Source organism: Magallana gigas, chromosome 8, assembly GCF_963853765.1.
Source record: "Magallana gigas chromosome 8, xbMagGiga1.1, whole genome shotgun sequence".
NCBI lineage: Eukaryota > Metazoa > Mollusca > Bivalvia > Ostreida > Ostreidae > Magallana > Magallana gigas.
In genome coordinates this window covers 11,096,636-11,226,275 of record NC_088860.1, presented here as the reverse complement: position 1 = coordinate 11,226,275, position 129,640 = coordinate 11,096,636, and the positions used below count along the sequence as shown (strand labels likewise).

At 33.2% G+C, this 129,640-nt stretch overlaps 9 protein-coding genes across 17 annotated transcripts; 3 read left to right on the top strand and 6 right to left on the bottom strand.

Annotated features, from left to right (window-relative positions):
* Nucleotides 1-655: 655 nt before the first annotated feature.
* LOC117690128 (protein SSUH2 homolog) lies at nucleotides 656-6,767 on the bottom strand. Its single transcript, XM_066068001.1, has 13 exons — nucleotides 6,279-6,767; nucleotides 6,064-6,098; nucleotides 5,609-5,704; nucleotides 5,071-5,137; nucleotides 4,804-4,933; nucleotides 4,517-4,577; nucleotides 3,499-3,623; nucleotides 3,223-3,285; nucleotides 2,503-2,603; nucleotides 1,913-2,005; nucleotides 1,721-1,823; nucleotides 1,521-1,619; nucleotides 656-1,078 (listed from the first exon to the last, which is right to left on the bottom strand). Exons 1-13 carry the CDS (start codon nucleotides 6,290-6,292, stop codon nucleotides 932-934), a joined length of 1,134 nt encoding a protein of 377 aa, XP_065924073.1. The 5' UTR covers nucleotides 6,293-6,767; the 3' UTR covers nucleotides 656-931.
* Nucleotides 6,768-8,121: 1,354 nt separating this feature from the next.
* Nucleotides 8,122-28,985, bottom strand: LOC109620155 (protein SSUH2 homolog). 2 transcript variants are annotated; one of them, XM_034473415.2, is made up of 14 exons: nucleotides 28,897-28,985; nucleotides 18,782-18,858; nucleotides 17,762-17,802; nucleotides 17,070-17,165; nucleotides 16,839-16,911; nucleotides 11,583-11,712; nucleotides 11,404-11,464; nucleotides 10,320-10,444; nucleotides 10,154-10,216; nucleotides 9,796-9,893; nucleotides 9,022-9,114; nucleotides 8,830-8,932; nucleotides 8,688-8,786; nucleotides 8,122-8,414 (listed from the first exon to the last, which is right to left on the bottom strand). In XM_034473415.2, the coding sequence occupies exons 2-14, from the start codon at nucleotides 18,793-18,795 to the stop codon at nucleotides 8,268-8,270; spliced, it is 1,143 nt and encodes a 380-aa protein (XP_034329306.2). In that variant the 5' UTR covers nucleotides 18,796-18,858; nucleotides 28,897-28,985; the 3' UTR covers nucleotides 8,122-8,267. The 2 variants fall into 2 exon arrangements, 1 of the variants encoding a protein (XP_034329306.2); XR_010708240.1 differs by having other exon boundaries at nucleotides 8,277-8,414; nucleotides 8,688-8,773.
* A 1,176-nt stretch (nucleotides 28,986-30,161) lies between these two features.
* Nucleotides 30,162-38,955, bottom strand: LOC105341453 (protein SSUH2 homolog). The gene is made up of 14 exons (XM_066068000.1): nucleotides 38,862-38,955; nucleotides 38,710-38,787; nucleotides 37,638-37,678; nucleotides 35,838-35,933; nucleotides 35,539-35,611; nucleotides 34,070-34,199; nucleotides 33,900-33,960; nucleotides 32,782-32,906; nucleotides 32,616-32,678; nucleotides 32,251-32,351; nucleotides 31,450-31,542; nucleotides 31,249-31,351; nucleotides 31,062-31,160; nucleotides 30,162-30,765 (listed from the first exon to the last, which is right to left on the bottom strand). The coding sequence occupies exons 2-14, from the start codon at nucleotides 38,721-38,723 to the stop codon at nucleotides 30,619-30,621; spliced, it is 1,146 nt and encodes a 381-aa protein (XP_065924072.1). The 5' UTR covers nucleotides 38,724-38,787; nucleotides 38,862-38,955; the 3' UTR covers nucleotides 30,162-30,618.
* Nucleotides 38,956-41,983: 3,028 nt separating this feature from the next.
* Nucleotides 41,984-51,066, bottom strand: LOC109620372 (protein SSUH2 homolog). Of its 2 annotated transcripts, none has more exons than XM_034473434.2 (13): nucleotides 50,950-51,066; nucleotides 47,675-47,715; nucleotides 46,878-46,973; nucleotides 46,700-46,766; nucleotides 45,729-45,858; nucleotides 45,411-45,471; nucleotides 45,155-45,279; nucleotides 44,959-45,021; nucleotides 44,747-44,850; nucleotides 44,397-44,489; nucleotides 44,139-44,241; nucleotides 43,810-43,908; nucleotides 41,984-42,723 (listed from the first exon to the last, which is right to left on the bottom strand). In XM_034473434.2, the coding sequence occupies exons 1-13, from the start codon at nucleotides 50,961-50,963 to the stop codon at nucleotides 42,577-42,579; spliced, it is 1,143 nt and encodes a 380-aa protein (XP_034329325.2). In that variant the 5' UTR covers nucleotides 50,964-51,066; the 3' UTR covers nucleotides 41,984-42,576. The 2 variants fall into 2 exon arrangements, with proteins under 2 accessions (XP_034329325.2, XP_034329324.2); XM_034473433.2 differs by lacking the exon at nucleotides 50,950-51,066 and adding an exon at nucleotides 49,580-49,698.
* Nucleotides 51,067-54,195: 3,129 nt separating this feature from the next.
* Nucleotides 54,196-61,849, top strand: LOC105341452 (SH2/SH3 adapter protein Nck1). The gene is made up of 3 exons (XM_011447999.4): nucleotides 54,196-54,552; nucleotides 57,138-58,185; nucleotides 58,808-61,849. The coding sequence occupies exons 2-3, from the start codon at nucleotides 57,154-57,156 to the stop codon at nucleotides 59,015-59,017; spliced, it is 1,242 nt and encodes a 413-aa protein (XP_011446301.1). The 5' UTR covers nucleotides 54,196-54,552; nucleotides 57,138-57,153; the 3' UTR covers nucleotides 59,018-61,849.
* Nucleotides 61,850-62,841: 992 nt separating this feature from the next.
* Nucleotides 62,842-72,037, bottom strand: LOC105341451 (X-ray radiation resistance-associated protein 1). The gene is made up of 13 exons (XM_011447997.4): nucleotides 71,883-72,037; nucleotides 70,380-70,591; nucleotides 69,900-70,044; nucleotides 69,480-69,577; nucleotides 68,918-69,063; nucleotides 68,671-68,772; nucleotides 68,113-68,411; nucleotides 66,785-67,236; nucleotides 66,085-66,663; nucleotides 65,288-65,447; nucleotides 64,828-64,940; nucleotides 64,322-64,489; nucleotides 62,842-63,490 (listed from the first exon to the last, which is right to left on the bottom strand). The coding sequence occupies exons 1-13, from the start codon at nucleotides 71,986-71,988 to the stop codon at nucleotides 63,374-63,376; spliced, it is 2,697 nt and encodes an 898-aa protein (XP_011446299.3). The 5' UTR covers nucleotides 71,989-72,037; the 3' UTR covers nucleotides 62,842-63,373.
* A 5,372-nt stretch (nucleotides 72,038-77,409) lies between these two features.
* LOC105341961 (monocarboxylate transporter 12) lies at nucleotides 77,410-95,695 on the top strand. 7 transcript variants are annotated; one of them, XM_066068629.1, is made up of 9 exons: nucleotides 77,411-77,576; nucleotides 78,535-78,620; nucleotides 86,159-86,253; nucleotides 86,427-86,468; nucleotides 89,319-89,452; nucleotides 89,825-89,968; nucleotides 91,132-91,275; nucleotides 92,306-93,415; nucleotides 93,804-95,695. In XM_066068629.1, exons 5-9 carry the CDS (start codon nucleotides 89,320-89,322, stop codon nucleotides 93,968-93,970), a joined length of 1,698 nt encoding a protein of 565 aa, XP_065924701.1. In that variant the 5' UTR covers nucleotides 77,411-77,576; nucleotides 78,535-78,620; nucleotides 86,159-86,253; nucleotides 86,427-86,468; nucleotide 89,319; the 3' UTR covers nucleotides 93,971-95,695. The 7 variants fall into 7 exon arrangements, with proteins under 7 accessions (XP_034329342.2, XP_065924701.1, XP_065924700.1 ...); XM_066068628.1 differs by having other exon boundaries at nucleotides 86,424-86,468; XM_034473451.2 differs by lacking the exon at nucleotides 78,535-78,620 and having other exon boundaries at nucleotides 77,410-77,576; nucleotides 89,316-89,452.
* Nucleotides 79,312-83,978, bottom strand: LOC117681705 (pre-mRNA-splicing factor CWC22 homolog). Its single transcript, XM_034447333.2, has 2 exons — nucleotides 82,798-83,978; nucleotides 79,312-79,618 (listed from the first exon to the last, which is right to left on the bottom strand). The coding sequence occupies exon 1, from the start codon at nucleotides 83,973-83,975 to the stop codon at nucleotides 82,803-82,805; it is 1,173 nt and encodes a 390-aa protein (XP_034303224.2). The 5' UTR covers nucleotides 83,976-83,978; the 3' UTR covers nucleotides 79,312-79,618; nucleotides 82,798-82,802.
* A 10,578-nt stretch (nucleotides 95,696-106,273) lies between the features above and the next one.
* LOC105331303 (myosin heavy chain, clone 203) lies at nucleotides 106,274-114,973 on the top strand. Its single transcript, XM_066070396.1, has 3 exons — nucleotides 106,274-106,471; nucleotides 106,944-107,208; nucleotides 111,542-114,973. Exons 1-3 carry the CDS (start codon nucleotides 106,442-106,444, stop codon nucleotides 112,078-112,080), a joined length of 834 nt encoding a protein of 277 aa, XP_065926468.1. The 5' UTR covers nucleotides 106,274-106,441; the 3' UTR covers nucleotides 112,081-114,973.
* Nucleotides 114,974-129,640: the final 14,667 nt, after the last annotated feature.

Here is a 129,640-nt window from a genome sequence, read left to right as displayed (position 1 = left end):
CCCCCCGTGAAACAACAAACCCCTTGGTAAAAATATGCTAAATAACAATAATTAAAATCCCTCAAAAGGAATTTTTGTTTCACGGGGGGGGGGGGAGATGTTTTAAAAAACATTTCCGTTTTCCGTTATTTTCTATTCTGAAATGAGCTATTTAAACCCAAAATACAAAGTTATCTCTCTTTGTTGGACCAAATCATTTATATTAAATGAAAATATACATAACTGTTTACATTATTATAAAAAATCAACTTTAATTAGACAACTTTCAAAAAATGAGTTTTAGTTAGGCGGCTGGACAATGCCATCGTTCGCAGTCCATAGTAAAACTGGTCAATGCGTTCTTATTTATGAACTGTTTAATTACACAATTTCTCAACATATATAAATTGTGGAAATCGTGAAACTTTTTTTTTAGGAAAAAAATAATTGTACCCGGTATATACATGACATGAACAAAGTTTGAAATATTCTCTTTAATAGATCAAGAACAATCGAGTAAACTTTTAAAATCAAATGCAAATTAATGCACTTCTTAATTCTTTGGCACATAAATGAAGTGTTATATATATATATATATATATATATATATATATATATATATATATATATATATATATATATATATATATATATATATATATATATATATCCTAATTCTTTTTTAATTGTTCATGAAAAGCCATACCTAAAACATTGCTAAAATGGACCTAAATGAAAAAATCCATGCTCATATATTATGTTTCAAAAGAAAATATTCATTCTCTAATCACAAATGATAGTAAAAGTAAAACAAAATAGTTATCTTTAGTTTTTTGTTCAGGTGAGCTAACAACAAAACTTGTGATAATCAAAGGTATACAAAATCCCCTATAAAACAAAAGGTCTGTTTAATTTTGAAAAACTCCCAGCTGCTTGAGGTCATTATATAAATTTATTGAATAGTGCATCCCCAGCAGCATTGGTCGGGATAGTCGGGTCCATACACCTTGTTCTCCAGTCCGTAAACAAAGAAGGTAAACTCCTTCCCCCGGCGCCTGCAGACACACTGTGTCACTGGCACCATACGAATCATGTGGTGCTGAAATTAACAAAATAACGAGATCGTTGTGATAACATAAACCAAAACGGCTGTTTGGTAGTATCATTTCTTTGCTGAGAAACCGCATGATGACGAAGACGACGACGACGATGATGATGATGATGATGATGATAATCATATCAACAAAAAACCACGATGATGAGATTGTGGATCAACACAACGATAATGCTAATTAGCAAAAACGTTCAAAGAAAGAAATATGCATTACTAAATGCATATGGAATAACTTTGGCAAAGTCATCGAACATTTGACGACATATTTAGTTCCGAACATCAAATCAAAATGAATTGCTTGAACAAAAACCCCCCAAATTTTACATAGAAAATAGATGGATCTGCTGTTTTGGGTAAAATGTGGCATTCTTCTCCATTAAAAGAATCAATATAAAGTGTTAAGTATGAATTATGGAATCTTAAATACCTGCATGTGAATCCTCTTCATTGGGAACTGATGACTGCCCACAAAATTGTGGGACACTTCGTTTACTTCCGCTACCGGAAAATTAGCTACCGGCTGTACCTTATGAATTAATAATAAATAAAATTAAATAAATAAATAAATCCTTTACTTTGAAATTAATTTCTTTGTATATTTCGAATATCTTTTTATAACAAAAATACCCGGGGCTGCACTTCGTTAAAACCAAGAGTTCCGGTGGTCTGCGAGATCATATAAGCTGGTATCGTCCCCCTCTCTATAACATGCTCCGATACATTATTCACCCTGAAAACAGGATCTGCCGCCTATCTCAATGTCTTCAAATGAGTCATAATCTCAGTGACTGATCTTCAAGCAATCGATGCATAACTTACCAATTAATGATGAGTTTGATAAACCATTTAAGATTGCATTCACCCTGACAGGCTGGACAGCGTACTTTGCCACTACCGCGACAATTTGAACATCTTAAACAAACAAAAAAACCAACATTTTAATATAGTATTTATAGATATTAATATCCAAATGATCTGCTAATCATAATAATTAAACATATTTTTTAGCGAATATTGGCGCAAAAAATTTCATTTTTAAAGCATTGTCGTTATCCTAGAGACGTTATTCCTCCTCTTAGTTTATGTATCAATTTTTTTGAATTTGTCAAAGTTCCGAATACGGTCGCCTCTCACGAGATATATTTGTAAAAATCTTTTTTTTTATTATTTCATGAGATATTTTGATTCTGTGAATCAAATTACCATCAGACCTGCCTTAAACTTTGACATATGATATTTTTTTGAACAATAAATAACATTAAATAAACAAAAACTTCAAATATTTTAGCTTTAAAATTTGCGCATTTTTTCTTAATCTTTTTACAGAGCTCATCTTCATAAGGAGGTGAATATAGCCCCCAAAACGGTCACGACTATCCAACCCTCTTAATCAAAGCTATGATTCTTACGTGACTCTTCCATTAAAACACCAGGAGCAGCTCACTCTGCAGCTTTTACCATTGCGGGTCACCGTCTTTGAACCCCGGCCACCGCAAGAACTGCATTTCACCTGTACACAGAGCTTATCGTATCAATCACATACAATTAGATTTTTTTTTAAACGATGTCTTTTAACTTACTTTATTAATTTCTTTGGGGTTAAACATGAGCTTAAATTTAGGCTTCGCTGATGATGATTTTTATTCATCTTACATTTCGACATCGATTATAATTAATACCAAAAACTCAACTGCTCCCCAATGATTGATTTTTTATTCTGATTGAACATAATTAGTTTTTCTTCTTGATTTGTTAAATTAAGGTGCCTCACTACACCTTGAAATAATTCCTCAAATCAGCAGAAAATTACTTGATTATAATAGAAAGCATGATGGATAAGAGGTATCATATGTCAAATAGGCGAAAAAATGTGCAATTTTGGATAAAAAATGATAGTTTCAAAAATTTCATTTAGTTAACATAAACAAAAGCCCAGGCGCATTCGAACTCATGATCTGGGGTTCACAAGCCTGATACTTTAACCACTGAGCTATGACGATATACATCTGATTCGATTGATACAAATAGTTTAACAAAACATTTAATTCGCCATATTGTGACGTAGTGTCTTAAAAAGTATAAGTCTAGCTGTAGTGAAGTACCTTAATTTTGATCAAATTTATATTTACCCTTCCGCTACCATTACATCGATCGCATTTTACTTTTCCCTTTGCTTCACATCTAAAACAAGGCTGAAATGAAATGCAGTTCCTGTAAATAATATAGTTATTAGTTTAAACTTCCTAATAGGGCTAGAAAATTATTTTAAAAAATTTGGAATTTTAGTTTATGGCTAACAAATCATAAAAAATGGAGGCAGATCTGCTTGGCAATCTGTTGACCACCAGGCTTCCTTAATTAAATTCTCATTCAAACTTTCAAACAAATGCTTTTTGCAAACTGACCCTAACAAAGGCAGTGTGGGGTACTTCATGATGCTGAGTTTCGTTTTTGAAAAACTCCTTAAACGTTGCAGGAATTTCCCAGGGACCAGGGGCAGGTCCATTCTGTGATCCGTCAACAAACTGACCTGAAATAATTGACGAAAACGTCATTTCCAAATATCTAAGTATTAAATTGCTTCATAAAACGCTTTAGTTATTACTTGTATTGTGAAGAAGGTTATGTTTACGCAAAAAAATGTACAAGACCCTTCTTTTATACTGGCATTTTGAATTTGTTTTTTGACAGATGACTTTTGATTACTATTAATAAGCAATTAAATTTAAATCAGAAAAGTATATGAAGTTAATGAAAACTACCAATCATATTGTCGAAAATTCTCGGTGATTTATGATCCAAAAAAGATACTGCACAACGCCATCGGAAAACAATTGTAGAAACAAATATACTTTCTAATGGTTTTTTACTTCTCCGATCAATAAATGTTTTGACGTACATGTACATATTCCGTTTCAAGAAATGTTTGTATACTTCCACACGCAGAGCTGTGAGTTAATTAATTATATGTAGGTTCATTTGCGTACTAAGACCTGCTTATTTTTATTGAAATATTGAATTTAATTTCTAAACTCATATCACCTGACCGTAAATGTAAGTAATCTTTTGGTTTGAAATACATTGACTTAAGTCAGCTTAATTAAATTCTAGCTTTTTGGACAACGAAAGGAGAGTTATAACTCTTTTTGATGTTTGTTATTCTTACAAAATGTACATAAAACATAGGATAATATATGATGCCATGGATCTATATTATCAGATTGACCTGACGAGACGTTCGTAATATAATGCGCTTTGTTTCATCATAGATAAGAGACTACATATGTCAGGTTCCTATGGAATTAAAAAAGTTTAATAATTTCTTTAGATTACTTTTGAGCTTGACATTTATGAAAATTATATTCTAAAAATAATATATGTACATTATACCCTACCGATTTATTTTTATTAATCAAAAAGTACCTCGAAATGGTTCGTGGTCCCATTTAGAAGTTCTTTCTTCTGTAAAAGTTTCTAAAAAGTACTGAAAAAAATGACGTTTAATGCAAAGTATTCAGAAATTATGTGCTTTATCTTCTCATCATTCACTTTTGTGATTTCTCTGTGTTAATAACTCAGCAAACCGACCTCCATTTAGAGGCAGTTAAATCTTATAATAGGTTGCATCTACTTCTTTAGGTGTTTTTTTTTTTGTTATTCAAATTCTTAACGTCGTTTGATGTTTTTATCTTTGTAGAAAATAAACTTACGTGATAGGACGTGGACGATTGTAATTTCTCAAAAGTGAGGCTTTTGGCTGTTCCTGTTCCCCAGCAAGTTTGTTTAGAGACAAACTCAATCAGGGCTTTTCTGGCGGTATCTTCTGTTATAACAGGCGCACTTTAAATATATACAAACGACATTACATTTCTTTTCTATCATACCCATCATATTTTGTTTCCTTCTTTTCTTTCCACAGTGCCGTTTTCCGAATTAGTTGACTTAACTTCGATATTTCATTTAATAACAACTATTACCTTGTAAATGTTGGTTGTACATAGTCCTGAGGAGGAGCAAATACCGTGGGAGGAGGGGGAAGAAGAGCTAAAAATATATATAGAAACATCTTAATATCAAGTGCTGAGGAGATTTATGAAAAGTTCAAGATAAAATGGGATGACTGCGCTGATGCTGGATGCTTTAATTAGAAGTAAAATATCTTTAAATGTATTTTAATACATAGCCTTTTTAATCGTTTTCACTTCAGTTCTGCGAACTTCAAACAAGAATTTTAATGAAATATTAATATGAATGTATATAATATATATCTAATGTAATAAAAAGAAGTTTTTATAGATTTTTAAAACATTCGGGTTAAAATTGATTGGATTTCTAATTCAGTTAAAAATGGTCACTATGAAGCGGGGTTGTGCGTTTAATTCATATTGATACAATCTATTATAAAAGGTGCACATAAGTTGTACAGCAGAACGACACAAAACATTAAACGATATATTTTTCACCCATATATTCAATAAGAATCGAACATGAGGTTCCTTCTAAAGGTGTACTTACATTGGTCCATGCGAGCATTATCATAGCCAGCAACTGTGTCGAAACTGACATCCGCTTTGTGCTCATTGTCCTCAATGTACAGACTCTCGCTAAAATCTTTAATAAGAATCAGAAATTAAATTCAACCATTATAAACACACCATTGGTATCTCCAATTCCGATACATCGAATGATATGGATGTGTCAATGTGATGTGGACGCCCCAGTCAATTATCTCTCTCTCTCTCTCTCTCTCTCTCTCTCTCTCTCTCTCTCTCTCTCTCATCTTAGTTTTTCTCTCTAGCTGGATATATAGAAGACTGGGATATATCTAAAATTTGTGTCTTCTTAAACACTTGAACATTTGAGCTTCATGTTTGATGAATTAGGCCTATGTATTATTACAACTGTCCTGTCTGATGGACACAATTTATCTACATGAGATTTGCCTATCGACGTATTATATCCCTCATTACCTTGCTCGCTCTCATCTATCGTCTGCTCGTCAATTCTAGAAAAAAAAATACGATGAGGTAAGAATTCCGTCATCTACAATTTCGAAAACTACGGCCTAGTAGTTTAAAGGAAGCATGTTAAAGACAATTTTTTGTCCTAAAACAATTACTTTTTTCATGTGTTAACATGTATAAACACATTATGCCTTGTGAAAAGATAAAGTTAATGAACATACCCAACTTTCGCCATGTCGAACGTCGTCCAATGCCAATAAGTCCCAAAATATTTCTGACTGACACAAGTTTTGAAATCATTTCAAAACCATGAATAAAAAATAACACAAAAAACTAGCATGAGCAAACATTGGAAGTGATCGAACCGCGGTTTCTCTTTGTAGAAGGTTGTTTAAAATCCACACTGTGTTGGAGAGGTAAAATCAATGATTTATTTCTTCATCGACCTTTGCCTTGAAAGCTATATTGTAATAATGCAATAACCGCATTATTGATAATCATTTATTTCTACATGTTAAGGTATCATTAGAAAAGCGTGATATGAATGCTATACGTATCGCTCTGTTTGTTAGTTCCTCATTTTTTCCTAATAAACAGAGCTGTGTTTTTTTCCCTTTTTACACACGGGGAATCCTGAAAGGTATCCTTCGGGGAACTGTGCAAAATTATATTTACATACTATTTTTAAAAGGGTACAATATACAAAATATCGCTAATTTCACTGTACGGATATTATAATTGCACGATGTAATCTACAGTATACTAGAACTTAACCAATAACTGACGATTTCTTAAAAATAATATCAGGTCTATGACACTATTTAAGCTCATTTGTATTATCTAGGACACTTAACTTGTGTATTTGGAAAATTAATGCTCGACCAAAATACATGCATATAAAAGAAAATGTTTATCTAATATATGATTACTTATTTCAAACACTCGCCATAGTATAAACTATTTTCAAAATCTCATAATTTGTAAAACTTAACATCTCATTGGAAATCCATATAAGAAACAAGATTCCTGGAAATGGTCTAAATAATCAATTTGTGCTCAAGCAAGTTTTTAAAAAAATGGTTTTCATTAAAATTGATATAAACACTTTGAAACCGAACAAGTTTGATTTTAAAAACAATAGATGGCTCGTAGACAACAATACTTCTGTGTGTAAACATAAATATTTTCGTATATCATACACTACTGAGTTATTTTTATTGCATTGCTTGTCATGAAATGATCAAATTTAATTTTTATAACTTATGAAAGCTTTTCGACAGTAATTTTTTTTTAATTATAAATATTTATCAAACAAAATACATTTAAATTCGAGATAATACCTCCGCAGAGGCTCTCTAGATATACATCACCTGGGGTGCCTGGGGCCCCCTGGATCAGTAGTGCTATTCAGCAGTATAAATAAATCATATAATTATATATATATATATATATATATATATATATATATATATATATATATATATATATATATATATATATATATATATAATTTAAAAAATATATGTTTTCTTTGGTATTTATAATTGTATTTTTAAAAGCATAAATAGACGTAAATATGAACTATCACATGGTATTTATGCATACATGTATATATCATAATAGTAATGTAAAATAAAAACGGGGGAATAACATTCGGTCATTCATATAATGTCTGTATCAATATTATACAAATATATAAATCAAAATATATTTTAAAATTTATATACATACACAAATATATATAAGGAAAAGGAAACAAATAGTAATACAATTACAATTGGTCTGCCAGTGTTTTCAAAATTTTGTAACTGGATTCGAAAGTAATTATAAAATTTAACCTATATAACTACAGATTAAGATCAGTTAAATGGTTAGTTGATTGCATATAAGATACAGTAGACACAGTAAACAATTAATTTTTTTCAATATGTCGGGATGTTTGTTGTAATATCAGAAAATACAATATTACAGTTTTGAAAAAGAAGTTTTTAAATAATTTTTCTAACATGTAAATAGGAAAAAAAATTATAAAATTTTCAAAGGGTAATACAAATAATTCAAATAACTATCTCTAAGATTTTTTTCGTTAGAGATGGAAATTATATATCATAAAGCAATCATAAACGGCAACAGACAAAATATATTCAACGTAGTTTTACAAAATGCAACAAAAGTCAAACTTATCATAAATTCCAAGTCATTACATATATTTATTGAATAGTGCATCCCAAGCAACACTGGTCGGGATAATCGGGTGCGTACACCTTGTTCTCCAGTCCGTAAACATAGAAGGTAAATTCCTTCCCTCGGCGCCTGCAGACACACTGTGTCATTGGCACCATACGAATCATGTGGTGCTGAAAGTAACAAAGAAACACTTAAAATCCTGGTAATTAACAAAAGCGTTCAAAGAGAGAACTATACACATAAGTATTACGAACGAATATCAGTAAAAGTCATCGGAAACATGACGTCATGAATTATTCCCAATCAAATAAAATCATTAAAGAGAATTGTTTGAAAGAAAAGGAGTTTCAAGGAACAAATAATATACGAATGCCTAAAAGTTAAAAAAAATCACAATAAAATAATAATATAGGGTTTAGTAAGCATCCTGGGATCTTAAATACCTGCATGTGAATCCTCTTCATTGGGAACTGGTGACTGTCCACAAAATTGTGGGACACTTCGTTTACCTCCGCTACCGGAAAATTAGCTACCGGTTTTACCTTATAAGATAAATCAACCAATGAATAGTTTGAACAAACGTACCCGGGGCAACACTTCATTAAATCCAAGTGTTCCGGTGGACTGTGAGATCATATATGCTGGTATAACATCCCTTTCTATAACATGCTCCGATACATTATTTACCCTAGAAACAGAACATACTGGTGTATCGTTTAATACTGAGCATAATAGTTAATGCCTTCGACCTTAATATTTAATTGATACTTCACTTACCAGCTAATGATGAGTTTGATAAACCACTTTAGTTTGCATTCACCCTTACAAGCTGGACAGCGTACTTTGCCATATCCACGACAATATAAACATCTTAAACAAAATGAACACAGTTGCAAATTCTACAATATGTAAAAAATAGTTTTATATTATACTTATGCAAATACAAATTGAAAACAATGCTCACATGTTTTAGGCATTAAGATTAATTTCAAATCGATTGTATGCTAGTTAAATAATTACTCTTTTTGCAATTCATTTAAGATTCTCTCGTCTTCAGTTATTTTTTTTTCATCCAAAAGATGTTAACTGCTCTTGTCGTACTTGTTAATCAATTGAATTTCATTAATTCTTAGCTCTGGTATCAAAATTTTTAACAGATCGAGTCATTAAATTAACAGGTTCCGAAATCTTTCTATCAAATATATCTAAACAAACGCATTTTACATATTATTTCAAATATAGTAATTTATTATTATTTTAACATTTTTATGGTATTTTATTATATCCAACTCATCCCTGCGACTGATTATTGTAAACATGATTATTTTCGGCCCGTGTAATTTTCGTCCTTTTACACTTAAAAAACAGTTTCCCCCATCTGGACGTCGCGTGGACACAGTTGTGTCAAGAGAGATACTTTGAGACATTGGAATACGACAAGTCTAAAAGTTACCCACTGAAAGCAGGGACCAAAGAGGCAAAAATAAGAAAGGGCGAATATTTTCCTGCATACAGTATAATGATTCTTTATATAGTTGCTGTCATTCTTACGAGACTTTTCCCCCAGAACAGTGACAGCTCTCTCTGCAGCTTTTACCATTGCGAGTCACGGTTCTTGAACCACTCCCATTACAACTGCTACAATTTACCTGTAGACAGATAAATTACATATTGCATTTAATCCTATACTTTCAAAATCATTCAATTTAAGGTAAATCTTATTACACATGGTTAACAAATGTAACAAACACATGGAAACAATTTACGATTTTATAATGATGAACTTATTTTTTTAAATTTCGATATTAGTGAAATCCCACATTACAAATCCTATCACAATAAATGATAAATAACTCTTTAATGTGAATTATATTTCCTGGTAAATTGCCAATTTGAATATAATTATTACCCTTCCACTGCCATTACATCGATAACAATCTATTTTCCCTTTTGTTTTACATCTAAAGCAAGGCTGAAATACAAATGTAATAAATTGTTACATATATATGTAATACTTTACATATATTAACTTGAATTTCATTAACATCTAATATAAATGCCTGCTGAAAACAGACCTTAACAAAGGCGGTGTGTGGTACTTCATGATGCTGGATTTCGTTCTTGAAAATCTCCGTAAACGTTGCAGGAATTTCCCAGGGACCAGGAGCAGGTCCATTCTGGGATCCGTCAACAAACTGGCCTAAATATATTGATTAACAAAATCTTCGAAATATTACGTTTGCTTTATAATATCTATCATCGTTTTGCGGTGTAAAGAAAGATTAATCATGCATCTGAAATAGAGAAACACATACATGGTATAAGCCATTACAGCAATAAACAGCTTTTAAAGATTTTTGAAGAATTATTTAAAATCAGGTATCTGAAGTAGAACAAAGACAAAAATATTCAATTAAAATCATGAAACACTTTACTTTAACTCCAAAGTCCCAAAACACTCTTTTTTCACATATCAGTATATCAAAAAGAGTACATATACTAGCATTGATATATTTATATTTGAGGTTTTTGTATCCTTCATTGAATTTTTGGTCGCCATTCAAAGTAAAACACGTCAACAATAAATCACTATATACGAAGAGAACGTAAACAGATATTGCGAGGGAAATCCATAATTCCCCAGGACTTGGCCCTACTCACATTTAATTAGTGATTAACCGAATGCAAACATTAAAAATCAATTTCATTTTGATATTTCCTGTATGTAAATTTTACTTGACATAATATTTTATTCATTGTTCGGGGATGAAAGTTCATCATTATGATATTAATAACTGAATTTTATACATAACCGATCAATCAATGACGATATATTAATTAAAATCATTCATTTCAAAAATCTAAATGTTTAAACTGATTTATAACAATTGACCTGGCCCAAAAGACATGTATAATGAGCCCTATTTGAATGAATGATAGGTAAAAATACCATATGTCAACAGGCAATTAAAATTTGAGAATGGCTTGTTGAATTTTACAATGCAAAGTTTTAGCATCACATTAATATAATAGCATGCTCAGAGACTAAATAATGATTCCTTTATGTTGTTTGAATTAGGTTTTTTGGAAAACATACTCTAAATGGGTCTCTAAATACACTAGACTACACATTTAGGACAAGTGTAGTAATGCATGTACCACGAAATGGTTCATGATCCCATTTAGATGTTCTCTCCTCTGTGAAGGTTTCTAAAAAATACTGAAAATAAAGAGATGTGTTGTTTTAAATGGGAAACATTCATTGATTTTTGCAAAATATTTTAGATGATTAAGTTTTTTTTATCATTCAATTATCAATTAGCAAAGAAAAAACTTACATGATAGGAATGTGATGGTTGCAGTTTCTCAAATGTGAGATTTTTGGCTGTTCCTGTGCCCCAACAACGTTGTTTAGAGACAAACTCTACCAGGGCCTGTCTGGCTGTGTCTTCTGATATCACAGGTGCGCTTTTAATAGATTCAAACAGCATAACAATCGTATTAAATCATAGGATAATCATTAAGTCAAAAAACTAGACAACAACAGCAACATAACTTAATAGATACATGTAGTGATACTAGAGGAAAAGCGGTATCTTCAAGTGCATTAAAATAGTTAAACGTGTCTGCTACCGGGTTTCGACTAATGCATTCGTAGAAAAAATCGCTGTCTAGTTTTGCAATCAAAGTTGCTTTCATTCCTCTCCCCCACGCTGTTCCTTTCGATTACTTTTTTCGCGGTCATTTACAAACGTGAATCGTGTGAATCATTTATAAATATGCACAATAACATTTTATTTCTCTTTACCTTACATAAAATAACCGTAATATTCAAATAATACTAATGCATAACCTTGCGCTTTCCTTTCACAGTTTTGTCTTTTATTAATTAACAATTTTTAATTGTCAATGAGTCCATGACTAATTAGTCATGGACTCGTTGACAATTAGGAATTGTTAATTAGTAAAAGACAGTTTTTTTTTTATAAAGACCATCATGCTGACAGAATTAGAGTCGGGTTTTCAACATAGCAAAAACGGCATTAAAACGGCACATATACTTTAAACACTACAAGCTTTATACTGATATTCAAACTGTTCGATTTTATTTTTCAAAATAAAGAAATGAACAAGTCAATGCAGTGTGATTAAATATTTAGAAATAAAGTAAATACTGAATCTACCGGTACCTTAAAAGCAAACACATATTAATTAGTAAACAAAAAAAAAATATTATGCATAGAATAACTTGAAATAAGAAATGAACCTAATACCTCTTTTTTATTTGGGAAAGAAATTATCAAAACTAAGGTTCATGACTTGAGATAAAATAAAATGATGAATATATCATAAAAAATGAATAAACTTTGGGGCAATGTTACTGTTCTCTATACAGGGTAATGCAAATCAATTAAGCAATGAAAAGCCATTTTCTCTTCTATAACCGAATAGACACTTTTTCGTTTCTTTAATTAAACATCTCATTCATGAAGTAAATAATTTGCACATTATAAAACTTTTTTGGCTCTTATAAAAAATGACTTCCAACAAAAATTTTGATAACTATGGACGACAGATAGGGTATTTAAAGACAGAAACAATAAGAGATTAGTGCTTACTTTGTTGTTGATGCAAAATTTCTAGTGACTGAATAAAATGTAATGGAAAAATCAGACTTTCTTCTTAATTCTAGTATTAACCGTTGATACAAGTATATTCTTTTTAAATCTGTATTCCATTTTATTTATAAAAGGTAAAAAAAAATCATACATAGACCTAATAATTTATTTTCGATACATAATTTTATTCTTCTACCCATCTACATGTAGTTGTCAACGGATTTTTTCCGTTTTCGCGATCATTTCAAAGAGCACAATGTGGGTATGACCGATCAGCACAGGACGCTCACTCCTCCAGGCATTTGATCCTAATTTCTTAATCATCTTATGGAACGCCATTGCTGCCTTATGTGGCTATTTCATGTGGTGATGATGCTTTATATGTTATGCTGTGGTTATTTCATGTGAAGACAGTGCTTTATTATATGAAAGTGGTGCTTTATTATATAAAGATGGTACTTTTTTATGTGAAGATGGTGCTTTGTTATATAAAGATGGTGCTTTATTATACAAAGATGGTGCTTTTTTATGTGATCATCTGATATTCGATTTATCATTGACGCCTTAGCAGCTTAAAAGAACTAAGTATGATATAGGTCATATTTGGTCCCCATAATTCGTAATTTTCAAAGTGTTTCAGGTACATTAAATTGTAATGTAATATTTCAGACACTTTGAACAAGGAGAATATTTTTGTCCCTTAATAGTATTGGATATATACACCTCTGATGAAAATACTTTGTTTGTTCAAGTATGCGCTCAATGTTTTCTGAAGAAAAGAAATGGCGGGAAAATGGTAAGTTTTAGTTCTGGGGCCCGTTTCACTAAAAGGCATAAGATACGACGAAACTTAAGTTAGGCCTTAGGGCGTACGCCAAAATTTAGTCCGGCGTAAATTGCGTTTCACTAAGAGACGTACGCCTGGCCGTAAATACTAGTTTCGGACTAAGTTAAGGCCAGACTTACGTCCTTGACAACGAACTTATGCACATGTGCGTACAGATGATAAACAGTAGGAAGATAGATAGATAGATAGATAGATAGATAGATAGATAGATAGATAGATAGATAGATAGATAGATAGATAGATAGATAGATAGATAGATAGATACCGTTTATATAGATAGAACGATAGAAACTTTTCAATTGTATTTGAGAGAGAGAGAGAGAGAGAGAGAGAGAGAGAGAGAGAGAGAGAGAACCGCAAAGTATTAAGGCATATTGGTTACATTTAATTCAGTACATTGTTGTTAAAGATTAATCCTGTTAAGTGACAAAATCACACAGCAAAACTTGCTGAAATGTTTTATTTGAAGGATATATTTGATGAAGCATATAGGATATGTTCAATTGAAATTATTAACTCAACAGAACTATTTTGTTAACGATATCTACGGTGATTTCACCATGCTTCAAACACCCTTGGAATTTTTCTTTTGATAATGCGTCAATTATGGCCCGAGTATAACTATTTTTTTTTCAAATTTTCTGGTTTTCTCTTGCTTTACCATTGAAAGAAAATCAGCGAATTTGTTTAAACATAGAAAATATAGCAAACTAATGCATGCAGTAATAAGCTATTTTACCATGGATCGGACAATATTAAGCAAGTATCGGACAACCATACAGTAGATATTAAAAATAACGAAATTGTCTTATTTCATGGAGAAAAAAACCCCCAAGAGGTTCGGATAAATATATTTATTACTTTCATATTTAGATTTTTGTCAGTGTAAAATGTGAAGCAAAAATGACATAGGAAATAATTGATGAATTCCAAGGCTAATATTTTTTTACACATTTTGTTTCAGAAGTTAGGGTTTTTTTCGATTTATTTAAGTGAAAGGGTACATTTTCACTTGGTCCTTTCAAATGCCGAACATTCAAATTACCTTTGTGTTAAATGTATGTAACCAACTTTTTAATGATGGCGTATTTTACGATGCCTGTATTGCTATTTCTTTGACAATGTGATAGTCAAATTCGTTCATCAGTTCTAATTCAGGAATGAATTAAACAAACCATAAGTGCATGCACGTTTATTTAATTTGTAAATGTTTATCCAAAGTTATCCGATCCAAGGTAAAGATGTATGTGTCCGATATATGGTGAACTTAACATAAACTACCCAAGTACACTTTCATGTGTATTTAGTATATTGAGTGATGCTTCATATAAATTTAAGTTAATATAGAGTAGGTGTATGTAACCTACGAAATAAAATCTATTTAATCTGGAGTCAGTGATTTGCATCGGTTGTATGATAAATACAATATCTAATATTAAAAAAAAATTAAGGACTTTTGACGACTCTAAAACACAGTTGGAGCTTTCATCATATTAAATTTATGTATTTACATTTTAACAATACTGGAAATACTTTTGTGATTAACCTTAGTTTAACTACCTAAGCATGACACCTTTTACTCACCAAAAATAAAATAAAAAAGAGGAAAAAATAAAAGTCAATAATTCACTTTTTTAATTTCAAAATATCGCGCTCACACATATTTTGCGTGGAAGTTGGGGGGGGATGAAATGCTTGAAATGCTACAAATTTCTTATACAAATACACCTTTGCACTACATGTGCATTGTGTGTGTATATTTTCTGCATTACTAATTGCCAAATCTACTAAAATATATGAAACGTAAACAAATTTTTGAATAAAAATAATCAAATGAAAACTCTCTATGTTCTTAATTTCATATGAAATTGATAAAATTTACACGACAAACTGTACAATTTAACATTACGGTCAGCACCGATATTCTCAGCAACAGAATTGGCAGTCAATTCCTGTTTACGCCATAAGTTACGACTACCCTTGGCTAGGCGTAGATTTTTGTCTTAACTTAAGGCGGGCGCAAAGTTACGCCTTTAATGAAACGGACCTTAGTCCAAATATTTGACTTAAGTCCGGACTTACGACAGGCGTAAGGTTACGCCAGGCGTACGCCTTTTAGTGAAACGGGCCCCTGAATTGTTGGCAATTGGATAAAAAGGAACATTATAAAATAAATTTTCCGTTATATTTGTACAAAGAAAAACAAAAATTTATAGAAAATGATGATTTTTGCGGGCCATTTTAGGCACATATCTTATATACACTCTGCATCTAAAATTAAATCTATTATATTGAACCTTTCGTTTTATCTTCCAAAGCTTTTTCTTAGATCTTTTTCTTTACAATATCAAATAACAGAGCCGGGTCAACAAAGACTAACAACTTTTACAGTGATAAACACATAAATAGAGGAATAGAGACAAATGAGATTTGTAAACCCGAAAAAAAAATCGTACATTGTTTTCATTTTTAAAAATAATAAATCCTAAATAATCCTAAATAAAAATCCTAAAATAAAAAAAAATTGAATATTCCTTATTGTATTTTGAACTTGATTTCAAGATAATTTTGTTTTAGATAGATTAAATTACATGATGAACATATAACATATGTTTTGATATCTGCCCTGTTATCAGCCCAAACGTTTGGTTGGGCAAAACCCCGAAGGCTGCTGGTTAACACAAGAGTGATATTCTTTATAAATAACAAATATCCTTATCATGACAGAGATAAAGGCCTAAAGATTTTAAATATTTTTGTAGCAATTTTACATCAATTTGATTGTCTTTATGTGCATATTAATGAAAAATCGGGTCCCAGGATCATGAAACAGTCTTATTATTTTAAGGTCAAATATTTTTAACTGTCTTATCGCCATGCAATTGAAGACATTATCGTAAAAAGAGGAAAATATGCTATCTTAAAAACAGTTTCTCTATAATGCGTTGAAAATTACAAATTTTAATTAAATTATGTATGTTTATACATGATTGGAATTTGGACATTATAAAGTCTAAAAAATGTTTCGTGTTCCGTAAACATTCTGTTTGGTCAAACTTCAGCTTAAGAGTCACAACATCGCTGAGGTCTTTTCTAGCTTTTATTGCTCGTTCAAGGGAAATTGTTACCTCGTAAATGTAAATGTTGGTTTTACGTCGTCCTTAGGAGCGGTAAATTCCGTTGGGGGAGGGGGAAGTAGGGCTGAAAGAAAAAATCATACTTTATAACCTCTGTAGAGTAGAATCATAGCAGTCATAGTCATAGTAGTCATAGCACTAAATTCTGCTTTTTAATAAACATTATCTTTGTGGGGAAAAAAAAATGAAACGAGGTTCTATTTGATTAAGTAAGGTACTAACATTCGTCCGTGCGAGTATGATCATACCCGGAAACAGTGTCGAAGTTAACTTCCGGTTTGTGGTCATTGTCTTCAATATGAACATCCTTGATGAAAACTTAAATAGAAGACAAAAACATTTAAACCAGACCATGATCAGGGGTGTGTTACTAACATTTCCGTATCTATATACAAATTTGGTATCTCAAGCTACAATATATCTAACCGCACGTGGATATGTTGAAATAAATTTTGAAATCACAATGGAACTTCGAGACATCTTGAAGTCTTTCTCCGTTTTTGGAGTTCAAAATAACGCGATTTATGTGTACTTAAATTATATTACATAGTGTGTTAAATGCAAAAACATGAGAATTTATATGTAATTGTTAAAGCTTTAGTAAAATTTGTGTTTAACATTTGAATTTACCTCTACAGTGTACAACCTCTCCCATATAAGATTTTAGAGAAAACATACTGTTAAAAACTAAACAATATTAATGCCAGTTCAAAGCTGCACAGGCTTTAAAAACTCGATTTAATCTAACGAGGTACCTGTTACTGTAAAAGTCATTCACTGCACTAACTGATTATTCAATGTGTGTCTTCTTTTTGAGAGATTTGGTGAAAATAGATCAACCGTCATTATATTCCTCTTTCACTAAATTGTTTTCTCTAAAACTGACTTCCATGTCTGTCTTTACGCTGTCTTACCTTGTTCGCTTTCGTTTGTCGTCTGCTCGTTAATTGCAGCGCTACAAACAAAAATAATTGAAGTTTATAACTAGTTTATAACTTGATAGCTAGTATTAAGGCTGAAGGATTGTCATGTGCATTAGTGGCACAAGTTGTTTTTTTCGTTATTGTGGAATGGACGTTGATTTATTTTAATACGAGTTTGAAGAGGTAAATTGGTAAATTCCATTTTTATTCATTACAAAAAAACCCACATAATTACAACAGTTTGCATTGAATCAAATTTACTTAAAATGTTTTTTTTTTACAATCATATACAATGTAATTGATTTTGCATTATTTAAAAATATCTACATTTTCAATTGCCTTTGTCTGTGATAACATTACGAACCAATTCTGAACCTTATAGCCCAATAACTTCACAAAAGATGAGTGACACAAAATGGGCGTGTCTTATATAACCGGAAAACGGTATTGGCTGTGCTGCGTTGTAGTACATAGCATGAGTTACGTAAATTTCTGTTGTTTTTAAGTGTACAAGTTGGAAATAATATACATATAAGTAATAAGGCAACATTCTTTGAATATTATGGGGTGATAATTTCGGTAATTATTGGTCGGAGCGTGGTCAAATCTAACGTAAAGTCCTTCAAGCTTTATTTGATTTGACCACGCCCCGACCGAAATTATCACCCAATAATACTCAAAGAATGATTTCTTATTCCTTCAATAAGATATCGATTCTTTCTAAAGGTATGCACTGATTATTTCTGTTAAACGTACCTTTTGGTTTGAGTTAAGCATCAATTATTTTCTTAAATTTCTACATTTCTGTAGTTTATAAAACATAAGGAACAATATGAGGGGTTAATGTTTTCAAAATTGTATGGAAAAGGAACATCTATATAGTTCTGTCTAATTTAAGACAAAGGTAGTTATATGACCTCATTTTTTGCTGTATTGACAGCATGCTATAGGTATTAGAAAAAAATATCTCTACTGTATTGTGAAATTAATCACGAGGACAACATAACATACCCCTCTTTGGCCATCACGAACGACTTTCACAATCGTCTCTGTCTCCAATAATATGCTTCTGACCGACTCACTTCAAACTATAAATTATAATAATTATTATAATAATAATATTAGCTAACAGGATCAAACATCGGAAGTAATCGAACTGCGGTTTCCTTTTTGTGTTATTTTGACAATGTTTAAAATCCATACTGGGAAGGAGAATTGAAATCAATGATATATTTGTTCATCGACCTTTGCGTTGAAAAGTAAGTATGCATCAACTGCGCTTTAAACATTAATGACTACTTATTTCTATTTTTAAAATCATATTTAGGTATCTTAAGAAATGCTTGTTATGAATGCTACACAAATAGCTCTACAAACGGAGAATCCTGAATGGATTCCGTCGAGGCACCGAGTAAATTTCAATTCTATTTCTGTTTAATTTACGAAATGCACACGATATCCATGTTCTAATTCTATGATACGGTATCAAATATACTGTCTGTCTAGATACTTTTCCAAAATTTGTGGATTAACACTCTCTATCTAAGTTTTGAAATTCTCATTGTTGTTTATGTCTGGAACAGCTTAAATTGACTGAAATCTGGTTGCAAGTAAAATATAGACCATTAAAGTGTTTGTTATGTAAACAAAGTTCGTTCTATGATTTTCATATAAAAAAGGTCATATGAATAAAATACTATTTCATATGTAACAAAAACCCCTTAAAAATGTCAAAGTTAAATGTACTATTCTAGGCGTACAAAATTGACAAATTTAAAGTAAAACGTCTTTATTGAGTGAGTGTGTTGTACTTCATGATGCAGTGACGTTCATAAAATCCTCCCTAAACGTTGAAGGAATTTCCCAGGGGATAGGGGCAGATCCATTCTGTAAATTAAGTTCAGTTTTTGGATACCAAAAGTGAAAAGGGGAGAATAGAGGAGACAAAAAGCAGAATATGCGTGTCAAACATAGTCATTTGTATTGAAAAGAAACGCACATAATATCAAAACATATACAGTATGTGGAAGAAACAGTAGAGTGAAAATGGGAAAAAATAATAGAAATGTCTCTTTTTTTACATGTTAAAATTAAAAAAAATACTTTTTGCGTTGCTATTTGATGAACTGAATGTTGAACTAATAAGAATAAAGTCTACAGATGTTTACTATTATTGCAAGGTTTCGATTTTATTTTCATAATTTAGACGCGTATTTGTAAATTAGGTGTAAATATATTTTATATCTTAATATATTTTAAACTGAAGTAACTATTGAATCGACTGATACCCTTAAAACAAATGCACAAGAGTTAAAACGTATATTAATAGAATATGAATTCTTATCCTCTTCTATTATTTGAGAAAGAAATTAACAGAAATGCTGAAAATTAAAATAACAAAAAAACTCTCTGAATAAACATAAATTCTTTGGCAAAGTTATTGCACATGTTCTAACGTTATATTAAAATAACAAACGATTGCATTAGGAGTGCACGTCTTGTCCGACAAAATAACTTTTTGAGTACTTAATTTAAGCAAGAAGTTCATTAAATCAATAAGATAGTACATATATTACCTCTAAATCATTTTGTACCTATCTTATGAAAAAATGCAATAGCACACAAATAAAAGAAACCAGCTTCAATAACTATAAATGACATACAGGGATACTAAAAAAAGACAATTGCCTTCTTCAATATACATGCAAATGTTATCCTGATGAATAAAGTTTTGGATGCAGAGACAATTTTCCATCTTCATCGGAGATTCACGACAGCCATATTCCATTGTGTTAAATGCAAAATAATTCAATTCATTGACATCGCAGCACTGTTATGGTTTACTTTGTGGTCGTGACGACCAGAAAGTACGGGAAATTAACTATGACATCATACAAAACAACAAGTCGTCAAAAATGCGAAAAAAGAAGAAAGTAATTTCCGATTGTTATGGGTACGGAAACATTAAAATACATTTAAAATTACCTATGCGTGCAACTTTGTAGTCAAATTAGTCTAACAACGATATATAAACAACTGACTGATCGCGGTGCACTTGCGATGTGACGTAATACTGTAAATTTTGACGCATTTTTTGTGTAGAGAAAGACGGATCAGATAATATTTTAACATGGAAAAATGCATTTTTTAAATAAACAGAGCAATTATTATACCATTAAATCATATCAATGATGCTTATTTTGATTCGACATGTGATGATTTTTAGAGTGTGTATTATTTCTTTTCTAAAGTGTTTAATACACAAGTTTGATGGGTTTCACATCGGAAGCCTATCCAACTCCGCTTTTTACAAAGGCATACACTAAACAGATCATTACGATCTTTTGGATAAAAATTAAGGTAATGTTTAATTTATTAAAAAGTGCTGATGCTTCAATAACATCTATAGAATAAATAAATAAGTACGTAAAAAAAATCAAGCAAAGGTCATATAGATTCCAATTGTAGCTCATTTTCTTGATATTTATTCTAAAAACTCTATGCAAAGCAGCAGCACTTTTCAGAATCTACCAAAAAAGTAGAATTTAATTTTCATATCAATTCTTAATTGAAATAAGGACATGTCCTTTTAACATTGAAATTTCTTTATGACCTCCATTCGGAAGAATTATCAACACATATCACGTTACTATTAATTCAGGGGACCACACTAAGGATCATACAAAGTAGTGTAACCGTGGGTTTCTCATCGAAAAATAACACACACACACAGCCATTGAGATTTCAAATGAGTGATTTATGATGCTATAATTTAAACACTTAAATTGTGGACTTGTCTCAGGTTACAATTACTTTTTTAGTCTAATACAGACATTGTATAATCAGCATTACATGGCTTTGACTTTCTAAGGTCATTCTTGTGTCCAACGAAAATGACTTAAGAATTATATTTAACTACTTTGAGACCTTCACTCTTTGAATGCTAGAGTTGAAATTAAATTATATAAAAAAAAGAACTGAACTCTCTATTTTGACACTAGAATAACCAATAGAAATCCAGAATTTTTGTTATGACCAATAGACTGTCACTGACCTCTAAACTAGTTCCTATTTTAAACTGACCCTAATGAATAATGAAATACATGTAAGCTAAGAAAGATAACTCTAATGATAAATTAGTAAGTTCATGCTAAGTGAAATTAGTAGTAAGTAAATGTAGGACATGTATAATGTATAGTTTAACTTTTAAATTGTTTTATTTATTTCCAGCTATTTACCTGATATTAAAATATTTTATTTCTTAAATTAATTATTTACAGTTTATAACCATTAAAATAACACATTATCACATACTCTCCCCTGTTGATGAAATGACGTCCTCGTCATTAGGAGTATATGCATAAACAGAATTAAAACACATTTACTTGTTCATAATATTTGCAATCAACTGAATAAAAACATTTTCATACTTTTTGCCATGAGTTGCTGTAACATAGGCACTCTTTCTTTCCAGGCATCTGATACTATATAACATTGGTAATCAGATAGATGACTGAGTGGTTTATTTACCCGTTTACTTCTTCCGACTGATCTAAGTGACTCTTCCTCGTCCTGATCTATATCAGTATCATGTTCTTGAACATGATTTTCTACGTGTTCGTCTGGTGGAGTTGCTTCCGCCTCCTCCTGGGCTCAACTTGCTGAGTTTCCATCACCTGACTTTCCTTTATAACCTCAGTACATCTACGCCTAATGTCAGTGGGGACATTTTTATGTACTATCCTTACCAGCTGGTCATGTGAATCTGAATCATCATCAGAGTCATCTGAGTCAGTTTTTACAATCTTCTCTCGAATAGGCTGTTTTATTTGTCTTGATCTTGTTATTCTTGGTCTTGGTTGTGGCTTTGGTCTACTCATACTTCTTTCAACACTAGTCTCTTTATTACTTGATGCAACATATGTATCTAAGTAGCCAATTGGAAGTAATAAGTTTCTGTGTAATGTTCTTTTCTTTCCTTTGTCATCCTCTTTTTCTACGACGTAGACTGGGATATCTGCATTTGGCTGTTCCTTCACCATGTTCACTATATACGGCTTTTCCTCCCTGGTATCCATTATCTTATGCTTTCCCTCAAATGCTAAAATTTTCACTAAAACTCTATCCCCTAAATCTATCCTTGCCCCTCTGGCTTTAAGATCATATCCTTCTTTCTGCTTTTCCTTACTCTATCTGCAACATATTTTGCTATTCTAAAAGCATCTTTCATTCTGGTCTTTAAGTTCTTGACATAATTGTTTAAAACTTTAAAATCGTTTTCCTTGATATTTAAAGCTAAATCTAAAGGCCTGTACTTTCATGATTTGTACAATTGTAGGTTAAAACTAATGGTGCTACATATTCCTTCCACTTGGTTTTCTTGTCTGGGTCTAAAGTTCCTAACATGTCAAACAATGTTCTATCAAAACGCTCAGTCAATCCGTTTCCCATCGGATGTTAAGGTGATGTCATTGATTTCTGAGTACCTGTAATTTAACAAATTTCATGAATGATCTTATCGGTAAAATTAGCCCCTTGATCTGAATGAAGTCGATTAGGATATCCATAATAAAAGATGAAGTTCTTAAGCAGTGCTTTTGCTGTAGTTCTTGCAGTCGTGTTTATGGTTGGTACAGCTTGGACAAATCTAGTAAAGTGATTTGTAATAATCAACATGTGTTGATATCCTCCTGATGATTTTTCCAAAGTGACATAATCCATACAAACTAATTCTAATAGATAGGTGGCATTGATATTAACAAGTGGTGCTATCTGGTTGATCTGTGATTTCCTGTGACCACACCTGCTGCATGACTTAATACAGTTCTCTACAATCTGTGTCATACCTGGCCAAAAGAATATATCTTTAAGCAATTACAGTTTTCTGTCTCTACCTGGATGTCCAAATTTGTTGTGAGTTTCTGTAAAAATAAAATCTTTTTGGTTTGCAGGTACTACTTACTGCTTTCTTATTTTATCCTTAATTTTGATTTCCTTTAATAAAATATTGTTTTCAATAAATAATCTATCAAAATTTCTGTTGAGGACATGTTGCAAAAATTTTGCACAAATTTCATCTAATCTAGGTTTCCTTCCACATCTTACTACTGTCTTCCAGAACCTTATAGTCTCATCTTTATCCTGTTCTATAGCCCAGTTAATGTGCCTGGTAACAATTTTTAGTAATGAACCACTATCTTCCGGATTCTCAAAATTGTCATCCAATACCAGACTCTCTACATAAGGTTGCTGGTGCAGAGTTTGACAAATGGCCTTAATACAGCTAGTAATGATATTACGTGCACCCGATGGGTCTATCTGTTTTTGGTCTGATATTCGGCTTAGTCCATCTACGTCCGAATTGTTCTTACCAGTCTATAACAACTTTCTAAATCAAAATTGGATAGCGCTGCTAACCACCTATGTTCCGTCGAGTCTAACTTGGCAGTTTGGCAGTTGTCAGAATGCAAGTCAAAGGATTATTGTCAGTAAACACTGTCGTTCTCTGTCCATAAAGATAATCAGAAAATGTTTTCGTCATTACCTTTTTTAAATGCAAAAAATTCGAGTTTGAGTACGGGATAATTTTTCTCCGACCTACTTAGGCTTCTACTTGAAAAGCTTATAACTCTATTGAACTTACCTTGTTTTTGATAAAGAACGACTCCCAAGCCATGATGACTTGCGTCTACATGTAATTCAAAAGGTTCCTGATTGTTTTGGAATCCAAGAATTGGCGGTTAAGCTAAGTGTTAACGTTGTTTCAGATATTCAAAAGCTTCTTCTTCCACTGATCTCCACTTCCACTTCTGCTGTTGAACCTTGTGACCTTTCTTCTTGATAGGATTTGGAAATAAATAATGCAGTGAGTGGTTTGGTAATATTACTGAAATTTGGTATAAATCTTCTATAATGTCCTATAAATCCTATAAATATTCTTACCTCCTCGGGGGAATTAGGTTTTGGCCAGTTTAGCACCTTCTCTGTTTTCTCTGGGTCTGCTTCTCTTTCCTTCTCTGACAATATGTGGCCTACATACTTGACCCTCTCTTTGCAAAATACACATTTCTTTGGTTTTAACTTCAATCCAGTTGTTCTGAGTTTGTCAAAAACCAGTTACAATCTCTCTAAATGTTACTCCAATGATTTTGAAAAAATAATCAGATCATCCAAAAACATTTCAGATGTAACTCCCCTAATCATTCCTCCATTAATCTTTGATAAGTTGCTGGTGAATTAGATAACTCAAACGACATTCTATTAAATTCGTAAGACCCTAATGCTCCGACATTAAATGCGATTCTTTTCTTGTGTTCTTCTTTAATTTTCACCTGATGATATCCTGATTTAGGATCCAAAAAGGTAAAGTACTTGTTTCCGGATAAATTCTATAAACGTTCTTCTATTCCTTTTATTCTGGGTAAAGCGTATGCATCCTTTTTGGTAATACTGTTCAACTTCCTATAATCTATACACATACGGAGTTCATTATTTTTCTTCCTTACCAGAACAATATTGCTTAAAATTGGGGACTTGGATAGTCTTATAATGCCTGTGTCCAGAAGTCCTTGCGAATGATCTCTCATCTCCTGAAACATTGCTTGGGGATTCTGTGGCACTGCTGCTAAAACAGAGTGTCATCTGTCAACTTAATGCAGTGCTGCACTGTTGTCACATGGCCTAGATCATTTGCGTTCCAAGCAAAAACATCTCTGTTCTTGGCAAGCAGCTCTCTTACTGCATCATACTGATCTCTTGTGAGGTTATCTGTGTTGATATTCAATGTGTCAATATCCTGTTGTTGCTCACTTTCATCATCATTTTCTTGTGATGCTTCAATATTAACAGGTTGAATTTCAGCTATAATTGTTCGGGGATGAATCTGTATTGCCTGCGTTGTGACATTGCTTAGTACGATTGGTTTCATGGTAATACATAATAGCAGTTGGTGTAACGTCTGATTTCCCTTTGTTCATATGTATCTGCTGAATAATAGCAAATGTTCTGCTGTACGGAAGTTTCTTCTCTATAAATCCGTCAATACTCTTGAAACTATTTGGTGGTATAATGACAGGTTCCCGATTTGCTGATCTGATGACTGCTAGTCTCAATTCCTGTTTCTTAAGTCGTTTCTCCCTAAGACTGATGCATCTAAACATTATGTACCAATTCGTCCTAAGATAAGCTTTCTGAGGAAATCTTTCACCAAAATCTGCTTTAGTGTCTTCCATCAAAGTTTTAAGTATGTTGGTTTCAAGTAAAATTGGCACTGTTGAATGAAAATCAGTATCAACAATAATCAAACATAATCCTGTATGTTCTTTTTCACTTCCTAATCCATCTGATTGTAATATTTTACCTCTATACATCCTTGGTAGGGCAAAATGCTGCAGTCAGCACATTGTAGATTGAACATCTCTTGCAGTTCTTGAATAGGATGATTGCTCAAATATTTCTCATGAAAAGATGCTGCCATAGTAGATATAGTAGAACCTGTGTCTAGGAGTGCTGTTGTTTGAATATTTCCAATCTTGATTAAAACTTCCACTGACTCTCCTACAAATTGATGTTTATTCATCTGCAGACGTACTTGCCGCGTCTCGCAGTAGGCCTCCTCATGTTTAAACCTTGAGGTCTTCTATGATCTAAATGCACCCTGCATCCATAGTGAAGTTGCCCCTGTTGTCCGCACCTGTAACATGTAACATATCCTGCAGATTGTCTCCCTTGAAACTGTTCTTGTCTATAAAACTGACCTCTTCCTCTAATATTTCCTCTGTTATTCTCAATTCTATGAGAATAATACTGTGGCGGCTTATCTTTGTCCGAATTATCCTTGTTGAGTATGCTCTGTCCTTCATCTCTAATACATCTTCTTTAAGGTTTTGAAGCATAGCCTCAATTTCTTCAATTTCCTCTGTTGTTGATATTGCTTGAGTCCTTTCAGTTTTTCTTGACTTCTTCCTCTGGATCATTTGTTCTTCTTTGATCCTTATTTCATTCTCATTTCATCAAAGTTTTTGTGTTTTGTCAAATATAAATGCTGTGGTGTCTTTCAGGTCTAGGCTCAATCCTTCATAAAACATATTTTTGAGCATATCATTTACAGCTGCAGCTTGAACTAATCCTTCTTTCCGAGCTTGATATAACAGATCTTCCAACCTGCACCCCCATGCTGCAACATTTCCATCTTCCTGCTTTCTTGCAGAATAGAATTTTGAAAAACAGTTGCTTTACTGTCTATGGTGCCATAAACCCTCTCAAATTTGAACAGAATATCAGTGATATTGGCACCAGGACCCAACACCATGACAATTCGAGCTGCATCACCCTTCAGTGACCTCCTTATTGCCTGTGATACAACTGATTCACAGTAATTTTCCTTATGTAAGCATTGCACCTCATATTTCCAAAGATCAAAATTTGTCTCTCCTTTCTTATCCCCACTGAAAATTGGTAGCAAGGGATTTTTCTCCAGAAGTTAAGATGTACCTTCAGCACTTGCACCTTCTTCTGAAGTCAATTCACGCTTTACTTTAGGTTTTGCTCCTTTTTGAAAATCCTCTAGCCACTGTTTAAATTGTTCAGGTGTATCGGCTTTGGGCTTTAAACCCATCTCAGTGAAAACTTTCGTCATGGAATCAATTTCCTTTTGTTGTAACATATTGAAACTTTGATTGAATTTGTAGAATTCAAATAAACAAATAATAAAGCATGTGACCAAACTCACATAAATACATGAAACTGAATGCATTCGCAATCACTGCAAAAGTAATGCCACTCACTCACACGCAACACAAAAACCAAAGAAATTTTGAGTAACTTCAAATGAAATTAATTGTCCGATTCGGAATTTTCAATGATTCGCAGAATTTTTATTTGAACAGTGAAAATAAAACAATTATTACAATCTGTTTCCTAAAATTTCACTTTATTGTTTAAGTTTAAATGTTTATACCAGTTTTATTTTATTTATGGAATGAATTCAATATTTATTGGTTTTATACGATATAAAATGGTTTGGGGACAGTTTACGCTTTATAAACCGCAAAGCGGTTTATAAAAAAGTGTAAACTGTTCCAAACCATTTTATATCGTTTAAAACTAATAAATATTGAATTCATTCCTTATAATTCAATTTTTTTGTTATCAATTGTTGATAAAAACAGTCATTTGATCTATAAAATGACATCAGCTTGTACAAAATTCAAACGTAACGTCAGGCTGATTGATACGTTTTTGACGTTAGTCTTACTATGACGTAGGCAACATTCTTTATACGATATAAAATTAAAAAAAATTACCAATCAAAAGGCGTGTTACAACTTGAATTAAATTATTTAATTTTATTTTAAACCCCAACAGACAGACAGACAATGACGAGACCATACTAATGTTATGATATAATACCTTTATTTAATTTGTTTATACTATAAAATAAACTGGGGTTTTTTTTTGGGGGGGGGGGTAAACTTTTAAAATTCAAATATTTGCTTGCACTTTGTAATTGTATGTGCTTAAAGTTTTAGTGCAGTGTTATTAGTATTTGCCTAAATTCTAATAAAGTCTTATATAGACTCTCAAAAGTCTTATCTAGACTATGCTAAACGAAATGAAAACAAATAACCAACTGAACTGAAATCAAATATCAATCAAGTCAAACCTAGGAAATATCTTACAAAAGGACTGTAACATTGTCTGGTCTACAATGTCATGTTTAAGGTCAATGAAGATAGTTGTTAATACGGGTGTTAGAAAAATTAACTTTCCTCAGTTATACTATCTCTCTATCATACTTTCACTTTGACAAAATTGCCAAAAAAATCATTCAAATTAGATAACTTCAACAAAAAGTAAAAGTGCACTAATGAATGATTAAAGACCTGTTGAATTGAATAATAATTGTTATTGATGAATAACTGAAACACAAGTATCAAAATAGTGTTACAACATGTAGAAATCAATCAGCTGTTAAGCTGTTCGACGCGATGTTCGTCACCACGTGGGTTTTCTCGGAATTGGGTCAATTCAAGTTGAACACAGTATGCATATATTGCAATACAAGGATTGTATATACAAAGTTAAAAACAGTTGGACACGCTAAGTGTTTGCTTTCATAGTCTTACCTGCGCAGTTTCTTTCTTGCTTCCCATGTTTACAGTCTTTCGGAATACCTCCGGTTATTACCAGTTTCACTCTCGACTTCCGGTGTCTTCGGAATACCCTCCTACGTCACAACACCAATTGGCGGGAATTCAAATCACTCATCTTCGTGAAATCACAAATCACGTTGGGCGCCATTCTGTAACCGTGGGGTTCTCGTAGAAAAATTAACACACAGCCATTGAGATTTCAATTGAGTGATTTATGATGCTATAATTTAAACACCCGAACTGTGGACTCAGGTTACTATTATTTAGTCTAATACAGACTTTGTATGATCAGCAATACATGGCTTTGACTTTCTAAGGTCATTCTTGTGTCCATTGAAAATGACTTTAGAATTATAATTAACTAATTTGAGACCTCCCTCTTTGAATGCTAGAGTTGAAATTAAATTATAAAACTGGTCCTAATGAATATTAAAAATCTAATAATAAAGTAATTAAGTTCATGCATAGTGAAATTAGTAGTATGTAAATGTACTACACATAGGCGTCGGAACCGGGGGGGGGGGGGGGCACTTTTTTTGCAAAGTTAGACCTAACCATTAGGCACATAGCATCATAGAGGGTTCAGCCCCCCACTTTTTCTCGCAGGAAAGATAATTGTTCCTAAATTTACCTTGAAATGACGTAAGTCATAGGTATAATACCCCCCCCCCCCCCCCCGGCGGATAAGGAATTTCTTCTTGTTAAGGTATCATTAGAAAAGCGTGATATGAATGCTATACATATTGCTCTGTTTGTTAGTACTTCATTTTCCTTATAAACAGAGTTGCTTTTTAACACACGGGGAATCCTGAGAGATATCCTTCGAGGAATTGTACAAAATAGTATTCAATACTATTTTTATAGGATACGAAGTATAACACAAAACCGCTAATTTCACGGTACGGGTATTATCATTGTACGATGTAATCTACTAATAATTAACGATTTCTAAAAATACATATGAGGTCTTTGACACGATTTAGGCTCATATGTATTTCTAGAACACTTAACGTGAGTATTTGGAAATTTTGTAAAATAAACATCTTATTGGAAATCCATATAAAAACAAGAATGCTGGAAATGATCTAAATGATCAAATTGTGCTCAAGCAAGCTTTTATTTAAAAAAAAAAAAAAAGATGTTCATCAAAATTGACATTAACACTTTGAAACTGAACAAATTTGGTTTTAAAAACAAAAGGCGGCTCTTGTACAACTTAGCTTTCGTGTATTTAACATCAATATTTTAGTATGTTATAAACTAACGAGAGTTTTTATTTGCCTTACCTGTCATGAAATTATTAATTTTAATTTTTATAACTTCTAAAAGCTTTAATTTCGAAGGTAATTTCAAAACCTCACTAAAGATTAAAAACAGTTGAATGGTTACTTGATTGCAAATAAGACACCGTAAACAAATAAATTTTCTTCAATTTACCGCGATGTTTGTTGTAATATCAGAAAATACAATATTACAGTTTTTAATTAATTGCATGTAAATAAGATGAAAATTCAAAAACTTTTCCAAGAATAATATTAGTAATTCAAATACAACTATCTCTAAGATTTTTCCCGTTAGAGAGGTAATTATATATCATAAAGCAATAATCAACGACAACAGACACAACATCTTCAACGAAGTTTTACAAAATGCAACACAAGTCAAACTTATCATAAATTCCAAGTCATAATATATTTATTGAATAGTACATCCCCAGCAGCACTGGTCGGGATAGTCGGGTGCGTACACCTTGTTCTCCAGTCCGTAAACAAAGAAGGTAAATTCCTTCCCTCGGTGCCTGCAGACACACTCTGTCATTGACACCATACGGATCATGTGGTGCTAAAAGTAACAAAGAAACACTTAAAATTCTGGTAATTAACAAAAGCGTTCAAAGAGAGAAGTATATACATAAGTATTACTAAAAAGTATCGGTATTACTAAAGAGTATCAGTAAGAGTCATCGGAAACATGACGTCATGTATCATTCCAAATTAATAAAAACATTAAAGAGGATTGTTTGAAAGAAAAGGTGTTGCAAGAAACAAATAATAAACAAATGCTTAAAACTTACAAAAAAAAATCACAATAAAATAATTCAATATAGGGTTTAGAAAGAATTATGGGATCTTATATACCTGCATGTGAATCCTCTTCATTGGGAACTGATGACTGCCCACAAAATTGTGGGACACTTCGTTTACCTCCGCTACCGGAAAATTAGCTACCGGTTGTACCTTATAAGATAAATCAATCAACCTATTTATGAATCAATCCATGAAGTTAATAATATTTTTTCATTCCAAATAGTTTGAAAAAACGTACCCGGGGCAACACTTCATTAAATCCAAGTGTTCCGGTGGACTGTGAGATCATATATGCTGGTATAACACCCCTTTCTATAACATGCTCTGATACATTATTTACCCTAGAAACAGAACATACTGTTAGGTGTATCTTTTAATACTGAGCATAATAGTTAATGCCTTCAATCTTAATGTTCAATGTTACATGTACTTCACTTACCAGCTAATGATGAGTTTGATAAACCACTTTAGTTTGCATTCACCCTTACAAGCTGGACAGCGTACTTTTCCACTTCCACGACAATTTGAACATCTTAAACAAAAAGAACATAGTTGCGAATTCTGCAATGTGTTTAAAATAGTTTTATATTATACTTATGCAAATACAAAGTGAAAACAATACTCACATGTTTCAGGCATTAAGAGTAATTTGAAATCGATTGTATGCTAATTAAATAATTACTCTTTTTGCAATTTAATTATTATTTTAATTAAGATGCGTTTTAAAGATTCTCTCGTCTTCAGTTATTTTTGTTTTCATCTTAACGATCTTAACTGCACTTTTCGTACTTGTTAATCAATTGAATTTCATAAATTCTTAGCTCTGGTATCAACATTTTTAACAGAGTCATTAAATTAACAGGTTCCTAAATCTTTCTATCAAATATATCTAAACAAATGCATTTTACATATTATTTTAAATATAGTATTTTATTATCATTTTAACATTTTTATGGTATTTAATTATATCAAACTTATTCTTTTCCTCTGCGACTGATTATTGTAAACAGAATCATTTTCGCCCCGTGTAATTTCGTCCGTTTACAGTTGGAAACAGTTTCCCCAATCTGGATGTCGCGCAGACACAGTTGTGTCAAGAGAGATAATTTGAGAAATTGGAATACGCGCAGTCTTAAAGTTACCCACTGAAATCTAGGACCAAAGGGGGAAAAATAAGAAAAGGCGAATATTATCCCGCATACAGTATAATGATTCTTTTTATAATTGCTGTCATTCTTACGAGACTCTTCCCCCAGAACACCAGGGACAGCTCTCTCTGCAGCTTTTACCATTGCGAGTCACGGTCCTTGAACCACTCCCATGACAACTGCTACAACTTACCTGTAGACAGATTAAATCACATATCACATTTAATCATACACTTTCAAAATAATTTAATCTAAGATAAATCTTATTACACATGGTCAACAAATGTAACAAACACATGGAAACAATTTACGATTTTATAATGATGACTTTTAGTTTCTAAATTTCGATATTAGTGAAATCCAAAATTGCAATCCCTATCAAAATAAATGATAAATAACTCTTTAAAGTGAAATATATTTCCCGGTAAATTGCCAATTTGAATGAATATATAGATACCCTTCCACTGCCATTACATCGACCACATTTTATTTTCCCTTTTGCTTTACATTTAAAGCAAGGCTGAAATACAAATGTAATAAATTGTTACATATATATGTGATACTTTACATATTTTAACTTGAATTTCATTAACATCTAATATAAATGCCTGCTGAAAACAGACCTTAACAAAGGCGGTGTGTGGTACTTCATGATGCTGGATTTCGTTCTTGAAAATCTCCTTAAACGTTGCAGGAATTTCCCAGGGACCAGGAGCAGGTCCATTCTGGGATCCGTCAACAAACTGACCTAAATAAATTGATTAACAAAATCATCGAAATATTATGTTTGCTTTATAATATTTATCATCGTTTTGCGGTGTATAGAAAGATGAATCAAGCATCTGAAATAGAGAAACACATACATGGTATTAACCATTATAGTCATTAACAGCTTTTATAGATTTTTGAAAAAAATTTTAAAACCAGGTATCCGAAATAGAACAAAGACCAAAATATTTAATTAAAATCATGAAACACTTTAATTTTTCTCCAATTTCTGTATTAAATATTACTAATACATGTACAGAGGCCCAAAAAACTTTTTTTCACATATTTTTCACAATAGTACATATATTAGCATCGATATATTTAGTTCTGAGGTTTTTGTATCCTTCATTGAATATTGGTCGCCATTTAAAATGAAACACGTCAACAATAAATACGCTATATACGAAGAGAACGTCAACAGAAATTGGAAGGAAATCCATAATTCCCTAGGACTTGGCCCTACTCACATTTAATTAGTGATTAACCGAATGTAAACATTAAAATTCAATTTCATTTTGATATTTCCTGTATGTAAATTTTACTTGACATACTATTTTATTCATTGTTCGGAGAGGAAAGTTCATCATTATTATATTGATAACTGAATTTTATACTCAGCAAACATAACCGATCAATCAATGACGATATGATACTAATAACAATCATTCATTTCAAAAATCCGAATGTTTGAACTGATTCATAACAATTGATCTGGCCCAAGAGGCATTTACATGTATAATGTGTCCTATTTGATTGAATTGTAAAAATATGATATGTCAACAGGCGATTAAAATTTGACAATGGCTTGATGAATTCTACAATGCAAAGTTTCAGCATAACAATACATGTAATATAGCATGCTCAGATACTAAATAATGATTTCTTTTTCTTGTGTGAACAAATATTTTATGAAAATAAATACTCTAAATGTGTCTCTATATATACATTTGGACAAGTGTAGAAATACATGTACCACGAAATGGTTCATGATCCCATTTAGAAGTTCTCTCCTCTGTGAAGGTTTCTAAAAAATACTGAAAATAAAGAGATATGTTGTTTTAAATACGAAATTGATTTTTGCAAAATATTTTAGATGATAAAGCTTTTTTTATTCAATTATCAAGTAGTAGGAAGAAAACTTACATGATAGGAAGTGGATGGTTGCAGTTTCTCAAATGTGAGACTTTTGGCTGTTCCTGTGCCCCAACAACGTTGTTTAGAGACGAATTCTACCAGGGCTTGTCTGGCTGTGTCTTCTGATATCACATGTGCACTTTTAATAGATTCAAAATGTATTACAATCTTGTTAAATCAAAGGAAATTCAATTAGACAACAACAGCAACATTACTTAATAGTTAGTGATAAACAGACGAGAAGTGGTATCTTCAAGTACATTAAATAGTTAAACGTGACTGCTACCAGCTTGCCGACCACGCTTTCGTCTAATGCATTCGTAGAAATCAAAGTACTGAAAGTATTCATGGGAGTTGAACTTGCAAAAAATCTAATTTCAGTAGTATGTTTGTAGTTGTACAATGTACATTAATAACTAGACAACATTGAGATAGTCACCATCTCAAAGGGCACTGCCTATATAATGAACAATAGAATGAAAAGAATTTCAAAGAACTTTGCTTTGACATTGACCCATAAGTTAGACATTTTCCAGCTCGCTAAGAGCTCAATAAAACACATAGATATAGCCGACTGTAGGGACAGAAAAGGACCATTTTCCACAAATGATTCACTTATTTTGCCCTAGAAAGCATCGTAGCAATGTGTTTTTAAAACAAAAATGATTTGGCAGATCACATGGATTTAAATAAACATGTGTAGCAGATTGACAAACGTGCTGATACAGCTCATTTCCATTTTTCAAAATGAAATCTATATCTCCTGAAGTCCAATCCAGAACTTCCTTTAAATTAAGATACTTGTACAAAATACTGATGAGTGATCATTAACATCATATTCGTCTGTTCATGTATTTTATCAACATCGATTAACACGGATTATTTGAACGCGGAATACAAAATTTACATTATATTGAGTAGTTTGTCCTACACAATTTATTCTTGCGCTGAGTTTGCGCGACAGCCTAGGGAGGTTGAACATAGTTCAACTCCCAAAAATCATCACTGTCTAGTTTTGCAAACAAAGTTGCTTTCATTTCTATCCCCCATGCTGTTCTTTTCGATTACTTTTTCCGCGGTCATTCACTAACTTGAATCGTTTATAAATATGCACAATAACATTTTATTTCTCCTTACCTTGCATAAAATAAGCATAATATTAAAATAATACTCATGAATTATAACATTGCGCATACCTCACAGTTTTCTTTAATAAAGATTATCACACTGACGAAAATTGAGTCGGGTTTTCACCATCGCAAAAAAGCGTTATTTCGGCAAATATACCTTAAACACTACAAGCTGTATATTGATATTAAAAAAAGTATGCTTTTATATTTATATAATATATACAATTATATATGTTTATACATGGCTGAAATTTGGACATAAGTCTCAAAAAATGTATCGTGTTCCGTAAACATTCTGTTTTGTCAAACTTCAGCTTTAGAGTCACAACCTTGCTCGTTAATTGTTACCTCGTAAATGTCAATGTTGGTTGCACGTCGTCCTTAGGAGCGGCAAATTCCGTTGGGGGAGGGGGGAGTAGGGCTGAAAGAAAGAATCATACTTTACAACCTCTGTAGAGTAGAATTATGAAAATATCAACGATGAAGTTTGCTGTAAAAAAACAAAACATTGACAAACAAGGACGGCTTATGCATGCTAAAGTAGTCATAGCACCAAATTCTGCTTTTTAATAAACGTTATATTTGTGGAAAACAAATCACTTTAAAAAAATAAAACGATGTTTTATTTAATTCAGTACGGTACTAACATTGGTCCGTGCGAGTATGATCATACCCGGAAACAGTGTCGAAGCTAACTTTCGGTTTGTGGTCATTGTCCTCAATATGCACATCCTTGCTGAAAACTTAAATAGAAGACAGAAACATTTAAACCATACCATGATCAGGGGTTGGTTACGAACATTTCCGAATCAATATACAAATTCGGTATTTCAAACTACAATATATCGAAACCCACGTGGATATGTTGAAATAAATTTTGAATTCACAATGGAACTTTAGGACATCTTGAAGTCTTTCTCCGCTATTGCAGTTCAAAATAACGCCATTTATCTGTACTTAAGGTGGCTCTATACACCACTTTTTGATGACGCAGTACGAAAAAAAGTAAATCTGGAAGCATGCAATTCCGGTACTGGCGCTGATTTAAACTGAGGCGAATTGTATGCGGACCGCTCTTTTGAATTTGTTAATGATTTAATTTGTTATATGGAAAAATCATTACTTACAAGTAATGTGACACATTCACGTTGTGTCGTATTCACGTGTGTCGTATTATTTATCGTAAAAAGAATAAAATCAAGTATAATTTTTTTTAGATAGTTTCTTTCCGATTTTTGATGTCTTAAAGCGAAGCTCAGTGGGTTAGTGGGTTCACTACAAACCTGTAGGTCATGAGTTCCAATCCCATTGAGGACAATAAAAATTTTAACTTTTCAAAATTTTCTAAAACGTTTTTTTTTTTGGTATACTGTGAAAGAAAATTCTTAACCGGTGAAAGTATATTAATTATAATATACTTTAATCCACATTAATATTGACAGATGTTCCTAACCATCATAAGGGGATGGGAGGGTAGCTTTGAATTTCTCTCAGGTTGGGATACATAAATCCTATTAGTTAATTTTCCCCTTTATTTATTTGACTTAGTTTTGCATTAAAGCGAATAAATTCACTTATATAGGCCTATAATGAAATATGTTTGTATTTATCATTCCATCGTGATATTTAGGAAATTTTCTTTAACTCAGAAATGAAAAGTCCCCAAGATGTTTGGGCCTTGGGACTTAACGATAACTCTTACCTGAGGAACTTTCATACCAAATAAAATTAAAAATATTTTTTTGTGTTTATTTGCAATGATTTTTATTCAAATTTTTTTATGTCACATTTATTGAAATACATTTTCTTATAACATCAAGCAGCTTTTTCAGATGATTTGTCAACAGAGTAAGAAAATATGAAAAATTATGCTTTGGGGAAATACTAAAGAAAATTGCAATAAGTTAACTTTTTAAAAACACGAAAAAACATTTGAAAATTCTTTAAAAATACCTATAGTATCCCTATCATCATTTTAATATTTGATAAATATATGTTTTGTGGTCTTCTATTGAAAATTGGAATAAGCTGTGGATGTATACAGCCACCTTAAATTATAATACCGTACTATAGTGTGTTAAATGCAAAAACATGAGAATTTATATGTAATTGTTAAAGTCCTTGTGTAAAATTTGTGTTTAATATTATAATTTACCTCTGCACTGTACAACCTCTCCCATATAAGATTTATGAGAAAACAAACTGTTAAAAACTAAACAATATTAATGCCAATTCAAAGCTGCACAGGCTTTAAAAGCTCGCTTAAATCTATCTGCTATGAGTATGAATTTAGATAACGAGGTACCTGTTACTGTACAAGTCATTCACTGCAATTACTGTTTATTCTTTGGACAGATTTGATGAAAATAGACCAAACGTCATTTCCTCTTTCTCTGAACTAGTTTTCTCTAAAACTGATTTCAATATCGGTCTTTACGCTGTCTTACCTTGTTCGCTTCCGTTTGTCGTCTGCTCGTTAATTGCAGCGCTACAAACAAAAATGATTGAAGTTTATAACTAGTTTATAACTTGATAACTAGTATTCAGGCTGAAGTATTATCATGTGCATTTTTTGGCGTTCAGATCTTTACCGATTAGTGGCACAAGTTTTTTTTTTGTTATTGTGGAATGAACGTTGATTTATTTTAATACGAGTTTGAAGAGGTAAATAAGTAAATTCCATTTTTATTCATTACAAAAAAAAACCCACTAATTACAACAGTTTGAATTGAATCAAATTACTTAAAAGAAGACTACATAAATATTTGGAGATTTTTACAATCATATACAACGTAATTAATTTTGCATTATTTAAAAATATTTACATTTTCAACTGTCTTTGTCTGTGATAACATTACGAACCAATTTTGAACCCTATAGCCCAATAACTTCATAAAAGATGAGTGACACAAAATGGGCGTGTCTTGTTGCATAACCGGAAAACGGTATTGGATGTGCCGCGTTGTAGTACATAGCATGTGTTACGTAAAAAAATGTTTGAAAATAATGTTGTTTTAAAATGTACAAATTGGAAATAATATACATATAAGTAATAAGAAATCATTCTTTGAATATTATGAGGTGATAATTAAGGTAATTATTGGTTGGAGCGTGGTCAAATCTAACATAAAGCCCTTCGAGCTTTATTGGATTTGACCACGCCCCGACCGAAATTACCACCCCATAATACACATAGAATGATTCCTTATTCCTTCAATAAGATATCGATTCTCTCTAAAGGTATGCACTGATTTTTTCCGTAAAACTTGCCTTTTGGTTTGATCTAAGCATTCATTATTTTCTTAAATTTCTACATAGTTTATAAAAAATAAGGAACAATATGACGGATTAATGTTATCAAAATTGTATGAAAAAGGAACAGCTATATCGTTCTTAATGATTTAAGACAAAGGTAGTTATATAACCTCATTTTTTGCAATATTAACAGCATGCTCTAGTTATTAGAAAAAAATGTTTCTACTGTATTGTGAAATTAACCAGGAGGACAACATAACATACCCCTCTTTGGCCATCACGAACGACTTTCACAATCGTCTCTGCCTCCAACGATATGCTTCTGACCGACTCACTTCAAAACTATAAATAATAATATAGTAATAATAATAAAAGCTTACAGGATCAAACATCGGCAGTAATCGAACCGCGGTTACATTTTTGTGTTATTTTGACAATGTTTAAAATCCATACTGGGAAGGAGAAGGGAAATCAATGGTTTATTTGTTCATCGACCTTTGCGTTGAAAAGTAAGTATGCATCAACTGCGCTTTAAACATAACTACTTATTTCTAGTTTTAAAATTGTATTTAGGCACCTTAAGAAATGCTTGTTATGAATTCTACACAAATAGCTCTACAAACGGAGAATCCTGAATGGATTCCGTCGAGGCACCGAGTAAATTTCAATTCTATTTACATGTAATTTTATTTCTTCAGGTTACGAAATGCACACGATATTCATGATACGGTATCAAATATATTGTCTGTCTAGATACTTTTTCCAAAATTTGTGGATCAACACTCTCTATCTAAGCTTGAAGTTTTCAAATTTTGATTGTTGTAATTATAGATCATTTAAGTGTTTGTTATGTAAACAAAGCTCATTCCATGATTTTGTCTTTAAAAAAGTCATAAATAAAACACTATTTCATATACAAAGTAACCGATTGAAAATGTCCAGGTTACCATTCTAGGCGTACAAAATTAAGCGACCACCAATTTTGTCAAAAGGTCTTTATTGAGTGTGGGTGTGTTGTATTTCATGATGCTGAGTGTCGTTCTTAAAAACCTCCCTAAACGTTGAAGGATTTTCCCAGGGGTCAGGGGGTAGGGGCAGATCCATTCTGTAAATTAAGTTCAGTTTTTGGATACCAAAAGTGAAAAGGGGGAGAATAGAAGAGACGAAAAGCAGAGTAGGCTTGTCAAACTTATTCATTTTCATGGAGGAGAAAGGCCCATTATATCAAAACAAATCGTTGGAAAAGACAGCAGAGTGAAAATGGGAAAAAAGAAGAGACATGTCTTTTTATGCAGCTTAATTTTACAAAGTAAAATTAAAAATACTGTTTGCGTTGCGATTTTATGCACTTGGTGTTGAACTATTAGAAATGAAGTCTAGACTTGTTTAACGATTTTATTTTGTGTAATATAGACGCGTATTTGTAAAAGAGGTGTAAATATTTTAGAACGCAAGTAAATACATGTATTGAATCGACTTATACCTTTAAAACAAACGCACAAGAGTTAAAATGTATATTAATAGAATATGAACTCTTATCCTCTTCTATTATTTGAGAAAGAAATTAACAGAAATGCTGAACACTGAATTGAAATTTGTAAAAATAACCCTGAATAGACGTAAATTCTTTGGCAAAGTTATCGCTCTATTTTCAGAATAAATAACGATCGCATCAACAGTGGTTTTTCTTCAAAGAAATAAGTCACTTCTGTATTTCTTCCTCATCTTTTCATGCAGATTGGGCCACGGGCTACTCCCCATGTAGAGGAGGAGACTTTCCACTAACACCTTGGCTACAGCACCCGCCAGGTGTGGGAATGTTGGAAATAAGATCTCGAGAATCGATATAAACTTAATATCATAAAGCTCCAAAAGACAAAGAATGAGCGTTATGATAATATTATACAAGTCATCATCGTCATCAAAATCATCTTTAAAATATGCAAAATATCACAGTTTCAAGTTGTCCTAGCAAATTGGTTATATATCAAACAATCTGGACTATTGCTCAGAATGAACTACGTCAAAAATTCAGGAACGAATTAATTTCATTGTTTTTGTTAAAATCATACATAACCCACCATAGGTAAGTAAATATTATACAATGCTTAAATTTCTATAATCTCTTACATGTATTATTATACATTATCTACAACTACATTTAATTTGAGTGAGATGTGTTTCATCAGACTTCATATGGTGTCCGTTTAAGAAGAAGAAACGTTAAATGCTAAGCAAAATGAAAGGTGCAGATATGTAACCCAAGAAATATCGGATAGCATGGTTTTGATCAATTTCTATCAAGTTGTATGTTTTGAACCCCAGGACTCCGGAACAATAATTTAAAATAGGTACTACATAAGAATGAAATGGTTCAAGGGTATTAAATCCAACATCTTTATAGTTATGAATTTTGGAAATCGTTGCCCCTGATGCTCTCCCTCCGGGTTTACCTGTCGTTCTATTGATGTCTTTCTTCTCATAAATAGCATCACAGGGGCCAAGCCCGTTTTAACATTAATTACAATGTAACCATAAATAAAGAAAGGGGTCGAACTCTGACCCAGATAAAAAAAACTACCAGCTCGCTTCAAAAGCCTAGTAAATCAATTAATTTTTAAAACACTCGCAATATGCATGTATTTTTCATAAAAGTAATGTCTGAGATACACTCATGACGAATTTCAAGTTGATGGGTTTTAAAATAGCGGAGATATATATTAATAACATTTCAGATTGACAGAAAAACGTTTGTACGATATTAAAAACTGTTCGCACGACTTAGAAAACCGTTTGTATTACTAGAATCAAAAAAATTCTTTGTAAGATTTTAATAATCGTTTTTATGATTTAGAATTTCGTTTATACTTCTATGATTTAGAATATCATTTGGACGGATTTTTAGATTTTACTTTTATGATATGATATTCGATTTATTCAAGACATCTTAGCAGCAGAAAATTTTCACTTTATACTCATTAATATATATTCCAACCAATGGTTCATTTTTTTGCGAAGAAGTGTTTGATTTTTTTGTTTAATCTTCCATATAAAGCTAAATAAAAGTTCCAGTCCTTGGGTTCACATCTCCTGTTGTATATATACTCAATACATTCCTGAATTTAAAAAGAAAATAATAAATCTTTTGTAAGAAAAAGAATCTTTAATATCAATCAAAGTCCTGAGAGATAGCAACATAATTATATAAACAAATAAGTATATACACAAAAATAGTATCAACGGATCAAATACTAGTAAGCTACTCAAAGAATAAACACAAAAACAGTTACTGAGTGTACAGCTAGCATGGTTTCATATAAGATAAAGTTAAAATACCAATTGAATGACACTTCTACCAAATCGTAAAAAATAACAGTAACACCAAAAATATTTACATGTATAAACATATAAAATAATAAATCGATCATTTGATCACAAGTCTATGGTTAAGGATTGAAAAGCTACATCCATATAAGGACAGCTTTAAAACATATTCAAGAATTAAAAATGTAAACAGTTTTGATATTTAACTTTCAAAATTGATATATTTCATTAAACTTTTCATCTTTAAATAAATTTTATTTTTTAAGAAAGCGTTGGAAACACAAATATAACTATTTGTATTAACATCAGATGGGTTTCTTTGTAAATATTGACCACGAACTTAATACTTTGATTCACTTTCAGCAGAGCCGCACAACTCATCCGTACAACGTAAACAAAACAAAAAGCAAATGATGAATCTATTACAGTATAGAAATTGAAAAGTTAGGATTGAGATTTAAACTAATTCCTTGAGAATTTCAAAAAGGCAATTGAATATTGTTATAAGTTAATCATTTACTTACCGAATTGCCCATGTTTTACAAAATAATACACTGTTTCAACTTTGAACAAAGAACATGCACTCTACATATACATGAGAACTGTACGCACCTGAGCAACTGCTCAAAGCTAATAACCCAGTAATTGATTTGATAATATCTGTAAGTACATATATTGGTAAGTGTTCCTTTATATCAAAGTTCAGCCTAAGCAGCCCAAGTAGGACAGCCATCACAGAGTTGACGAAGAAAAAGGAACTTAAAGCCAGAATACTGTCGCATAATTTCATAACTGAGTTATTCGCCATTACAAGATGGTGCATCCCCAACAGCACTGATCCGGGTATTCGGGGGAGTAGACCTTACTCTCCAATCCGTAGACAAAGTAGGACAAAGTCTTCCCTTTGTGCTCACAGAAACACTGCGTCACCGGCACCATGCGTATCACGTGACGCTGAAATGTAAACGTCATCATTGCCTGTGATAGTCACGGGGACAACACCGTTTTACCATACATAAATAGCGTATCAATCTTATTTTTTATTATCAGTAATTGCGATTCCATTAATGAATATTGGCATTATAAAGATTTCATTTATAGGATATTTCTTTTTTTATTGATCCAGACTATCTTTCATCTTTTAAACGTATGCATGGTAAAACAAAGTACTGACGGGAGTTGATTTTATCGATTATCATTTATTTTAAAATCACTTTATCTTGCATGGCATTTAGTTTCTAGTCTGTATTTGAATTACGCACTTTTTAATTATATGAATTTTTACACTTTTCCGACAAGAATTTCGAGAAACCCCATATGAATCAAGTTGTGTAATATTTAAAGATAGATTTCAAACTATGTATTAGTAATCGAAACAATTCTAAAAATCGTATGGATCCAAGCACTATTGATATCGAATCTAGTCTCGTTTAACCAGACGCTCGACTGTCTTGGTCAATCTCCGACAAGCAAGAGAGCCTCTCTGCTTGTCGGAGATTTACGGAAACAGCCGAGCGTCTGGTTGAACGAGACTTTTTTAAACTCTGGCGTAGGAACACATCAGACTACAAAAATATCTAAACTGTTCGTATTATATAAAATCTGACTATTTTCAAAGTGTTTATAGATAAGTTTCCTTCAAAAACAATGCTTCAGCATACATTACATCGAATTTTTCTATTATTTTCAAGAACTATGTCTTGTCAGCGGTGATGATTTGTGCATAGGTCCAAACACTGTTTCAATTTCGGTTTGCCAAAGTAACTGCATAGCAGAGTTGATTAAAATCAACTCCCAAAAACATGTATTGATATGTAGCTCTTATTTCTGAGCAATAAATATACACATTTTTCAATGTGTGACAACTGATATTTGCGCCATAGTAACTTTTTTGTCAAAGTTCACAGCATGTACAAACACGCGCCATTACGTGAAAACGAGTGAACGGCATGTCATTGTCCAAGCATTGGTTGTTTAGGCAGCATATCGTGAAATCGTCATTTTTTGTATAAATTGATGACGTTTCATAAAAGGTTTTACCTGCATGTGAATTCTTCGCTGTGGAAACTGATGACCGTTCAGGAGTCTATGGGAGGCCTCGTTAATTTCTGCCTGTGGAAATCTAGCGATCGGCATCACCTAATTAATCAAACAAAACTTTTAAAAAATATACATGTATATAATACCGGGATAACCCAACATGATCTCGCCATCACTAATATTTTTAATTCCTCAATTCGATTAACGTTTTTGACTCAATCCAGTGCATTGATCTGAGGTAAAACCTCAGCTTTGAGGCAGAGAATTAGAAATTGAAAGTTGGAAATCTTCAACCAAGGTCCTGATTTCTAGAAATGAAGTATACATACCCGAGGCTGGGTATCCTGGAATCCAAGGGAACCCGCGGCCTGCGAGATCAGCTCGTCCGGGAGATCCGTCTTTTCCACGATGTGCTCACCAATGTTGTTGACCCTACAGTATGATCCAATATAAATATATGGGGTCAACAAAATCGGGATTTTTTTCGGGGTGGGGTGGGTTCTTTGCTTTTTAGTAGATTTCTTGTTGTTATATTGTATCAAAGATAAGTTTACATCAGAGAAATAATTAATCGTTTATATACATACCACTTGATGATAAGTCTTATAAACCATCTTAGCCGGCAGTGTCCCTTGCATACAGGGCACGTGACACGACCGTCCCCGCCGCATCTTGTACATCTATATCAGAAAGTTACGATCATTCAAATATCTTACATTTTAACAGTTACAACTACGAAACTCGGTGTTCTTTAATTGCTTTTTTTCAATATCAAGACATCAATAACCCTTTCTGAATAAATTCCTCTTCGTATATTATTCAAACCATATACGTACGTATATGGTTCGCATTTTGATAAAAAGAAAAGACTAACACCAAAAGATGTAAATACGTGTACATATTCTAAATCTCATTCGTTCATTGAAATTTCAAGTACCTCTTTTTACCCCTTCCGGAACAACTAAAACACCGCTTGACTTCATGCTTGCCCTTCCGGTAGACTCGCTTCCGGCCGGTACCACGACATGATCCACATTTAACCTTTCCAGAAGATGGTTTAGAATAAATAGAATTAATAACTTATACATATTGCGCATGCATTGTTATGACCTGATTATTTGTTGTACAATTAAAATGTTAAAACTGTACCCTTCCTCTTCCGTGACATCTTCCGCATCTCACGTGACCTTTGGCGCTGCATTTATGACAGTCCTACAATCAAAATGGATTTCAGAAGTTGTTGGTGATCAGAACCACATATCATTTAATAACAGCTTCAATCATGCATGAAAATTATTACAATATTTTAGGGGAACGTGTGTTCGATTCCATTTCTCAAACAAACCTTTACGTAAGCAGTATGGGGTACTTCGTGATGCTGTGTTTCGTTCTTGAAAACCTCTCTAAACGTTGCCGCAATATCCCAGGGACCGGGAGCAGGTCCATTCTGTGGGCCATCTACCGGCTGACCTAACCAAAATAAAATCAACACAGTTGATAATGTTTTTATACCAACAGTTGGTGAAGTCGCTTTCTATATATATCAAACATTTAAATTAAATTGGCACGAATCATGTATTTGAGTAACTACATTAATGTACCATGAAACGGATCAAAATCCCATTTAGTACTCCTTTCTTCTGTATATGTCTCCAGAATATACTGTAAATACGATGCATGTTGTTAATACATGTACGAACACTGGAGAGAGAGAGAGAGAGAGAGAGAGAGAGAGAGAGAGAGAGAGAGAGAGAGAGAGAGAGAGAGAGAGAGAGAGAGAGAGAACAAATAATTATTAAACGTTATGCATGTATTCAAATGGGTTATTTATAAGTTATAACAACAAAATTTATGTTACTTCATTTCATATATTTGCACTTTTGATAAAATCGTCTAATTCATTATTAGCACAAACTGACGTGATAGGACGTGGAGGACTGAAGCTCCTTGATGGTCATTTTTTCGGCAGCACCTTTCCCCCAGCAACATTGTTGAGCCACGTGTTCCAGTAAAGCTTGTCTGGCGGTGTCCTCAGATATCACTGGAGCGCTTATCGATACAGGGAAAACCATTATCAAGAGAAATATGATCAGGAAAATTTCAAGACATGTAATCAAAAATAATCTCGCCTTTGTTGATATCGTTTTGGGGAAGATTGATATAAGGAAATGATAATGAAAATTATGCAGAATTATTTACATGCACATAATTATGTGTAATAGATAGTAAACGCCAGTCCACCAAACACTTGATACCATGTTTATATAATATCTTTAACACAACAAGAATGTGCATATTTTGGTGGATTAAACCGTCTACAGAATTTATTAAGTGGATAAGTGCTTCAATTAATCAAAACCTTAAAGATTAGTTTTTACAAAAATGGTACAGTGATATCAGGAACACAGTGTTTATACACATTAGATTGATGGTACCTTTAGTATCATTCATATGGTTTTGAGAAAATAAATGGACTGAATTGAATCGAATTGAAATACGAGGATAATGAATACTGTATAATGAATAATACATAATGAATAATATAATGATTGATGGTACTTTCGTCGATGACATGCTATCTCTTTACCCATTAATGCATGTTTTATTAACTAGGTTACATTGAGAATCGAAGTGCAGAAAAAAGGCTCAATGCATATTCTGGTTTAAACTCGGATATGGAATGTCCCTGACTTTTGAAATATCAATCATTGTACGCATCGTTCGTTGAGACCCAGGTTGAAAGAGAACATAAAAAATTCATAAAGAAACGGGTTTGAAAATTAGAACTTAGTCTAGCAATTTCATTAACTGTTATTTCTTATTCTCGGTTACTAAGCCATAGTACTTTCAAAAAAATTATAAATTATGGGAGCTTGAATAATTCAAGTACCTCATAAAATCCGGCTGTTTCTGGTCTTTCGGAGGAATGTAGTCCGTAGGGGGAGGCGGCAGCAATGCTGCAAAACATGGCAATTGAAAACTTAATCTCCATGACGTGTTAAATGTTAAACTTTATTTGAAATTTCAAAACTTTGTGAGATTCTTATATAAAATTCATTGTAACTCACACTGGTCCAATCGAACATTGTTATATCCGGGAACTGTGGCGAAATCAAGTTTAGGTTTAACGTCACTTCCTTCGGCATTCAGATCTTCGCAGACAACTTTAATTTATAGAAAAATAGAACAGTGATATGAATCTGAGAACTTGTTAATGACTGTCTAAACATTAAATTGTTTAGGTTGATCATAATTATTCTCTTTTATATCTGACACATTAAGTGCAGCTAAAAATAGAACGCACAGTAAAATGTATAATTATTCCTCAATATGATTATTTTTTATAAAACGACATATGATTGGTTCTAGGTAATCACGTGCCAGAGCAATACAATTTCATACATATGTATATCCCTGTCATCGGGATATTTTTCATCATAACCCTCCCCTTCGAATTTTATATCATGCTTATGAAAAATCCTGAGAATTAGCATATGATGTAATTAAACGATTAATTCTATTTAAAAATCGTTTTAAATCATTTTAAGATAAGAAAACTGTCATAGAAAGAACTGAACCGATAAACAAACTACGTTTTTGCTTTACTAGAATTAAAAAACGGTTAGAAGCCGAGGTATTCTAAATCATCACATGTCGTTAGGTGTAATAAATAATTTATTGCATGAACGTTCGGGAAATATTGAGATTTTTCACCCATGAAAAATCATTTTTTACTCGGGCGTTGCCCTCGGGAAATATGATTTTTCATGGGGGATAAATCTGCATATTTTCCTCACAATCATGCAATAATGTATAAATACGTTAAAAGCAGTTAAAAGCACCACATTTATATATAAATACGCACCTGGTTCGCTCTCGTCTACCTGATCCTCGTCACTTTCATGTCTGAAACAAAATAAAACAATTTAAAGAGTCAGCATCATCAGCTGCAGGTGTGTTGTCTTTGATCCAAGGCAATAAATGTATATTGTGTGAGACTCCATTATCATTTACCTAAATTATATGATAAGATCTTATTATTTTCCTCTTCGTGATTTGCTAGACAGAATATGCTGACCCAAATCTATATATAGAACTTTCGCTGCCTTTAGATTTTACTTTAACTTGCGTGAAGATTAATTATTTGCACTACTCTACTGAGTAATGTAAATACCGGTAAATGATTTCAGATTTCGAAAGATAATCTTCAGCACTCTGCATATTGACAACATATTGCACTTGATTTGTAGTTTTTTAGCAGTGTGCAACTTTTACCCACCATGTTTATTTAACGAATGATTATAAAGCATCATCCAATGTATTTGACGAATATTTCCTGTAGAAAATACTGTACGTTCAACATACGAGGGTCATTGAAAATAATGAATTTCAAAATGGTTGAATAAAGTATTCAATATACGAAAAATAAATGACCACGAATTAATAACCATGAAAACAATTGACTATAAACAAAGAGAACATTAGAGTTGGTGTATTTTTCAATGACTTCATTTAAGGCAATAACAATGCTAGAAGAAATGCTATCATTATGAAGGTATACCATGATAATTTAAATTTAAACATTCCCAAATCATACATTAATTCAATTGATTGGCATTTTAAACATACATGTACATTGAGGTCGTTTTTCTTAATATAAACCAAGTAAGTGACATGGTATGACAAAAGAAATAGAAAGATAATCTTACTACAAAATATTAGTATACATGAAAAATACCTCAATGGCTATGTTGATCCGTCAACTTATCTAGTTAAATATATATAATAAGTCCTAAAGCTAATGTGTTAATCTAAATTCAAAACTATTCCGACACAGTTTTAAATATGGAACTTTGACTTTACATAGTTTCTCTATTTTCCTAAACGTAGAAAAGGTTACTGGTAACCCATGTCTTAATTTTATTGCTTACCGACTCGCTTACAAAGCATTTCCATGGAAATACTAATTAACTAGGTTTCAGTAATAGCCGCGATCGAGTTGTAGATTATAAATCGAGGTCAGGCATTGGCAGTAATGTCCTTTCTGACATATATTATTTTTAAAAATAATATCTGCAATATCATATTGCAGATATTATTTGAAAAATAATATATGCCAGAAAGGACAATAACATGAACTCAATATGATGGATGGAACCAAAAACTGTTTGGTATGATACTGCCCGTTCTTTTTCGGGGCTAGCTGCAGGTCTGTAGCTCCCTGGTATGAAAAAAATTCGGATGGTCGACAACCTGCCAGGACGTCTATTTGGTTTTTTCAGACCATGGACCGACAGACCTGCATGCAGCTACTTCGGAGCAAGAACGTGCACAAGTCGCACAAAATTAAGCAATTAACGCTAATATTCTTTGCGGGCATCTACCGTCCTTTTCCATTGCAATTGGGTAAATTCAAAATTGAATATTAATGCTTCGACAAACATGTCCTTCATTCCGTAGAAGAAAAAATATAAGCATTCTGTCCTTTCTGACATATATTATATTTCAAATAATATCTGCAATATGACTACTGCAGATATTATTTGAAAAATAACATTTGTCAGAAAGGACAAAACGAATATTTTGATACAATATATACATGCAAATCACATTCTCGTTACTTAAATAAATGCTATAATTATGGTTATCTTAATGCGGAAGATCGAGCATACAATTAATCATTAATTATAAGCTTTTAAAAGCTTACTCTGTGCATGACTACCTAGCACCTGCTTTAGACGAATAGCTATACGAAAAATATATACTGTACCCAATAGATGCCATCCCTGTAGATGTCATTTAATCCTTTACAGAATGGTGCATTTACGATCTGATCCGCTGTATACAGGTTCCATGTGTCAGAGTTAAAATCAATGGCCACAATGGTTCTCGTTTTTACTTCGATGATAAGGTATTTATAACGTGTGTGCCCAGTCATAGCAACAGAATATTTACAAAGAGAAAAGTAGAGCAGAGAAAAAGAGATGAAGAGGGCAGAGCAGCTATAGATTAACAACTGGATTGATGGATAGAGAGAAAGGAAACTGGATGGATGGATGGATGGATGGATGGATGGATGGATGGATGGATGGATGGATGGGTGGATGGATGGATGAATGGATGGATGGATGGATGGATGAGGACACATGTACTCATATTCAGATAATTATAAAACGGATGCGATTCGTAATGCATTTGAAGTGCATAATTAATACTTGAATATATTATAAGGGGAAAAGTGTGGGTTTTTTTCTATTGATACATATTACAAATAGTATGTTTATAGAATACTGTTTCATTGAGTTTTTATTAAGCAATTCGTTATAAATCTCCGAATCATTAATCATGCATTTGTATTCTGGAGAAGACTTGGTATGCATGGTTTTTTTCGTTTTAAAAGCTGATCAAACCTGACAAAAAGAACGGTACGTCCTTTTATTCGCAGTAAAATGTCAAAATTGGGGCAAAAAAAATGATAAATTGAAAGTTACAAAATCCCCGTAGATAGGTACATACATGTATATATATGTACCTCGGTGTTCAGCACAGTCAAATACCCCAGCCCGGGGGACCCATGACCATTAGACTTAAGCGTATTAAAATTCTATCAACTTCTTGAATGAGCCAAATCATTCAGCTTATCCACAGATCAAGCATTAATCCGATGTCCTGTCAACGAAATGGAACTTTTACCTATTGCGAAAACCCGTCAGACAATTCTACCGTCAGCTACGGCTCTTACTAGGAAAAGTCTTTTTAAAAGAAATTAAGATTGATTATGTATCGATATTTAGGATATGAAATAAAGACTTAGAAAGATACCGGTATTTTAATAAACATTTTGCAAAGTTTATGAATTGCGTCTATGTGGATTTTTACGCGGAGGTCAAGATCTGTTATTGCATGCACTGCACGTAACCAATGAGATTGCATTCTACATGTATATATTTATTGTTGTTTTGTCTCATTTGAATGATTAGGATGGTTGTAAAATTGTGGGCTCTGGGTATATATCAAATATTGCATATAGTTCTACTCAATAGATCAACTAACCTAAATGTATTGAAATGGTATCAAATTGAAAAAAATTACGTTAATATTATATACGTTAAACGAAAACGGAAATTAAAAAATACATACCCCACACTCGCCATGGTGAAAGAGGTTTAAATCTCACTGTCGCTGTAATTATACAAAAAAGATCTCGTGGCCGGTAGAAAGCCTTATGTGAAAATCAGCTGCCATATATAATTGCATGATTTAAAGGGTAATTTCAAATACCTATATATATAGGTCATGTTTCCTTTAAATATTACTAACTAGGTATTGAAAAATCCTCGAAATGTCCCTCATTCTTACCCATAGAAAAAGATGTTTTAAATGGACATGATTTGGAAATATGTGATCTCTAAGGAAAATATTTGAATTTTGCTTGACAGAAACTTTAAATTAATAGTAAAAAATGAATTATATAACGATGCTTACAATTTAAAACTGGAAGAATTTAAAAAAAAAAATCTAAAGATGTTGTATACGATTTTTTAAAATATTCTATATTATCACTTGATTCGTGTAATAAAGATAAAATATGTCATTGAAAATAAACCGACTCCCACCAAAAAGACGCCCTTCTCTTTAAAAACAAAAGCAAACAAACATGAAGAATAAATCAATAAGCAAGGAACGTTTCAAATATTTTTTTCCCCAACATTCCTTTAGTAAATGAGAATCCTTCATATAGTTACTCTGCTAATGAATTACTATGTCCACATGATTTAGCATAGTAATTTCATTATTAATAATATAAAAAAATTAAATTCAAAATCCCCTAAAACTGTAAAAGAGTAGTAGTTTATTTATAGTGACATATATTCTTATACATTTTACATAAATCACCAACAGTAAGTATGGATTTCACATACGTTCTATCGGGCTAATGGATTCGAATGAACCCCTTTTAACACATTATGAATGAATAAAAAAATTGGAAAAGAACACAGCTAGCGTAAATATACTACGAATGTAATGTATTTAACTTTTTCATTTTTGAAATAAAAATTAAGTACCAGATAGCAAACAAAGACTTTAAGTATGTCCTCTCTAAGCACATTACTACGATCGACATGTAATTTTGATTTAAATATATCAAGATGAATGAATGAAAGAAATACAAATAAAAGAGGAAATAACAAAAGATCAACAAAAAGAAAAGAAAAACACACAGAACGAATTGGATTGCGAAAGGTAAAAAACATGGACTACTAGTATTCTAGATTGGGCTGACCCCCACCCACCCACCCCAAAAAAAATAATAATAAATTTTAAAAAAGAAATAATGCCTTCGGTTCTAAAGGATGAGTTTTTGATTGTCTTTATATATATATATATATATATATATATATATATATATATATATATATATATATATATATATATATATATATATATATATATATATATGTGTCATTTTATTTTATTTTCGCGGAATTTGATCATGATCGATTTTGAGATATTTTCTTTCAGTGGAAAAAAAAACCAATTATAAACATGCATGAGATTTTTCAATTATGTATGCTGATCATGAAAATTGTAATTGTAATTTTTTTGTTTTTAGAAGAAAGCAATGTGTATGTTTCAGACACGTAGCAACAGGGGGCAGGGGGGGGGGGGGCTGCTCAGCAAAGATTTTTTCTTAAATATACAAGCAAAAATTGAATTAACATGGAGCTGCTGCCCCCCCCCCCCCCCCCCCCACTTCTATGGGACCATGAAAAATATTGATTTGAAAATATAAACCCCTCCCCAACGGATTAGGATTTTCAGGATTTTGTAAAGTAAGGATTTTTTTAAATTTTTTTGTTTGCTTGTCAAGATTTTTTGGATGAGTCTCTCCCCCCCCCCCCCCTTTTCAAAAACGACGCTACGTGTCTGTGTTTTGTTTTCTAATTCATATTGGCTGCGAAATAAAAATAATAAAATTCAGTAAAGATAAAACCAATCTTTCCATATTTAACGTATTAATATTTCATTAACATAACGAAAAATTCATGATTTGCACCCCTCTGCATATTTAACACATACATGTATGTAAATTTACTTACAAGTGCCATGTGAACTGATTTGCTTATATGCAAACTCTGCAAGGCTGGGTAAAGACAAGCTGCAAATTAACGTCTGCATATATGTTGTCGCAACACGAAAAAAGATTTCATATCGCCCGATATTCCGCTGAAGAGAAGTAGATGGCAATAGCCACTTTTTCATGTTACGGTTCTTTTACGGTCTTTGGTGCTAGGACCAAATCATTTAACCTTTTATATAATTTACAGAAATTTTCCTTCTTCGTTCAAATTCGTTCTTATACCAATCTTCGTTCTTAAAATACAGTATTGTCGGAATCAGTGAATCAGATTTTTCTTTTAATTTTCTAGATTCGGGAGCACCCAAAAACTAGTCTTATGAGTTCAAATACATGTAGTAAGGAAATACGTACAGTGTATACCTTTTTTCTGTGAAAAATTCTCGAATCTCTTTATTTTGATTCAACAATTTGAGGATTTAAATTTATCAACGGTACGTGTACATAAATCTGGTCTGAACGCAAAGCAAATGAACTTTTACTTAATTATGTGTGTAAATTTACTAAAATACAACGTTTTATATATCTGCAACATGTAACTATTGTTTTGTCCGAAGACTTGCGGGCGACCACGTACTTTAAATCCATCATATATGATACTGACAACTCAGTCGGCAATGTATATATAGTTATCCACAAAGATAATGTAATTTTGTTACCCGGCCTGTATTTATATATCGATGTATGTAATTTGTAATTAAAGAGAAGATATTGATTGTTACATGTATCTCTAAATAGATTAAAAAGTTATGTTCGATGGGGCAACAAAAATCCATGATTTGAAGTACACTTGAATTTTTGAATGAAGTGTAGATGAATATATGTTCAGTTCTAAAAAAAAAAAAAGAAGAAAAAAAAGAACAATTTAAAATTTATCTATTGGCTCTCTGTACCCAGTGTTACTGTTAATATCATAACTTCACTCCCTTTTTTTATTTTGCTGTAAAGGAGTAATAATTTCAATGTTCATTCTTGATAAACGGGTACTGCGATTTTTTTAAAATCAAGTTTCCATTATTGTAATTCTTGAGATTTTTGTTAAGAAACTAAATGCATATTGATGAAAGATTTGTTTCCCTTTGAATATATATCTAGAAAAGTAGTTCTTGTCAAAACAGTTTTAAGTTACTAGGTCCCTGTAAGAAAAACATTGATACAATAAAATATTCATAAAATAGTGTGAAAAGTACAACTTCATATAAATCATTAATAGCTATGATCATAATATTTTTTCTTCTTACCCCACCGAATTACGCGTAGTAATAACGATGTGTCATAGGTACTACTTTATCAAAAATGGAAGACAGTGATAAGTTTTCCCAAAAGAAGTTGAAATTGTTTTCTGTGGTGGATTTTCTAGTTTCATAATGTGCACAAATAGGCATTCTCAATAGGACTCTAGTCATCAACACTTGAATGCTCTAATATTGTTCATCGGTGAAGACGTATTACACGGGCATTGTGTTTTGTTATTGTTTTGCAGAGACGGAAGTGGAACTTAGAATTCCTAAATTCCTTTCAATTTAGAGATTAACGAAATTTGCAAAATGAAAAGTGCGTTTAGATATCACTTCTTTGGTTATTGGAGCTGATAGCTGTGACAGGTAACAAACATTGATACTGTATTTATACCGTTAATATCTACATGCATGTAGCCCGAAATTCCTCCACATCTTAAAAATTTAGTATTGGGGGAGTCAGCGTTATACTATAGGCTTAAATACTACAGTACATATCACACGTGTGACTTGACAGTCATCAGTGGTCATGGCTTATAGAAAAAGTGGATCAATATAACAACGCCAGTTTAGATTTGACTCATCATTTACGAAATTGAGAGGTGGTGTAATGAATACTCCATAAGCAGATAAATTGGCGTATAATCATGTAAAGTACTGATAAAGATATGTTGAGTATCTAGTAAGGAAGAATTATGATGGTAGCATGGTTTTATCAATATCAAAAGCAAAAAAGGAGAAGTGAAAGTATTCAAAGGATCCTGAATGTGATAGTGTGTACATAATAGGTTCAGTACTGACAAACTCCTGATACTGTGATAGCACTAGCAGGTAGATTAAATGTTTTGCTAAGTGGTAGAGCAGTGGTCTTTATATCGTTTGATCTAGAGTTTGAGCCATGTGTGGTCATTCCCCATAAAAAGTAACATATAAAACATGAATATTTTACATCATATCCAGTGATTTTGGGGGGGTCTGATTGGGGCCATATTCGACCTCAGTCCCAATCGGAAATTTCCTGAAATTTTTCTAACTTTGGACTCAAATTCTCAATTGTAATTTTTAAAAAAAATCTTTGTTTAAGTTGTCAAAATACTGAACAGAATAGTAAATATTTCGAGAACTCAAGAAAAAGAAATTTGTTGTTTAATTAGTATTTGAATAAATGATAGATATCATTAAATTTCACTATAATCAATAAAAACGAATTCACCCATATTTTCCGTTTTTTCGTTATTTTTCCCAATTGAAGCCCCCTGTCCCAAATTGGAAGAAAACCCCACTAATATCACTATGATCACCTGAGTTCCATATACAATCATATACACACACATATTTATTAGTGCTGTTCTCTGTGTATTCTTGATTGTATGCTAAATTAAAAATACACTGAATTGGTGATTTTGTTTTTCAAACATTAAATTTTATATTTTCAAAAGTCTGACTACAGCATCTCACAGTAGTAAAGAGGCATACTAAGTCATTCTGATAAATGTTCATGTCTAATTTTGTCATTACTGTTTACAAGCCTGATAACTAATGTCTGAATCAGAAAGGGCTTGAAGACAAGCATGTGTATCATTATGTATTAACAGTTTTTATTTCAGTTATGAGGAACTTCAGTACTTAGAAACTCACATTTAAATAATGATATTTTGATAGGATTTTCTTTTAAAGATTGCAGTGTGTATCTATGAGTTACATACAGTATATATAAACTGGTTTTATTGATACACAGAGTAGTGATAACAAAAAGATAAATTAGTTTTATAAAATTATAGGTCACTGTTTTCAAATAAGCCTCTTATCAAAAGTCATCTTCCTTTGTTTAATTGATAATTGGGGGAGGAGGGGAAGGCAATCTAGTACATTTTCAAACTGAAAGTATGTACCCGGTATTTCTGATTTTCTGATCAAATATCTATTTATTTAAAACTTTTTATCTTTCGGTTTAGAAAACTAGCAGTTGAAATTCAAAATTTTGGTAATTATTTTGAAATGTATGTAAAACTCCAATTGAATTCATGAAACATATTGCTGTATATAACTGTAGTGATAGAAAGACGCTATGAATGCTTTGATTCCGTAGCCACATTAAAAGAGATTACATGACCTCATTTCCTCACTGAACAGGATGAACCCCCAGCATCAACTTGTACACCGTTAACAAGTGTTTCTGAATCCCCAAAGCTTCATTCTAATTTTTGTTCTGTTGAACTTATCAGCAATCTCTTTTTTGAGGGATAGAATTTCAGCATGTTTTCCAGAGCCTTATCAGAAAAGCACCAAGTCCCGCTAATTCATAGTAAGAATCCACTGCAGGGATTGCAATTTCATTGGAATCAGGGTTAAAAAAAATCTTAAAGAGAACAGGTTTAGAATTAAATTAAATTTTTTTACCACCCCCCCCCCTTCTTTATGATGTGCGGGAATTCTTGTGCTGTAAGATTTATGCATTGAAAAGATGAAACCTTGAATCAATCAGAAACATATGAAGTATGTTACCTAATTCTACTTAAAATTCTGTCAATGCTGTTGTTTAAGATCATGAAAATTAATTGTACTGCTTACTTTTTATCCATAGTTACAATGTATGTAAGGGTAGAGCAATGCTTGCACCGGTACTACTTATGTACTGCTTATATTTGGGGTGGGGGTGGGGGAGGGGGGTTATGTTACAGATATTGAAAAAAACATTTTTTTTTCAATGTACAATTAAACTTCGATATCTTGAACACAGATATCTCGAATACAATGGATGTGTCGAAGTGATTTTTAAGTCCCAACCACCTTCTTTTTTAAGTATTTTACCCTCGATATCTCGAATACTCTGATATCTCAGAAGTTTCTCAACAGTCCCATCTAGTTCGAGATAACGAAGTTTGACTGTATATTGATTTGACTGTTCATAATATTTATATAAGAAAACATTTCATTTCTTCTTTTTGCAGGGGGCGACTAAACAAGATGGGGGATGAGCAAGTACTAGTTGTAGCAAAATATGACTACAAAGCAGAAAATGCACAAGAGCTGGACATCAAGAAACATGAAAAACTTGTTCTTCTGGATGACTCAAGAGACTGGTGGAAGGTTCAGAACACAAGAAACAAGGCTGGATTTGTTCCATCAAATTATGTCAAGAGGTCCAATTCAAAGGCATCTAAACTCTTCAGTCGTGTGAAGAAGAATTTGGCCAGAAGGAACAAAAGTGATACAAAGATAACTGGAACCAGTCCAATTGTGAGTCGTAATGGAGACACAGGAAGTGACGAAAATAGCATTAGTAGTGACATCCAAGCTGTCGACCCGCAACCAGCAATTGTGAAATATAACTACTCACCAAAACGGCCAGATGAGATGGAGCTATTTAAAGGAGAGCGAGTGATGGTTTTAGAGAAATCCATAGATGGATGGTGGAAAGGTAGAAAGTCGGATAATATTACATCTGGTTGGTTTCCCTCAAACTATGTGGATCTGGAACCATCGGAACAAAATGACTGTACTATGTACTCCACCGCTGCCTCTTTGGAAGACGACTCTGTAGCAGATTACTCTACAAATCACCATCAAAATGTCATAGCTTTGTACGCTTTCCACGCCGAAAATGCAGAGGAACTCAGTTTTGAAAAGGGGGAGCGGCTAGTGATTCTCAGCAAACCTCCGGATGACCCGGAGTGGTGGAAAGCTGTGAACAGTCAGGGAGAGATGGGGTTAATCCCCAGGAACTATGTTCAGACAATCGAAGTGGAGGAAAAACTGGACGTGGAGTGCGAGACCAATGCCAGTTCCTGTACGCCTCAGTCTCAGTCCACCAGCAGTCTTTCTAACGCCTCAAATCTCAGTGTGGTGGGGGTCACTAGTAGAAAACAGTTCCGGGTGTCCGGGCCCCTGGCTGAGAAAGAGTGGTATTATGGAAAAATTACACGGCAGGAGTGTGAGGACATGTTGAGGAAGTTCGCTGCTGATGGGGATTTTATCATTCGAGATAGCGAGTCGGCAGTGAGTATGATCATTCATTTGATAAGGTGATCTTAATGCTGGATGAAAAATTGTGATGTTTTATTTTATTTTTTGTTAATTATTTCTACTAAATCATAGGCATTACTGCCAATACAACGAAATACTTTCTAAACAAGTGAGAAAATACTTAGTAGATATATATACACTTGCATTGGAATACGTGATTATATATGTTGACAAATGGCAATGGAGTTACATATTATATCGTATTCATTACATTAGAAATTCCTTGTATGAGTAATTGTGCATGAATTTGATATATATGCTAATATATAAGCCTTCATATATTACATAATACAGAATATCTATAATACCGGCAATTTATGAGTGGTAATCATATTGTCTAATTTATCTACACATAACTGGAAAAATTTTGAATCACTATCGGAAAACATAATTACATATTAATGAAAAAACTTTTTGTTCACCCGTATCACCATACATTTCTTTTATGAATAAAAATGTATAACTTTCTAAATAAGAATATTTTTTTTTAGAATTCTGATCTTATACTGTGTTTTCTCTGTACTAGTACATGTAACACACTTATTATAGAGATTTGTGAAATTGACTTAATGATAAATATTTATCTTAATTACAGAGTGGCAATTTTACAGTAGTGCTGAAGGCAGCGGAGAGAAACAAACATTTCCGTGTACAGGTGAACGAAGAAGGATTGTATCAGATAGGCCAACAGAAGTTCGCCAACCTGGATGATCTAATCGAACATTACAAGAAACACCCTATATTTAAGCAGGAGAGTGAGAAACTCTATTTAGTGAAAGCTTTCAACCTGCCTGCTGAATTTTGATCCTTTTGGAGACAGTGCATAGGCACCAGTGTAATCAATGGGTCATGATTTGGACATTGTTTGATAGGAGTGGCATTATTGGCCAATCTCGGCATACAAATGTAGTTTGAATACAAGAGATGTCCTAGGAGGCTCACTGCATAGTTTGACATGAGATTAAATCTGTACTGTATACTTGTATTTATGATTGTCTTTAAGTTATTCCTTTTATCATTTGCCACGGAAGTTCAGTTTTAAATTTTCATCTTTTTGTAAGCTAATGTAAACAGATAATACAGATTTTCTTTCAGAGAAACATTAAAAGTATCTGATAATTAGTTGATTTTTATGTAAAATTGTTCGACAAAAGGAGAAACTGAAATTCATTTTGTGTATGTTTTTTTTCTGAATAACTGATGAAGAGTGTAGTTTTTCCACTCTTTACCCATTGGTTTGTAAGATTGATTGGTTGTTTTTTTGCCTTTAACACTCTAGGCTCAAAGTACTGATAATTTCAGTTGAAATTGCTGAAATAATATATATGTACAATGTACATGTATGTTTTTGATTTAGACATCAGTAGACTTTTTCATACGTGTGTATGGTACATGTTATATGTAGGTGAAAAGCTTGCCACGATTGACTGAAGAAGCTTGCACATCTTTAAATTAGATGGGAAATAAATGAAATCTAGGGTAGAATCTTTGCTTTAGTATTAAGCTTTGAAACTCAACATCCTTTTTAAGTATTTTGCCTCTGAAGTGTGTATACCAATTCTCTATAATGATGGAGTTGGATGTAGGTCATATGACTGTTCACACCTGAGGCAATGGTTCAAATGATAAAAATAGTTATTCATGATTCAGTTGAACTGTATTGATTTACGTTCATTGCCATTCTAAAAAAAAATAGAGCACTGTTTAAAAAAATATATAATATTTGCAGAGAAAAGATATTGCAGATCTGTATGCTCTTCTATTGTGATCAGGAGAAACAAACTGAATAAGAGTTATCATGGCATACATTATAGGTCATTAGATATATCACACAACTTACTGATAAAAATGTGTATGAAATGTTATTTATTGATTACTGAATGATGAGCACTTGTTTGCAATGTTCATATATAAGGATTATTATCTCCCCTTAGTTGTAAATGATTTATTCAGGGTTTCGATAGTCCCCCTATATTATATACATACAATAATAACTCTAGTCAAATATAGACTTCAAGTGGATTTTATCATGTACACAATTTTCGCCCCTACATTATGTAATATGTACATATTAACTATTACTTTCTTTTTCTTTTAATCTTTGTAGCAGGTTGGCCTCTATAGTGCTGATTGTAAGTTTGAGAGATCAAATCTTGCTCAAAGTGTAAGAAAGCTGGATTTCCTAGCTTTTAATAATGACTGTGCTTTTGTGTACTTAAAGATTTGTTTTAGTTCCTTTTTAAACCCTTTTTAAAGATAACATTGTAAGGGAATATTGGGTTTCTCTTTGCCCTGTGGTGTTGAGTGGACTTCATCTAATGATGAATGAAAGATGTGTCAACTTAATTGACCTTAAGTGTTTGACAATTTTAATTTTGTTTACCAACTCAGTGATACAAAACATATTAATAAGATGTAATAGTATTATACGTCCTTAATATGAAGATATTTAACATTAAACTTCTTTTTTTTCAATACATGTAATCAGTATCTACATCAAACATTATTAAATAGGCAAAAAAAAAAAAAAAAGACAAAGATTAAGATACATCACTGTAACAGCTAGTAGAAAGTCTCACTGAAATACATGAATCTCACAAAGCTATACATGTAGCTTCGGAGAATCTGTTTTTATTTGATTGAACAATTTATGGCATATCATATTTTGACACAAATGGGGCAATTATTATTTAAAGTTAATTTGTACTGTTGGACATTTTACTTCTTCAGAGTGAGAACACTGGTGCTTATAATTGTTCTGAAGCTTCACACTTCTGTGGCTGTGTATTACAATGTATAAGATTATGTCCTTTTCCACTTCTATTTTGTGCAGGTTAGAGGTTCAATCCTATCGGGTATCTGTAATATTTTTCGTTGGGAGTAAAGATTCAGTATTTATATGGACTTATTAATCTTGATATTCTGAGCAAACAAAATTGGTTCTTTCTTTTACTTTTGTTTTATTTATGGGTTAGTAAGTAAATCACATTACAAATTTGTAATGAAAGATTTGAATGTTGGGGTTAGACGTAAAGATAACTGGCACTCTGGACTGTTAAGTAAAACTTGTAAGGTTGAGAGATCTTGAAAATGTGCTTTGGAGAAACGGGTCTGTTTTACTGTTTAAAGTGGCCATGATCTTGTTACATGTGTTTTGGTGAAAATGTGTGATGTGTTTGGATGGTTGTCACTTTCAAGAAATATATACTGTACATGTACTTACGTGGTAAAAAATATAGTGAAGTTTTATGAAGTCAGTAGTATGCTTATTGTACAGACTTCAGATTTTTTTTTTAAATTGAAAAAAGGATATGTGATACTGTCATCTTTTAGTATTTTTTCCCCCTATAAATTATAAGGTTGATTTTATATACAATATTAATACATCCATATGAAGAGCACATTTTCCTCTTTTAAGATTGTCTTTTTTATGGAGTATGGAAACAGCTTTACAACAGAAGTTTAAAGACCTGAGTTGTTCATTTCTTTTTGGTTTTATTTTTGAATGAATAACACTTGTATAGTTGTGGCTTAATAATTCAGTTGTAAATGGGGGTTGTGCATTTATCTATTAGATTTTAACAAAGACATTTTGTATAACTGCATGACAACTGAATAAATTAAGATGTAAAACAAACTCTTTACTTGTTTTGATAATTACATAAAGTACATGGATGAGCAAAATACCTTCACTTGCTACATCTTACTATGAAATCTAATACATTTTTTATAAACTTCTGAATGTGTATATTCAGTGCAGATTTAATAAACTTAAATCTATATATATATGAGAAAGCTTATTGAAATTTTTGGTATAACTGGCTATTTGATTCTGGAGAATACCTCATCTTATTTCAATAGTATGTACATGTAATTAATTTTCCTCTATTTGAAATGGGCCTAGGGCTTCATTTGAAAAAACTTAAAAGCCTCATCCAAGAATGCTTTGTGCCAAGTTTGAAATTAAGGTATTCAATGTATAATGAAGGGATATTGAACAATTTTGAATCATTTTAAAATAGTTAAATATTTATTGCTAGATAACTATGAGAGTGAAATGAAACAAATTCACATGCCAAACAACATATAAGAAGCCGGTCATTTTGCACCTTAAATTTTTTAAAGAGTTATCTCCCCTTGATAGAAAAAGGAAAATTTTAATTTTGTCAAAATATCTGAGGTAAATGATTCATTTTATTTCATATTTCAATAAAAAGAAAGTTTATGCTTGTATTAATTAAACGCGTTTGACAAATTATAAGTTACTTTTTACAATATCTTAATAAAACATACCTTGCCCATATACTTCAATGCAAAATTCAAGGTTTAATTAGTCGGACCATGATTAAAATTTTAAAAATTCCTTTGGTGGAGTATTTTTATTTGATAACACCTTCAAAATGATATCATGATTAAGAATATCGGACCGTTCATTTATTAGGTACAAAATGTGGTCGTTATACAGCGAATACCTTAATCAAGTTGTTCTGGAGAAGAAGCCATAAATGTAAAATGTCTACAGATGAATCGACAGAAAAATGGATGCTGGACAAAATAAGACCAAAATAGCCGTTATAAAAGCTTTCAGCTTATCGGTACATGAATTAAAAAGAACACAAGAAAAGCAGGTAGCATAATAATCATGTTTATATCTTGCACTCAAAGTTCCATATCATTTGAAACATTCATATTTTTAATGCACAAACTACACAGAGTACTGTAACTGAAAAAAAAAATCTAGATGCACAAAACAATATCACAGTGCTGTTGGACAAGGGCTAATTAGGTCAGGAAAACAAATTTACAGGGAAATGCTGTATTACCATTCACTTTTCCTTCCAACAAGGATAAAAACATTCAAAAATAAAAGGAACATCGTTATAAAGCAAGCATAGTAATTAATAGCAACTGCTCTTTTTTCCTTCCTGATAACCCTTAGAATTGCGAACACCTTTAATACGTACTATATCTCCGATTTCAATTGTTCCAAATCCTATTTAAGTTACCTAGCAATTGACAACATTTCATCCTTCCAGAAATCAAAGAAAAAAATCATAAAACATTGTATTAGTTTAGTGTTCGTTCACACAAGATTTAACACAAGGTATTTATTCATGGGATCCATTATCTAGAGAGTTAATGAATAACTTTCAATCATTATTTATTTGATTGACAAAGGTCTGTTATTTGCCAGATTCTGTAAATCCTGCATGGCTTTTTTTGCCTCTTTCGCTTCCTTCATGGAGCTAACTCTAACAGCATTGTATCGAGACTGGATCTGCGTACACGAAAAAAAGTAATTAATTAATTGATTTACAACAAATTTCATTATTTTTAAATCGTATACATGTATCTCACATAGAACTTGACAGATGCATGTACTTCAGAATAGAGTAAGTATTATATATACCGGTAATCAAATATCAACTCATTCAGTGAGGACAAGACCTAACTATACAGAGGCTGGGGGTCAACAAATTAAACATCAGATCTTCCTTAAATTTTAAGATACATGTATGATTTCTTTAGCTTTGAACTATCATTTAATAAAGAAACATTGAATGAATATATTTTCAGAGTGTTCACAAAAATTACCTTCCTGTTATAAGAAGCATGAATGTTCACAGAACTTACCTCACTGAATAGAGAGAAGCACAAACATTAAAAAAAAACTTACCTCACTGATAAGGAAGAAGCATGAATGTTCACAAAATTAACTTACCTCACTAAATAGGAAGAAGCACAAATATTCAAAAAAATTACCTAACTTGATAAGGGAGAAGCATGAATGTTTACAGAACTTACCTCATTGATAAAGTTTACAGAACTTACCTCACTGATTAATGTTCACAGAACTTACCTCACTGATTAATGTTTTATAGCACTTACCTCACTAATAAAGTTCACAGAACTTACCTCACTGATTAATGTTCACAGAACTTACCTCACTGATTAATGTTCACAGAATTCACCTCACTGATAAAGTTCACAGAACTTACATCACTGATAAAGTTCACAGAACTTACTTCACTGATTAATGTTCACAGAACTTACCTCACTGATAAAGTTCACAGAACTTTCTTCACTGATTAATGTTCACAGAACTTACCTCACTAAGGAGAACAGGAGCCTGGTTGAACTTTTTTAGTTTTCTGCTGTCCTTAAGCACACTGGAAAGATTGGCCTCCTCCGTGGTTGAGCGATTCTTAAGGCTTTCAAGCACCTCATCAATTTTCTGTTGTTTTGATTTTCGAGGAGGTTGAGGGGGCATTTGCCACTGTAAAGTAGAAGTGTAGCATAAACATTAGTATTAGACTGACATATGCTCCAGTCTTAAATAATCACAATCATGGCTTTAATTTCACTATGTTCGCGATTTAATATGGGTGTATGTGCAAATTTGAAAAAACTATCATTCAAGGAGACGCTTTTACCTGTATCAAGCAATTCCAAAAGAAAATGTTTTAGTTACATGAACATGTATTTGATGACTTATTCTCTAAAAACTAAATGTATGTATGCTGTATAATCATGTTTTTTTAGTATATCTGATGACAAATGTGTAAATACAAACTTGTACATTTGTATTTATAACAATTATTGTACATGTATTACCTTTTGATAGGGAGGCACAGGTTTGCCCACTTTGTGAAGGAGAGCCGCTGAATCTCTGTATACCAGTTCATGATTTAGTGCATACTTCAGGGCCTTGATGTTACCCTGCATATCTGTCAAAGAGAAAAACAGCTTTATGTCAAGAAATGAGATTTTAAAAGACCTGTTTGTTTGTTCCTTGAGCATTAGCTTAAATGCAGACATTGTGAATCTATCTAAATGGAAAAATAAGAAGAAATTAGAATATTAACAGTTAATTACATGAATTAATTTTCGTGGATGTAAAAACTGATACATATACATAATTCAATTAAGATGGAGAAATATTTGAATAATTGTAAATTTCAAATGATTTTAGGTAGTTCCTTGAAAATGTGAATTTTTTTAACAAAATTAAAAAACCCAAAGTTAATCAACCTGATGTCTTGTACTTTTAAAAGCGAACAAGATCAAAACAAACCTTTAGGAGCATGGAAGTCAGGGTCCTCGTCCACATCCAGGAGAATTTCGTATCCCTTGTACTTGTCTGGGACATCCTTCCGTTTGGGTCGTTTCTCAGACTTTTCCTTCCTTTTTGGCCTGACAGGGGCTGCTTTTTTCTCCTCCTCTGGTTCATCAACCTATAGTAAAAACCACGTATATCCATTTAAAATTAGCCTGTTTGAATTCTACAACATATTCTACAAATATTGTACGTCATGTTTTAAGTCAACGAATATAACATTTATTTTTTATTTTGATTCTTTGATAAGCTAATTTAGGAAAAAACAAAAACAAACTTTAATGCACTTTGCGAGTAGATGTTTAAAAATAATTCTATGTTTTACATTGCTTTCTAATGTAAAATAAGCTGTAACCCAATATACACAATTATCTCCCTTTATATTAAAAAAAAATTGGTAATTCATGAAATTTCACATGATTGTTTAATAGAAAAATAATGATTAAATCATTTGAATAAGAAAACATATTTTGATTCTATAGGTAGTCACCTACTGTGGAATCATTAGATTTCGTGGTGGCTCAATTTTCGTGGATTTCGTGGGTACCTCTCATCCATGAATTAACATCCTCCACGAATAATATATTAGGGTTATAAAGTCATATTTCGTTTTGTAGGTATAAAAAAATACACGAAATTACGTCCCCACGAACCTATAAAATTTCAGGAATCCACGAAAATTGGCCCCCACGAAATTTGATGATTCCACAGTATATAATAACCATAGTTCATAGTACTTTTGATGGGATAGATACCTGGGTCATGAAGAAAGCAGCTTCTTTCTCATCCTTCTTGTCAGCTGACTCTGCAGGTTGCTCCTCGTTGGACATCATTCTACTGTAGACAGCTGACTCTGGGATGCCAGAAGTAGTGCCTTTAGGGGGCGACTGCATCCTACTATAGACCGCAGAAGGTGGGACAGTGGAGGATTCCTCAGGGGGTGACTGCATCCTACTATAGACAGCAGAGGGGGGAACAGTGGAGGATTCTTCAGGTGGAGATTGCATCCTACTATAGACAGCTGAGGGGGGAACAGAGGTTGATGGCTCTTCTACCTGGGAGCCCATTTTCCTCAGGTCTGGGGTTGTGGGTACATTAATCGTTATTTCAGGACTCTCTGATTTTGTGCTCTCCGTGTCAAACAATTTGTTATACTGTGGTGATGGAGGAATTCCCTCTGGTTCGTCTGCCTGAGAAGGAATCGGGGGAAGTGGGGCCTGATGAAGGTCAAGGCCATCAATGGTTCGACTCTTATCCTCTTTGGGAGGAGGCGGTTCCAGCATGAGACGCTCTTCAAAAGTCAGTTTGGGGATCTTTGGAACAATTGATGAAATCTTCAAAAGAAAATTTCATTTTCATTACATGAGTTGTGTCTCAAACACTGGTGCTTAAAGAAGAATCAAGTGACAATACTTCATTAGATAAACTTGTTTCATCAAGAGAAAAATGCTGTACCTTTCGCTTTCTCTTTGGTGGCACAACAACTTGGGGCTTAGACTTGGGCTGCTCAACCTTACGTACAAGTTTAATGCCAAGCCTGGCTGTGAGGAATCGCTTCAGTAATGGAGGGTCCCCACTGTGGTCTGATGTTAGAGGGTTGTTATGGATGACCAGTTCAACCAGCATCGGCCAGGCTGCTACTGCCAAAAGAGCCTCCTCCTCAGCTATACGGTTGTGAGCCAGATTCAGGTAAGCTAGTTCTGGGAAGGGAGGCAGACCGGAGGCGAGATGGGCAGGAGGTTCCTTTGGGGCCGCTTTGTCTTTCATGTTGTTGGATTTGGACTTGACAGGAGATGGCCGAGAGGATTCTTCATCCACAGGTTCACTTTCTTGAAGATCAATGTCTTTGATAGCGTCTGACAGATCGCCAAACTCGGCTCCAACATCAGTAAAGCTGGCAAATAATTCTGTAATTTACCAAAATATAGAAAGTCAAATGATATAATGAATAGTCTGAAAATTCTATATGAAGAAGTTCATAAACGCATGAATTAATTTTACGTATTTTGAAGCATATACATGTGTATACTTTCTTAAATGTTGCTGCAGGTCTGTAGCTCCCGGTCTGAAAAAATTTGGATAGACGACCTGGGAGCTACAGTGCCTCCCATAATAAAAAACTGCTAGTTTTGGACTGATTAATCTTATTTTCACACAAATTCTGTGAAAACAATTAGAACCATTAAATTCTTCAGACAATTTACTACTGATATTGTTACTTTATTTGCCTCAGACTTACTCTGAAACATCCTAACCGACATCGGAAAATAAAGTATAGTAATTCACATCGAGATCAAGAGTCGCCATTTTTACATGTAAACAATCTGCACCACTTCACTTTACGGGGCTGGTGATGGTGTTTAAAAGAATATCAGAGGCAAGTAAAGTGACGATATCTGTAGTAAATTGTCAGAGGAATTTTTTGGAATCAAATATTTGTTCAGAATGTGTTTGGAAATGAAATTAATCAGTCCAAAAATAGCGCAATTGTTTGTACGCCGTAAATTGCAGTTTTTTACTATGGGAGGCACTATAGCTCCCAGGTCGTCCATCCGAATTTTTTCAGGCTGGGAGCTACAGACCTGCATCTATCTTAAATGTAGCATAAACGAAGACTTAAAATTATCAGATTACATAAACAGATTCTTTTTTTATATTTGCTGGTACTGAATAAATTTGACAAAAATATGATAAAATCAAGCAAGTGAAATACATGCAAGCTAAATGACACGGAAACTATTTTAAAATATGAGATATAGTGGACCCGGCACCACCAGACTCACCAGTGCTTTCAGAAGGGTTGGGCTCTTTAGGAGATTCCTCTTGTTTGGGCTCTGGTTCAATAGCTTGTTGACTTTTGACTTTTTCTGATGGAGGATCCTGCTTTTCCATCTTCTCTGGAGGAGGATTCTGAGGTTTCTGTGATTTCTGACCCCTAGCAGACCGTCTAGCCGACAACCTGGCCGATTTCTGTAGTCGTCTTGTAGACTTCTCATCGTCATTAATTATCATGGTTCCCTCCACTGACTTTAGTTGTGGGACATAGTAAATGTCATTCTTTTCTAGATTCAGGTGCTTTAGTCTGACAAAAATGAAAAACTAATAAAGACTAATTCCATCCCTAACACTCAAATCATTTATTTTAGATCACTGAAATAATTTGAAGACTTAAATAACCTGTAATTGATTAAAACTGTAATAATTAAGAAGTGCAGATGCATATTTTTTTTTTTTACAGAAGTTGCTTTGAATATTAGATAAATATAATATTTGTACATGTAGATGCTAAATTTTATAAAACCTTCCAATTTCCATCAATTGAAAAATTGAGCTTTTCATACCTTTTCAGACCTGCTAAGGCAGCAAATACCGCCACATCCGACAGACGGTTGTCATCAAGCATCAGAATCTCTAACTTTGAGTACCGCACTATCCTGGATTTACTGTGAAAGTCATTACAGAGGGAAATTTTAATTATAGAATCAAGGTTGTATATAGTCTATGGAATAAATCAATGCTTTCAAAATCGATGTGACACATTCACATACTGAAACGCAATAACTCATACATTATAACATAAATACTAACGTCTCGCGGTCCACATAGGGAAGAGCAAAATCCATTGGGATAGTGTGAAAGTTATTGCCGGTCAGATGTAGAATCTTTAGGTTTGGTAATGTTCCGAGGGTCAAAAGGTCATCCTGAGAGAGGTTGTTATAGGACAAATCTAACATCTGAAATACATTTAAAGCATGGAACATCAACTTAGCTGCATCTTCATAATCAATTTGACAAATTGGTACATGTTTGTATTAATCATAATTGTACTGTGGCTTTAACTAAAAATGTAATTAGCTTTGTTAAACAATTCAAAACGTTCCAAAAGAAGCTAGCTTTTTATTATCAAATGTTTCATTTGAATCTTTATGGTCTATAAATATTCAAAAAATAGAACTTGAGCAAAAGTATGAGGCTAGGGGTTAATTCATTTTCTAAACATTATATATATGGAATGCAGCAGTTTTCTTTTATTAGACTGTTGCTTGAATTTGCAAAATATGCAAATTTGATAAAAAAAATAAAAAAAAAGAAAGAAGAGGATTTAAATAAAAATAGGAACCCCCACCCCAAATAAAAGATTACAGCATACCTCTAAATATGGATAGTCACCGTTTTGTATCTTGACTCCCCTGAGACCATTGATAGGCATTTCTAGCTCTCTCAATATTGGAAAACCTCTGAAGGCTTCTACAATAATAAGAATGAAAATAGTAAAGCATTAATATACTCTACATCTTGACCAGAGAGTCAATATTTATCTAAGTCCTTTTTTGCCCATAATCTGAACTTGTTTTTAGATATCATATTATAAATCAAATATTATTAAATAAATACATGTTCTGCAACACACAACATTTTATATTGCTTTCAAAATTCATTGATCATTCTATCTGACTTAATATCCCACAAAACACAATATCAGATGTTTATAGCAACAAAATCTACCACCTAAATCATTCAATGGCCGTGCTAATGTAATTACTAACATATGCATGTACACATAACATACCAAAAGGTAAATAGTTCTCAGCAGCGTTGACATATGCTACACTGTCAAACAAGGCAAGGTCATCTTCTTTGACCTCCGACATCTCCTGGCCTGCGATATTGACGGAGCAGAGATCTGATGGGTCCTCCACACAACAGTGCTTCATCTGTAACAGAATTATAAATTGAAGGTAAAAAAGAAATATGTAAAACTAAGTTGTGAAAACATTATTTTCTTTCTTAAATCTTATTATCAGAAAAACTCATTCAAAACTCATAGTCACATGTATATATTAAACCTGTATATATTATTTTTTTAAAATAATTGCTTCCACAGTATGGATTTACTATTACGTCATTAGCTATATGCATGAATACAATCAGATATCTTAAGAAAAGGATGTGAAATATGATTAACCAGTAGATGTAAATATACACTTACAACGATCCTAGTATGAAGTTTTTATCATTTTTAAAAATTTACTAAATTGTTTCAATTTACCAGAAAAAATCCATCTAGAGCAGGAGCTTCTTCCTCCTCTTCTATTTCACCTTCAGCCAAACTTTGTACCGGCATGGTAATCTGAGTGCCCTCCCTTTCTGCCTTTTTTCGCTCTTCCTTGATTCTGGAGTATGTCCTTGGTTTGGCACATAGAACAGCCTTGAAGCGTCGCCTCTGCTCCGCTTTCTGTGAAACAAGCCATGCTCCACCTCCTGAATAAAAAATTAACAGAAAAGATATTTCTAATTGTATTAAAGGATTGCTGGTATAGTCATCATGGTCATATACAGGCAAACCTAAAGTTTTTGGTGTGAAGAGTAATTTTTTAAAATTTGCATTCGTGAATAAAATTTCTTTTAAATTGATATAACTGAAATGAGAGAAGAAAAAATGGAAAATTTATGTATTAAGTTCATTTGATATACCATTATGCATATGTTTTAGTTCATTGAAAAAATACTTGTCATTCTCTTTTTCTTTCAGATGATATAAGATATTTGATATGTATTAAAATATGAGCATTATATTCAGAATATTCTTATATTCAGAAATCAAAATTATTGTTGCAAGTGAGACTTTTTGTACAAATTAATGCTCAATCAAGAAAAATATGATTGAGTAGCTAAATAAACCTACTTCCTGTAGATTAAAATGCAATGTAGGTAATTCAAGCTTATACATACATGTAGCTTAATCTAGTGATTGTATTTGACCTGTTTATAGGTCTCAATAGTGTTATAGTCTGTCCCAAGATATTTTTGCCACATATTTCCTTAAATTATTCAATATTTATAAATACCTCTTGGTTCACATGATGTTAATTCATTCAATAGTATGAAAAAATCCCAAGATTTCACCTTTGAAATGCCCCTTCTATCTTGTCGGGTATCAATATACAAATTAAAATAAAAAGTCTACGGGGGTTTCCTTTGCCAAGGAGAAGAAGACGCTCGGATGATAACGTTGAAAAATTGTGTGAGGTTTCCCGATTACTTCCGAATGGAGAAAAGATGTCAACATTCCCCATTATAAATCTCTGTCGGAAATCTGCATGTTTTCGTTCCTCTGAATTTTTACGAGGGAAAAATGATATGTGTGAATGAAGTTATCTTGAAAATTTTCCCTTTCATCGATTTCAATTGCACTTCTGTCACAGGTATGTGTATTTTTATTTAAAATCGTTCAATTATGCAGCATAGCCGCATTAATATCTTGGGACAGACTATAGGCCTAAATGACCTCAATTTTATTAATGTGTTAGACCTAATCATACAATGTTACACTCTATTGCATAGCAAGTATAAAAATGATAAAGACCATTGAATTTCACATGTATTTTCCAGTTAAGTTTATCTACAGTAAAATGAAAAAATAGAGTAGTACACTATCTTTCAAACACAAAACAAAGCAAGTGCTCGGTCGTTTTAGGTGCAAGAGTTGGAAATTAAAAAAAAACAAATTACTAAGGGGAATAAAATTCGGCCAAAATAACTACGAACGAACCATCGTCCGCAGACTGAAGAATTCCTCTAACGGGGAAACAATTGGCAGCAAATGCGTCGGATTCCCCTGGATCCGCAAATTTCACCCACGGAACTGTGGCCGCCATTTTTAAACATTGCTAGGGAAACAAAAATAGTCTCGGGCATCCGAGAAAATTATATTTATTTTATTTAATTCATTTTCATGTTACACATTCGTTATCATACCTTTATATGAATATTGTTATATAAAAAATCACTAAATCTCTCATCTTTAATTTGATCCCGGGTAACTGAATCGTTGAAATATTCGCGCAATCGTATTGTACCTAAACTATGGAACAACTTGTTTATGGCGTGACGTCAGATGGCGCGAAGCGCGAACCGTCTCACGTTCGGGGACGGATCGAAGTGTCCAGATAGACGACGACGCGCGACGGCAACAGTAGGCCTAATTAAAAAAATTAACAAAATGTTTTAAAGTTAACCTGGACATGGTTGGCCACGTGATCAAATCCTGTAAATCCCGAAGGGCTGCTCAGAAGATTTGGCCCCGGGACCATAAAACTATGGGCGAATTTATTGATGAAAAACTAGTTTATACTCTGTCCCAAGATATTCTGGATTCACATTTGGCTTAATTGCTTGATATTTATAAATACCTCAGGATTCAAACGATGTTCATTCAAAAGTATGAAAAATTTCCAAGATTTCTCAGTCGAAACGCCCCTGTTAGCTTATCAGGTTTCAATACAATGCTAAAAAATGTGATGTCGACGGAGATTTTGTATTGCAGCAAGCCCGGATGATAACGTTGAAAAATTGCGCGATGTATTCCGAGTGTACTAGTATTCCGAATGGAAAAAAGATGTATATGGCGAATTTATTGATCAAAAACTAGTTTAGGTTTTAATTTGGTTTTGCAAACTTTTCGTTTATTTGCAAAACTGGTTTTGAACTAGTTTGAAACTAAAACTAGTTTTTGTATTTATTGGCTTTAAACTGAAACAAGTTTCCAGGAAACCTAGCTAAAACCACCTCCGAGTGCGGTTTCAGGGGTTTTAAATCCTTTCAAGATGGTGGAAAGAGAGGTGTTCGAAAGAGAGTTGTTGATACTCAAGTGGGGCACATGACTCAGCAAAGCATATGGGTATCGTCCTAACGTTAAACATATGTGTCTCAAAGGATCTATGATAGTACATATAGTACTAACCAAAATAATAATGTGGAAGAGATGGAGCGATTCCATTAATACTAACACTGAGAAATACCCTTTGCAATTTACAACAGTCAAAGGAAATATTTTCAAAGTGGTTGATAAAAAAAAAAATTCATTGAAAAATCTGCTCGTAACATTTTGTTTTAGTACACATTGTAATGCATATAATAAGATCGCCTGTCTATTTCATTGCTGGCCACTCAACCACGGCTCTTTAAAATCAACAAGATTTGTCTGGCTTTTGAGCTAAGACCACGTAATTGGTGCATATTTCAATTGAAACCAGTGTCATTTTTAACTTCTTTCAAACGCCTTGAGTGAACCAAATGATCTCTATTGATATACGTGTAGAAAAATGAATATTAATAGTTTTTCATAGCAGCATTCACTTTTTCATATTATTTATGTGGTGTTAAAAGCCAATTTTGCCATGAGTTCGCAGAATACCCTAATATGTGAGATTTGCCAGAAGAAAAAAATGTCTGCATTGTTTACTAGAGATTAAAGACTTTCATGCAAATGCAGATGAGTCCAAAGATTATCTTCTTCGAATTCCAAGAACAAATCCAGTAGGTATGCGAGTGCAATGATAGCCATTTTTCTAAACTAACTTTCCATTAAGTGCTAAACATTCAAACCATCGAACTGGTTTCAAACAGATATGAAACTATTATCAAACCATAAACCTAAACTCGAACTAGTTTTTGATCAATAAATTCGCCCAAACATTCCCCATTATAAATCTCCGTAAGGAATCTGTTTTCGTTCCTGTGAATTTTTCCGAGTGAAAGATGATAATGTGTCAATGAAATTATCCTGGAAAATATTCCTTTCAACTATATATTTCAATTGCATTTCTTTCACAGGTATGTGTATTTTTAATAAAAATCGTCCAAATGTGTTGCATAAATATCTTGGGACAGACTATAGGTTTTAATTCGGTTTTGCAAACTTTTCATTTATCTGCAGAACTGGTTTTGAACAAGTTTCAAACCAAAACTAGTTTTTGTATTTTTCGGCTTTAAACTGAAACTAGTTTCCGGGAAACCTAAAACCACCTAGGGTGTGGTTTCGGTAGTTTTAAATCTTTTCAAGATGGCAGAAAAGAACGTGTTCGAAAGTGAATTGTTGATTCTCAAGTGTGGAACATGCGGAAAAGAATTCAACCAAATACAGGAATTCTCTGCTCATATTTGCTGCGAAAGAAGGGGTGAGAAATCAGTTTGTTTTATGTATAAAAAAAACTTGGTTAGGATCTTTAAAGATTTTTGCCACGCGAATTTGTTCAGTTTTTCGTACAAAAACACGTGTTGTTGAAGGCCCTAGCGAACTGTTTATCGAAATGGATAAAAAAGAATGTCGTTTTTTAAAATTGAGTTTACATTGTATGAGTATATTATGGATTATTATGCCTCCTGTCAGTTTGTCACTATATATTCAATACTCATCTAATTTCGCATAGTATCAAAGGATTTATATAGCGTAAGTATACTATGCCGAAATAGAGCACGGCAAATGTTTTCAACGAAAACCTATCAAGCGCCGACAGCGGGATTCGAACTCACGATGCTAAAATCATTCCATCTTGAAGCCCAAAGCGGTACCGCTACGCTAAATTAGCTGTTGTAATAATCAACTGTATTTTTATATATAAAACGTAGATATACAATTAAAATTATTCATTTTTCCAAAAACACTTTATTATTGGCGGTAATTTTAAAGTTTAAGTTTCTTATAAACTTTTGAACAAATTGATTGAACATTTTTCAAAGAAATTCTACATGAGAATCACAAAAACGCTTTTTTAAATGACGCTTGATAAAGAATGTACAAGAAAAGCATTCAATGAGATTTCGTCTGCTAAACATTTCGAGATTTCTCGGTAAGGCCAAACGTCTCTCATATCTTGAAAAGAACATAAACCTTTGTTGACTTTTTATTGTACAACAACTTGTTGATTAAATAAACAATCAAATCAATTGATTAATTTGAAAAAAAATCAAACGCTTGCTTTTCAAGTGATTATTTTTAGGGACTTGTCAACACTCGAACGTCACAGCTACTGATAGCAAAACACGTCAGTATATTCAACAGTCGGCATAATAATAACCGTGAATAGTGTTGTGTTGTGCATGTACTATGCCTAAATAGTAGTCAGGGTTTGATACATAGTGCACTCGCCTCCGGCTCGTGCACTATGTATCAAACCCTGACTACTATTTAGGCATAGTACATGCACAACACAACACTATTATATAAACAGAATGATTATGTTTTACAAAAGTTTGCTTTTGAATATCGAACTATTTTGAAATGTTCATGATATAGGGCTAAAGGCTTAATCAATAAACAGCTGAGAGCAGTATAAAAATTTTACCCGAAGAAACTTAGAGAAAAACATTTCAATGAAAGCTGACATGAATTCATAAAAGCCTGAAATCTGCTACAAGTCCTTCAAATTTTAAGCAAAGAACGAAAGACAGAAGTTCAAAAGATAAAAACAAAAGCCAAATTACAGATATGGACAAAGACAGCTAAACATATTCCATTATCAGCTTAGAAGTTTTCAAGTAATCTTATTCCAGATTTGTTCAAACATAATTTAACCGATTCAGCTAAATGTTGTAAATGTTGTTACTCTAATAAAGATTGTATTCGTCTCTTTCTTCAATCAATTAATGTAACAGTTTTACCAGAAAGTATCTGATTGGATATATGAATATTTACATTATCCAGTGTCTTTGCCTGTGATAACACTACGTATCGATTTTGTACTATATAACTCATAATACAAACGACGCCAAATCGAGGCGCCAGCGGGGTTTGTTTATTTATATTTAAATATTTAATCGTACGATGGCCTAAGATTATATAAATATAAGTAATAAGGAATCATTCTTTGAATATTATGAGATGCATGATAATTTCGGTCGGGGCGTGATCAAATCTATCATAAAGCCCTTCGGGCTTTATTGGATTTGATCACGCCCCGACCAAAATTATCGCCTCATAATACTCAAAGAATGATTCCTTATTCCTTATATAATCACGACATATCAATAGATGTTGATATTGAATAATTTGGCTACAATTGTCTATCCCTTGATGGAAATGTGGTTTTTTTAAACCAAATTCCTTATTTTATGAAACACACAAAAAGATTTTAGAATGTACAATCGTAAAATTTAACAATATACTGTATGCAGGGTTATTTTCGCTTCGTGTAATTTTCGACCATCTGCACTTGCAAACAGTTTTGCCCCGTCACGAATTCGCCCAGATACAGTTGTGTTTAGAGAGAAATATTTTGAAACACTGGAATTCGCCCATTCTTTAATTCGCCAACTGACAAGAAGGGCGACAGGGGCGAAAATAAAACGGGGGTGAATATTTCCCTGTATACAGTATGTTCTTGTATGTAACTTAGACGTACATGTATACATAATATTGGGCATATTCTATACCCCCCCCCCCCATATTTCCTCCTTTGATTTTCTAACTGTACCTGATTGTTATTCTATATTTCATTTTTTATATAACACTTTTACATTCTGTAATGTCTTTATAGATTATTTAAAAGGTCTTTGTAAAACTACAAATATACAATAATATAATACTATTGTTATATATGTACCTTGATCTCTTGTCGAAGAACTAATATGGGCTACACTGTCTGCTGTTTATTAAATCCATGTTCACTGCATGCGCGGATCCAGAAAATTTTTCCAGGGGGGGGGGTCCGAAGGATAATTGTGTTTGCCAGGGGGGGTCCGAGGCATATTTTCGCGATAATTTTACTATGTAAATTTAATAAATTTTCATTTTCCAGGGGGGGGTCGGGACCCCCCCCCGACCCCCCTCTAGATCCGCGCATGCACTGTATATACTTTGATATATATGTATATACATGTATTATGAATAAAATACTTTTCAAACTTGATGAGAAACAAAACAAAGTCAGTATTTATTAGATCTTTTCAAAATCGATCAAGAGTGACTTTAGAACAATTCTTTCAAAAAGATTGAATGTATAATATGAGGGAAAATTTTAAGTGGTGTGAAATTGATTTGCTTTAGATGATTTATCCAGTTATATGTTGTTAATTATTTATTAAAACTAGTTAACAGCTTGAGCAAAAGTTGGTACTCATATGAGCAATGTAGCCCATAGGCCTGTATGGAACCAAAATCGATCGGGTTTAGAATCACGTTTACGGTTAAATGCCAAATATTGATTAATTATTCAATGGCTATAACGTTAGATAATATGCATTTTATATGAATTATTTAAAGTAATAACATTTTTATTGTAAATTCTTCAACAGATATCCATGGTAAAGTGGCAACTATTTTGCGACAACCTCATGTCGGTGCGTCTGGAACAGCTGACGAAATCTTACTTGAATTCGATCGATGATCAATTTGTGCTAGGCTACTGTTTTATAGGATGGCAGTTGATTCAAGAAACAGAACATGTTGGTTTCGTTTATTATAAAGGTAAATATGCTTATAAACACCATGCAAACAGTTTCTAGAATATTGTCACGGGTCTATCAGACAGGCTTTTTGATGCCCTGGTTATTTAACGTTATGTAGAGATCTACCCGGTATTTGGACCTGCGTGGTTTATTTTTTTCCCCTTTTTGTAGACAAGCTAGAGAAAATCATGTATCACTTTAAAAACTCAAATTAATGAATCAAAACAAAGGAAACAAAATGAAACAAATGAACCATATATATTGCATCCGGGACAAATATATGAGACTAGAGGGCAAGCTATTTAACAATAAAGTATAGGCCTATGGGAAATGATCTATATGCCCTTACTTGATTAATTTGACAAACATAATCATTTTCTTTAAAACTGACACTCCCTTGAAAAATAGAGAAAGTTTCAGGCAATACTAGTAATTGCGTGAAAAAATGACAATAACAATTTAAACTGTGAACCATCTCAAAAATCCATAAAACGAAATACAAATTCAAAGCAGAACAATTGAATTGTTTTAACATTGAACCTGTATGTAACTAGCATACAACCAATTCTTACCAAGTGTCATTTCTTGGCAGTGCATTGTTACCTCAATTTATCAACACATTAAATAGTATATATGAAAAATTTAATTAATGCACTGTTCAAAGAGAAATGATACTTGGGGAGAGTTGATCATGCATGCACACACCAGTAGATTTATAGTCTGTCCCAATTTTTAAATCACTTCTAATGCAATAAGATGTTTATCTTGAGCAAACAATTTAAGAATATAAAAGCAAATTTTTCAGAATTATAAACATAAACTTATTTCTATGTCTGTAATAATTCATGCAAAAGTCATTAATTTACAATCTGTAGTTCATAAGAAAGTGTGATGATCATTGTGACATAAAAAAAAATCTGACCTCTTCACCTGTCAAATAAGTCACTCAGATTAATGAATGTTTTGCTCTTCTATAGGTTCATATCAGGAAAGATATTTGCAAATTTAAATACCTTCACAGGTGAAGATTTAAGTTCTAATACCAAGCTGATTTGTTTCTCAGGTAAGGAATAAGAATAGTTTGAATTCTCCTTCCTGGAAAATTCAACAATTCAAATTCCAGTAAAGTGACTGAAAATAGGTTTTGGAACCCCAAGCCCCCCCCCCCCCCCCCCCAAATACAGTGCCAGGATACTCATGATTATTCTTAACTGACCCCCACCCCCTCCCCAGATCAGTCTGGGTCTGAACACATGCATGATAGTTGGTTGTCTAAGAAATTACAATGAATTTGAAATAGCATATATATGTATTTTTATATGTTTTACAGTGCTGCCATTGTGGTGAGCACAGCAAGAATTACACATACCTTGCATCATTGTCAACTTATTATTTATATTTATTTATAGTTATCAAATATTATCAAAGAATTTGAGAGAGAGAGAATTTCAATAAATAAATAAATTATAATGGTTTGACAATATCCAATATCTGTATAGATTTTTCAACTGTCCGTTTTTTTTTTCTTTGTTCTTTTATTTTATTCAAAATGACCTATTTTTTTTTTATATTCCCTACTTAATATACTTACTGTACATGCATGCAAAATTAGCTTAAAATTGAAGATTTTGTGAGGGCGCGAAGCGCCCGAAATGAAATATAAATTATATGATAATATTGAAGTGAGATATAATAATGCATTGACCTTCAATTCAACAATAAAAATACAGCTCTTTAAAGTGTGATTACCTATAAATAGATAAAAATCACTCAGGTATGAAACCCCGATGCGCATGCCCCAGGTAAACCCTAACCGTTCGATAGATACAATCGATGACTTTCAATGCGAGCCATAAAAAGAAAACTTCAAAATGTAATTTTGACAGAATTTATATAATATCTAAAAAATATTAATTATTCTCATCAAATTGCACAGTCAGGATTGTTCAGCAATTCACTATGATCGTTTTTCACCTGTCACTCTTGTTGCCGTAGAACCACGGTAAACTGTAGACTGTCTCAACTGGGCGTCGTGGCGTTTGTTGGTAGAGAGTTATCCTCCTACAACACATACGACACAAATTAACCCAACTGTAATGTGAAATGTAATATTTATACATAAACAATTAATCAGTACCACCCTCCTTAGCCAATAATCGGGCAAGGGTGGGAGGGAAGTACATTATTATATCTCACTTCAATATTATCATATAATTTATATTTCATTTCGGGCGCTTTGCGCCCTCACAAAATCTTCAATTATATTTCAAATATTTCCGTGAGATATAATAATGCATGTTTAAAGCCGAAAATTACCAAACTCACCATATTCAAAACATTACGTGTATAAGATATCTCAGATGGAGTATTGCGCAAATAAAATGTTTTAAATGTTCGCGCATTTGACCAGTCTGCTTTTGATAGAATTTCTTCTAAAGGTATTCCAGTATTATGCGCTTTGCTTGAAGAGACCATCCGGCACGAATGCGCTTGAAATCTTGATGTATCGATACCTGCATCTAACATAACAGATTTTATCCAGTTACTGACTGTTTGTGCAGAAACTCTATTATGAGGTTTTTTGGTTGTACGCAGCAGAGGATCAGGTTCGGATTCAAGCTGCGATCTAAATGATTCAGTTCGTTTCTCGTAAACGGAACAACAATGTAAAACGCAGAGTTTTTCATTATCTGTTTTATCATACTGAACAGATCTACATTTATTATCCCTCTGAGATTTTGATAGACCTGGTAAGTGAAACACGATACTCCCCTCCTTTCTTTCCATAAAACGACGATCGAATCTAGCAATCTCTGAGACTCTTTTTGGGGCTCCTAGAGCAAGTAAAATGGTAAATTTTTTGCTCAACTGTAAAAGAGAAAGTTCGTTATCATTAGGCAAGTCTAATAAATGTTTAAGAACAACATTGATATCCCATGAAAAACCATATTTAGGCCGAGGGGGGTCTTTTATTAATATCCCCCTAAACAACTGTTTTACAATAGGAACCTGTCCTACAGAAACTCCATTCACTTGCGGTAACACTGAGGATATTGCCGATCTATGGACATTAATCGTTCGATATTTATAGCCCTGAAAAAACATCCAGGCTAAAAAATCTAACACAGAGGCCAAAGGGGCTGAAAAGGGATCAATTGACCGTTCCAAACACCAGCTATTCCATTTCGACCAGGCACTGTCGTAAGCGGATTTTGTGCCTGGTTTCCAAGAGTGCAAGAGAAGTTCTTTAACTTGCTCTGAAAAACCTTCTGAAGTGTACTATCTCCTGATACCTTCCACCCTGCTAGTTGTAATGTGTCGTTGACTATCAGAGGGTGGACTTCCCCCTGGGGAGAGGTTAGGGTTCTCGAGCCCATCGGTATCAGCACTGGGAAGTCTATCGACATCTGAAGGAGGAGAGGATACCAAGGCTGTGTTTGCCATGTCGGTGTAACGATCACAATTTGGCACTTCTCCTCCCTCACCTTCGCTAGACAAGGCGTTATCATGCAAAACGGGGGAAAGGCGTAACCCATTATATCCCTCCACGTCTGTAGCATCGCGTCTAATGCCTGTGCATGAGGGTCTTCCTTCCAGCTGAAATACTTGTTCAGCTGGGCATTTGTCCTGTCTGCAAAAAGATCTACTGTACAAGGGCCTATTATCTTCATTAGGTGAATAAAAATCTCTGGATCTAATTTCCAAGAACTCTTGTCCTTGAAATGACGACTTTCCCAGTCTGCCTCTATGTTCATATCCCCGGGTAGGTACTCCCCTGTAAGAGTTATTTCCCTCTCCAAACACCATTGCCAAATCTGACTTGCAAGATTTATCAATTTCTTTGATTTTGTACCCCCCATGTTGTTTATGTATGCTATCGCTACTTTGTTGTCCGATTGCAATAGTACGTGCTTTTTTAAAATTTTCGACTGAAAACACTGAATTGCTAAAAACGCTGCTTTGAGCTCTAACTCGTTTATGTGCTGATCTCTTTCGTTTTCCATCCAAAGACCGCCCGTTTTTGTATTTTGACAAATTGCACCCCAACCTCTCAGGCTTGCATCTGATTTGACAATAATGTTTGGTTGGGGACGGACTAAAGCTCTCCCGTTCCATTTGCTTAGTTTTGAAGACCACCATATTAGTTCTTGTTTCGAATCCTCGTCTAATTGTACATGATGGTCGTAATTCCCTCCGGTATGCAGGGCTTTTGTTTTTAATAACTGGAGACTTCTGTAATGAAGAGGTGAGGGTAGAACCGCTTGATTTGTAGCCGTCAGACGTCCTATTAATTGGGCTAGATCCCGAGCAGAGACAGACTGACGACTCGCAAGATCTAAGCAATTCTGCTTTATCTTTATCACCTTTTCTTTTGGGAGAGAGAGGGTCATTGTTTCTGAGTTTACAGTGAATCCCAGAAATTCCGTTACCTGTGAAGGGACTAGAACTGACTTTTCCTGATTGATCAAAAACCCTAGATTCTCTAAGAGATAGACAGCTGTTGACAGATCTGATTGAATGCCTGTGAGAGATTGGTTCATAATCAGAATGTCGTCTAGGTAAATCACCAGCCGTATACCCAGACGACGTAAAATTGCAATTGGAATTTTCATAATTTTTGTAAACACACGCGGTGCTATTGCAATTCCGAATGGAAGGGATGTAAACTCCATTATTTTGTTTTTCCAAAAAAATTTCAGAAATTTTCGAAATTTCTCTGCCACGTTTATTGTCAGGTACGCATCTTTTAAATCTAGTTTTACTAACCAATCTCCCTCTTCCATGAGATCTCTTAACAGCTGTATCCCCTCCATTTTGAAATGCTCGTAAGGGAGAAAACTGTTAAGATTTTTTAGATTTATTACAGGCCTTAACTCGCCCCCCTTCTTCGGTACCAAAAATACGTTGCTGTAAAAGGAATCGCTTGTGGGAGTTGTCTCCCGTACCGCATTTTTCAACACTAAATTCTCTATTTCGGAATCTATCAAAATCTGTTCCTCTGATTTGAATTTCGACGGAATCGGAATTTTTCCCTGGAAAGGATTTGATAATATGGGAATTTCTATCCCTTTGATTGATTGAAGGATCCAAGGATCCCGTGTAATTACTTTCCAATTCTGATAGAAATGTTTTACACGTCCCCCAACTGGCACTGACTGGGGAATTTCTACAGCATTGAAAAACAGGAATTTTGATAGATTCCGATCGATCTCTGATAATTCTACCCGTTTTAGACTCACCTGATTCACTGAGTGACTGATTTCTTGGGAGGCACTGTATATTTCTGGTTTGCTCCCTGACCCTTGAATTGTGGGTACTGTGTGTATCTCTGATTCTGAGTGAACTGCCTCCTGTCTGTCTGTCTGCGACCCCCATACTGGAGGCTTGATGAGGGTCTCTGTAGAAAAAACTGGCGGTTTCTGTCAGAAAACTGTCTTGTTTGTGACCAAACTTTCTTATCGCTGCCATTAGACAATAGCTGTTTTAATTCTCTATTATCTTTGTTATCTTTCGCTAATTGTTTTAGAAAATGTTTCCCAAATAAATCACTTTTACATTTTCCCAATGATTTCTTGTACCTTTTTTCAGAAAGCACATCTACAGATTCTGGCATTGTTTTAGCTAACACTGCCTTACGCCTATCAGTATTGAAAAGGAAATGGGCATTCCCTACAAACATGATCGCTCTTTGGACAAACTGAATAACATCAGAGGGGTCCATGCCCTTGCCTGTTTTGCTTATTCGCTCTGCCTCGCTCCATAAAACAGAAAGTGGCCCTAAAGCATCTAAAATTCTCATCTGGGTATTTACTTTATTTTTCTCTAACTTTCCATTCCATTTTTTACCCTTGAAAAATATTTTCTTGAAAAATCTGTCCAAAGACAAGCCCTGAAGCTTTTTAGAATGAGGTATGGGACAAATCTTAGCAATAGCCTGTCTGTTCTTTTTGTTAATCCCTTTTGTTGCGTACTTAGTGACAAATTTAAGAATCTTTTTAGGGATTTTTGGCTTAGAATTTGTGCTCTCAGAACATAAGAATAAATCAGCGTCCGAGTCAGACTCGGAACTAGAGCTTGAGGAGGAGCTAGAGGAGCTAGAACTAGAGGAACTTGAACTTGAGCTTGAATCAGTTGATGTTTTGCTTTTCTTGCGTTTTCTAGAGCTTGAGCGTGTTCTAATAGAAACATCGCCGGACTTACTTTTATCATTCCGAATTTGCTCTGACGACCACTGCCGCCGAAAATCATCCTCTGTCTTATCAGCCACAGATACATGGTCTACTTCACATTGAGAGTCCTCTGACTCATCTACCTTTGTATTATCGCTCTCAACCGCCTCTGCGGGTGAGCTTTCTCTCTCGTCATGAGCCGGCGTAGCCTGTCCAGGCCCCGGCGAACGAAGTTGGGCATTGGCCATCCGAACACGTAAACACTTGGCGAGCTGAATTGAAAGTCATCGATTGTATCTATCGAACGGTTAGGGTTTACCTGGGGCATGCGCATCGGGGTTTCATACCTGAGTGATTTTTATCTATTTATAGGTAGTCACACTTTAAAGAGCTGTATTTTTATTGTTGAATTGAAGGTCAATGCATTATTATATCTCACGGAAATATTTGAAATATAATTGGATAGATATGACAGTAAAGTATGCCTCTTGCTAGTATATATATAATCTCTCTCTCAAAAAAAAAAAAAATTAAAAACATCATCTGAGGCAGGTATCGCAGTCTATACTTAAATTGCTAGTAAACGCATTATAAATATTTGAATCGTCTCTAAATTTATTGCGGGAAATAGAGTGCGAGATCACGGTGATTTCATACGTTAAAATCTAGAATCATTTGTTTACGTATCTTAATTAACTCAGTATATGAAGCCTAAGGAATGTAAACATGTAAAAAGTCTTTTGGGTCTCACCAAAGCTTGTGCGGTCTTCAAAACTTCACTGTATTCAAACCTCAAGGCACCATAAATTACAAGTTAAATGTTAGCCATTTTTGGCATAGCACCACAGGTGAAAACATTAGAGAGCATTATGGGACGTAGACAAAAAACTGTTCTTGATGAATCTGTAGGTTTAGCATGATATTTTTCCCACCCACACTGGTTCTAAGAGCTCGCTTCACGCGCTATTAAAGGCGCATGGTCACGATTTTGGTCAAATTTTATTTTTCTATTTTTATTGTTTACAATGCTTTAGTATTGATGCATTTCTGATGATCAACCAAAGTTTGAGGGACGGTTGTAGAGTTAAAACCAAGATACAGAGCTTACAGCTCACTGGTTTTTAGACAAGGCTCGTGCCATGTTTTTGTTTACATTGGTTCAATATACCTGTAAAAGTTTTTTTAAGCTTATTTTGTATCTGCTTATTCATTTTGAATATTTATGAATATTTCTTCTAGCATTTATCACATTCATTTTAAGTCTAAACCTGGAATTTTCTTCTAATATTAAAAATTTTAAAAACAAAAACATGACCTTAGCTTTGTTTACATAACAAAGAATTGTGAACTCTGGATCTCGCCTACAACTTGATGACTGACACCCACATTTTGGTTGGCTATCATGAATGCTTATAAAACTAAAGCATTTGCACATAAACATCAAAAACAGGAAAATATATGTTGACTAAAATCGTGAATATGCCCCTTTAAGTGGATACATTTTGTTTTGTGTGCAATTTCATGTGTTTAGTTGGGATTTCCTCCTCACTTCCCTGGTTATCTTTTACCTATTCTATTCCTCTTGAGGTGAATGAAAAGCCATTTAGAAGTTAACCCTTACATGTACAAGTGTCATACAATCAGAAGCTTGACAGTCTCAGTATCCAGAAATTTGTGATTACAGCATATCATTGATTTCACAAGTATATTATACACAATATAATCAATATTTTGTGTTAACAGTGAAGTGATTTGGTAAATATTTGGCCTTGACCTTTTGAGTTACTGGAGTTCTCTCATGCATTTATTTTTATTTTGTAAATATTTGAAACTCACAAATGCATGTTATTGCTGAGGGTTGAAAATTTCTTTCAAGATAGACTTTATATGTATGGTAACATTCAAGGTCATTTGAATTTCAAGGTCATATGTCAAGTTCAAATGAGCATTTCTGTTATCTTGGGTAAATATTCATTAAACAGAAATGCTGTAGATTGGAGATATCAACATAAGGATTATAATAATTACAAACATCATAATTTGATCTTTGAATAAGAGAGAGAGAGAGAGAGAGAGAGAGAGAGAGAGAGAGAGGTGGATGGATAGATGGACTGACAGACAGACAGACAGACAGACAGAAGAGGAAGTGTTTTTTGTTTCATTAGGTATCAAACTTTTCTTTTCTTATAAGAAACTTGTACATTTGGTTTATGCACATTATAAAAGAGTTTTAATTGTGAGATTATGACATAAACATTTTATAGAGGCTTTGAAGAAAATGTTACACACTCTACACATAATTCCTTAAAATCTGTAATGTACAGGTAAAAAGATGTATCAAATCAAAAATGTGGTCATTATGTATTTATAGCCTTAGTTCATTTTCTAGATCTTGAACTTAAACACTAAAATGTACTTTCCAATTTTACAGGGTTAAATATTCAGAAGAGTTTGTTCAAACCAAGAATGCCATGGATTGAAAGTCTAGTAGGAAATTGAATCTGATGAAAAAATACGTGATACAGGGTAAAATGATATTGCTTTGGATGATCTATGCTTGAAATCCATACTTGTTAACACTGATATATTTTCGGAAAGTCCCATGATAAAATGTTTATAAAAAGATGAATTATTATTATCTTTTTAAATGTCATTGATCATGAAATATTCTTACCTGCTGTAATTTTTCTCTTAAGTAGACAGATTGCTTGTCTCCCAAAAGAGGCGATAGATCTTGACAGGTAAGTTAAAGAATTTCAAGACCATGTTTTATTTCTTGAACTTTGATGCAGTATGTATTTGAACCAAAGTTTTCATAAAATTTGTATGGCGGTTTAATTCATCAATTAAAAATCAAAGGTAACATTTAGTTTCACTCCTCTTTGTGTCAAAAATGAAGATATCTGATTTTCAACTGTTTTACATATGTCTTTCTGGGATGACAAAAGCTGAACCAACAAAAATAAATCATAAATGCATTAAAATGTGTCTTTACCATTGTCACCTATATTTTGTGACCTTTAAGTAAACACTGTGTATGGGAAGTGTTCCGCCCCAGATATTGTGCCCTGTGTCTGTAAACAAGTGCATATATATATATTATGTAACACTCTTTGAATCACATGAGTCACTCAGGTGACCTATTGCCATTGGTCTTTGTCTGTTGTTGTGCATCGTCTGTTAACAATTTTACATTTTTAACTTCTTTTTGAAAACTACAAGGTCATTTGTTATGATTTTTGGTTTGAAGCATCGAAAGGATAAGAGGAATTAAAATTTTGAAATTTATGACCTTATATACCTTCGGGCCCTATGGGTAGGTCAAATATGCAGAAGAAATGGCCAAATTAAAAAAAAATCCTCTCTACTCCCACACATGTGAAAAAAAGCACCTAAATGCATGATTATAATGTTTATGAAATCCTCTGACTACCAAATTTATGAATTTCATGGCCCCTGGGTAAGGGGCTCAGACCCTAGGGGGTCCAATATGGCCATATTATGAACATGTATTGAATCTTAGAAATCTTCTTCAATTCAAGAAACACTATTGCATAATTATGATATAAATGCAGCCTTCTATCAAAAACAGAATTGTTATATTCCTGGCCTGTGGGTAAGAGTTTCAGGCCCTTGGGTGGGGCCAATATGGCCATATAGTGAACAAATCTCACAACATTTTCAGATACAAACTTTTATAGGCCTGCAGGTCTCTTTTTACCAAAAGTTTACCATTTTTGGCCTCTGGAGCTTGGGTATAGATAATCCAAGATTCCTTTAACTCTTGCCCCCTTTTATGATTTAATGTTTGCAAACATCCAAAATGAAGCTTTAATTGCAAATTTGAGAGTTTTTGAAATTTGAGGTTTATATACAGGCTATGGTACTCAGATGACTGTGAAGGTTTGTGTGCTTCTTGTTTATTTGTAATAACTTGCATACTTAACTTTTAACTTAATAGATTACACAGGAGTCTTTTGGTTTTTAGCTCACCAAGACGAAGTCAGGGGAAGCTTATGCTATACCCCCGGCATCGGCGTCCGGACCTGGTGATAGTTTTTGTTGCAGGTCCTGTATTTAAGTTATTACTTGTCCTACATGTATCTTCACCAAACATGCATGGATGATGCATCTGGACCTACTTATGGACTTGAAAGACTTGGATTCTTGACCTGAATCCTGAATTTCAGATTTTGGAGCAGGTTAAAGTTTTTGGTGCAGGTGCCCTTTGATAGCAATATCTAAGTTACTGGTCCTAACGTGGTTGGTCTTATGATACTGATGCACCAGACAGGCTTGAGTGCTGAATCTGAGCCATAGGTTTCAGACGCTGAAGAAGGTTAAAGATTTTAGATCTGGTTAACGTTTTTGGAGCAGGTGCCCTCTGATGATTATATCATAGTTACTACTGGTTTTAACTTCACCAAACTTGCATGGACGGTGCATCTTATGATATTGATGCACCAGACAGGCTTGAGTGCTGAATCTGAGTCATAGGTTTCAGATGCTGGATAAGGTTAAGTATTTTGGAACAGGTCACATGTTTAATAAATAGCAGTACTATTTTAAACTTGCATAGTTGATTAAACTATAATATAAATGAATTGCAGAGGTAGCTTCGGATGCAAATTATGCCTGATCTCCATTATCAAGGATGCTAAAAAATATATCTTAGTTATTATTGGTCCTAACTTCACCAAACTTGCATGGATGGTGTGTCTTATGATACTGATGCACCCGACAGGCATGTATGCTGAGTCTGAGTCATAGGCTTGGATGCTGGAGGAGGTTTAGTTTTTTAGAACAGGTCACATGTTTCATAGATAATAGCTTGCACAGTTGATTTAACGATAATATAAATGATTCGTAGTTTACTTCTAAAAATTTATTAAGTTTAAATTATTTGATGTATTTATGCATATTACAGGTCAAATGTTTTATAATTGTGTTAGCTAAAATGCCAAACAAAATCAAATTATATTGTATCATATGATCCAATATCATATTATGTATCAAATATGATACAGTATCATTTAATATGATATCATACTATACTATACAATATGATATCATGATGTACAATATTGTGATGTATTTTGTGATATGATATTGTATCATATAATACTATATTGTATCATATATTATGTATTTTGATATTGTATTATGCGATCAAATACAATAATGTAAAACACAATACAATGTCATATCATGTGTTACAGTATCATATCTCATCATTATTTATTACAGTATTTTATTGTATTATATGATATATATTGTAAGTATGATAGGATGCAATATTGTGTTTTATATTACATGTATTGTATTGATATCATTGTATCTTAAAATACCGTAAGAAATGAACATATGTTTATCATACAATTTTTTAGCAGATGACAAACGATATTGTGTCAAAACAGTATCCATGACTATCCAAGATCACAAAGTATGATTTTCATATAATATGATAAAGGTGGTCTCATACAGGTGATGCCTCATAAGGGTGATGCCTCGTCTCGGTGAGCTTTATAATCTGTGATTATGTATGTTTAGAATTTATGTCTGGTAATTTATGAAACTCTTGTTGATAATAGGATGCAAAAGGAGAAAAATCATGTCCATGGAGTCAATGAAAACCTGGACAAAGGTCAAGAGTCGGGGGACAAGGACACTCCCCTAGTTTATGATGTTCCGGTGGACCATGGCTGGGCCTGGGTCATTTTATTCAGTAAGTACATAAATGTTTGTATCTCTGACAATATCACTCAGCGTCCATTCAATATTTCTATCATTGGCTTTGTTGAACCCACGGTTTTGATTGAACAGGTCACATCTAATGGCCCCAAGCTGGAAACTCTCAGCTATCTATATGTCTGGCCCCCTCCTACTGATTCAGACAGCTGTTGAAACTTGTATGTAGTCTGAAGTTAAATTTGTTACACAATTCATTTGTAATTATATACATCAGATATCAAACAAACTTGTAGTACTTTATTTAATAAAACTTCAATACATTAGATTTGATTGCTCTTTTGGCCCTCTACATTATCTCTAATTAATATTGTCACACAAACTGCTTCCATTTGTTCCATGTTTTCAGGTACTGCCACTATCTCCCTTTTTGTGATTGGAGGGATTAAATCCTTTGGGGTCCTATTGTTGGAGTTTGGCAAGGTTTACCAGATTCCCAAAAGTCAGCTGACTGTTATTCAGTCCATCACTGGCTTCTTCTTTCTCTCACTCAGTAAGTTCAAGATCTAAACCTAGAAATGATTTGGGTGCTGTTTAAAGCTGGCACTTCTTCAGCTATACAGTATTTCAAATCAGTAATCTAAATAGCTGCAGGTCTGTAGCTCCCGGGCTGAAAAAATTCGGATGGACGACCTGGAAGCTACAGTGCCTCCCATAGTAAAAAACTGCAATTTACGGCGCACAAAAAATTGCGCTAGTTTTGGACTGATTAACCTTATTTTCACACAGATTCTGTGAAAACAATAAGTACCATTAAATTCTTCAGACAATTCACTACTGATATTGTTACTTTACTTGCCTCAGACTTTCTTTGAAACATGCAAACCGACCTCGGAAAATAAAGTATATTAATTCACGTCGAGATCGAGAGTCGCCATTTTTACATGTTAACAAACTGCACCACTTCACTTTACAGGGCTGGTGATCGTGTTTAAAAAGAATATCAGAGGCAAGTGAAGTGACGATATCTGTAGTAAATTGTCCGAGGAATTTTTTGGAATCAAATATTTGTACAGAATATGTTCAGAAATGAGATTAATCAGTCCAAAACTAGCGCAATTTTTTGTGCGCCGTAAATTGCAGTTTTTTACTATGGGAGGCACTGTAGCTCCCAGGTCGTCCATCCAAATTTTTTCAGACTGGGAGCTACAGACCTGCAGCTATAATCTAAACAGACACAGTTGAATCAATCAAATTTATGTGGTCATATTTTTTGTGGATTGCCAATTTTTTAATAAATTCATGAAATTGCTTCTTTATAGAATGAATAAAGACTGTGTTTATTGATTTGTTGTGGACATTTGTTAGTGATAAAAGGTACCAACAGAATCTGAGAAAAAGGGCCCAAACAAATATTAATGATTTCAAACTAGATGCACAATTTGATAAAGAGATTTTATTCTATTCAAATGTGTGGTCCACACAGGGTTAGTTGATTTTGATCAGTGAAGTCCTGTAGAGCTCTCTTAAATAAATGATCATGCACCCACAAAATCCAAGAAAAATAATCTGAGTCCCCCATGAATATTTCAATGACTCCACTGTAGGTGTCAACACTATACACAGAAATCAACAAAGAGATTTTGATTTTAATTCAAATTCTGTAGAGCCCCAGATTTGTACATGTATCTGACAAATATACATATTTCACTTCAGGTCCATTTTCCAATTGGTTATGCGATCGGTATACTCACCAGAGAGTTATTTTTGTTGGAGGTCTGTTGACAAGCTCAGGATTAGTTCTCAGTTCCTTTGCACCTTCCATAGAAGTCATGTACTTTACTTATGGGGTACTCACAGGTAAGCTAGTGTTTGAAGGGTAGTAAACCTCTGATATTAGAGATAAATTCTGTTACAGTTATTAAAAAAAATTCAAAAATATCAGAATATTTGTTTAATCAGTTTTCAGTTACTTAAAGGTACAAAATTTCCAGGTATGTAATGTATATTAATGTCTCAGACTAGTATATCCTAAACAATCAGCAATTGCCTTCTTGCATTGATTAAACCCGAAAGTAGGTCATTATATTTTTGAATAAGTTATCATGTTATGTCACAAATAAGATAATTTTATTATTATGCCCTGAAAATTGCTGAATCACACCGGAAATAGTTATATTGCCCTCCCGGAAAAAGTTATATTTCACAGAAAATGGTTATATTGCCCTCCCAAAACTGTTATATCACCCTCGTGTGCAATCATTTTGCATATTAATTACATCGGGTTCGAAATTTAGCTAAGCAAACAGTTCCTCGAAAAAAAATGTCATGACAGTGTCTGCTGTTCAGAGAAACTTACTTAATTGTTTAATTTGAATAATTATATTCTGTTTGAAAGCATCGATCGACATTTTGCAAGAGAATTGATTTGTAAGATATGAAGATGCATAAATAATTAAAATGCACATGTAAATGACATAAATATATTCTTATAATAAAGATTTTTATTTTAATAATGTTATATAACATATACTACATGTCTTCTCGGGCGACAATACCAGAACATTTGTTTCTGGTGACAGGAAAGCCCTGGAGTTTTATGTCGCCCTCTGCCTTCGGCATCAGGCTACATAACACTCCAGGGCTTTCCAGTCACCTCGGGGCAAATATTCTGGTATATCGCCCTTGAAGCCATGTAATATATGTATAATATCTTACTATGATACCAATCTACTGCAATTAGAATAATTATCATATTTGAAAAATTGCTCCTTTACAATACACTGTTGTATAGCTTATCATATTAGTCAAATGTAATATTTTTACTATATTGTCTGCAATACCTGTAATGAATAGCGTGAATGTCATGGTGGCTCTCTTGCGTTTGTAGGTTTTGGCTTTGGACTCAGCTTTCCACCAAGTGTTGTCATCAGTACACGTCAATTCAACAAAAGAAGAGGAGTGGCAAATGGAATTAACATGGCAGGGGCTGCAGTGGGGGGCATATGTGTGCCGATTCTGATGCAGTTTCTGATTGATAGCTATGGTTTAAAGGGTTGTATGCTGATTTTAGGAGCGATCATGGGACACATATGTCCATGTGCTTTATTGCTCAGACCAGCGAATAAGTATCCACTAGTACAGAAAGAGGCTCAGCAACTGCTTCCAGATAAAAACCTGGAGAAGAATGTGAATAATTATCATTGTTCTCATGACACGACAGAACAAGGATTACCAGAAGATAAAGATTCAAATACAAAGGATGCTCAGATTGGAGGCTTAAATGTAGACCATGAAGTTAGAGTACAACTGATAAAGAATTCAGAGTTCAATAGCCAGTCTTCTCCTACATACAGACGACACCACAAAGCATCTGAGAGCGGTTCATTGGAAGCTAGTATCACCGCAATATCATCTATTTCTCTATCCAGTCAAAATATTCCAAAGGAGATTATGCTTGTAGAAGAGATTTCTCCCTCAAGTCCCAAGACACACAAAAACAAGCTTGTCACTTGCTGTAAATTTTTCCAAAACTTAAACTTCAGCGTGTTCAAAAGCGTAAATTTTAGTTTGCTTATGTTGTCCTTTTTCTTTCTGACATACAGCTATCACTCTATTTTTATTATCCTCCCATCTTATGGGCGAGAACAAGGCCTTTCGATCCATCAGAGCATGTATCTGATTCCTGCATTTGGCAGCGTTGATGTCTTGGGTCGTTTAATCGCTGGGTTTATCAATGACAAATGTGTCATACGGAGGAAAGAGATTTTCATCCTGTACATCTTAATTCACGGCGTGGGATACCTTCTTATTCCAACGTTTAAGGATTTTATCAGCATTTTGTCTTGGTGTATGGCATTTGGAATTTTCACTGGTGGATTAAACGGGACGTTTGTAATCATACTTGTGGATTGTGTTGGGATAGAACAATTGGCAAGTGCCTGGGGCATCACTTGTTTAGTTGTTTCAATCTCCATGCTGATAAATCCAGTGCTTTCAGGTAATAATTTTTGTATTTTACGAAAAAAAATCACTTAACCATTTTAGAATACAGTTAAAAGTATTTCTCAATTAAAAATGACAGGTTTTTGACAGATTAGTAGATTCTTATTCTGTTAAGACTAATCGTTTAGCTTATTCTGACCTTTTTTTTGGTAAAGGGTTACAATAAAATTCTTCAACACTTAACATGAATGAAAAGAACATTCATTATAAATTGTGTAACTCACAAGCTATAACAAAACAGATAATTTTTTGAACCAGCATGGAAAAAGTGTATAAACATTGCCAAAAAATAAAATTGATATATTTCCTTATAAATTCGCAGAAATTTAACTATTATAAATGTTTTGAGACGAATAAAAATGGCGTTTTCATGTCCTGGATAGGTGGACTCAAAGACATTACTGGCTCCTGGTCAGCTTCCATGAGGGTGGCTGGCTCCTTTGCCATCATTGCAGCTTCTGTTTTGGCTATAGAAAACGTCATAGCGAGATTTCAGAGGAGGAAAAGCAGCATTGAAAAAAATGTCCAATGTGATGAAAATGTATCCTGAATTCGTTCTTTTACAAGGTGCCATGAAATAGACTTTTAGTTTATCATACAACTGACGTTTTTTTGTTGTTAATGATGTTTTTGTGTATGAGATTTTTTTTAATCACAATATTATTGTATTAATCAAAACTGACATAATGTTGTTGTTGTTGCTTCGTTGACTTCAAGTTTTCGAATCACAATATTATTGTATTAATCAAAATTGACACGATCTTGTTGTTGTTGCTTTTGTTGACTTCAAGTTTTTGGTTCACAATATTCTATGAGTATTGTTTGTATCCAATTGCAATTTAGAAAACAAAATTGCAATTTGTTATTTGTTAAGCATGCAGTTAGATGCTTTGAGTCTAATTTTTCATAAATCAATACTCACAGGGGTAAATATTTTTTTATATTTCATTGCACCACATAGGATGTTTTTCTTCTAAGTAAAAGATGCATGTATTATGTACACCCCAAATATCAATCATTTCACAATTCTAAAAAGCATGTAACATTGCGCTATTTTTAGTGTTATTTGTTAAAACTACTTCATTCACAGTTTTTGCCCGTAGAATATCTGTTAGCGTTACATTCCAGTTCAAAACAATTTTTAAATTTTTTTTTGAGTCAGTCATTGAAATTACTCAGTGACTGATTAAGTTGATTTTCCAAGATTTAAACAAATTATATTTTATTAATGTGTGATTAAACTTGTGTATGCTTCTAGATGTACCAGTAGAAATTCTTGGAGCACTATATAAAAAAAAGATGATATATGATATACAAATTGGTCTTCTTCTATGAATGCTATCCCCATCTATAAGCCATTTAATGCCTCTTGACCATTTCATAGCAGCTTTTTCTTAGCATGTATACGTTAACTTTTTATTATGACAATAGGAGTATATATTGTTATCTAGTACTCGAAAATACACCATGAAGTTTGATTACTTGTTTATGCTTAATACAAAACTGTTGAATCTCACAAATACTAGGTTATAAGTATTCTATACCAAAACATGGTGTCAAAAGTAATAACTTTTTATTGAATCTCTGTTTTGTAATAAATATTGATATGAATCTCTGTTTATATTTTTTATCAATATTGTTATCAATCTTTGTTTTTATTTTATAGTTTGATGTGGATCTTTGTTTATATTTCAACAAATATTAATATTTTACATGTACTTGTATACTCGGACAGGCACAATAATTTTGCAGACAATTATTCCTCATCTATGCTGTATATTAACAGGGAAATGTAACTGACGTTGACAAATTTACATCACGCCAAACAAAAGCCCACTAAATAGCATATATATATATATATATATATATATATATATATATATATATATATATATATATATATATATATATATATATATAACACTTGTTATAAAGATTATAGATTTTCCCAAATTAATAAATGTAATGTTCACTTGTTATTTCCTCAAAAAGTATTCATTGGGAATTCAAAAATTGTTAAGTTGGGTATCGTACAAAGTTAAATGATTTTTGACGGGTTTTTTTTCCGCTGAAATCATATTTTATGTTTGAAATATCCCCAATGACTTAATTTCCTATGAGCTTTTAGTTAGATTGATTGACAATATCTATTTTGAATTGATGATTACTTTTGATGAGATTTGTTCTCAAAATTTGTCCTATGATTTGAATCTAAAACACGTCACAATTTATTTCAAATTTATTACAGTTTTGTGATTTTTCCTATACTTTTGCCCCCCCCCCCCAATAATTGCCTCAACCTTTTGTAATAGCCAAAAATAAAATTACAATTCTGTTTATACTTGCTTTCCAACAATCACAATCCATGTTATTATAATGTTAGCAGTAGAAAAAAAGAACTTTTATCCGTGCCATCTGGTAGGTCTAGTTTTAATGACAAAAAATCTGTCAAGCATGTATTTTCGTCAGATGCTTTGATGATTGTTTTAGTTTAAATAGTCAGAATCCGGTGTTAAACCTTAGCAGCTCTCAGATCCCTTCCCATTTGCAGCATGCTCTTTATTTTGTGCATAGCTGCGCCGCTGTTGATAGGATAGAATATTTATTTTAATGAATCTCTCATTTTGTTTCTTAGCATACTCTATAAGATGACACAAGTTAGCATGAAGGTGATCCATATAAGTGGTGCTTGTATTTATGTGTTGATGTTTTTTTTATTTTTTTTATTCATGACTTTAAAATTTACTTGAATGATGTTTCTTCAAATGTGCTTGTGTAAATGAAATATAGATTTGAATGTCATTAGAAATGTGATATTTTGAAAAGGAAAAACAAAATAAACATGGATGTTGTTTATACTTTAAATGTTGATTAATAAAATTTCATGTATCAATTTTTTCAGTTGGTGATGTCAGCAAGTTCATGTAAAGGTTTACAGTACGTGCAATATGTGTGCTCATACGTTTATATAAATAAGGTCCCCCGGTCCTCAGCTCGAAGTATTATTATTTTTCTTAAGAAATGTTATTTGCTCATCAGTTGAAGTAAAAAAAAAAAATTTTTACTGTCCCAACTATCTGACGTTTTTCAGGCTTTTTTACCATCCTAGAATTAGTCGTAGCAGATAGTCAGATATATCTTGTTGGGGCTACAGAAATCCAGACGTTTTACATATATTATGCACTTCTTTTTTTTTGTTTACAACGCATGCGTTGTTATGGTTTTTTTTATTTATATGAAGTGAATAGATTTGTGTAAATTTTAAGCGAATCGTAATGTCAGACCTGCACTATAAGTACCGTTCAGTTTTGTGATTTTACCATTAATGTCTGCAAATGAAAATTAATAGATATATGTAACAATATTATTACAATGAATTTTCCTATACGTAAGCAAAATGTTTTAAAATTCCCTGATAGAAAAGAGCTTTCAAACATTGCTGAGAATGGAAGCAAATTTATAAAATTTTAAATATGAGAAAGGCTTTCGTTTTAAAAATTGCTTTTGGTTTTAAAAATGTTGTTATGGTGACTTCATTCACACGTCAAGATGATCACTGTCTTGTTTGCAGATAGTAACAAGCTTACGTGAAATTAGTATATCTTATTTACAGATAGCCAAAGGATTCCAAAAGCATGTCATAACTTTTTAGGGATATCGACATTGTAGTTTAAAATTAACATCCTTTAGAAGATCAGATTTGATGTTCCTAAGCATTGTGCAAGAGATGATATATTTTTTTTTATTATTATTATTGTAAACAAAGGTTAAATATATAAATCATTTTATGAAATATTCACTCTCTCTCACTTCTCACATACTCACATTTTCATCCCATATTAAAGAGTAGGGTAGTTGCTTATGATAGTTATGCCTATGCAGTTAAACTGCAATCCATGTGAAAAAAAATCAGACAAACAAACCAAAGAAAGAAAAAAACAACAGAATACCAAACAAAAACAAAAAAACATAAAAATATTAAATTGATGCATTATTGTACACATGTTAATTCTAAACTGCCAGATGATTAATAAAATCATTCCAAGGAGACCATGCATGCTTTTTCAAATTCATCAATTTCTGAATATGAATATACAATATGTTTCCATTTTCATTCAAAAAATCTCCAATGATTTTAACCCTTTCATATACCAATCTTTGATAAATACATATTTACATGCAATTTTTATATTTGAGATGATATTTTGACACGTTTTAAATTCCAGTAGATGAGGCCACCGTGACATACTATTTGAGTGCGATACAATTTTTTATTAAAATGGTTGGGATCATGGTCATTTTCAAAAAACAGTGAGTCATATGCATTTAGATATTCAACAATGTTTAAAGAGAGAGAGAGTTTAGGTCGTCAAGGTACCTCCATAATATGACTCAGTATAATTCAAATTTAACAATTACATTTATAATGAAATTAAATCATTTTACGTCTTTTAGTGTCAGAAAGAGCAGACTGATAACACCGTCTCACAATGACTTGCATGATAGGGACAGATCTGGTCACAAGTCATGCATCGATTGTCATGCTTTTTGCGATTTTAAAAATCAAAAGCTTAATTATATAAAAATCGAATGTTTAAAATTTACCCATCGTGGTAACAGAACTATAGTTCGCGTAAGTTTTATTCTTTGTTTTTTCACTAGTTAATATTTGTCTGTTATATCTGATTTCCAACTGTATTACATTTGTCTTTCTGTGATAATAATGGCTTAACCAACTTGAGCATTCATAATGTATAAAAATATGTCCTTATCATTGGAAATAAGATCTGGCACTTATATTTTGTGACTTAAACACTGTATATGGCAAGTGCTCTGTCCCACATATTTTGCCCTGTGTTTGTAAGCACGTGCATGTACATGCATACATAATATACATATGTATTTATAACCTGCTTACTTAACTGCTTGCTTAAATTATACATATTACTAGAGTCTGTATGGTTGATGGAACTTGTGTAGATAGAAAGATGCAAAAAGAAAAGAATCGTGTCCATTACAGCCATGAAGAGCTGAACAGAGGTTGACAGACAGGGGTCAAGCACATCCCACCAGTTCACAACGTTCCAGTGGACCGAGAGTAGGCCTGGGTCATTTTGTTTAGTAAGTACACAAATATTTATATCTTTGACAATATCACTCAGCATCCATTGATTGACAGACTTCGTTGAACCCATGGTTTTGATTGAACAGGACACATGTAATGGCCTTAGCTGGAATCCCTCAGCTGTATATGTTTGGCCCCCTCGTACTGATTCAGACAGCATTGGATACTTGTATATTGTCAGAAGTTTGGTTTGTTCCGCATCTATACTACTATATTAAAATAATAGACTTACGAAGCATCAGTGTTTTTTTTATGTATCGCTATGAAATCTTAAAATGATGATTAAAATTAAATATAAAAAGAAATAGCAATATGAAATAAACAAAACACAAACGAAACAACAAAAAGTAATATTTAAACTATAAGTATTTCCTGTTATTTACTTACTTTGCAGGCTCCCATTTGTTATCGATATACTAATGAGTAGAATAAATGCATATTTGCTTCTGGGCTATTGTGGAAAAATTGAAACAATTTTGTAATACAATTCAAGCGCATTTATGAAAGACAGACAATTTGGAATACTTAATAACTATTTGTGAATTTTGATAAGCAATCGAATTTAGATGGTTTGGTGAAAAAAATTTATATTATAATCGTTTCGTTAATAGATATGAAATGACCACAACGTCTTGTTTAATAAATCCTCATTGGTGTCGAAGATCTCGGTAAACACACATCTGTAGCAAATGCAACTGTTTATATAGTGTTACCCGTTGCTAAGTGTGTTGCTAACGCTGAGGGTAATAGAAAGGATTATCAACTGCGTCTTAATCAATCAGATTTTAATTTATTTTAATTCTTGAATGGGGCGCTGCACAAATCTTTTTCTTAAAATCTTCAAATGACACAAACATACAATTTGAAACCACTGGCGTCGGAAGCAAATTGAAAGAGGGGGGGGGGGCTAGACTAATCCTCAGAAATATTGGGGGAAAAAAATCTTACCTGCCAAAAAAAAAAATTCCCAAAATCATGATATTCCTAATCCGTGTGGGGGGGGGGGGGGGGGGTACGTATACTTCCAAAAAAATTAATCTAACCATTCAAATTTACCCTCTATGACGCTATGTCCATAATGGTTAGGTCTAACTTTGCAAAAAAAGAGGGGGGGGGGGGGAGTACCGAAAGTATCACCTCATAATAGTCAAAGAATGATTCCTTATTACTTATATTTATATATTTACATCATCCAGTGTCTTTGTCTGTGATAACACTACGTATCGATTTTGTACTATATAACCCATAATACAAATGACGCCAAATTGAGGCGCCGGCGGGTTTGCTTAGTTAAAGATTTAATTGTGCGGTGGCTTAAAATTATAAAAATATAAGTAATAAGGAATCATTCTTTGAATATTCTGAGGTGATAATTTCGGTCGGGGCGTGATCAAATCTATCATAAAGCCCTTCGGGCTTTATTGGATTTGATCACGCCCCGACCAAAATTATCACCTCAGTGAATACTCAAAGAATGATTCCTTATTCCTTATATAATTCAAACCATCTTACGATTAAACATTTAAATATAAATAAGCAAACCCCGCTGGCGCTTCAATTTGGCTTTATGAGTTATATAGTACAAAATCGATACGTAGTGTTACCACAGGCAAAGACACAGGAAAATGTAAATATATTGATATATTTATATTTGATCGAGTGTTTGGTTATAAGCGATGCTTTATCAAATTACATGTATTTTTTGCAGAATATGTGAGAGAAGTATTTTTAGTGATGCAATTACCGAAAAGATTCGAGGAAGATCTGAGCTACTCTAGAAACTTTTCAAGGAACTACCTGTACAAAAGAGTGAAAACGTGAACTGTAAATCAAAAAGTTCAATTTATTATATTAAGTGGAAGGCAAACATTAGGAAAATATAAAGATATTCTGGATGTAATATCTGTACATGTATTATGATGTGTTTAAAAAAGGAAATACACAGGAATTATAGATGGTTTTATGTTTTAAGTTTGGGCACTGATTAATAAAAGAAATGAAGGCAATGATTCCAACCCATCCGGTGCAAATTTAAAAGGATTTAGTCACCGAATTCAAAAGCATAAATCAAAAGAAGTTTTTCTGTCCGTTGTAAAAAGTGTTCATCTTTACCCTAAGGCGGATTCGGACGCAACCTTGTATTAAGGCGGATTCCACCTTATATTTAGGTGGATTCCACCTTATTTTAGGGTGGAATCTTCCGTATTCCACCTTTTATTAAGGCGGATTCCAATTTATCATAAGGTGGATTCCACCTAAGATTAAGGGGGATTCCCGTTTGTTTTAAGGCGGATTTTTATTACCCGGAATACGCTTAATCTCATTTAAATATTTCGAGCCATATACCGCCCGGACTCCACCCTGAATCTGTGATATTAGTTATACATTCAGAGGAATGAAAGACGGAATCCGCCTTTCAAATTTCGCCTACAGTCCGCCTTAAGTCAGGGTGGAATTTTTTGTACGGGTGTCTAAAATAGAAAGGTCTGGCTCTAGACAGACTTGTGTTAGCAGTATCTGAGCTGTTATCCGTACATTTTTAAAAACTGTTACATTTTCATCACAAGTGCTAAAGAACAGGACCGACCACCCACCCAAAAGTATTGACCCCCTTTTTATGACAAATTTGTGATACAATTTATGCCATCATTCTGCAAAAATACATACAACTTATATTTAATAAAATTCATACCCATATATACTTTGGAGTAGGATGAAATATGCATATGGTTGTGGGGATGGGGTAGGTCCTCTCCTCTGTTTTCAAGCATGTAATTCTCATTCAAACTTAAACCAACTGTTCGATCCTACCATACATCAGCACGTTCACGGACAAACCTGTTGGTCATTGATTAAAAGAAATCATCTTTAAAGGACAAAAAAAAGATCGAAATGCATTTTCACAATCTATACCAGGTATATCACATCTAGGGTTATCCCCCCAGACTATGATTATAAGGATCATTATTGGAATTACTTGTTTTATTTCTCAGCTGACATTGTAAAAGGTTTACCTTTCTGTTTCCATAATCATAAAGCTTGTTCTTTTTTCTGTAAAAGTTTTTTCCTAGTCTTTTTAATTTAGCACATTTCTTTGTATGCCGCATGCGCGATCCAGAGAATTTTTTTCCGGGGGGGGGGGGTCTAAAGGATATCTATGTTTTACGGGGGGGGGGGGGGTCCAAGGCCTCTTTATGGTATTTTTAATATGTGGATTTAATAAGTTTGAATTTTCCAGGGTTGGGGGGGGGGACTACCACCCCCTCTCTAGATCCGTGCATGCACATTTGTCTATACTAGTATACTGAACACTCTTACGTAGATTTAAATTCAATTCACGCCGATCAACCAAGAAATTCAACGGATACCGCTGTTCTCTGCAATGGAAGGGACATTTAAATAGTTTTTAAAAAACAGGGGAAAACCTATTCATCATTTTAATAATGGTTTTTTTTTGTGAACCCAAAACCTATACAGTTCGGAGAAATCGCATAAAGAATTTTTAACTAACAGGATCTTTGGATTGAGCCGGATTATTTGAGAGAGACCACTAAAGGACCATCTGATTGCATGTGCAGTGACATCCATTTTTGGCAAGTCAGCTTATCTAAAAAAAAAAGGTATGGATACTTATTGTGTGTAACTATGAGATACGGCATACATGTATGAAAAAGGAATATTTACATTTTCCAGTGTTTTTTCTGTCACACAACGAATCGATTTTGGTAATGTATAGTCCAATAAATTTCATCAATGAATATTTAAATAACGTACAATTGCTGAAAATTATATGAATACAAGTAATACCTCTTTGAATATTCTGTGGTGATCAAATATGGTTAAGTATTATCAAATATATCATAAGGCCCTTTGGGCTTTATTGGATTTGATCACACACGACATTATTTGATCAACTCATAATACTCAAAGAATGATTCTTTTATTCCTTAATACAATCTGTTTATAATTAGGGTCTTCCGTTTCCAACGGAAGACCCTCTTGTTTTTCTTCGGTTTCTTTTTATTAGGGTTTTCCGTTTCCAAACGGAAGACCCTCTTGGTTTTTTTCGGTTTCTTTATATTATTATTTTATTTTTCATTTTTTTTCTGACTCCTTCTCGGCTTTATTTCTCAAAAAGTTTTCATCCGATTTCCATGAAATTTTCAGAGCTTTTCTAAAGTAATCATGTCTCAACGATGTTAAAGTTTCAGCATTTATGTCATTTCCGTTCAAATTTGACGGCCATTTTTAATTTTTCAAAAAAAAATTGATTTTGTCCGGAGGATTTTAATTTTCTCGAAACCGGAAGTAGTTCCAATTTTTGGAAATTTTCATTTTTTTAACAAAATAATACAATACTACAGTGTTATAGAATTTGCCATGGTGAATTCAAATCTGAAATCTGTTTTAAAATCGGACGATGCACTGCAAAGATAATCGGGGATTAAAAATCGGTTTTTTCGGAAATTTTTATTCCGCGTTATTGGTTTAAAAAATAGCGTAATGTTCAAAGTGAAATTAACTCGTACCAAAAATAATTCGATTTTTGTAAAGTGTTACTTTGACACAATCTCTACCCAGAGATATCGTTCCTGCTTCGCTCCACTTATACCTCTGTTAACGTCTAAAAAGTAGTGCCACGAAATCATTGGTAATGGAGTATTACTCTGAGAAATAGTTCTTTGTTTGTTACCGTGATTTACCAATACATTCTTTTTATTTCAATATTTTAGCGAGGCTTAAACATCGAAATGTAGACTGAATACATATAAAACTTTAATTTATAATATCATGATTGAGAATGGGTTTTGCCAAGAATCTTGGCATTTAGACGTTAACAGAGGTGTTGTAGCGCGGCGTAATACGCCCTCTGGTGAGAGATTGACTTTGACACGTTCGGATTTTTTTGTAAGGTCGTTCTTGAAATAGTAAAGATTTTTGATAATTCGTACTCCGAATCATTCGAATTTTGTTAAGTCGTACCAAGAATTATTCTATTTTTTGTTTAAGTTTTGTTATTGGTTTAAGGATTACGTTTTCTCAGGGGCGAAAAAAATCCACTTATAGGAACGAAAAATTACTTATTTCACGTTGTAGCCCCGCTATTGTTGGGCTATTTTTCACTTTCAAATAACTAGGTCAATGACCTACTTTTTCTGCTAATGACCTCTGAATGTTTTTTGAAAAAATTGTCAAAATTTGTCAAATTAATTGTCCACCATTTCCAAGGTTTTCTTTATTTTGTAATTTTTTAGAAATAATAAAACAATTTGTAGTTTGGGAAAAGATAAAATACAAATAGCTTTACTAATTTTATATTTGACTGAATCGTTTTAAGCTCATATTTTAAGTTTAATTTAGTCCGAATTTCCTCTATCAATTTCCAAAATTGTACCCAGTTTTTATCGAGTTTTACAAAAAACTGACTAATAGGAGTTCCAAACCATTGATTGCCTAAAACTGTGTTTGCTGTCTTTATTATGTTGAAATTAACATTATATAAGGTCAATGATCAAAATTTCGAGATATTTTATCTTGAATCGATTTTATGTTTTTTAAAAATTTTCCCAATCGCGTGCCAGCCAGTGATATAAATCTATAGACTAGTAAATACAACCAAAAAATATGTAAAATGATATGAAAAAACATATAGAAACTTAACTTTTGCAATTACATTGCAACAGAAAGTCTTTAAGATAAAAAAAGAATTTTTAAAAATTAGTCCGAATTTCCTCTGTTTTAATATTTATCTACCTTTGTCGGAGTATATTTTCCTCAAATAAACAAATCATGGATATCAGTATCGATATTTGTTAATAACGTTGTTATTTTGTGTATTTAAAACAACTTGGGACTTCAGATATTAAACTTTGTAAAAATATTTTTTGAAATCTCAAACCCTGAGTAAACATAATCCTTAAAAACTCTGCTTCTTACAGGAACATCTAGCTTTACTCTCGACATTAACGGAAGACCCACTCGTTGCTTTGCAACGAGCTTTGCTCTAGTATTATCTTAATTTTTATTTAATGTCTCGTTTTCTAAAAAATGAAACATATATCTATGTGAACTAAAAGTATACTATATTTTAAGGTGTAATGCTACACCAAAATTTTATTTTATGGTTCATTAAAGTGTCATTTCATTAAAGTGTCATTTTAGAAATATGATTTTGTTGTTCATAGAAGGATATATGCTCTCAATTATTTTAAATGATTTTTTAAGTATTTTTATGAGAAAGTAAAAAATCTGTTTGTATGCAAGTAACACACTGTAGAGTTTAAAATTATATAGTGTGAATAAATGTATAATATTATTATCTCATAAATCATGTCCAGTAATGTCAATAACACGTTTCACTTTTTAAAATTAAATGGTTTATATATTTTTTATGCAATGTTTGCTATATACCTTCATAACAGACAGGGGGCATCAGGATGGGCCGGGGGGGGGGGGAGCTCGGCGGAGGTGGGGGGGGGGGGGTAGCTGCCCACCCACCAACCCAACCAGCCCACCCAAACCAGTTTTTCTCCTAGCAGATATTTTTCTTAAATTTACATATGAAAATTGAATAACCCCATGGGCATCGCATAAAGTTTCCTCATCCTCCCCTTTTTTCGGGAGATATAACAGATCAAAGTGAAAAAGAAATAAACAGTGAAATTGAAAGCAATAAATACTTCCTATCGCCCCTCCCATCCCCACGGATTAGGATTTCAAAGACTGCGAATGCCCTTTCTTTTTGCTTGACAATTTAAAAAAAAAACTTTTTGCCCCCCCCCCCCACTTTCAAAAACTATACTACGTAACCCGTTGATAATAGTAAGAATAATCAAAGAAATCATATTACTGTTTATATATTTCTGTTAAAAATTTAATGAATTCATCGACAGAGTAGGTGAAGTAAACTAAATGATTGTTAATGTACATCAGTACGTTAGATAAAAGAAATAGTCAAGTCGTCTTGTATGAGGATTTGACTAACAAATTACATGTACAAGCAAGAAACAAAAAGCAGAATTCCTTGTGCTCGAGTTATGAAATCTTTGAGCCAATGGTATGCATACATTAGACACAATTTTCGTTCAATATATCTTTTTAACTCTGCTTGGTTTTAAATTTACATTTTTAGAATAAATAATGGCAGAAGCATCAGCCACTCCACATTGGAGAAGTTGGAGGAATCTTCAGGTCATCTGGCTTATCGACGAAGTATACAACACGTTTTGGGAGGCGACAAAATTTAACACAAAGAGATTACTGGATCTTGGAGATGAGTTGGACGATGAAAGTCTTTTTCATTTTTCTTAACATTTCCATCATGGAAAACCGTCAAAGAAGCAACAGACGTGGATAAAAAAGAATTGTTTAAATTATTGAAAGACAACTCGGTAAAAACTTTCACTACAAGGATTATCTTTATGAAGATGACAAGGATAAATCGGGTATTTACATCTGGGAAAAGTTCCATACTAAAAAGTAAAGATTACTTTAAATTGCGGGGAAAATCATAGTGAGAAAAAAGATTACTGTCCTTCGATAAATATATATACATGTAGCAATATAATAAAAACCGAACACTAGTAAATACAGCCTTTTTCACTTTTAACGAAATGTGTTTCTAAAAATGTTTTATAAACTTTCTGACAATGATATCGATGGAATTAAATATTGCATATTGGGTTTATTGTTTTACTTGCTTAATTTTGTTTTTGTTTTCTAGAGTATGAACGACTTCACAAAAAAGAAATCCACCATATTTTGGACACTCTCAACAGACCAGACAAATGCTGTGAGCTTGTCAGATTGAAAGAGAAGGGTATAGTATTACATCAAGAATCCTTTAATAACATATTCGAAACCCTTGCTCTTGGATTTGAGGAATCGTCTGATATCATGGCTGAGATTATGGAAGAGTTAATTAAGGTGAACACTTTTACCGAGCTCCTATCTTATTAACATTAAAATAAAACATAAAATAATGTCGTGTAATGTCAACATTGTTATTTGATATTGAAATATTTACATTTATCAGTGTCAATGTCTGGGATAACGCTACAAATCGATTTTGTAATGTATTATTTAATACATTTCATTAATGACTATTTCAATATTTAATCGTACATTTGGTGAAAGTAAAATGAATACACTGTATAACTAATAAGGAATCATTCTTTGATTATGAATATTATGAGATGATCAAATACGGTCGCGCATGACCCTTCGTGCTTTATTGGATTTGATCACTCCCGACCGTACTTAATCACCTCATAATATTCAAAGAATGATTCCTTATTCCTTAAATAATTTTTTAACAATTTTAAAAAAAAGAATCGATTTATCGGAAAAGAAAGACTACCTTGACACTAACAATTGCACTTTTTATGTTTTTAAACAGAATAAAGGTAACACGAAATACAAAGACCATGATCGCAAGAACTGGATTCAAACTGTTTTGAAAAAGGAAAAAACACCCATTCCTTGGGACCCGCTTGTATTTTACGTTTGTGCAAATAAATATAAATGCGTTGTCAGCATCCAAGCCAATGACACTGATGAATACCGGTTCTACCCTGAGACTGTTTCCAATAAACCCACAATCAAGTTTGCACGAACTGAATTGTCAAAATATATGTGTTTAAAGCGAGACCAAGAAGTATTTGGTAAGTTTTGAAACCTTATACATGCATGAGTTCTTTAAATAAATAGTCACATATTGTTATATCTATATAGCTACTTCAGATTGTAGCTAGCTTGCTGTCTTGTAACTTATAAATATCATAGTTTAAGAAATTAAGTTTTTTCAATATAGGTATACATTTGCCACAACATAGCACATCCAAGTACTACTAATCCATTTAACATTTATTTTACTGTCACAAGACTTACATGTACCTAAATGGTTTACAGATATTTTTTTCAAAATTACGTGCATCACTTGGCCGATTTTTAAAAACACTTAGCTCATAAGGTTATCTTAATTTCCTCCAAATTTACGAAGAGCATTGCATAATTATTTAAACTATAAACAAATGTAATATGAGAACTGAAACGAAACTTATCTATTTGATCTCAATAAATTCTTACGCTTGACAAAGAATCCTCTGACTTTACCTAATCTTGCTACTATATCCTTGTCAGCAACTCCCTCTGATGTCACTTAACTTCCAAGGTATGTAAAATTTGATGTGCGTTTAATATCCTTTCTGTTCAGTTCTATTTTCAGTGGGCTTTTTGTATATGGAGACATAACTTCTGTTTTCTTTATGGCAATGTTCATGGCAATTTTGCCGGATTTACTGTGTAAATAAGATGTTTTTCTTTGCATTTGCGTTTCCAGTGCATTAGATCATCTGCATAAAAGTCCTATAGTTTGCTGAAAATAGTCCAACTGATAGTTTTGTTTTATCTTCACTGAGAGTTGATCTCATTATCCAGTCTACTGCTACGATGAATAATAAGACTGATATCACTCATCCTTTTCTTACTCTTGATTTCACAATAAACTTTGTGTTCGAGGAGCTACCAATTGTGCATTTAAATTCTGCATTGAATGCTTAAATTTATTAGATCAACTATTTTAGATGATAAACCATAGTGCCTCAAGACTTTTCATAATCTGTCTTTGTGAATACCATTAACAGCTTTTACAAAGTCAATAAAATTTATGATGAGTTCTCTTTGCCCTTCTGTACATTGTTCTATTATGTTTCTTATTTAAAAAAAAAAACTTGGTCACAGCAGTAATATAAAACTCTTGCTTGGTATAGAGAGTAAAGTAATACCTATCTAGATGTCCGTGAGATCTCACTTTTGGTAGTTTGATTTAGACCATGTTGTTGGTATCATGCTCTCTTCCATATCTTTTCAAAACAAAATTCAAGTTATGTTCAGATTTCGCTTGGTTTAAGTTGCCATTCCAAGGGCCTTCATTGTTCTTTAAACTCTTGATTGCTGTGAATATATCTAATTTTGATTATTATTCTGTGTTTATTCCGAAGTTGGTGTTTGATTCACATATTTTTGTACTGCTATTAGGGTCTGGGTGGCTCAATACCTTCTCAAAATGTTCTTTCCATCTTTGCTCTTGCTCTTTCTCAGATGTAATCATTGTTCACTGCTTGTCTTTTACTGGCGTGTATTTCTTTGTGATACGATAATCATCACTATCCTCTATTAAATGCTGGCGCTTTCTCAGATTCGTTTGTTTAATATCCAATGAAGTTCTTACGGTCCATCTTTGTAGCTTTATTTACTGCTTTGTTACTGTTCGAGTATTGTTCTCTCAGTTTTTCTTTGATTTTTTCCGAATGTGTGATACCCATTTCTTTTCTGTTGTCGATGATGTTCTATGTATCTGGTTTTATTCAATCTTTATGTACTTGGTTTCTAAAACCTTTAATTTTCTCGCTTGTTAAGTGTATTCTTCATTTTTTGGTCACTTTCGTCACTCTTAAACTTAATCGGTTTGTTTGCTCCAAACTAAAATCTTGCTTGGTTTTGATGTTATTTAATACACCAGTGCCGTATCGTTTCCTGCTGCTTTTGGTACTGTTTTCATCAGTTTAAACTCTGCAGTTACTAGGTGGTTTTCACTGCCTATATATGCACCTTATTTTTTTATTCTCGTGCGTCGTCCGTCGTGCGTTAACAATTGCACATTTTAACTTCTTTTTAAAAACTACAAGGCTGACTGTAACTATTTTTGGTGTGAGGCATCTCTATGGTAATAAGAATCTAAATTGTGAAATTCATGGCTCAACCATCCCGGGGCGCCACAGGTGGGGCCAAATACGCAAAAAAAGCTAAATTTTCAAAAATCTTCTTCTCACTCCTACACATGTGAGGAAAAAACTGGTTGCATAGTTGTGTTGTCCATGAGGCCCTCTACCAAAATTGTGAAATTCACGGCCCCTGGGTCAGGGGTTCTGGCTCTAGGGTGGGGCCAATACGGCCATATAGTAAGAATGTATTAAATCTTAAAAAATCTTCTTCTCTACTCCCATTTTTATTTGTTAAAAACTAAATGCATGATTATGATGTCCATAGGGCCCTCTACCAAAATTGTGAAATTCATGACCCCTGTGGCAGGGGTTCAGACTCTAGGGTGGTGCCACTATGGTCATTTTAATTAGTAAAATCTTAAAAAATCTTCTTCTCTACTCCCATATATATTTGTTAAAAACTAAATGCCTGGTTATAATGTCCATGAAGCCCTCTACCAAAATTGTGAAATTCATGACCCCTATGTCATGGGTTCAGGCCCTAGAGTGGGGCCAATATGGCCATATAGTAAAAATGGGTCAGGGTTCCAGACTTTCGGACAGGGCCAACATGGCCATACAGTGAACACATATTTCAAAAATCTTTGAAAATCTTCTTGTTTCATAATATATATTTGAGAAAAACTGCATAATTATTGTCAATGAAGCCCTCTACCTAAATGAAAAATCATAGTGACAATTCTGTGTTAGGAGTTTAGGCCAATGTGGCCATAAAGTGAAATTGTAATAAATCTTAGGAAACATTTTTCTTGCCTCTGCAGTAGTGGGAGATAAATTGAATGGATGGTAATGGTGTTCATAAATACCTTTATCAAAACTTATAAATTCATGGTCCATGGAAAATGGATTTATGCCCTCGATCGGGGCAAATATGGTCATATAATGAGAACGTATTTAATCTTGAAAAATATTCGGAAGATATAAACTGAATACATGGCGACGATTTCCACTAAGCCCTCTACTTGAATCGAAAAATGCATGACTCTCTAGCTCAGACCTTTAGGTATAGCCAATATGGTTACATTGTAAACACATATATATTAAATTTTGTAATATTTTCGTTTGTACTTTCCCAGTCGTGGGAGATTGACCTTATGTATTGGTAATATGTTCAAAATGTCATCTTCTTAAATTGCGAATTTGTAATTCATCTTCAATAGTAGCCCACAGTAAATGCATTAAACTTTAATAGCTAAAGAGGATTAGAAAGTACAACTTCAATCACAAAAGTACGCCAAGGCTAGAAAACCTCATTACATTCTCGGATACAAACTTATTTTCTAATTGTCAAAGGCCTGATGACCTTTTCTTACCAAAATTTTACAAGCTGTGGCCCCCAAGGCTATATAGGATAAAGATAACTTGGGATTGCCCTGTCTCCGGTCATCTTTTATAGTTGATGTTTGCAAACATCAATTAATAAAAGCGGGGGTAACACTTAGAGGAATCTTGGATTAGGGCGTAGAGTCCAAAATAAAGCTAAAAATGCAAGCATGAGACCCCCAGATCTGTCTACTGGCTATGGTATTCAGGTGAACGTCAAGGCCTGTGGGCGTCTAGTTAAAAATTCTGGTGGTAATTTGTTTAGAGCACGTTGTGGAAGGGCTAGGTTGTTGTGTCTGTATTGTGCCTTGTTCTGTTTACTGACTGAATTATGGTATATGGTATGTTTTCTAGACAATGTGAGCTCTATATTCTTTAGGATCAATTGTATGCTTCAAAAGAATGTATTTACTAGGGATGCGAGCATTGTTGTCAGACACGTATCAGTCATACGTATTGTAAGGCTTAATTTTCAAGGCGGTATTGACCTTTTCCCATAAAGTTTGGCTGTTAATATCATGGGTATTTGACAGATTAAAGGGGAGCTAAAACATAGTTCTATTGAAAAATTAGAAAGAGATGCATGAATTCGTTGAATCAGGTGATCAATGTTGCCCATGATCCTGTACTGTTAGTAATTTGCCCTATCTGTTAACACAGCGCCAATATTGAATGTTTTTTCATTTCAAAACCAAAATATGATCTGCATTGGAATATGACTGAGAGATTCATACTAAAGTATAAAACAATGAATTTGTATTTTGAATACCGATTGTAGCAGTTTGGTATATGGAAATAATGTCTTTATACCTAAAGCGATATTTATATTGGTAATTGTAAGCTTGTTCAAAAAATGATAATATGAAATTTTATCTTATTTCTGTGATAGATTGTGTGAACCCGGCCGGTTGTTACACCTCCTATAAACAAAAAATGCGAGACACAATGAAAGAACAGGTTGAAGTGATGAGAGAGGACGACGAAGAAGCTAAAGACATAAAAAATAATCCAAACAAAGATCTTTTAGTCGATCACATTACCTGTTTTAAGAAACTGGTAAGTGATAAGAAAGATCTGAAGGAAAACGTGAGTAGTCTCCAAACATCATTAGAGGAAGCTATAGAACAGAAAGAGGAAGCTATAGAACAGAAAGAGGAAGCTATAGAACAGAAAGAGGATACAGAACGATCCTACGATCAATTATCTGAGATGTTTGATGAACTTTTGTCCAAAAAAAGGAAACTTGATCAAGAGACAAAGCAAAAGAGACAACAGCGAAATTTGTCATCTGCAAGCAGTAATAAAAATCATATTAAACAGAGAGAAATGAATCAAGCTCAAGATTGTACAACCAACCCTGTTCGTGTTACAACAAAAGGCAAAAGCCAGTCTAAAACAGAAGACACAATGCCACCTGTGGGAGATTAGGTGGAAACAATATCGTAATATGAAGACATAATACCCTAAACAGTGCGACATTTAAGTCCGGACATGACAAAGTCCGGGCTTTTAGCTACCCTTTCCGTTGGACATAGCTTACTTTTGTTTATATATCTAGGTGGGACATTTTACTTTGATCCTATCATGTCAGCATGAATGTATAAACATTGCACTAGTTTTCTTATAATTGTCTCTCAAATATCAAAATCCCATGGGATTTTGGTGGGATTTTTCATCCCATCTCAAACCCCACCAAAATCCCATGGGAGAAAAAAATCTTTGTGGGATATAAACTCCCGTGGGATTTTTTCTCCCATCATTGGTGTTGATAGGATAATTAATCCTATAAGCGGCTTTTATAGGATTTAAAATCCTATGAATGACCATGTTGGGATATTTTATCCCAGAGGATAAAAAGTCCTCTAAATATATCATCTTGATTGATTGTATGTTGGGGTTAACTAAACACTTATAATTCAATTGTCTGATCATATAGTCTAGTAAAAGCAATATTCAAACAACCAATGTATTAATTTATTAGATAATGTCATTATATCCATCTAATGAATTACATGTGCTAAATTATATGTACCATCAATAACATATTCTTCATGAAATGACTTAATAGAGCTTATAACATTAATAAGATTTAACAAATTCTGAGAAAATAAATACCAAAAATTACCAATTCTATTGAATATTAATGAAAATATTTCTGTTTATGTAAACCTATAAACTCTTACTTTTCACTGCCACAAGGAGACTCATTTTTGTTTTAAATTTTGATTGATTGATATGATTTGATTTGATACTGTACATCAGGTGAACCGGCATGACCCAAGGAACAAGAATATATATGATTTATGGGCGGGGATCTTAACTGTTTTCAAGATATATGGGCACTTCCTGTTCAAAGGGGGGGGGGGTCATGACCACCCTTGGGGCCCATGACCTATATACTATTTGATGCTCCTTGACACAAGGAACAAGAATATATTTGGTTTAGGGGTGGGGATCTCAACCGTTTTCGAGATATTTGGGCACTTCCTGTTCAATGGGGGTCAGGACAACCCCCAGGGCCCATAACTTACATACCATTTGATGCCCCTTAACACAAAGAACAAGAATATAAGTAGTTTGGGGTTGGGGATCTCATAGGAATTTAATGAGATATTTAAATTAGGGCACTTCCTGTTTCAGGGGTAGACGGAACCACCCCCATATGGCCATAACCTATATACCATATGATGCCCCATTACACAAGGAACAAGAATGTATATGGTAAATTAGGGGTGAGGAGTCACGGTTTTTTAAATATTAAGTAATTTCCCAAACCTGGGGGTTGGGGAATATATATAGTCCCCAGAGATCATATCTATAATGTACCATGTATTGACCATAATTAACACTCAATATATTTAGCATTTGAAAAATCCATGTCAATATCTTTAACGGTTTTCAAGTGATAACCATTTACAATATAGTGTATAATTTTTCCCTAAGGATTCAGTGTTAGACCCCACCCCTATTTGACCCCCCAAAACTATGGTTGCCCAACCCCAATTTAAAAACAATAAATTTAAAATTTAAAACAGGGTATGCAGGCCTATCATATTCTAGATGTAGAGTTGTGTACAACTCTGTTCAGCCATCTCTGAGAAACACGATGGACAAGTTCAGAGGCAAGAAGGAAGAAAAAGAAGAAACCGCTTTCAAAAACAATGTCTCCAAACTTCTTTTGGGAGACTTAATTACAAAAGGTACAATGTAAACAATTGTTTTTATATACATACAGAAGGAGAGTTTATAAATACTCCCTCTTCGGTTACATGTGTAGAATGGCCTACACTTGAGTAAAATTTGGCCTACCCAGAAAGTTGGAATTTCCTATCCTGTTGACAATTTATAGGCTTAAGTTAATTACTGAGATAAGAATTATAAATTAATACTTTTAAAACAGTTTTTATCAATTTAATCATTAAATTTATAAATCTGCAGTGAAGTTGCTCTCTGGTTTTATGAAATAACATTATAAAAGAAACCTGACAAATTATAAACCCATTTTTTTTTTTTAAAGAATATGTTTCTTTCAAATGTAGTAATTACATGTAAACAAATGTAGTTATCATAGTATCAACCTTAAAAACCCAAGTGTATGTATCCAATGCAAAAGTGATATTTAAGATGTTTTTACATTAGTTAAAAAATCATCTCCCTTCTTTCATTACGTATACATGTTTGATATGTAAAGGTACACTTGACCTTCAAATAACATCACGGTAGCTACTATAATTACGGTACTACTATTGAAACGAACAAGAATCAACATATTTTTACCCCTTTATTGTATATATGCGTCAAAAATATACATGTAAACATGTAAAAATTGAACATTTTTCATGAAATTCTTATCCATCTCCAGCTACCCTGGTGTGTTTGAATTTTATTTAAATTAAAGGTAGGCATATCATACTTGCAGGTCCTACTGTTTATCAAAAGGAGACTAGAAACCAGAATAGATAAGATATTCACTAAATATGATTGTTAACTTCCATTTTCATATTGGAAACAAAAAAAAAACACACATGCAGGATGGCATCGTCTAGTTGTGAATAAAAATGCAACAAATCATCCAATTTACCAAAAAAGAGCAATTTCTTAGCATCAGTGATGATTATTTCAAATATGTGTAAGAAATGACCCAAGAAAATTGCTACAAGTTTCATAATATTAGGTAAAATATTCCAAACTATAAATGCTTTTTCTGACAATCAAAATAGGGGGAGTGTAATTCATGTAATAGTTTTTCTAAGTGATTTGATGCTTTTATCATGGTAATATTATGTAGATGTATGTAATATGAATAAGGTTTAAATTCTTATTCAAGGAGGTTGAACAACAATTGATGTCTAAAAGATTAAGTTAATATGTTTTACTAAAGGAGAGCCCCATGAATCTGTGTTAAATAGAGGAGTGGGGAAATGGTAGGTTCACTTAAATGGCTATATTTTTCTTAAATCTTAATGGAATTGGCAATATGATGCATATTTTTTCTCAGAATTGCATAAGCTTTCTAATTTCATCTTTTCATAGAAATTTAGTGTAAATTAAAGAGATCAAGTCAGACAGTTTTGGATAATAATGGGAGTAACTCCCTCCTAAATTAATATTTAAAAAAAAAAATAAAAAATGTTTATAAAGATATTAATTGTTCCTCTTGAGTTGGGAATTGTAACTCGTCATTTTTAAAAAAGTGTTCATCCCACGGGTACTTAATTAATACTAAGGAAGTTTTCGTCCCATGCTTTTCCTTTATGAAAGGAGTCATTGTCCCATGCCTGTTAAATGAACTGGGTCCCATCATTGTGATAAATTTAAGGTTCTCAAAAATTATAGCTCACACAGCCTCAAAACATTAGATTTGCTGATCTGACTTATATTGGAATCATTATTATATGATTGACATTTATTAGTCAAGATTGTTTTAAAATATTTACTGAATGGCGGATCAGAGGCTACTAAGAACCCATTAATTTCTTAAATAACATTTATTTATTATGCAGTTGTATTAGGTTGGTCTCGGTGGTACTTTTATGGATATTGTGAGGTTATACTACAAACACTTAATTGTTTTATTTAATAGTTATGTTACATATTAAATTTTTCCTAATACTCTACTCAATGAGCTCTGAATACATATATGTATTTTTAACCAGTGAACCCTAATGTTCAACAACTCTCTCTCTCTCTCTCCTAATGAATGATTTTGGTTTGTTTCAAAGTTAATTATGAACATGATTATATATACCGGGTATGTTCTCTTTCTCTTTCTCTCTCTCTCTCTCTGAAAATTTTTGGCCTTAGGTTTTAAATTGGTATATGATATGTTCTTAATTTAGGAGTATTTAATGTGGATATCCATTTGCCATCTTAGTTCATGTTCTCTCTCTCTCCCTCTGAAAATTTTTGGCCATAGGTTTTAAAGGATTAATTCTGATTTTTAACTTGCAGTTACCTACATGTAGTACTTAATTATTTCTAATCGACTTCTTCTATTCATTGACAAGATGTTTTAAAATAGTAACTAAAAGCCTTGTATTTATGTTACTCATAAATATTTACTGAAGTTGTTGTCTTTCTGGGCAGTCATATGGTATATCATGTACATGAATATTGTTGTTTGACAATACACGTATTAAAATGTACATGTAGTAGTGTGACAAGGACTATTCATAAAAGCACAGTGTATATTCTAGATGATGTAGATATACTGGCAGCCTATGAAAATATGCCCCCATGTACTTCATGTATATATATATTAACTCATTTTATTAGCAAACAGCAGTTAGAACATGAACTAAGATGGCAAATGGATATCCACATTAAATACTCCTAAATTAAGAACATACAAACTATCAAAGGAAAAATTTTGCCTAGAAAATAACATCTCAATGAACATTCCTAAACATATTGTTAGCCAGATCAACAATGGCACAGTTTCAGTGTGGGGTATACTACCCCTGAAAATAGAGACTGCACAATTTCAGGGTGAACTTGTCTAGACTGAGTGCACATGAAAACTCTGTAGACGAAATACATGTAGAGGACACATTTTAATTTCTTCTATAATGAACTTAGATTACAATCTCAGAAGAAAACTATATCAAAGTGTTATTTTTCCAAATAATCTCTCTAATTTCTCTAGTTTCGGAATTCAAACTCTCATTTGTAAATTTCCAAGACAAGCTGCAAATTTTATTCATTCTGCATTTTAATTAAGACAAATTAAGTTCTTGCCCATGCATAAAATCATAACTTAGTGTCAACAGTGACTTATCATAGGTCCAATGGGCAGGTGTTTGATGTATGTAATTGTATACTACTCAGTTGTAAAAGATACACATATGTCACAATAATAAATGATTTACTTACTTACATATAACTTAAATCATTCAACGGACTTATATAAATTTGAATTAGTTTGGTAAGACTATCTTAGATGTCCAGTTCATTCAATGAAGTTATTCAAGGTTTTACAATCATCATATGGAATATGATATATTACCCCCCCCCCCCCCCCCCCCCCGGATGAGAGAATGCAACAGCTAGTGCACAGTCTATAATAGACATGATGCCAGACTATATAATGTTTTTTAAAATGTTGCCAATTGTACTAATGACAAAATTGAAATATGGTTCTGTTCATATAACTTATAAATATTTCCTTAAAATGAAAACAATTAATACAAGTATAGTAACAAAACTGTATTTTTAAAAACTTTATCAATATAGATCAATGCATATAGTTTTGTGAATGCAATGATTTGTATAACATTGCATGACTATATATGATAATCTACTCTTTCAACATTTCATTACTTGCACATTCATTTCATTTATAATATCTTTTTTAATAACTTTTAAATATTGTGTTGATGTCAATTACAAATAAACTTTACATGTACAAGCTGTGTACATGTAGCATCAAAAGTCTTTGTTGAGTTCATTAAGAATTCCTCATAGGTCAACTGACCAAGGAGACACATTCTGTGTATACCTAATTACTATCCTATTGTCCTAAAGCATCTACCAATTCACATGGCAGTATCTACAGGTGTCAGTCTGTGTATATTAATTAGCACCCCATTGTTCTACAAAGAATGGAGATATACACGTGTAAGACACGTGCGAGCAGATACCAGATTGAACAGAAACACGTGACACAGGTGAACTCGCTCTAGGCTAAAATTGGATGAAGAAAATAATTAAGAACATACATGTACTTACTGCTCATGATAGCAAAATTATTCCCCTCGTTTGTTTTCACTCCACTTCCGAGTTTTGGAAACTGTGAACCAGTTTATCAAGTTGCATGATAAAATGGAAATTTGGCACATACATGTACAAGGAGTGAATTGTGAATTTTTATATTAATTTTGGATTGTTTTTCATCCATTTTAATTAAGGTTCTGCGTTCTTATTTTTTTTTTTTTACTGGAAGTTCAGAAGCGAGAAATTTTTGCCGAGCACTTATCATTAAGGTCTTCCGTCTCTACGAAATCAAACACGGTTTTTATTTCGAAAATGTAAACATTATTAACCAACTTTGTTAACTTTAATCGTTACTATCAATATTAATGAATTATTTAATTAATTAATCAGATAGCTTTTGGCATAAGATATTTACGTGGATCAATGCGACATATTTCAATGGTAGTTGTCTTGCCAGTGAGACACCATGCAACGTCCCTGGTTTTGCTAATCCCGTTACAATGCCATCCCGAAACGAAGATTATTATATTCACATTTTGCCAATCAATACAAGTGTGTGTAAGTTTTAAAACACTGTTAATTATCGGGCTTGTTATTAAACGGGATGTCACAAATTTGGGCTGATCATTTCAATTAAATTATTTCGTGTAAATCCAAGTTAAATGCAATACATGCATGATTTTGAGATCATTTTCAAGAATAAACAAGTGCTTCGGCTATAATGAAAAAATATCATTGGTTTCTAATAAGAACGTACAAATGATCACGAATTTCAAAGCTAATGCTAAGCTGAGTATCAAACCAGCAGTGACAAAACGCGTATCATTGACCGGTGTCGTATAATTTAAGGTCCGGTCCGTAAAATGGTCCGGCCGGACCTTTAATGTTAGCATTTAAGGTCCGGCTTTCCCCTATAAGAAAAGGTCTTTACGACTTACGAAGAAGGTCACCCTAATATGCTTAGTAACTTTGTGTCACAGACCTCCCCAGTGTTAGCAGATAATGAATATCATACTGCAGTAGATACGATTGATATTGAGAATTTAGATACTCAGCTTCAAAACTTACCAAAAGAATGTTACATGACTAAGCTGCTAGACTTGTGTTCGAATGATGAAACACTTATCTGCTGGTATCGGAATGCTTTGTGCTCGCGTGCAAAAACCCTACCGGACTGTCCACCAGGTAAACTCTTGAGTAGAAAATCCACAAAAGGCGGTTCAAGCATTACAAAATATGCTAAAGACTGTTACATTTTGTATATGTTTCTCATGGGTGATAAGTCTTATGTCAGCGAGATTTTTGATAAGAACAAGAGTTCTTCATATGTGTCAGACCTGAACAAAATCAACGCTGTAGAAATAAAGACCACAATTCAATTACTCGTACAAAATGTAGCAAGCTTAGAGAACTTAGTCAATTCTAAGGATAAAACAATTGTCTCTTTAACATCTGATCTCAACACACTTAAATCAGATTTCGAACAACTTCAATCCGATCATGACCGTCTCAAGGGAGAATCAATGTCAAGGTTCACTAAATATGATGCTTTCCAAAAGCTCACGTCCGATAACTTTAAGATTTTGGACACAGAAAAAAATGGAATATCAAATTGACAAAACCAAAACCAACGAAGAGTTAAAACGGCTCTCGAAAGTAAGCACCAATTTTCAAAAACAAATCAGCGCGTTAAGTCCAAGCAAAACATACGCGAGTACTATCAAAGATACAATCAAAAACCGAAGAGGGAGTAACGTTAGTATTAGCGAATCATGTAGGGGATCGGAGCAGGCAGATGACCCTTCGCTGACAACATCACCCGCTACATCACTAGACCGCACCCAACAAATAATAGCCGAAAAAGTGCATGAATTACGCGAAAGTGTCGTCACACCTCCCAAAACTTTCTGTTCTTCAAGATCCCAAGCAGATTCAACCCAGATTATAAGCTCCCCACTGTGCACCTCTACGAGATCAACTTTGGGTGACAGTCGATATAACGGTTCTACACCGTCTCGCTTCACTAATTCTGAAGTATTACGGTCGCGGTCACTGTGCCCTGAGGAACAAAGAACCTTAGAGAAAGACTCTACCGTTAACGAATCAAAAGGAAAACCAGACTTCAGATCAGTCAAGTATGATGGCAAGTCTTGCGTGGTCACGCTAGATGATAAACAAAAATCGAAAATACCGGCTAAACATGAGGAAAATATTTTCATTGGTGTAACCTATCGGAAGACCGCCAGATATTATCTATCGGGCATTGATAAAAAATCTACAAAGTCCGGAATAGCTAACTTTATCGAGTGCAAAGGAGTAAAAACAACCCATTTAATGTTATTCGCACCGAAATATTACCGATCCCGCCTGTCTGCAAAAGTAAACATTCCGTTAGAATTTGTCAAAACTGTTGAAGCTCCCGATTTTTGGCCTGAAGGAGTTCGATGCAGGCGATGGATGAGTAATAGGGAATGGGAAGAAAAATGTGCGAACCAACTTGATAAGGAGGACTGGGACACTGACATCCATGACAACTACTGATCAAACTCCTACTGACGTCAAACTTCCTAACGTACCCAGACAAATACCTAAATATATATGTTGAACAAAACTAGTATTTTACACTTGACTATCTCAATAGTTGTGTTGATGACATGGAACGTAAGGGGTGTGATCTCATCTACAACTTGTTTATCAACTCTTTTAGAAAAAGAAAAGTGTGATATTGTGGTCATAACAGAGCATAAACTTAAAGAAAGTACACACAATTATCTTGACTCTATTCACAATGAATATGCTTGTTTTGTCAAACTTGACGATGAAAATATAATGCACGGTAATTCGGCGTTCACCGGTAAAGGGGGCGTCGCTATCATGTATAAGAAATCCCTAATGTTTTCTGTAAAAGAAGTCAGTTGTTATAATACAAGACAAATTATAGGAATTAAACTCGATGATCATTCTGGTAACACATACTACATAATCGGTGTTTATTTGCCAGCTGATAGCAATATTGATGCTTACACGCAAGAACTTAGCATACTCGAAAATCTATACACATATTACTCGTGTTACGGTAAAGTTATTATTGCAGGTGACTTCAATGGAAGTTTAGTTGACACAAGTGATACAAACCTGATTAAGGCGGAATTATTATCTAATTTTGTCTCCAAGTATCAATTGTGTATCCAAAACAAGGATTTTGTCGTTGAGGGGGAGTAGTTCACGTTTACCCAGAAGAGTACAACACTAGACTATATTCTTTTTGACAAACATGTTCTCAATGGGTTGAAACGGTATAAGATTATTGAGGAGGGTGCATTTTCCATCACATCTGATCAGCTACCGGTTTTAGCATATTTTGACCTTAGAATTCAAAGGCACTCTCTAATGAACTCAAACACCATATTACCCGCATGGCACAAGGCAACACCTGAATCCATTGTAACATATAGAAACCAAGTGGAACGCAACATACACAAGTTACTACTAAGCGAAATCAGGGTGGATAAAGACATTGATAAACTCGTCAGTGATATAACGGAAATATTAATTACTTGCGCTCAAAACTCGGTCCCCTTTTCTAAATACAACCCCTACACTAGACCAGAATGGACTAAATCTGTCAAAAATCTACATACAATTGAACGGAACAAACGTAGGGTATGGGTGTCCGAGGGAAGACCCCGCGGGATGGAATTTAAGCCATACCGAGAGTACAAGCGGGCAAAGCGACAATTTCGAAATGCTCTTAATGAGGAACACGAAAAATATATGCAAAAAGTATACATTGACATTGACAAATCCGCAGAAATTGACGTCCGTCTGTTTTGGAAATTAACCAAACGCAGAAAGCCAAGGAGATCCCGAATCTACCCAGAAATCCGCGACGAAGAAGGAGTTACTCATACAGACCCACAAGGTGTCGCAGAAACGTTCGCTTCGTTCTATAGGAAACTATATACTCCGTTGGAGGACGATAGTTTCGATCACGCATTCAGAAACACGATTATTGATAAGTACCAACATCTTACGACTGAATGTGAAGAGGATCCGGGGTATATACCAGGGGGTCAACTTACAACAGCAGAAATAACGTCAGCCATAAATACACTCAAATTACGTAAAGCACCCGGTGACGACTCTGTAACCAATGAACACACAATTCATGGTGGTGCATCACTTATTGCTTGCATTTTGAAGCTGTTTAATGCTATTGTGCAATATAACTATATCCCTCTCTGTTGGAAACGTGGTCTTATAGTTCCATTACATAAAGGAGGAAACAAGTCTAAAGATTCCTGCAACAACTACAGACCAATAGCCTTATTACCATGCCTCTTTAAACTTTTTGAAAAGGTTGTGTACAATCGAATCAATCAACAATTTTTACAAACTAAAGATTTTCCACATTCTCAACAACAGGGTTTTCAGAAGGAACTAGGTTGTCTGACAGCGTCATTTAATCTGCAAGAGACAATAATACATAATTTAGAACAAGGAAGCAATGTATTCGTATGTTTTCTTGACACCAGCAAGGCATTTGACACGGTGTGGAGGCCTGGACTAATGTTTAAACTATATGGACTTGGTATTAATGGCAAATTATGGTCTCTCATTAACAAATGCCACCAAAACACCCTAAGCTCAATTGTCGTAAATCAAACTCGTTCAGAGTGGTTTCTGGTACAACAAGGTGTTCGACAGGGTGGCGTGCTATCAACGTTCCTTTATCTTGTCTACATAAATGATCTCATCCATGCCATACAGTCCGGTAGTCCAAACACAGGTATACTCAATATACCTAGCAGCTGCACTTCCTTAGCAGATGACTTAGCTTTAATTGGTATTTCTCCGCTTGCGCTACAAACACTGTTAAATATTGCATACAACTATTCCTGCAAGTGGCGATTTACATTTAATGCGTCTAAATCATGTGTTCTACAGTTTCGCGCTAAAAAAGCTAAACTAGATAACACAAACTGGCATCTAGGTCCTGCAAAAGTGTCTTGTGAACAATCTTACAACCATCTAGGAATCGTAATCAACCACAAGTGTAAACTTTCGGATAGAATAAACGAAGCATGCAACAAAGGACGAAAATCCCACTTTGCATTATCCGATCTTGGCACACCATTTCTTAACCCTAATACGTTATCCCATCTATACAAAAAAATTGTACTCCCATCAGTGCTTTATGGATGCGAACTTTGGTGCAACTTGTCTCTAACAGACAAAAACAAACTAAACGCATTTCAACACTTTGTCTGTAAGAACTCGCTGGATTTACCAAAACTGTGCAGATCAGACATGTGCGAATCCTTTTTTGATGTCTTACCTATCAACGCAGAGATTGACGTTCGGAAGCTTTTATTCTTTGGGAGACTTTGTCGTTTAGACCCAAAAACGTTAACAAAAAGGATATTTCTAACGAGATTATTTTCTTATTTACACGATCTTTCCGTAAATCAGTTTGGCTTTATTCCTGATATTATAAAGGTTCTCCAATCTTACAACCTTACAGTTTACTTGTGGGATTTTCTAAAAGACGGAACCTTTCCCGAGAAACCTTGCTGGAAGAAAATTGTCCGCAACAATGTTACTACTTCACACCTTTCTCAACGAAAAGCGCGGATGTGTCATGACCCTGACTTCCTAGTTTTCACAGAAATTTTCAGAGAGTCAAAACCCTCCTTGATTTGGAATATACCTGAAAACTATTCGGAAATCAAACTCTGCAAGTTCATCTGTAAACTCTGCACAAGTGTAAGTTTCAATGGAAATCCCTATTCATGTATTCTGTGCGGTAAATCCTTTGTCGATGTGTTTCAACATTCTTCTTGTGTCTGCCCAGCTACTGTGGTAATACGTGAAAATTGGTGGAACATAATAACAAACTGTTTCAGCATAGAATTATGCGCAGAATTATGTGGTCTTTCTGAAAACGACCTGTTTCATGTACTTCTCGGGCGTCGTACAAATCATGAATCGGACAATAAATCATTCCACATTCTGAACTTCAATCTTGTTCGGGCGACAGCGGCAGCATACTTCCGATCCATAACAGTTGCCACTTCCGCTACTACCTGATCCACTTCAAGGCTATTACCCCTATGGGACACTGTAAATAACTTTTTCTCTTGTTTTCATTTTCATGTATGTGTACATGTAGTGTGTGTGTGTGTGTGTGTGTGTGTGTGTGTGTGTGTGTGTGTGTGTGTGTGTGTGTGTGTGTGTGTGTGTGTGTGTGTGTGTGTGTGTGTGTGCGCATATATAAATTGTATATAATCATATGCTAGTTGTATGTTATCAAATCTCTTAACAGAGGAAATAAAGTATGATTGATTGATTGATTGATTACAGGTGTCAGTCTGTGTATATTAATTAGCACCCCATTGTTCTACAAAGAATGGAGATATACACGTGTAAGACACGTGCGAGCAGATACCAGATTGAACAGAAACACGTGACACAGGTGAACTTGCTCTAGGCTAAAATTGGATGAAGAAAATAATTAAGAACATACATGTACTTACTGCTCATGATAGCAAAATTATTCCCCTCGTTTGTTTTCACTCCACTTCCGAGTTTTGGAAACTGTGAACCAGTTTATCAAGTTGCATGATAAAATGGAAATTTGGCACATACATGTACAAGGAGTGAATTGTGAATTTTTATATTAATTTTGGATTGTTTTTCATCCATTTTAATTAAGGTTCTGCGTTCTTATTTTTTGTTTACTGGAAGTTCAGAAGCGAGAAATTTTTGCCGAGCACTTATCATTAAGGTCTTCCGTCTCTACGAAATCAAACACGGTTTTTATTTCGTGAATGTAAACATTATTAACCAATTTTGTTAACTTTAATCGTTACTATCAATATTAATGAATTATTTAATTAATTAATCAGATAGCTTTTGGCATAAGATATTTACGTGGATCAATGCGACATATTTCAATGGTAGTTGTCTTGCCAGTGAGACACCATGCAACGTCCCTGGTTTTGCTAATCCCGTTACAATGCCATCCCGAAACGAAGATTATTATATTCACATTTTGCCAATCAATACAAGTGTGTGTAAGTTTTAAAATACTGTTAATTATCGGGCTTGTTATTAAACGGGATGTCACAAATTTGGGCTGATCATTTCAATTAAATTATTTCGTGTAAATCCAAGTTAAATGCAATACATGCATGATTTTGAGATCATATTCAAGAATAAACAAGTCCTTCGGCTATAATGAAAAAATATCATTGGTTTCTAATAAGAACGTACAAATGATCACGAATTTCAAAGCTAATGCTAAGCTGAGTATCAAACCAGCAGTGACAAAACGCGTATCATTGACCGGTGTCGTATAATTTAAGGTCCGGTCCGTAAAATGGTCCGGCCGGACCTTTAATGTTAGCATTTAAGGTCCGGCTTTCCCCTATAAGAAAAGGTCCTACCCGTAGTCACTTATTGCAATTTATCTCAGAGTTATTATTCTTTTTGCTCATGTGCATTTACATGTATCTAAAATATGTCTTTCTTTATATAAACCACTCGGCCATTAGCGTATGGTACATCACAGTATAGCCGTATCACTAAATTATGTTGTGGAATATTAAATATTGATAGCGAATTAGATTTTGACAAATTGTTTGCGAATCGGAGTAAAAAAAATAAAAACATGAGTATTTTTACAATAATTTGAACACACTATTTACACGTAGTCCCGTTGTTTTTAAATCTCTTCCGGTGTATATATACGGATTAGCAGAGGATTTCACGACACGTACACACGGGTAAATGAAGCCCTGCAGGCATTCACACCTTACCTAATCAGAATAAACCCCTAATCTGAGAGAGAAAAAAGGCTCCACTGTAGTGTTCTGCACAAACAATATTGTCTTTTTTTCTCGTGCTTTGTTTAATTTTCAATAGATCAGGAACGTTTGATAATATACTAACAATTCATACGTCTTTAGGTAGAGTCCATCATTATTTTAGGTGATTACGAAAAGGTCGCACATGTGCATTACCTGGACAGAGGGTATACATTCACAATATACTTAGTAGTGTATACGTAACTGTGTTAACTATAAGGGCGTTAAAAGACAAAAGAAATTAATTAGATGATACATGTACAATGTACTTATAATTAAAAAGCATCTTTTGACTGACTGAAGGTAAGATGTTTAAAAAAAGGATTAAAAGTCTGATATTTTGTTAAGTTATAGTCTCTCTCTCTCTCTCTCTCTCTCTCTCTCTCTCTCTCTCTCTCTCTCTTTTAAGGTTTCAAAAAAAGATAGAAGGTATATTATTTGTGATAAAAGTGCTATGATACCGAGCGTTTTGATGCAGAAATGTATTTGTAAACTGTCTAGCAATTATCTTCAGATTGCTGTCTGAGCGCCTTTAAGGCACCATTTTAATTTGTTTTACTACTTCACATTTCAAAGCCTCACAAAATTAGATGCATTTCTTTACATAAAAAATTAAAGAATGATTTAGTTTAAAGGGAAAAGTGGAGAAAAATTATGACATTCTTTGATCGGAGCTAGTGATCAAAGAAAAAAAAAATTATCAGTCAAATAATCTCTTCATCATTCGAACTTAACGTTAAATGAGACATGAATAACATTCAGAGACATTTACACTTTTCAGATCACCAAATACACAACACTGTAATTTAATTTAATTTTTTTAATTTAATTTAATTTAATTTAAACATATTTTATTGAGTAATCAAATGGATTGGGCAACAGGCAAAGCCTATATAAACCCTCTCCAAAATACAAAGTCAAGAAGTGGTGTTATAAAATAATCATAGAATATAGTATATAGTATGTAGTATAATTTACCAGTTTACAGAGTGATATATTATTGATATATTTGTATACAAGACAAAGGATAATTGGATAATAAATAATAAGCTTGACTTTTGTCATATGATGATAAATTAACTTGTTGTTTAACATATACACAACTGTACACGAACACATTCATTCCTACATTTATAAACCCATCACCTCATTCATTCATACCGACAGACAGACATAGAATATTGGAGTCATGATCCAGCCCATTTGAAGAAAAAAAAAAAAAAAAAAAAAAAAAAAAATCAAAAACGCTTAGAAGCTATAATATAACTATGAACATAAGAAACAATTTTACAATTTAAGTTGTATAAAAATTCAGAGCTACCATAAAGAATATAGTTAATATGAAAAGGGACACTAATATCATTAAATTGATTAAAAAGTTTAACTCTTTGTTGAGTGTATCTTGGGCACCCAAGAAAAAAATGTATATTACCTTCAGATTCAGACCCACAGTTTGTACATTGACTATCAGCAATTAAAAAATCCTTAAATAAATGAGCATTTAAATTGCTAGCTTTATTCCGTAATTGACATAAAATAATATTTTCTTTCCTATTGCCAAAGCTGTAGTGTTTGCATGTTTTGGGTATATTTTGGTTTTTGAGTTTTGACTTAAAAATAGACAAAGATGATGAATGTTTTATTTCTGCATCAAGATTATTCCATAATTTGATTGTAGACGGAATAAAGCTATTGTAATAAGAAGTAGTCCGACATAGTGGCAGAGAGTAAAAATTGCCATTAGACCTAAGATTATATGCATGTTCAGTTGGAAAGTATGGTTGAATTAAGTCTAACAAGTACTGCGGTGCTAAACCATGAATTATTTTGTAGAAAAGAATAAGCTTATGGTTATCCCTTCGAGATTGAAGGGTTTCCCAACCAAGTTCGCTATATAAAATACTTCTAGATGAGTTAACTCTCAACCCTGTTATTATTCTGGCTGCTTCTATTTGCACTTTTTCAAGCAATTCAGAGTTTTCTTTGGTACAGTTGCCCCACACAACATCACCATATTCCAGTAAAGGTCTGATAAAAGCCATGTATATTTTAACCAGTGTTTCTCTATCAATTGTATGCTTGAGCAATCTTAATATATTCAACCTTTTGCATGCTTTTTCATAAATACCATTAATATGATTGGACCAACCACCATCGGACTGTAGATGCAAGCCTAAGTGTACATGACTTTTTTTATTGTTTATGATTTCACCATTATATCCAAACAGAATTGCAGGATAGTTTATATTTTTTCTCGTAAAGTCAACATTTACAGTTTTATTTGCATTAAAATCTACAGCCCATGTGTTGGACCAAATTTTTATTATGTCAAGGTCATTAGTAATTGATAAAGTTTGTTGTATGACATCATCATCAATAATAGCAAATAGAGAAGTATCATCTGCAAATAATCTAATATTGATTGAAATGCCATTAGTAATGTCATTAATGTAAAGTAGGAATAGGAAAGGACCAAGTACCGAACCCTGAGGAACCCCAGCATCTAACATCTGAAATGTAGATGTAAATCCTTCTAATGTTACTCTTTGTTGTCTAAGAGTCAAATAATCTTCTATCCAGCCTAATATGTTACCCCCAAAACCTAGCCCCTTAAGTTTATGGATAAGACCAAGATGCCAAACTCTATCGAATGCTTTAGAAATGTCACAGAAGATAAAACGAATATCTTTTCCTCTATCTAAACTTGATATAATTTTATCATAAATTTCTACTAGTTGGTTTACAGTTGAATCTCCAGGCTGGAACCCTGACTGAAATTTTGTAAGTAGCTCATTGTCTTTAATGTAATTAAACATATATTTTCCATAATCTTACACAATGAGCTTGTTAAGGAAATAGGTCTATAATTATTAAGACTATCAGCACTACCCTTGTTCTTAAACACAGGTGTAACATTAGCTTGTTTCCAAATATATGGTAGACATTTTTTAGTAAGAGATAGATTGAATAGTTTGGTTAGAGGTTTATATATAGAAGAAGAAGTTGCTTTGAGAATTCTTGGAGAAATACCATCTGGTCCTGGAGGTTTAGTTACATTAAGTATATTTAATTGGTCAATAACATCTTGCTCAGTTATTATTATATCATTAAATTCAAAATCAGGGGGATTGATACGAGGGTTGCTCCAAAAGTAGTGTCACAGTTGCAATAAAATCATGAAAACTCGCTGTAATGACAAAATTTAAAGTGTATTATATTTACATATGTTTCTTTAGATCTGAAAATTTTAGTGCAAAACGATATTTGTTTCCGAAGACAACGTATATAGAGCGTTAAGTAAGGACAGTCGCCGCACGCCTGCGACGTTGTTTATGTATTTTTATCTGTAAAATCCAGTCGTCCCGGGTACCAAACACAATTCTATGTTCTATTATTGTAATTTTCAATAGAATTTTCCAGATTCTTTTTAAAATATTACACAGTGTTGAAATGGCAAATACTTGAAAAGTGCATTTCTTCTGTTGAGATATTTCAGATCTTATTGAGATGTTAATTTTCTGAGTTTGTCCGGGCTTGATCTCAATAAAGTCTAGTGACTGAACAACCAATCATTGCAATAAAAATAGACCTTAACATGTAAATGTGCAGAATAGATACATTGTATCAGTTATAAGTCCATAACTTCAGTAGTCGCCGAAGGTGACACCAAAAATCGGCTTTTTTAAATGAAAAATTCTATCTATTTTAGATCCTTTCGAATGAAATATACGTTATCCTCATTTGAGATATTTCAGATATCTATTTGATTTGTTTCTTTTCTGATTTTGTACGCGCGATATATCAAAAACAGTAAGTGATTGAGCAACCAATCTTTGCTTTATGATAGACCTTTTCATGAATATGTGCAGAATACGTATCAATAACTTGTCTGTCAGTTCTGGTCGTAA

Excerpts from the sequence above, each read along its gene's own strand:
- LOC117690128 (XM_066068001.1), bottom strand. Across the intron at positions 5,138-5,608 it reads TAATGCTCGCATGGACCAAT|CTCTTCTTCCCCCTCCTCCC; the intron begins GTAAGTACACCT and ends ATATATTTTTAG. Across the intron at positions 1,824-1,912 it reads ATCAAACTCATCATTAATTG|GGTGAATAATGTATCGGAGC; the intron begins GTAAGTTATGCA and ends TCCTGTTTTCAG.
- LOC109620155 (XM_034473415.2), bottom strand. Across the intron at positions 17,166-17,761 it reads GACAAACGAAAGCGAACAAG|TTTTCATCAAGGATGTTCAT; the intron begins GTAAGACAGCGT and ends CTTCTATTTAAG. Across the intron at positions 8,933-9,021 it reads ATCAAACTCATCATTAGCTG|GGTAAATAATGTATCGGAGC; the intron begins GTAAGTGAAGTA and ends TTCTGTTTCTAG.
- LOC105341453 (XM_066068000.1), bottom strand. Across the intron at positions 35,612-35,837 it reads TCATACTCGCACGGACCAAT|CCCTACTCCCCCCTCCCCCA; the intron begins GTTAGTACCGTA and ends TCTTTCTTTCAG. Across the intron at positions 31,352-31,449 it reads ATCAAACTCATCATTAGCTG|GGTAAATAATGTATCAGAGC; the intron begins GTAAGTGAAGTA and ends TTCTGTTTCTAG.
- LOC109620372 (XM_034473433.2), bottom strand. The coding sequence starts at position 49,608 with ATGACATCTACAGGGATGGCATCTATTGG. Across the intron at positions 47,716-49,579 it reads ACAGGGATGGCATCTATTGG|ACATGAAAGTGACGAGGATC; the intron begins GTACAGTATATA and ends ATTTTGTTTCAG. Across the intron at positions 45,022-45,154 it reads CCCATACTGCTTACGTAAAG|GACTGTCATAAATGCAGCGC; the intron begins GTTTGTTTGAGA and ends TTTTGATTGTAG.
- LOC105341452 (XM_011447999.4), top strand. The coding sequence starts at position 57,154 with ATGGGGGATGAGCAAGTACTAGTTGTAGCAAAATATGACTACAAAGCA. Across the intron at positions 58,186-58,807 it reads TTCGAGATAGCGAGTCGGCA|AGTGGCAATTTTACAGTAGT; the intron begins GTGAGTATGATC and ends TCTTAATTACAG.
- LOC105341451 (XM_011447997.4), bottom strand. The coding sequence starts at position 71,988 with ATGGCGGCCACAGTTCCGTGGGTGAAATTTGCGGATCCAGGGGAATCC. Across the intron at positions 69,578-69,899 it reads TGAGAACTATTTACCTTTTG|AAGCCTTCAGAGGTTTTCCA; the intron begins GTATGTTATGTG and ends TTATTATTGTAG. Across the intron at positions 63,491-64,321 it reads CTCCTGTTCTCCTTAGTGAG|ATCCAGTCTCGATACAATGC; the intron begins GTAAGTTCTGTG and ends TCGTGTACGCAG.
- LOC117681705 (XM_034447333.2), bottom strand. The coding sequence starts at position 83,975 with ATGGCCAATGCCCAACTTCGTTCGCCGGGGCCTGGACAGGCTACGCCG.
- LOC105341961 (XM_034473451.2), top strand. The coding sequence starts at position 89,320 with ATGCAAAAGGAGAAAAATCATGTCCATGGAGTCAATGAAAACCTGGAC. Across the intron at positions 91,276-92,305 it reads TACTTATGGGGTACTCACAG|GTTTTGGCTTTGGACTCAGC; the intron begins GTAAGCTAGTGT and ends TTGCGTTTGTAG. Across the intron at positions 93,416-93,803 it reads GATAAATCCAGTGCTTTCAG|GTGGACTCAAAGACATTACT; the intron begins GTAATAATTTTT and ends TGTCCTGGATAG.
- LOC105331303 (XM_066070396.1), top strand. The coding sequence starts at position 106,442 with ATGGCTGAGATTATGGAAGAGTTAATTAAG. Across the intron at positions 106,472-106,943 it reads TTATGGAAGAGTTAATTAAG|AATAAAGGTAACACGAAATA; the intron begins GTGAACACTTTT and ends GTTTTTAAACAG. Across the intron at positions 107,209-111,541 it reads GCGAGACCAAGAAGTATTTG|ATTGTGTGAACCCGGCCGGT; the intron begins GTAAGTTTTGAA and ends TTTCTGTGATAG.